Raw genomic sequence first — 121,896 nt, forward strand, 5'->3', positions numbered from 1 at the left:
AGTGCTTCAGAATTGATTCCTTGAGGACCTGCTCCATGATTTTTCCAGGGACTGAGGTGAGGCTGACTGGCCTGTAGTTCCCAGGATCCTCCTTCTTCCCTCTTTTAAAGATGCGCCTTTTTCCAGTCGTCCGGGACCTCCCCCGATCACCATGAGTTTTCAAAGATAATTGCCAATGGCTCTGCAATCACATCCGCCAACTCCTTTAGCACTCTCGGATGCAGCACATCTGGCCCCATGGACCTGTGCTTGTCCAGCTTTTCTAAAAGTCCCGAACGACTTCTTTCTTCACAGAGGGCTGGTCACCTCCTCCCCATGCTGTGATGCCCAGTGCAGCAGTCTGGGAGCTGACCTTGTTCGTGAAGACAGAGGCAAAAAAAGCATTGAGTACATTAGCTTTTTCCACATCCTCTGTCACTAAGTTGCCGGCCTCATTCAGTAAGGGGCCCACACTTTCCTTGACTTTCTTCTTGTTGCTAACATACCTGAAGAAACCCTTCTTGTTACTCTTAACATCTCTTGCTAGCTGCACCTTCAGGTGTGATTTGGCCTTCCTGATTTCACTCCTGCATGCCCGAGCAATATTTTTATACTCTTCCCTGGTCATTTGTCCAATCTTCCACTTCTTGTAAGCTTCTTTTTTGTGTTTAAGATCAGCAAGGGTTTCACTGTTAAGCCAAGCTGGTCACCTGCCATATTTACTATTCTTTCTACACATTGGGATGGTTTGTCCCTGTAACCTCAATGAGGATTCTTTAAAATACAGCCAACATCTCCCTCTCCCCCGGTCCTTGTCAGCTTAGATAAGTAACAGTGAAGCTAGTGTCTAACAAATATGTGGGTGGCAAGGCCAATGTTTGAAAATTATACAGTAGGTCAGAAAATAAAGATAAGGCATCCGTTTTTTAGTAGCCTTATCTACAAGAGAGGAGCAAGATGTGTTTATATAATATTGTGTCCATTGTTATGTTCATTCTATGCCTTATTTTTGTGAAGAGTTCACAGGTCTTGTTGACTACTTTGGAACGAGGGCCTGCTGTTGCACAGGTGCCCAAAGTATTGGTTATAGATGCGGAGATAAAGGAAGAAGGAGGCACGCCTTGGGGCCCTATTTTACCCCGGTGTGTTCACTACTTCCCACCACCCAACACAGATGTAATGAGGTTAAGTGGTGTCCGTATAAAATAAGTAAGAACTACTAATTATTCCTCAAGAAAGGCCTTTAATGATTTTTTACTATAATAACAACATAAACAAAACAAGAAAAGGAAAACCAAAGACTGGCACTGAATAAGAATTAATACAAAAGGCAGATTATATTGAAGACAAGCGCAAGTACATGTAATATTGTGGACCATTTGCGAGTTTCTGCACAGTGACTCTACATATGCTGGTCCTGGCAGGTCATAATAAAAGCCCCAAAGACAAGCATAAGTAAAGCTATTATTCACCAGCTCTATATTCCTGGTGACAAACTATTTCAAAGGCAACATAAAGCTGATGAATGACAGCACTACATGCATCCGCTCGGACTACTTAAAAGAGAAGCACAAATACATGCAAAGCTATTATGCATCAGCCACCTACTATTGATTTTATACTACAGTATTGATACAAATATGATCAATTTGGCTCGAGCAACCAGACTTCTTTACTCCATAGACTTACCCTGCATTCGTCTGAAAATACGTTACCCTTCAGTCAGTCATTTTCCGCACTGGCCAGGTACAGGCAGTTGAGAAGTGCACGTCCCTTCGGTTCAGGGGGTGTGGGTCAGGTTTACCGAAAACACACACACAGAGTCCCGTGCCTTCATTCTTTTTATCTAATCTGATGTCCATGTTTTAGAACAGACCAACCAATCAGGGTGGGCCACATTCTTTATGTGGTTGCCCTAGTTGTATAATTGATGCGTATTTAATTTTTATGTCCAATTGTTAGTTGTTCATATAATTAAGACCTATTTATTTTCGGTAGCCAATTAGATTTTGAATGTGGATAATTTGGGGTTAATAAGTACATAGGAGTCAGCATAAATTGTTATCTGGTTGCAGTGCGTCCTGACCGCAAGCTTAAGCTTTGTTTTTGCAAGGCTTACATTTTAAAATATACGAAATTTTGAGGCCTAACATTTACAATACTTCTATTTCATTCAAGCTTGACAAGACAGTTGCTCAATTTATTCACAATAGAGTCCTAAAAATTAGCCTACAGTTGCCCTTCAGAGTGAAGACAAAGTGGATACACTGCAGGTGTATTAATGCTGGTGAAGCCAACGAAGCAATTTCTGTAAGGAACCACATTTTAAAAGTACAACCACATTTTATGGTTGGAAACATTTATATTTGATTTGAAAATAACGATTTCCTATCAAATCTGGAAAGCCAAGAAAGATAAAGTTTTTCTAATATGTAAATATATATTCAAATTAGTTGTGGGTCCAAACTCCTGGCCATTAGTCTTTCTGTCCCATAGTGTGGACACCTTTGTATTAGTAGTAGTGTAATTATTTTGTGATGAAGCTTCTTGGCATCTGACTGTGGGCTGCCTCCTGCCATATCTAGGCTGACCAATCTGTTCCTTGTTCAAAAACCGTTGTGTTTTAAACAACCAACTAGTATTTCCCCTGTAGTCTCCTCATCAACCTGTCATCTATAAGACAATTGCCATTAGATGGACTTTCACTACCCCTCCCCTTCCCTTCTGCTTCTCCTAGGAGACTATGCACTTTACTTCTGGAATCCTCTGGAGCTCAAGTGGTTTGGAAAAGAGTCTTCTTTTTGCCCTAAACTAAGTCTCCCATGTGGCCCTCAGACTGACCAGCTCCTTCACTTTTTGCCTCTCAGTAGAAAACTGATGGTCAAGTCTTTTAAAATGAGGCAAGAGAATGGAGACACTGAAACCAGACACCAGTTTATACATCATTATACTATAAACAGTTAAAGTAAAATGTCAAAATCCACTGGAGAACATTAAATGTCAGTTATGAAGCACAAAGTAGTTATTTCTACTTTTCAAAGCGTTTAAAATCTATTTGGGTACGTTAATGGTGAACTACAATCTGATAAACCGTGAACATCCTTAAATAATCTCAACCAAGCTGTTTCCAAACTAGAGCAGTGCCAAATTCACATGAAATATTTTTTCATTTTTTATAGCTTTGAGCTCTTTTGAATTTCTGTCTTTTTTTACATTTTTGACCAATTGATGATTTTTGTCATTTAAAACTTTAGCAAACTCATTTCCTCATAGGTCAGATGAGCTATTGTTTCATTTAGAAAAAGGCAAAATTTTGTTCAACATTTTCAGATTCAGTATGTTAGCAAAAATTTATCTGAAATTGGACACATTTTTGAGTTCATTAAAAAATGAAAACATTTTCAGTAGTTTTTCATTTTCTTAGAAATATTTTCCACACCTCTGTTTCAAATATTGTACTTATTAGTCCCTCAGGACCTGATCCAACTCCTATTAATGTCAATAGAAAGACTGGCATTGACTTCAGTGGGAGTTCTCTGAATTCCTAAAATACTGTATCATTTTGTTTGACTTGTATGACATTTTTTTAAAAACCTACTCTGATTAGTATTACACTGGCTTGGGCCCATTCTTGGTTATTTGATTCTTCCATAATGATAGTTTCTCATCCATGACTACCAAAATAAAAATAACAAATATGAAGCACAGGCAGACAATTTTACAGTCCAGTTGGCAGACCCACTAAAAGATTCTGTTATGAGCATCAAAAATATCCATGTACATCAGTGATTAAGTAGATCAAAGATGTTTACTGGAGACAAGTGTCTTGAGCAGCAGTTGACAGTGTATAGGCAGAACCATGAGCTAGCAAATGCCAAATACAGGATCTAAAAGGATGTTAAGTCTTTCCTGAAGAGCAGCAAATGTGTGAAAGTGTAGCTCCTCTCTTACTGGCTTTAAATAATATTTTATCACAGCCCTAGTGCTAGACTATATTTAGTTTTGCTTGAATTTTTCTTAATTTTTCTTAAGCTGTGACTGATTTCTAAGTTTTCCTGTAATTTGGCGGAAAACTTCACATTTTGCATTAAAAAGTAAAATAGAGAGCACATTGTTCTGCATCACAACTTGATGATTGTAATGCAAAAACCTTTTACATTTTATGGAGTGTAAAGGTCAGTTTGTTGTTTTTACCATCTTCAGAAGATCCCAGTGATAAAACTAGAGTGTGTTGCACATGTATCTGATGCCAGGGCACTGGCTGTTACCTTTTTGAGTAACTGTACCAGTTTGCCACACAAAGACGTAGGCGTATGAACTAGCAATCTCCCAGTTTTTTTCCAGCCAGTCACCACTTCCAGTTCCTGCATTATAGTGATAAAACTGTGATCCATGTTCTGTGCTGAGCCCAGGTATGTTGCTGCTGTCCACCTCCCATTCTGGTGTACACACTAGTGGTGCACTGCTTATTTGCGGCACTTCAAATTTGTAACATGATATCTCCTTTTAAATCTTTTACCCTTCTAGTGTTTGCTACTCTCTGATAGACTCTCCTTAAAAGGGACTGTAGGTTCAGTTTAGCATCCAAAATAATAAGAATATAATTAACAATAATAAAAATAATACTTTTATACAGTGAAACTCAGATTCTAATCTAAACCATACATGTAAATCTTTTAGGCCTCCCATTCCACAAACATTTTTGTATATGATTTAACTTTAAGCAAGTGAGTGATTAAATTGAATTCAATAGACAGTTTGTTCTTAAAGATGAGCATGTGCATAAGTATTTGCAGGATGAGTGCCTATGTCTACAAAATTAGCCATAAATTCTCATGAAAGGAGGTTTTGGAGTTTGTCTTTCAAATACATTCTGTTACCATTTGGCCTGGGAATCCAACAAGAGCAGCCTTCTCTTATAGCATTTTGGTGCTTTTGGTCAATGTGGAATCAGGTTGTGCAGAACGTGGCAAAAATGAATAGTGATCACATTTTAAAACTTTTTTAAAAATCAACACATTTTCTGGTCCTTAATTGGCTCAGTTGCCTTTGGGTTGGTTAGATTTTGGGCAAAGGCTCAGGTCCTGTAAAGTCTTGCCTGCACTAACACTAATAAGATCTAATAACATCAATTTGAAAAATTAGCCATCCCAGGAAGAATAAGAGGTACCTTGGGATGGGTAATATTCCCCTTCATCAACAGGATTGCTTCAAGGATGGGGAAGGAGACAGCCCTCCTAAAGGATAAGAATATACATGTGATAGAATATCGCTATATCAAGCATTCTTCATGGCTTAGTCTCCAAAAGTGCAAAACAATTTTCCAGTAAAACTTTTCAGTGATAACTTCTTTATGGAGGCAATCCCTTCAGTAGGAGTATTTCAATGTTTGATGGATCCTCAGGGCTTGGGATTTCTCCAAGGCAATGCCCTTTTTTGGTGTGGGAGAATGTTTCACGGACAGCATCTGAAAAAAGTTAACCCTTTGTTTAAGGACCTTCTACGTGTAGCAATATAAGAAATAATGTACCAGAACAGATGTGATGTCTCAGAGCTTAAAGCAATAATACAACCGCAGGGTCAAGAATTTAGCAAGATTCAAAGAGGGATTGGACATTTTTATGACTAAGAAAAGAATAACCATAGTTATAATAGTAAATATTTTTTAAAGGTTAGGAAGGGATATAAAACCTCATGCTTTAGGGCTTACGCAATCTCTGACTATTAGGTCAGGTCTACGCTACAAAGTTTTGTCAAAATAGCGATGTCCGTGAAGGATGGGGGGAAAAAACATAGCTAAAAAAACCCATAGCTATGCCAGCAAAACCCCCAGTGTTGAAGCAGCTATGCCAACAGAAGAGCGCTTCTGTTGTCATGGCTAATATCATTTGTGGAGATGGTGCTACTGTACCAGCAGGAAAACTTTTTCTGTTGGAATAGACTGTCTCTACACTAGGGGACTTGAGTGGAACAGCTATACCTGAATACCTGCAAAGCACTTGTAGTGTAGACAAGAACTGAGGGGTAAAGGAACTTTTAGGGGCTTGGGGCTTCTTAGGGGTTTCCTGGGAGGCAGACTATGCCACATCTGCTTACTGCAGGGGGTCTTGTACTTTCTTTTGAATATCTGCTGCTGGAATGGTAGGCCCATGAGTCTGATCCAGCTTGACAATTCCTTTTGTCCAGATTTTGCCACCCTTACACATGCTGAGTGGTCCTTAATCCATAAATTTCCCAAGTGGTTTCAATGGAATTGTTTGAGGTGTAAGATAGCGTGAATAAGATAGCAGAATGTGGCAAATAATGTCTAGAAGGTATAGTAAGTATGGGACATAGTAAAATAATATAACAGCATACTGCTATATTGCCAGGGGGCATGGGTAAATAATTGGTATGAATGCCATGAAATTGGTACAGACTAATTTGACTAGTACTTCTCCCTATTCCCCCAGTCCAACATCTGTCCCAAGCTTTGGTGACCTTTTATGTATTTGTGGAAAGCAGGTCATTTCCAGTTGTTAAAAGTCTGCTCATAAACACTGACCATATAAAGAGATCTCTCATAAATAACTCTGGTCCTTTACTACTAACCTCTAAAATTAACTAATTAACTAATTAACTAATTTTTGTTGCCATAAGGAAGGGTTATTGGATCCTTTAGAATAGTCTTGTCTCTGTCCCATAATTCTCTCAATTAATTATTGATTACAGCTGGACAAGCTGCATTGTTCAGGGAAACTTAGTAAGTGAAGGAATTAACTGTGCATGTTGAAGATACTTCAGACATAGTGACAGTGTTAGAGCTACATTACATTCTTCTATATTCATGTAATAGTGTCTCTGGTGGTATCACCAATCAAAGTAACTATACAATTTAATACTGTACTATAGTCTCTCCTGTACTGCTATAAAAGTCATTTGCATTATAACAGGCAGCACAACTGGCAATGGAGTAGGAACTTTAGCACCCCCAAACTGAACCATTTTTTTTCTACTCAGACTTTGTGAGGTGTAATACACTCTGAATCCGTTAATGGCCTGGTTTTGATCCTGCTTACATGTTTTACACACCTGTGAAATACTGACTTTTGTCGAGTTACTCCTTATTGGAAGTAATGTAAGTGAGATCAGAATCAGGCTCTAAATTGCATATGTTTATTTTTAAAAGTTGAATGGTTATGATGCAAAAAATAAAACACAGTGATTATATATAAGGATCCTTAGCTCTTTCCAGTCTTCCTAATACACCAGGTAGGATAAAAACTGTAACTTCAGATGTGAAATTAAACAGCTTGTTTAGCACAGAAATAATAGGAGCTAATCTTCTAAACAACACTACAAACGAGAATGCCCTCTGAGCTAGATCAAAGCACTTTCTCTGTTAATGTTTTTAAAACAGGCTAACTGGGCATGATGTATGTCAGTTTCAAGCTATTGCAGCTGCAGGGAGGGTTTGTAATGAACACAAAAGAAGAGCTCCAGCATCAGTCTTTCAGAGTCTGCAGGCCTGGAGTTCTGTTATAACTGTGACCTGTTTTTATTTTCTGGCATGGCCTTTCATTAAAATGGCAGTTGCAGGAACTGCTTCTTTGGCTGATAATGTTTTACCTTCCAATAGTTGTTCTAGCAATGCAATGCAATACAATATAATGCAAACCTCACTTCCATTTAGAAGTGAAGGTAACAAGCCCTCCTCAAAAGAAAGAGCAAAGTCTGAGGCCAAAACACCCACAAAATGGATGTGGTTAACCTGGTAAAGTTGCTGTAAGAACAATCAATTACTCATTTAGCCCAACCCACAACAATATAACCTTATTTACAACGTGTTTTGCTCTTTCAGAGTCCCATAAGATTAAAGGACCTGTTCCTGCGAGATGCTGAGGAGTCTAAACTCCCACTGGCTTCGGTAGAAAGGCCCCATACCTTGCAGGATGAGGTCTGAATGTTGCTATGTTCAATACAAAAAAGAATATTTCTCCAAGACTAATACACGACTGGATTCAGTGCCACCACTGGCACCTAGCGGTGCGGCTTCTAGAGAGCTGTACTTTTGTGTAGCAGAACTCTCAAGAGTGCAGGAGGTGGTTATATTGTCTTCCAGTCTCCTCTGGGGCTCAATCCCCGCATCAGCACAGCTGGCCTAATGGGCACAAGGACAGTAAAAAATGGTACCCTATGTATATACAGGAGCGAATCTGGCCTGGACATCATTCGTAGCATTGCAGTCTATAAAATACTCCGAGAAGTGGAATAATGTTGTTGTTCTAAACATCCTGACTTGTGCCATTGTTCTTACACTGATGCCCAGAATGTGCTAGGTTCCTAGGAAGAGGCTGTCCCTGCCCTGCTGAAGAGCTGATGTTCTAAGTAGACACGAGCTGGAATAGCCACACACACTGAGGCAGTGTTAAAAGTATTGTGGCTTCCTTATTGTCGTTGGCAAGTCAAGGTCACAGAACTCTTCTCTGCTAACCCATTTACACCATCCACTGTGTTGCCCGCCATATCACCCAGTCTATTGCTAAAGTGAAGAGGATTGGTGATGATTCACCCCCTTGTCTACTTTCAGTCACAGTATGAAACCTCTGACCCAGGCCTGTATCCGATCTCTCTGCACATCTACTTCCAACATGTAAACTCCTTATGCTGGTCAGTTTGTCTGGTATCTGGTATCCCTTCTAACAGCAGTCCCCGGGTTCTCTGGGTGGACACCATTGAATGCTTTCTTAAAGTTGATTAAGATGGGTTTTTGCCACACAGTAGATTTTTTGATGATCTGTCAAAGATTAAATACAGCATACTCCTGTTTATCTGAAACCCTGTTATCCTGCCCTCCATATTATCCGACTCTCTTCCTTGTCTCCCATGTATCTCCTGCTGGAGGATGAGGAAGGGATTCGGATAATGTGGATGTTTGGATAATAGAAGAGAGATCACTGTTCCAAGACTGTGAGGAGAAGGAGCCCCCAGCTGTGGAAGAGGCCACCTTGGTGCTGAATGGCTTCTGCAGCCATGAAGGGGGCCTCTGAAGCCCCACTGTCGTGTGTGTGAGTGAGTGGGGCCCCGACAGCGGGGCCAGTGACTTCTGATTCCTGAAGGTGCAGGAAAGGCTGCAGTCCTGGCTGGGCAGAGCAGAGTCCTGGCCAGGGTCTCTGCTCTGCCCCACCAGGACCACAGCCTCCCCCGCTCACCTCATGCCTGCAAATATGTGGCATCACCACCCCTGCAGCAGTGCAGGGAGCCTTTTGCAGCCCCACTGTTGCAGCCTAATGGTTAGGTCAATGTGTCCCAGCTCTCCCCGTCTCCGGAGTCCCTCACCAATAATCACTCCAATGCTATGGCGGTCCACCTTTCAGTAGGTAGCAACTCGGCCCTCTGGCCAGATGTCCAGTTGAGTTAGCCCCCTTTTCTTTGAGTCCAACAAAATATATACAGCTCAACAGTCCCACAAAAGAAAGAGTCTTCAGCCCCCTCCAGTCCCTGAGGGATGGCACACTCTTGACTCGGGACTTACAATGCCTCTATCCTCTCCTCCTCAGTGGGGAGATGTAGGAGGAAGAGTTTTATGCCCCTTCCACAACAGGGAGGTTGGTAAGGGAACCTGGGCCCTCCCGCTCTATTGGGCTCTAGCCCAGGGCCCAACAAGAGGCAGTGATAGCAAACACCCTGGAGTGTTTTGGGGCTGCCTTTCTGGGCCACTTCCTACCACTTTCTTCCCCACAAGGCCTCAAAGTCCTTCCATTAAAGTGCAACAGAAAATAGCAAAAACAACTGAATCTTCTGCCCATTTGGGGCTCAGCTGGTAACCGTCTCCTTTGCAGGTTTGCCCCAGCTTCAAAATGGCCCAGGTTCCTGGGTTTCCCACCCACTGCTCAAAGCTGTCATGCTATCCCTCTCCCCAGGGTTTCGGGCAGGCTCCTGATAGGCCCCTGTCTCCAGTCAAGCTCCCAGCTCAGGGCTCAGTCTCTCAGCCCAAGAGAGAAAGCTCCCAGCTACCTCTCACCTGGGTCTCTTCCCTGGCCCCTCCTCTAGGGCCTGGGAAAGCTGCCACTTGCAAATCCCTCCCATGCAGTAAGGACTTCTGCTGTGCCCTTACTTAGGAGCTCTCAAGTTAGGTCTATCCTCCTGTCCTGTCTGCCCCCTTCTGAGTGGTCTTGGTTCCCTTTCAAGCTTCTCCTGCAGGAGGACCAGCTCTGCAGTGCAGTGGAGCATAGTCACCTGGGGCAGAACTGCTCCTTAACCCCTTCTGTCTCAGTGTAGGTTTTATACACCCCATCACAGAGGCCTTTGATGGCTGCTCTAATTTCATTGGGTGTTATCAGTCCATCTTCTATTTTTAACTTTGCTTTTACTAAGAATGACACGGAATAGAAAGATTGCCCATACATCAGAGGTAGAACAAGAAGTAAAAATTGGACTGCAAGTAAATGCAGAGAAAACCAAAATTATGAAGGTAGGAAACTGGACATAAGCTGCAAAGTTGTACGTGGATGGAAAAGAAATTGAACAGGTAGAAGAGTTCTGCTGCCTGTGGAGAGTGATGACATTTGATGGTGGCTGTGATAAAAATATTCAGACGAGATTAGGAAAAGCAAACACCAAGTCTGAAAGTATGAACAGCATGTGGTCAAACCACACCAACCTAAGGGTCAGATTATACCATGTGATTGTACTGAGCCCACTACTGTATGGAACAGAGACTTAGCTGATGACAGTGGCTAACAACAACAACAAAATTATTGGAGGCTGCCCATCGCAGATAGCCGAAGAAGACACTACACATTTCATGGAAGGACAAAATAATAAATGTGAGATTAAGAGAGCTGACAGAGCACTATGTGTTAGAAAATATCATCAAAATTTTCTATTGTAGGTGGGGGGTTGTATCCGTTAATATTAGTTGTTTGTGTTAAGCTTTTAAGTAGTTGCAGTGAATATTATACCATCTGCAAACATGCATTTGATTTAAATGACAAACTGCATCTATTCTGCTTGTGTTCTCTTGCCATCTCAATATTTTAAGGTTTTGCTGCTGGGTCTGCAGTATATAATTTTAAAAAAAAAGAGTTTGAATGGGCTAATTTGGCTGAATTATCCTCAAATGAGCTTGAACTGCATTTCTTAAATCATTTTAATTTGTTTGCAAATGAATTTTAAATAGAATTTTGCTACCATTAACACAGGTAAGTCCTATAGTCATTTGGCCATGCTGGCTAACAGGCTGAGGTTCTACAATACAATACATTATGAGTGGAGGAATAGCTCATTTTTAAACTCCAGTTTCTTGTAGCTGGGCAAATTGTATGGCCAAACTCTTGCCTTTGTAAATAGATGGCTAGGTTAACATTTTACAGCGTTTCAATTTTATTGGCCACACTTAATGGCAGATACCAAAGAGCACATTTTTTTGTGCAGTAGTTTTTCTTTAATAGTGAGTTTGCTTTGACAGCCAACCAGACACTGTGACAATCCTCATTGATCCTAAAGACTGGTTTAGACAGTATTCCCTTAGTATGTTTTCAGTGTGGATCTTTGTTTTTAATTGCTTCTCTGTTTAGTTGGCCATAAACAGAGAAGCAGTTAAATAATGCATAAATATGATAATTGTCTTTATTCTTTCCTATTAGGCTGCGTACCATAATATAAATAGCTGTATAAGATTTCCTGCTTGCTTTGCAGTGTCCAGGATGGCATTGACTCATTTTTGCTCTATGTGCTATTTGGATACAGTTTACTGTATACCTTCAGCCTCCCTATTTTATTTGTTCTTGTTCCATATTAATTGTTGCTAATCATCCAAAGATCCCAATATTTTTTCCTCTTAGCAACATGAAACTCTCTCTCTCTATCTATCACTGGATACATTTTCCAGCATGAACTTTCCAGTGGGTGAATCCAGTCTCATTCTATAGTGTTGTGTTGTTGCATTACCTAGTTATATGTTGCCCTGCAGAATATTAAAGAGTGCAATTTACCAACCTGGCCTTTTATGGATTTGTGTTTTCCTCCCTTTTCCAGAACAGAAGTAGAGTACAGTAAACAAAAGAGGAACTATTCAAGAGGCAGCGTATAGCAGGCGGTATGTACATAAGAAAACTTATGTTCTCTCTTGAATGAATTAGGGTAGACTATAGATTAGGGGTGGGCAAACTTCCATGTCTGGGAATAGACATCGTATGGCGGGCCATGAATGCTCAGAAAATTTGGGTTGGGGTGCAGGAGGAGGTGAGGGCTCTGGTTGGGGGTGTGGGCTCTGGGGTGGGGCCAGAAATGAGGAGTTCAGGGTGCAGGAGGGGGCTCTGGGCTGAGGTGGGAGGGTGGGGTGCAGGGGGGAAGGGGGAGGGCTCCAGCTGGGGATGAGTAGTTTGGGGTGTAGGAGGGTGCTCTGGGCTGGGACCAAGGGGTTCAGAGAGTGGGAGAGGGATCAGGGCTGGCGCAGGAGGTTGGGAGGGGTGAGGGCTCCAGCTAGGGATGCAGACTATGGAGTGGGGCTGGGGATGAGAGGTTTGGGATGCAGGAGGGTGCTCCTGGCTGGAATCGAGGGCTTTGGAAGGGGGATCAGGTCTGGGGCAGGGGATTGGGGTGCAGGGAGAGGCTCAGGGGTGCAGGCTCTGGACGGCGCTTACCTCAAGCGTCTCATGGAAGCAGCGGCATGTCTCTTCTCTGGCTTCTATGTGGAGGCACAGCCAGGCAGCTCTGCATGCTGTCCTGTCCACAGGCACCGCCCCTGCAGTTCCCATTGGCTGTGGTTCCTGGCCAATGGGAGCTTCGGGGGTGGAGCTTGGGGAGGTGGCAGCGTGCAGAGCGGAGGCCCCTGGCTGCCCCTACGTGTAGGAGGCAGAGGGGGGCCATGCCGCTGCTTCCGGGAGCCATGTGGAGCAGCCTTCAACCCTGCTCCCTGGCTGGAGCTCTGGAGTATGGCGAAATCATCTGTAGTTTTCACCTGCAGTTGGGAGATGAAGGATCTCTGTTGTGATTGACTGGGTAGTATTATTGTGACAAAGGATACAAAAGTACTTGATGCAATCAGGCCCCCTTTTAATCTGTGTATGGAATAGTTTGTAGTTCCCAGTTAAATTCAGGTAAAAGAGAAATAAATATTACTTGTGTATACATTATTTATATATTAAATATTACAAAGTCAGTGCCAGCTGCCAGCTGTCTTTCATTTATCTTTGGCGAGCTCCAAGGCCCACAGACGTTAATAGAAAGACTACTATTGACCTCTCTGGCTGTAACAATGGGCACTTAGCGTCATTTAGGCATTGAATTCAATTGAACTATTCACAGAGTAAAGTTAAGCATGTGCATAAGTGTTTGCAGGATTGGAGAGTTGTGTTGTGTATATCTCTGCCTATGAATTGCTGCCTGAGGCAAACAAATCATAATTCTATTCCTTTTTTTAGGGGATTGATGATAAAAAGTGGTACAAAATATCACCCCTTGAGAGCTTTAATGCAGATCTGTGTATTTATACAATCCAGATTAAGAGTTTGGCAAAGTGTGAGAGGGGATCATGATAGTCCCTATTGTCTCCTAAACCTTTTTCAGGGGTAGGGTAGGAAAAGAAAGAGAGTAAATTTTTTTTGTTTTCTTTCTCTGTGGGGCAATGCTGTTTGTTTTATGCTGCAAATGCATGGGGATGTAGTCGTTGCTAATATTGTAGTAGTGACTAATGTAAGTCTCAGTGTCAAGGCAATGCAGGATGTGTAGGTTCTACTATGAAAACAGCCCCTGTGCTTGGATTTATGCAGGTAAAACACATTCATGGTATGGATATCTAAAAATCAGTGTTTTGAAGCGTGTGAAAAGATGGATATGCACGTTTAGAGAATGACTTAAGGCTTCTTTGGTCTATGGCAACTGAGGCTGTTACAAATAAAGACTGTAACAGTTCATCTTCTGCAGATTTGTAAAAAGGTAATAATAGAAACTTACTTGTCAAAGAAAGTGGTTATTTTCACCTGTTTTCATATATGACCAGATCCTGCTGTCCTTACCTCCTATTGAAGTCAGTAGGAGTTTCGCCTGTGTCAAGCCAGCAGGATCAGCCCCATGATGGCTAAACCCATAGAAATTACTCCTACCGTACATTTTAAAAAAACTTTCACTCTAATTTAGCAACTTTTGAGTATTGGAGGGAGAGAAAGATGGAAAGAGCTTATTACCAAAGAATGGGGAAAGTTGTCTGGTCTAAGCCAGAAAACAGATGCCAGAAGTGCTGTCATACTGTCTTTTCTGCGAAGACTGACACTATGAGACCTTTCTCTATTATCTCTGGAGGAAAAAGTTAATGAAGCATCTCCCAGAAATATGGCGTAACAATGTGTACTAGAACAGCACATTCCCATGTCAAGAATGAAACTATGAAGCACCCTCTCAGATGAGCCATTCTTTTTATTCTGGTCTGAATTGTGCTTGTCCTGTAATAAAAGGGAAGGCAATCAACTAACTCTGGCAATTTAATCTGACAATTATAATTTATCCATCCAACCATGTGAGGCACAAATTAGCTGCTGGTGGTGAGTTGGACAATGATTTAAAGGCAAGAAATACAGAGATTCCATGTTCAGTACAAGCAGGGAAAGGAAATTGTGTTGGTTGTTTATTGTGTCCAAATTCAGTACAGATGGTATTTTTTCCTCAGCTAAATAATGCCTTAGGAGGAACATTGAAAGTGAGGGAAGAAGGAGGAGTGACAGTCAACAGTGTGTGGACGATTAGCCCATTTCCTCATTCTGGGGGCTCCCCGGATGTTCACACATCATACTGTATATTTCTGTGATGGTAACTCCAAAAAGTATAGAACCATCTAGAGATGATTGGCTGAAATGCTTGCCCATGTACTAGTTCAACTAGGTTCAACTAGTTCAATGGCATAGGCATTTCAAACAATGGGGCCCAATGTTACAGGTAAAAATGAAGCATTGATAAACAGTACCCAGAATGCTAACTGTGAATAATTTCCTCTGTCACATGGAGCAGCCACGTCACTGACTGTACAAGGAAGTTTGGGTCAGGTACGCTCAGTATTTGTCTTGTAGACATTTCTGTTTGTATGAGAATGCACCCTTACTAACAGCTCTACATTTCTTATATTTACTAAAGCACTGAAATCAGGTGACATTTTAAAACAAACTGTGTGAATCCTGTGATTAGCTTTTCATGCTTTGTATGGTTACTAGGGGTTTGTCTCTCTGAGATGGTTTCTGTATCTTATTTCCACCAGTTAAGGGTGTGGAAATATGCTGCAATTGGCCACCCATGAACGAGTTGCAAAATACTACAGTCATTTACAAAGGAAAACAGTTTCCCATTGCCAAAAGCTAATCTGCCTTTAAGTGCTTCAGTGTAATGGAAAGAATTGTGCCAGAATCAAGAAGATTCCAAGAGGGGAAAAAATAATGCAACAGACTGGTTTCTGAATGTGGACGATGAAACATAATGTCAAATATGCTGTCATCTCATTTTTCAAAAATAAAACAGGCTACTCATCATGAGCCAGTTCATGTAACAATGACATTGAGTGTTGCTTATATGAGAGGTCTCAATGCTGGCAAAAAAAAAACCCTCTCAAAAAACAAAAGAGAAAAACCCCTAGTATTAATTAGCTATTATAATATTAAGTAACAGCAGTTATTTGAATAAGATAAACTCCACAAGAGTAGACAACAGCAGCCTCAGAAAACTTCCAGCGCTGTTCCATATACCTTTATTTATAAGTGGAGACTTGCAGTGAGCAAGTTTTGAGCTAAGGATTATTTAAGTGTTGTCATCCACCTTAAAATCAAGCTCCTGTGTGATTTTTTGACCCTAATATATATTTGGAATGGTGTGTCACATTCTGGGGAGCATTCGAGACTAGTAAGGGGTTGTGTCACCACCTGCGCTGCAACTGTGGGTCCTTCACAATGTTTTGCTGCTGTAGCTCCCAACCTGGGCCCCTCACAAACATCCAAACAGCATGCAGAGCACACCCTGAGTGTCTGTGTATAGCTGTAGCCTGCCAGCAACACTCCAGTCACACTCTGGCTTCCACCAGCCTGGGTTACCACTTGCAGGGTGATCCCAACACACTCCCAGTCCTGAATTTTTCCAAAATGTGTGTTCTGCGCTGTCCAGATGTTAGAGGTCCATTGCCCTTGTAAGGGGTCAATCCATATTCAACCATTTGCTTTTTAACTGCAGTTACCCAAACACTGGATCAGTTTTGATTACAGAATAAAACAAGTTTATTTAACAAAGAGAGATTTTGCGTGAGTACACGTACAAGATATTAAAGTCAGAAATGGTTACAATAAAAATAGAGAGAAAATGCTTTCTGGTAACTAAAACTTAATAAACTAGACTCTGTTTAAGGTAGAATCCTTACCACATGTTCCCAGCAATAGGGCTGACCAAATTCTCACCTCAGAACTCCTCCCAAAGTCTGATTCCTTTGTTGTCTTAGGTGAAAGAGAATGAGAGAAATAGGGAGAGAAAGAAAGAGAATACCTGGGGGATTTTGCCCCTCCCTTTTATAGTCCAGACACCCTTTGAAATGCATTTTACTGAGGGTTATCCCTTGATAAAGGTCCTTCCAGCTGTGAGGATGGAGACATGGAGTCTCATGGTGAAAGGGGTTCCGTGTTGTTGGTTGTTAAAATGCATATCGATCTGTTCCTGCCACCCTTTGCTGCCAAAGAATTCCCACCTAACCGGTGATTGCCAATCAGCTTTGATGACACCTGGCTAGAGGCAGCGGCTTGTTCTTTGTTTTTGAGAAAGAAATTCACCCCCTCCCCAGACCTGTCTGGTAAACACATTTCAGTCATAATTTCAGCTTACGTTCAACATGTTGCTTACACAGATTTCACTATGATATTATTGACCAGTGAGTTATTAGTTTTCAAATGATACCTCACAAGGCATATTTTGTATAAAGATTATTACAATAGTGTGTAGGGTACGAATACCGGGATACATTCAGACACTGGGTGCGGGGGGGTTGGTTTAGGGTGATTGGGTCTTGGTTTTGTTTTGGTTTGTTTTTTTTATTTGGGGGTTTCTTATTTCCCCCCCTCTTCTTTTTACCCACCCTTTTTCAGTGACAAAATGGAAAAAAGAAAAAGAGGGAATAGAAATAAAGAGGGAAAATGCAGGGGTGGGGGATGGAGGGGAAGGAAAAACAAAAATTTTCAAAAATAAAAATGCTTGCAACCCAGAAGTTGTGATTTTAAAAAATTATGAAAAATTTTGAATAAACAAAAGTTGTTCCTGTTCAAAACTTTGGAACTAAAATATTCTGTGTTTTGTTTTGTTTTTTCAATGAGCTCTTGTTACAAGCAGCACCTGAGATCATTGTAACTGAAGGAGATTTGAGAGAAAAATGCCTATTTTGTTTTTTTCTTTCTTTGGTGTACTTGATGGCACTTTGTGTATAGTCGGTTTCCACTGTAGTTGTCAGTCAGTAAGGCTCTGATCCTGCAAATACTTAAGTGTACCTGTTTAACTGTACTCACCTGAGAAGTCCCAATGGGAATAAGGTTATCCATGTGCTTAGGTGATTGCAGGATCAAGATCCTAGTTTTCCCTGCTGTTTATGTGGGTCTTCCACACAGTAAAAGGAGAGAAAAATATTTAGAAAATTGGAAAATATGATTGTAAAACCACAAAAATATTAGCAGGAGGACTCAGGGACAAGTGTAGTACCTGAAACTACTTGTAACACAATATAAGTAATTAATTAGCTATGGCCCTTGTATATATTACCCTTAAGGATATCCAAATTTAACACTGAATTAAGTATTTTGGATAATGCTATAGGATTTACTGATGGGGTTAATAAATTATGGCATTTTTCCAGCAATTAGCACTAAGGTTTTTCATCTGTTGTAAATATTAACAGTGTGTCCTGGTATTACAGTGACAGCAGTGTGGAATTCATGCAAGAGTGCTTTCCAGTTCAGCACAGCTGCTACTGCTCCAGGGCCAATTCCTAGAGACAGGGCTCTGTAATGAGCTACTCTGGGGAGCAGGACTGGGGAGGAAAGAATTCTCACTCCCCTGGCCTCAGAGCAATAGCAGAGCCTCTTCTAAGATGTCACTGCAGCTTCAGAGCTGTAGAAGCCACGCAGCTTGTATTTGCCTAGAGTATTTGCAAAGCCACAGACCTACTGTCCCTCTCCTGTCTTGCTCTTCAAAATACATGTATACTGGGGGGCAGAGACCACCGTGGAGCAGAGCATCATGGGAGGAGGCCCCCAAAACCTATTCCTTCTCCCCAATTTCTGCAGTGTAACTGCATCATTTCCATGTATAGACGTGAGGGCAGGATTTGGTACTTAGTGATAAGCTGGTGGAGTTTGTATTTTCATATCCCAGTACAGGTCTCAGCTGCGGGGCTGGAATTAAAATTAAAACTATTGCTGCGATATTTTTAAAACCTAACTGAGGAACACAATTCATCTATCAAAAAAATCTCGCTATTTAAATATAAGGAATCAGATTCATCCCTGTAACTATAGTGCAATCAGTAGGCTAAATTCATGAAAACAAATAAACCAAATACGCCAAAGCATAAAGAATGAAGGATAATGTACACCAAGACTATTAGACTGAAAAAGGGAAACAGCAAAGCAGTAAATATCACTTACATTTGAGTGTGTGCTGTGACCTGTTCTGCATGATTCAGAGAGAAAACTCACTGTTTTTTTCACCTGGAGTACCCTGCTTCAGAGCATAGACACTGAATTGTGCCATACAAATACACTAACTTTTGAACTGTGCTTACAGTACCACAGCCAGGTGCAAGACAAAACCTGCACATATTTTGGCTATTGTGCAGACCCCAGTTTGTCCCAGTCTGTTCACATAAATCAACAGCCCTAAAGGTAGGTGATGACAAAATTTTAGAATTATTCTTGTTAATCAAATAATCCCTTCTGTGAGACATTGCGTCAAAGCAGTTTATAGGTCTGCTGGAGTTTCTGGAGGTCTCTACAATTCCCTTATAACACATATTAGAGAACTTTATCTTGGGAATTAATACTAGGTGTTATTGCTCATACTATAAACCTTATATTTGCTGGGTCTTCTCACTGCTTGAAAAGACAACTTTGATTACAGCTTTTGGGTTTTTTTATGGAGCTATCTGACCATTCTGTAATTAAGAGTACAAATTGTTGATTCTTGAGAACTGAATCATTATTGCTCCTTGAGAACAGAAATTACTGGTGCTAACGGCTATAACAAAAATGGAGAGCTTGGGATTTTCTTATAATGCTGCATTCATGAGAAACCATCTTCCACCTGATTTGACTTGAACAATAATTCTTTCACTAGCTCATCATTCGTGCATAGGAAGTAGTGAACCACTTTTGTTTTATGGTTTTCATTTCAAAACCTCCGCTGCTTGTAATGCCTCTTAGCTGTTTAAAAAATAAAATGTCTTTTCCCATGGGTTTTGTCCATCCTATTTGTCAGAGAGAGCAGAAGTTAACATGACTACATTTGCTGAGCTCTGTCTCAGTCTCTCTTTCGGTATCTACTTTATTGGTGCCAATAGGAACAGAAACAGCTCTTTTAAATACAAAGCTAAACGTGTTGGTTTTGATATGTTACCATTTTCGTTTTGTTTGCTTTTGTTTGCAACAGAATTGTGGATATTTTAAAAAGGACTTTAAATATGTAAGAACTTCCATGACAATTTTTAGATGTCGTTATAGTGTAAAAAAAAGCGGGGGAGAGGGTTTTCAGATCCTTATCTGGTGTGAATTGTTGTAAAAGTTGCTATGCTGGTTTACACTGGCCTTCTGTATGTACAAATGTCATCTTGTGCAGCATGCCTGCACCCTGTAAGTATTCTACTTAGCTTATGGCCAAAATAAAATGGATCTATTGTTAGCACTGCAAAGCCAGTAAAGCGATGGGAGAATGAACTGGATTCTATTCCTCCTCCTGTACCATCAACAATCAGCAAAGCTCTGGTTGCAGAATCTTATTACTGGTGGTGATGATATAAAAGGCAGAAAGAACACAGATCACAAGGTGAGTTTACAGCACCAGAAGTTAGAAAATTAATTAATGCAGTTGCAAGTGGAGGACGTTTGAAATGGAGTCTCTGCACTGTGTTCAGCCAGGATCTTTGGCGACAGAAGCAAGCAGAGACTTTCTAGTGATGCTCTGTCCTTCTGCTCTTGGAGTTCAATGTGTAGAAAAGACCTCTCTAACACCCAGGATCTTATCAGGCACGAGATGGCTGATCTAGCTTGCATTAATGATTCCTGGTGGATGATACAGCAGGCCCGATTCAGTTCATCACAAATCAAGGAACGATGGATTATTGGATGTTTTTCTAAAAGATCTGCTCTGGGAATTATTTTGGGGAAGTTCTATGGCCTGTGTTCCACAGTAGATCAGACTAGATGATCACAGTGGTCCCTTCTGGCCTTGGAATCAATCTATGGCTCTGAGAGGAGATGTGTTGTAACGATTACATAAGAACGGCCATACTGGGTCAGACCAAAGGTCCATCTAGCCCAGTATCCTGTCTTCCAACAGTGGCCAATGCCAGGTGCCCCAGATGGAATGAACAGAACAGGTAATCATCAAGTGAACCATCTCCTGTTGCCCATTCTCAGCTTCTGGTGCACAGAGGCAAGGGATACCATCCCTGCCCATCCTGGCTAATAGCCATTGATGGACCTATCCTCCATGAACTTATCTAGCCATTCTTTTTGCATCACATCTCCAGTAAGTAGGAGATCTCCAATCCCAAAATCCCTTCCTAGAACTGAGCAGCCATACACCACTGATCCTGGTGTCATCTCTCCTTGTTAACTTATGGTACAGGAATCTGCTGATGCAACAGACTCTGTACTACTATTCCAGCAAAGAGAAGAGCACCAAGGCCTCTAATTTGGTTTTGAGATGGTTGGGTCTTCCTTCCCTTCCTCCTAATTGTGGAAGGCTAGATTTCTTTACCTCAACATGCTAGCTTCATCCCTGTCCCTGCATTCTCCCCAGCTGTCATCAGAACCCCACACCTGTTCCTGTTGGGAGGTCAGGGAGCTGATATTCCCAGGGAACGAATTGTCACAAATGACAATCAGACTGGGAAGAGTCATGGACATTTCCCCAGGGAGCTGGATAGGTTGGGAGTCCAAGGAATTGCTCTGCAGTTACATTGAATGTGTGAGGAGGTAGAGCTCGAGTCTTGCAGTAGCATCTGGGGTTGTTCAGTCTGGAAGCCTCTGACTGAGAGTCTCTGCGTCTCCAGGCGTCTTACATGAAAGAGCTGGAATATAAGGCAGCAAGAGCTGCTAGCACAGAACTAATGTGCATATAGTTATTTCCAAGGGTTACAGTGGGTGGAGTTGCATAGCATTGCAGACCTGGCCTGGACAATAGAGGGAGAGCTCTGCGTCAGCTCTCAGAAGATTGGTTGCTTTTGGGATAGCATTTACATTTCAGCAAATTATTTATGCCCTAAAATTTTGTTGTGAGTAATCAACTTCTATTGCATGGACTGTCTAGCTTCTTAGATTAGTGTCTATCCCTATAGTTTCTGATCACCTGGCATTTCTGGAGGCCACCTTAAGCCCCGGCTAATTCCTTTGTTTCCTTTTAACATCCCCAAAGCCCTACTCTCTTTTTTCTTGTCACTACAACTTTCTTTCATTTTCTCCTAGATACTACAGTTAATAGCCCACTCTAAATTCCAAGAAGGAAAAGGATGTTATGGTGGAATTAAGGCTGTATCAATAACATAAGGGTAAAAACCATTACAAGGTTGTTGTAATTATCCCAAAACCACGTTCAGGAAATTTAGTTACGGTTACAATTAAAAGGAAGCCAAATGTGTTAAGGTATGGAAATGCACAGGTAAAGCATCCAAACAACCTTCTGCCCTGTAATGACACCCAGCAACAAGGATATGCCTTTGATTAAGGCATCATAGTGTTTGTGGTGCCAGGATAAATTAACCTGTTTTTTTTTTTTTTCCATTTTTCCCCTGTTGGTGTGTCTCTTGCTGCGTAGCACCCAGCTGCTGCTATGTTGACCTTATGAGCAAAACTAATTTGGAGTTTGGGATTTTACCATGTAAAAGTTAAAATAGTAAGTCAGGGGAATGATAACTTTTCTATCAGTATTTGCAAGTAGATATGCTCTGCGCCCTCCAAAGGGTGAATGCTGTTGCTTTCCTTTTCTGTATGTTTTACTGATTTCAAGCTTGTCAGTGCTGCTGGAAAACGGTTTTGAATTACATTTAAGCACTGGGGAGAAGCGAAGCTTTCAGTCACATTATTCTGTGGAGAAGCTCTTTTCCAGTCATTGTTGGAGGCAGGCCTGACAGGATTTCAGCTGAGCCCTGTAAAATAGAAAGGTTGACTTTTAGGCTTCTCTTAATTTCTGTGGCGGACTGTCCCTGTCCCCCGCACCCCTCACACTTTTATATATCTTTGAGCTGATTGGAAAAGAATTATAATATTCACATGCATATAATTAGCATATCCTAATAAACAATATCCATATTTACAGAACTTTGCTATAGGCTGCCGTTCCCCCTTTCTGAATATCCGCAGAAGGAATACATTTTAAAAAGGAGTGGGAATGGGTGGGGAGGGTTCATTTTACATTAGAAGAGCAAGATTCAGTGGAGACATATCAGTTGGGCAGGAGACAGAAAAATAGAGCTTAAGTGGAACTTAAAGGCAGTCTAGGCCTTGTGCTGGCCTTCTGTACACACGTGAATTTCACCTGAAGGCAGTGGCTGTAGCTGCTGTTACTATAAAGACCTGTGTTGCTTGGTACGTAGATTAAATTGTCGTTGCCCAAACAAAAAGCGTAGATATGATTACAATAAAATGAGGAGTCTGCAATGGAATTTTTCAAAGATAAGAGTTTGTTTAAACATAATGATCTACTTTCATCTAGTCAAACATTGTTACACCCAATTTGTGTTTTTGGTTGGAATCACTGCAACTAATGCTTCGATGCCCATTAATGACAGGCACTCCCAGTGCTCACTGTGTCTACACTAGCACTTTTGTCGGTAAAACTTATGTTGCTCAGGGGTGTGAAAAAAGCACACCCCTGGCCTAATGCACATTTAATTATTTCACACACAGTGGAACAGCTTTAACAGGAGAGGATTTTGTGTGGAGTTGGGAGGGCACTGCCACTGTTCTATCAAGAAATAGCATAGGCACCTGGGAAGAGAGAGTCCCCAGTGGAAATAGTTGCCTCCTTCCAGCGGGGAGTTAAGTGCCTAATTTCCCTGATGGCTGGGAAGGTGCACAAGACACAGCCCTTTTGTCAGCATCAGCTATGGGCTAATGTAGGCAGCTCCCTGCCTAGTGTGCTAGCTTTTGTGGACCCCACTCTGAGGTGCTCCATATCAGGCAGTAGAGGGATTGAACTCATGTCTCCCACATCCCAGGTGAGTGCCCTCATCACCGGGCTAAAGATTATAAGGGTAGTAGCTGCCCCTCCTCAGACATTTTGTGTGGAATTAAATGTGCTCTGAGAACACCTACTGGATTGGGCTCTGCAGGCAAAATGGGCAGGGCAATGCCTACTCTGAGGATCCTGCTGGGTCTTAGGTATGAGATAGGTGCCGAGCTGCTGGTCAGGACTGAGGCAACCATACTCATGCTCAGCAGCTGAAATTTAGGCACCGTGGGGACTTTAACAGCTGAAAATTTAACACTTAGGAACTTTAGGCACTTCCAGGATTAGGTTAGTTGAATGCCAGTAGTGCCTAAATGTTGGATTTAGGTCCTAAAGTGGCAGTTAGGTAGCTAAGTCCCTTTGTGAATCTATCCCCAGGCCAGTGAGAGCTTACTTTCCACAAGAGCGATTCCAAACAAGACTAGTTCTCATCAACCATTTTCAAGCTTACCTAAAAACATCAGTGAGAACATGTCTCAGACTTCTAGGTCACGTGGCCTCCTGCACTTATGTCACCCAGCATGCCAGACTTCATCTACACTGCATGCAAAGATGGTTGAAATCAGTGTAACTACCCATTAGACACTGAAAGGATATGGAGGTAACAGTCCCTCAAAAAGTCCTCTCTTCATTAAACTGGGACAGAACCACTGCAGGTGTGCAACCAAGTACCTTTTGGTGTTCCTCTATCTATCCAGACTTTGGTGATAGACATCTCCATTCTGGCATGGGGGCTCATTTAGATTACCTTCAAATTCAGGACCCATGATCCCCTCAAGAAGTTCACCTCCATACAAATATCTTAGAACTTGAAGCCATTCACCTGGAGTGCCAACTTTCCTACCTCCACTTTAGGGATCCACAAGATAAAAGTCTGACAGACAACACCACAGCTATGCATTATGACAGCAAGCAAGGGGGGAAGCAATATTATCCCCATTCTGTCAGGATTAGAAACTATGCGGCTGTGGAATTGATTCATTCCAAACCAATTCACACTGGTGGTTCTGCACCTTCCCAGCCTTCAGAACAACTTGTCAGATCAATTTAGCATGCAGTTCTCCAACTCAGTGCTACAGAACATCTTTCACAAGTGGGAATTCACAGAAATAGATTTGTTTGCCGCAGACCAGAACAACAAATATCAGATGCTCTGTTCCAGAGGGGGCTCCAGTCCAGGCTCCCTGATAGATGCCTTTCTGATCCCCTGGACACCACGACTGATATATGCCTTTACACTGACTCTCATGATAACAAGGACACTGAAGCAACATGCAGGACTGATGATTCTGATAGCCCCAGCATGAGCTAGGCAGTTTGGATACTCAGATCTGATGACCCTTGCAATACAGCCCCCCATCACCCTTTTGGCTGAAGCTGACAAAGTCTCACAGAACAACAGTCAGATCCTACGCTCGGACCCAGCTTCATTACAGCTGACAGCCTGGATCTTGGCTGGATGATGCCCACCAAAAGAAGCTGTTCAACAGAGGTTCAGAGCATTCTGCTCCAAAGCAGGAAACCTTCAACCAGAGTTACTTACAAAGCTAAATGGAAGAAGTTTTCTATTTGGGCATCTCTGCACCAGTTTTCTCCCGTGACATCACCAGTTTCAGCAATATTGGACTATTTGCTAGCCCTGAAACATTCTGGGCTTTCCATCAGCTCCATAAGGATCCATCTAGCATCACCCTCCTATCTAGGAGCATACAATGGCAAGATTCCTTAAGGTTCTCGTACAAATTTTTGACTTACTTTGGGAGTCCCTTCCTGCTTGGGACCTCGATATACTTTCAGGGTGATGGGTCCCCACTTTGAGCCCTTAGCACCCTATTCATTGTACCACCCATCAGTGAAGACTGCCTTTCTGGTAGCCATTACATCAGCTCAAAGGGCAGGTGAGATTCAGGCCTTCATGGCAGGTCTTCCTTATAAATAGATTTGGCAGAATTATTATTTTTTTAATATAATTTCAGTGGATGTAATTGATGTTTATTTTAAGCCTTTTTTAAGATTTTTATATATTTTTAAATTTTCACAGTTGTGGGAAATTATGGTGGTAGAAGTCAGACATTTATTTAATGACAGACATTGAGATTTAAAGTTTAATAAACTGTTAAAACACAAGTGGTCAGCATCACCTATAAAAAGCAAATGTACACAAAATATATAATACACAATTAAATATCCTTAAATCAACAAATCATCAACCAATCATACCTACTTTTACTATTCATTTGCTAGTCCATTTTTAATAAGCCTAATTCAGAAATCCAAATCACTAGATTTTCACTCTAAGAAGTTCTTATGAAGAATTTTTCTTACCTTGCCTATTTGTAAATTTTGATTGCTGTCAATGGAAATATTTTTTCATGGATTTGTGTGTGTACAATGAAATTGATGTTTACTGATGTTTATCAATAAAAATCTAACCCTTCCTAGCCCATTTATAACTGTTTCATAAGGACAGAGTCACTCTTAGGCCTCCCCCACACTCCCCCTAGTTTCTGCCCGAGGTTGTCTCAGTTCCATATCAGTCAATCCATCACCTCCCAATTTTCTTTCCCAAACCTTGTTCAACCCCCGGGGCAGCTAAACTTCAACCACTAGATGCAGTGGGGGCACTTTCTTTTTATGTCAAGACAACAAAATCATATAGGAACATGCTCAGACTATTCAGGGCTTTTGCTGATAGAATTAAAGAACAACCTCTATCTTCCACGTCTCAGACGACAATGCCACGTGATGATTGGAGAAGTGTATCGGCTGCCACTGAACATGGTGCGAGGAACGCCAGGACTGGGAGTCCTAGTGCCAGAGGTGAAGAACACGGAGCACACAATCATCACTCCAAGAACTAGAACCATGCTGGAGAGGATGCTGAAGGATACCATCTGCTGCCACTACGTGAAAAACCTGAAACGGAAGCTGGACCAGAGCAAGGCCTTTGCGGTGATGTGCAAGTGGGATGCCAGCAACCACTTCCTCCCTGGGTGCAGCTTCACCCAATTTGCTGACTGGAGATTCATCCACTGGCCCCGGCTCAACTGTGTCCCGCTGAACGGAGCCGTCCGCCACGGGAATTGGGACAAGCGATACAGGAAGTGTAGCTATGCCAACAAGATGCTACCCCACGTCCTGTGTAGCTGCAAGGCCCATTCCAGAGCCTAGGAGCTGCGGTACAACGCCATCCAAGATCACCTAGTCAGAGCCATCCCGCCACCCATGGGAAAGGTGGCTGTGAGCTCCACCATCCCCAGAACGGACAGCCAACTGCGACCGGACATCATCACCACCAACAAGGAACGGAAGAAGATCATCATGGTGGACGTCACAGTTCCCTTTGAAAACAGGACCCCGGCTTACCATGACACCTGATCTTGAAAGCTGGAGAAATATGCCCCTCTGGCCGCCACCTTGAGAGCTAGGGGCAAGAGATTCAAACTCACGTTCTGATCGTTGATGCCCTGGGCAAATGGGGCCCCAATAACAAGCAAGTGTTGAGAGAATGTGGAATCGGTCAACACTACACTCGGCTGATGTGGCAACTCATAGTGTCAGGTGCCATCAGGTGGTCAAGGGACATCTACATAGAACACATCACTGGATATCGACAATACCAGGAGAGATGAGCTGGAGTGCTGATGAGAAGGGAAATTGGAAAGTAACTGAAATACTTCTCTGATGGATTATATCTACTAAGGGACAACCTATCCTAAATGCTCAGTTACTGAGGGACAATCTATACTCATTCCTATATTTGCTTTCTACAACTAACTTTCTGTATAACTTTTCATGAGTGATGTACCCGAGTATTCAGATTCTAATTCCCAAACTGTATTGTTAAATTTATTCACCTAAATTTGGGTTATTGCAGATTATCTACTATATGTAGTTTAGGGCTTTTAAACCAGATTTTGTACTTTTGGATAATCTAAACACTACACCCAGATGTACAGACACTCTTTTCTTAACCTGTGTATTATATAATTTTAACATTAGTTTTTTAAAAAAAATTTACATCTGAGCACCTGTCTTTTTTCTATTTATCCTCACCCCCATGAGATAGGGAAGTGCTCTTATCTCATTTTACAGGTGAGGAACTGAGGGAGAGAGAAACTAAATTACTTGCCTAAGATCATGTAGGAAAAGGTGGAGAAACCCCCCCCCCCCTGAATTTTGGTCCCCTTAGCACCAGGGAGCACCTTGATACTGGATCAGCCTCATCTCCTGGTGCTGGTAGTGGCTAATGGTAGCTGCTGAAAAGGAAGGCAATATCTCCTTGAGAAGGCACCTAGTAGTTGTGCCATACTGTTGTTCTTGGCAAGGGATTCTTCTCTAGCTGGTGCAGGCAATGATTGTATGCCCTGAAGCATGAAATTTGATTACTCACTGTTATCTCAGCTTCAATCGCTATTGCACAAATATTTCTGGTAGTGAAATTATTTGGGTGTATTTTAAATCTAACCACAGTATTTGAATAGCTGATAACCTCTTCCAGAAGAGAACTTAATACGTTCACTAAAAACTGAATAAAATAGTTGGTTTTGGGTTTTTTTTTTTATGTTCTAAAGATTAGTGTCCTTTAATTTTATCAAGTTGTCTTGTTCTGTAACAGAGTGAAAAGGAGGGCTGGTCAGTTTTCAACAGTCCCTTCATAACTCTTTTTACTTCAGTCATCTCCCCTCTAGCTCTCCTCTTTCCCATACTAAACCTTTTGTAGTCTCTCCCTTACATGGATGAAAGCCTTTCCGCTAATGCTCTTTGTTATCCTTTCCTAGGTCTCTTCCATTTCTGCTATAGCTTTCTTAATGTGAGGTGGCTAAAACTAACTTCAGAGGGACTTCTATTGTTTGATTTGCTGTCACCATTCTGTAGGATATTGTGTCCCCAATTATGATCATGAAGCCCGTGTGTATGTGGGTTTTTGTTTGTTTGTCTTAATCTGCTCTTCTGCACTGACTGTCATCTGCCTTTATTCAGATGAGCATAAAAATAATTTCCAGTTAGAACCCCTCTTTCTCCTTGTCACTTAGGAAAGGTGAAATTCTCCCACCCTGCCCCCTTCTGCAGCAGCTACAAAGCTCTGGATGTGTGGCAATGTATAGACAGAAGGAAAGTGGCAATTTGACTAAAAGAGCTGATTTAGGTCCTCTAAAGTTCCAAGAAAATCGGCGTCTGGTGCTGTATCTAGGGCGCTAGAAGGTGGGTAAAGACTGGATCCGTGTTTGTAAGGTTTTTATTTTATTTTTTGGCAGTTTTCTTCCCACGACATATCTATCCAGAGCAGCAGGAAAAATACAGGCTTTCTTTTCTCTAAACAATGTGCTTGGAGCAGGATGGCGGGGGGGCGGGTCCCCAAGTCATTCGGATGTCAGCGGGGAGCGTAGCTGGGGTCCTACAGCTGGTCTCGTTCAGGCTCCGCACAATGTTGCTTAGCCACGCTGCCGTGCGTGGTCTGCCTCGGCGCGGGGCTCCGCCGGCCGCGTTCCGCTTCACCGCGGAGCTGGGCTCCCCGAGGCCGCTGACGCCCGGCAGCGCCGCGGCCAGGGCGGGCTCCAGGCAGCCGCCTTCCAAGCAGGTGCACGGGGCGGCCGTGAGCCCCGGGGGCGTTTCCGCAGCGGCGGCACTTCTGCGGCAGCCTCTCCCTCTCCCCCCCGCCGCTGGCGGGGGCGGCAAGCCGGCGCGCTGCTTGGGGCGGCAGAAAGGGTAGAGCCGGCCCTGGCCGGGGCTGTCAGTAACCGCGCCGCCGCGTGCGCTTTCCCGCTATGTTCGTTTCACACCCCCACCCCCGTGGTGCAAAGCCCGGTGCGGGCGTTGTTCGGGCCGGTGACTGTGCAGGGCAGCCTGCAGGCCAGCCGCCCAGACGTGCTGTGAGGGCGGCTGCTGGTTCCTTGGCGGCGGGGGTGGAGCGGGGCTTTTTTCATCGGACTGCTGACGGGCATCGAAGCGAAGTTTGGGGAGGAGGGCTTTATTTTCTTCTATTATTCTTTTTTTTCCCCTGAAGTGCCTTTTCCTAAAGGGACATGAGCAAAAACAGCCCCGAGCAACGACTCCTCCTCCTAGCGAACTGAAGCGAGCTCGTGGTGTTCGGGTTGTCAGGGAGCCCGTGATGGTTCAAATGTGCACGCAGTATGACAGATGACCTATTGGAATAATTTCAGAGCCGTGCTGTGGTTGCTACGACAACCACTGCTCTCTTGGCTTTCATCTGGCCATGTGACAGTGACTTTGACGTCAGCTGGAGGCAGAGTCTGTGGTTTAGTCCACACAGCCAAAGGCTTGTGAGAATCTAGTGGATGCTGGACTTATCCCCCTTGCTGCTGCTGCTGTTTCCCAGGGGCTGCCAGGGCATGGACTACTAACGCCTTGCATTTCTAAAATCAGGTATTATAATATATATTATTATACAACACGCTTGTATAATATATATATATATATTTTTTAAAGTGTGTTGTGGTTGGGGTTTTTTTTTTTTTTTGCTGGTTTGTTTTGGCTGCAAGTTTGCCTTGATGAGCAACTACAGACAACTGCAGAGCAGCTTCCAGCTACTAATTCTGTGTGCAGACAGCAAAGCAAAGTTAAATTTGGATTAATGGTCCGTGAAGGGAAAATAAAATATAGTAAGTAGTTCTTGCTTGACACTTTAAACCACTACATAACAATATAGAGGAACATCAGCAAAATATTCCGTCTTGGTTACACAAAAATAATTTTGTTAGGAATTTTGTTGGTTTAGGCATCAGTACAGTTTTGTGTATTGTTGGAACGTTTTAAAATTGCTGTCTTGTTCAGATTAAACTGAGAATCTATTTTCTTTTTTTAATTCCCGATGTGTTTAACAAGCCAACAATAGACACTGATAGGAACATTATTCTACCAGACTCCAAAAGTTCTCTGTTAAATCATCTGTGTTCATGCATGCTCCTAGCACATGCTGCAATCATATAATGTTAAAGCCTTTTATCAGAGACGTGGGGCATGTGATAGATTGACTGTATTATGTTTACGGAGGAATGGGTCAACAGCTTCCTGAGAAATAATCTGAAATATGCCAAGATACTAAGATAAGTGTAATGTATGCTCCTACCCCTTTTCTTCCCTACACACGAGCTATTCTAACCACTCTTTATCCCACAAAGAGAAACAGAAAAGATTAGCTTAAAAAAAAAGAGTTGTAGGATGAACAATGCAGTACTAGTTGAAAAGTAAAATGCTACATTGGCTTTTTTTTTTCCTGAAACTTTTTTTTTTAAATTACGTTTCTTGAAAGGAAGTTGTTACCAAGAGCAGAATTCATCACTTCTTAAAGTTGTAAATCTTTGGCTACATTAGTGTGTGGGTACATTTATATTATTAATTCTAAGAATAGATCACAGATGAAGCCGTGTGTGTTCTTTCCTGGAAAAAATATATTTGATAATTCTAGCATGTCTATGTGCCACCATTTCCCTGTTCCCGAGCTAACAATAAAACCTTTAAACTTTGATCATTTTTTTTTAAACCTGCCCCTCTGCTGAAGCACTCAAGGAGCTGCGCAACAATTTAAAATGCAATGCAGTAAGAAAGATAACTATATAGAAACATATATAGATGCATCTGATGAAGTGAGCTGTAGCTCACGAAAGCTTATGCTCAAATAAATTGGTTAGTCTCTAAGGTGCCACAAGTACTCCTTTTCTTTTTGCGAATACAGACTAACACGGCTGCTACTCTGAAACCTATAAAGAAACAGATACATATTCAAGTATGGTGGCATTAATAATTGTTTTTAAAAGTGAACCAATAGATATTAAGACTGAAAGCACCTCTGAAAAGAATAGTCTAGAATAAATTTGCTTAAACAGAACGCCAGAAATAAATGCATCTAAAATCTTAAAACAGTTGTACTTGGTATTAAATCTATACTTTGGAGTTTAAATCTTCTGCAAAAATTCTATATTTTTAAACTACATTTAAAAAAAAATTTCACCTAATGGTAAAGCATCAGATTTTATGTACACTCTATTTTTTTATTTAGGTAAATTTAATTAAGATCTATAATGTTGCAACTACTTTGAAATACTATATGGTTAATATATTCTTATTAACGTCATGATCATTTAAAATCTTACATGAAAGTTTGTTCGTCCTTGGAGTGGAGACTTTCTAATACCACTCTTATCCACACTGCATAGTTACTCTGCCTGTTGTCCTGTTTCATTAGACTGTGCACCCCATACACAGGTGAGCCATTTGGACTACTATTATGAGTAATTGCTCACCATATATCCATGTATGAAGAGAGATTACAGAAATCTGGCTCACTGAAATCAAGGAGATTTATTCATTGAGTAAGGTACTACACAACAAGTAGTGGCAGAATCTAGCCCTAAATATTTAATAAAAGGCATATATGTTGACTCATTTATAGTGACCAGGTCAGAATCTGAAAGCAATTATATACACCAGTCAATTACTTACTTGCATTGAGTAGGACAACAAATTATTTGTATTCACATTTTCAGGATCCGTCCCATGTATGTAAACTATTATCTACCAAGCTTTGTGTATTGTTTCACTAGTGCCATACCATGAGTGCAGAGGCACAATCACATTAATTTATAGCATGAATAAAATTTCCCATAGATTATATTGTGCTTAATATCATTATAAATGCCTGCTTAGTGGGAAATAATTCATATGGTGGTTGCCACATGAATTATTCATGGATCTATTTTAAAATTATTTTAATTAACGGCACATCAATTCCATCTTTTAAAGATATGTTTTACTTTAGCAATAATAACCAAGTCTTAATAAAAGGATTAGATTGATCTGTGGAAGGAAGACAAACAGTTCCCCATTTGACCAAAATGGTTCTAGCAATATTATTACAGAAGGTGTGAAATACAAGAGTATTGATTAAACTGAGTGAACCAAGTGTTGTCCAACTCTGCAAGGCGATGAGAGCTATTGTCTCTCATCGACTTCAGTGGGATCTAAAGACACTCAGTCCTTCTCAGCATTGGGTCTTATATGAACATCAGAAGAATGCCTTGTTTTTATCTACTATTAAGAATCCAACAGTGAGGAAGTTGGTTGTTTGATAGACCAACCTTGAGTTCAGAATGCAGAAACTGTGGGAAATGCACACATCCTTGCTTCATGTGAAATGAGGAAGATGGCTAGTGATAAAGGTCCCTAATGCTGTGCACAGCTCCCAGGGACAGAGTATTTTAAATCTGGTTAATCCTGTATGTTATGAAGCATTTTTCTGACTAACACTTGATTTATCTTCTGTGTTTGTGACGTTAACAAGATGGCATAATTTAGAATTTGATTTCTCAATCTATGTGATAATCCCATACACCATACCCACAGGGGGAAAAAATATTCAGGCTTCCCCTTCCTGTATAGGAGGGTGGTTGAGAACCCACAATTTAGATCACTTCTCCGTGTTCTGTCCTTTGCACACATCAGGAGACTATTCCTTTTTACAGTCTTGTCTCTTTATCCATAAAGAAGGGTGAACTGATTGGTAATTACTGTAGAATCAGAGTACTTCACCTTAAGGGAGATGTTGGCTAAAAATGGAATATAAAGCTCATTGCAAAACAGGATTCAACTTGTAAAATTAAACACCATGCTCAAATTGTTGATACATTACTCTAGAAATAACTTTATTGTTTTAGTGACTGTACCTTGAGCTGTGTGAGTTGATGGACAATGACAATCTAAAAATAGGCTAGAAAGATAAGTCAATTCTTGCCAATACAATCTAAGCCACTTTTTTAATAAAAGCTTTCTACTTGCAATACTCTGAATCTTCTTATATGGATTTGAAAACCTTTCAAGAGTGCCAATTCTGCTTGCATTTTAAGGGCCCAATGTTCCACTCTGTTACACCACCGTAAAACCAGTGTAACTGTGTTGTAGTCAGTGGAATCACACCACGGGAAAACCAGTAAAGCACCAGGCCCTTAAATCACATTTTTTGCAGAAGTTAGTTTCAACCCTGTTAAAAGTAACTAAATCGTGATAGGTTTCAGAGTAACAGCCGTGTTAGTCTGTGTTCGCAAAAAGAAAAGGAGTACTTGTGGCACCTTAGAGACTAACCAATTTATTTGAGCATAAGCTTTCGTGAGATACAGCTCACTTCATCGGATGCATACTGTGCATAAATCATGATAATATCTCTCACCCACATTAACAACAAAGAGTTAAAGTGACAACTGAGTAACAATGGAGATTTAAGTGAGCTGTAGCTCACGAAAGCTTATGCTCAAATAAATTTATTAGTCTCTAAGGTGCCACAAGTACTCCATTTCTTTTTAGTGGAGATTTAGCCTTTTAATCAACAGTATCCATATCTAGTTGGCAGCCGGTATCAAGTGGGCCGGTTTTGTTCAATATCTTCATAAATGATCTGGAGGATGGTGTGGATTGCACTCTCAGCAAATTTGCAGATGATACTAAACTGGGAGGAGTGGTAGATACGCTGGAGGGGAGGGATAGGATACAGAAAGACCTAGACAAATTGGAGGATTGGGCCAAAAGAAATCTGATGAGGTTCAATAAGGATAAGTGCAGGGTCCTGCACTTAGGACGGAAGAACCCAATGCACAGCTACAGACTAGGGACCGAATGGCTAGGCAGCAGTTCTGCGGAAAAGGACCTAGGGGTGACAGTGGACGAGAAGCTGGATATGAGTCAGCAGGGTGCCCTTGTTGCCAAGAAGGCCAATGGCATTTTGGGATGTATAAGTAGGGGCATAGCGAGCAGATCGAGGGACGTGATCGTTCCCCTCTATTCGACATTGGTGAGGCCTCATCTGGAGTACTGTGTCCAGTTTTGGGCCCCACACTTCAAGAAGGATGTGGATAAATTGGAGAGAGTCCAGCGAAGGGCAACAAAAATGATTAGGGGACTGGAACACATGAGTTATGAGGAGAGGCTGAGGGAGCTGGGATTGTTTAGCCTGCAGAAGAGAAGAATGAGGGGGGATTTGATAGCTGCTTTCAACTACCTGAAAGGGGGTTCCAAAGAGGATGGCTCTAGACTGTTCTCAATGGTAGCAGATGACAGAACGAGGAGTAATGGTCTCAAGTTGCAGTGGGGGAGGTTTAGATTGGATATTAGGAAAAACTTTTTCACTAAGAGGGTGGTGAAACACTGGAATGCGTTACCTAGGGAGGTGGTAGAATCTCCTTCCTTAGAGGTTTTTAAGGTCAGGCTTGACAAAGCCCTGGCTGGGATGATTTAACTGGGAATTGGTCCTGCTTTGAGCAGGGGGTTGGACTAGATGACCTTCTGGGGTCCCTTCCAACCCTGATATTCTGTGATTCTATGATTCTAGTTGCTTTTTTAACTAAACCCAGATGCCATGCATATGATATTGGGAAGGCAAAGTAAATGATTACTCCATGATTTGTACCAAGTTCAAGTAGAAAAGCCAAACTCTGGAATGTTTTTGGTATTCACATTTCAAAAGGAACCATTTGCAGCAAGCTGAAATCTGTGCAGACAACTATAGTCAGATAACAGTTAAAAATAGTGTATTTTTGGCTCTACTCTTACTGCTGTTAAATTTAAATTCTTAAATAGCAGGGAGTAAGAGTTGAGGTTTGAGAAACAGTAATTTTGTGATTATTTTACAAGGATTGAATTGTTCTGTCATCAAATTTGCATTTCAGTCAGCATTACAGTATGAAAATATAATTAGAAACTGCAGCTCAAATCACTGAATGCAACATTTTCCCAAAGGGAGCACAGAAAAGAAGCTGCTCTTGTTAAAACTGGAGCTGATGGTGAAATCCTATATTTGGAAAATATGAACATATAGTTGTAGAGTTCCTTTAATTTCTGTGGTCTCAACTCTCCTTTTGACTTTCTGCTGAACTTCATTTTTTGGTGAGATTCACTTCCACAAAAACATTTAATCATTTAAAGCAAAAGTGCCCAGTACCTGTTCTGTAGGATTTCAGCGTGACACTGCTATGAGTTACTGAATATTTTTCAACCACAAAATGACATTGAGATAACGTTACGAATCTGACTTACACCCAGAAAAGCCAGGAAGCTTGTCACTTGGACTGAAACGTTGCCTTTAATCTGCCCCAGCGGCAATGCCATAAAATGATCCAATGTCAGGAATCCCCAGCAACATCTGGTCTCAGTGGGATGAGTAAAGGATGGAGTTCCAGGTTTTATTCAGTAGTTGTTTGCTTCTGGAAGTTTAAGACTTAGTAGTACGTGTTCACAATGTAATTGCGTGAGTCTCACTGATTTCAATCCCTGAAGTTATTGAAACTTCTTGTTGTTTTTAAAATTGTGCTGGTATTGACTGGAAATACTAGAAAAGTATTAACTGGAAAAATATGCATCTTTGAAATACTAAAGGTTCAGGGTATCTTTAGATCTGGATTCATGTTGATAGATACCCTCTGAGTTTACTCAGCTCATCCCTTTGGAGTGTGCTTCAAGGAACAAATCCTGCCCACCACTTTAGGTATACGGCAGAACCAGAGCAGTCTCACTCCCTAGAGGATGGGGTTCAGGAAATGGGGAACACATTCAGTGCACAGACACTCTGCACACACCACTCACCGGTGCGTCACAGAAACTCCCTGTCCTCCACCAGAGGGAGCTTTAAAAATGGGGCACGGGTGGGACAGAAGAATAGAAAAGGTTCCTGTGGATCTGTGACAGTGCAGATAATGGGCAAACTTGCTATATTTGCCTGTGTTGAGCCCGGTTACGGGTGACACTAGTGCAGCTATAGAGTGTTCTGAGGAATAGGATTCTGCACCTGTGACAGCCCTGGGACACCTTTCCACCATGACTGTCCATATACTTCTGCTTGGCACAGGGGAGAGAATTTGCATCAGGGTTACTATTTAGAGAAGTGCACGTACCATTATCTGGATCTATTTCATTATATTTAATAAGTAATCACAGCATACACCACAGTGTGTACTGGGAAAGAGTTTTCATTACAGGTAAATGACCCTTCCCGCTGTCAAGGCTTCATGATTGTGGTGCACAGAGGGGACTGAGAATGCATGCAGGTTGCACAGCCCCTTTTTGTCTACTCTGTTAGTCTGGCATAGACGGGAACGCTCATTGGGCCTGAATTTATGTGGATTTGGATAGGGGATGCAGCAGGAGCAGCTGTCACTATTCCAGCCCATCGAGAAGTTCACTTTGAATATGCATGGAATTATAGGGGTGCCAATTTTAATTGGCTGTATTCCTGGAGCTTTTATCACATAACATCTTTGATTCCTGGAGACTCCAGGACAATCCTGGAGCTTGGCAACAGTAAACCAGATTCAGTCTGTGGTTAAAAACCTTTGACACAGTCATTAGGCCTACTTGGTATGTGCTTTTAAATGTCCGTAACTGCTGTTCAATTTTTTTAAATCACAGCATAGTTACACTGGGTAAAATTTTAGTGGGCCTTAGGCACTTTTGAAAACTGTACCTGCTGTGTTTACTAGGGTGTGCTATGGGCCTGCTGAACCCCATGTAGAGAACAAAACTGTTTGAAAAATACGGAAAACAAAAGGCTTCTGAAATTAGTAAACATTTGTAACTTTTGCTGACCTTTAAAAATAGCTTAAAAAATTGGTTTGTCTTTTCGAAGATACGTAACATAGAAATGCTAGAAGTTTTTCTGGGGCTGAAGAAAAACACAAGCAGGTGCTGCTGAAGAATCAAGAGTTTGTTCTTAAGGGCTTCAAGGTGGCTCTCATAAAAGAGTAGAGTTTGAAAGAACACAAGATTAAGTGTCCGTGAGCTTTTGTTAGACAAGTATATAAGATAATTTAAGTGCTAGCACTTGTGTTCCAAAGAATTTTAAAGCAGAAACATTTCAAAATAAATCTCGGCTAGATTCTTCATTCATAGGGTTCCCTCAACCAATGAAGGCAGTAGAATGAAGCAGCTTTTCCTAGTTAATTGAGGGCTCATTTGTAACTCTTACAAAGTTGCTAAAACACAGTGGGCAGGTCTCACTTGAAGTGTCTAACTTAAAGGCACACTCGTAGTCATTTGAGCTGTGACGCAATCCTGAAAATGTTTCATTCCAAAATATTCTGTTTGAGTTTATGTTGTATGAATATTCCTGATGGCCAACTCCAAGATGGGGGACGCCGCGGGAGGGGAATGAACTTGAAGCTGTTTATTTCTACAACTCATTTATGCCTGTTTTCACAGCGTTATTCTTTTGTATAGAATGGTAGCACGATTGAAGAATTCTCTCTAGCTTTGCCATATTAGTAAACACAGGTCCAATTAAAGCAATTATAATTCAGCAGAGATGTCTGCAGTCTTCTGTATATGTCTGTCAAGTTTTCTAATCACAACTGTTTTATGTGTGCGTTTATATATAAACCCACATGGACCCTGCTAATGTATTGACAGTTAAGGGTTCATTTGCATCCTCGTAGAACTTTCCCATGTGTATCTGGGCTGTGGTGCATGAGAGCAGAGTATGACATTGTAACTGGCTTGGAATGAATCTTGAAACCCGTCTTTGGTCTACTCCTTGCTTGTGTGTCATCATGTAGGTCTGATCTTAAGAGGTGCTGAGAACCCTCAATGCCCACTGACCTCAGCCAAGTGCTAAGAATGTCACAATATTATAAAAACTTGCTGTTTCATTCTGGTATGCTGGAGGGCTTTCATATCTGAAAATCCAAAACTATGTGGCAGAGTGAGTAGTGTTTCATAGCACACTGTATGTTCCATCCCCTCTAATTCTGACATATTTGATAGGATTGTTCAATTCTTGGATTATCCAATAATTGAGCTGAATAGCAAATCATTCAGCAGAAAGTCCTTGCAGCAGACAGTATCAAAAGCTGATTATCCACCAGGAGCCCCCAAGTCTTTTTCAGAGTCACTGCTTCCTAGAATAGAGTCCTCTGTACTGCAAGTCTGGCCTACATTGTTTGTTCCTGATGTATATATTTATAGTTAGCTGTATTAAAACACATTTGCTTGTTCCCAGTTTGCCAAATGATTCAGATAGCTCTGTCAGTGACCTGTCCCCTTCGTTGTTTACCACTTCCCCAATTTTTATGTCATCTACAAACTTTATTAGTGATTTTGTTTTCTGCCAGGTCATTGATAAAAAATGTTCCATAGTGCATGGCCAAGAATTGATCCTGGCAGGATCCCACTAGATACACACCTGCTTGAAGATGATTCCCTGTTTACAGTAATGTTTTAAGACCTGTCAGCTAGCCAGTTTTTAATCCATATGTATGCCGTGTTGATTTTGTACTGTTCTCATTTTTTTAAATCATAATATTTTGTGGTACCAAGTCAAATGCCTTACAGAGGTTTAAAAATAGTACATCAACACTATTACCTTTATCAATCAAATTTTGTAATATCCTAATCAGTTTATTTTGAGCAGATCTGTTTTCCATAAACCCATGTTGATTGGCATTAATTATATTACCCTCCTTCAATTCTTTGAGTCCCATGTCAGCTGCTCCATTATTTTGCCCGGGATCAGTGTCAGGCAGATGAGCCTATAATTAACTAGGTTGTCCTGTTTTATCCCTTTTAAATATTGGCACAGAATTAGCTTTCTTCCAGTGTTCCAAGAATTATTGAAAATTAGCATTAATGGTCTAGTGAACGCCTCAGCCGTCTTTTAAAAAAATTCTTGAATGCAAGTTACTCAGATCTGCTGATTTTAAAAATGTCGAACTTTAGGAGCTACTGTTTAACATCCTCCTTAGCTACTATTGGAATGGATAGTGAGCTTGATGTGTGCCCCAATGTCTTGTTCCCGACGCGGGGGGATTTACCAGTGTTGTATGTGTATTAAAAAGAAAAAACTTGCAAAATGCTTGGGAATATTGGTGGTAAATGGAGGTGAGAGTTAAAGGACAGTTATGTGAATTCTGCAGATTTTGCTGGACTAAGTGCCATCTGTACACAGAAAAGAAAACTTTCCTTTGCCGTCCAGTCAAGACCAATGACTGTGAGTTGGCCTGTAGTGGTGTTGTCCACCTCTCAACATGCCCGTATAATGTATGTGAATGTTTGTTTGAGCAAACCATGTTAATTAAAAAACAAAGTTATTTTTAAAGGACGGTGATAGAAGAGTTGCTGATGTGTGTGGCTGTTTGCTCAGCATTTGGTCAGCCCTTCATTAAACACTGAAGTCTTTGTGGGAAAACTCTGCTTTACATTATTCTAAAGATCTCACTGAAAAGCAAATTTTAGTGTGTAATTAATTGTCACGTTACAGCTTCAAACATGCCAGGTACGTAAGGTAAAATGCACATTGTTCTTGGTACGCTTTTCAGCACAATGGTCCATTGTGATTTCAGTAGAAACTTTGCAAACTTGAGCAGTGTGCTGGTTCCACAGTCGCTGGAGAGGAGGAGCAGCAGCAAAATGGTAAGAGATTTATTGTTAACATTGTAAAGAGTTACAGCATTTTCCAGACTGGCATTTATTCCTTTTGTTCACTTAGTTCTCCTGTGCTTTTACAGTATTTTTCCCATTACTCATTTCTTGCCCGGAATAACATTTTTAACAGAAGGAATTGCTTGAACTTGAAGAAGAGGGGAACACATAGCCAAATTGGACAGCTGTATGTCTGGTGTGTCAGTGTGAGGGCACATTCTGCACTAAAATTCTGTCATTTTAGTTTAATTGGAGATGATAAAACAACTGCCCATTCGCAGTATTTGGGTGATATAATAACTTTCATATCCCCAGAATTAGCTTGATAGTTCATAGAATCATAGAATATCAGGGTTGGAAGGGACCTCAGGAGGTCATCTAGTCCAACCCCCTGCTCAAAGCAGGACCAATCCCCAACTAAATCATCCCAGCCAGGGCTTTGTCAAGCCTGACCTTAAAAATATCTAAGGAAGGAGATTCCACCACCTCCCTAGGTAACACATTCCGGTGTTTCACCACCCTCCTAGTGAAAAAGTTTTTCCTAATATCCAACCTAAACCTCCCCCACTGCAACTTGAGACCATTACTCCTTGTTCTGTAATCTGCTACCACTGAGAACAGTCTAGATCCATCCTCTTTGGAACCCCCTTTCAGGTAGTTGAAAGCAGCTATCAAATCCCCCCTCATTCTTCTCTTCTGCAGACTAAACAATCCCAGTTCCCTCAGCCTCTCCTCATAAGTCATGTGTTCTAGTCCCCTAATCATTTTTGTTGCCCTCCGCTGGACGTTTTCCAGTTTTTCCACATCCTTCTTGTAGTTTGGGGTCCAAAACTGGACACAGTACTCCAGATGAGGCCTCACCAATGTCGAATAGAGGGGAACGATCACGTCCCTCGATATGCTGGCTATGCCCCTACATATACATCCCAAAATGCCATTGGCCTTCTTGGCAACAAGGGCACACTGTTGACTCATATCCAGCTTCTCATCCACTGTAACCCCTAGGTCCTTTTCTGCAGAACTGCTGCCGAGCCATTCGGTCTCTAGTCTGTAGCGGTGCATGGGATTCTTCTGTCCTAAGTGCAGGACTCTGCACTTGTCCTTGTTGAACCTTATGAGATTTCTTTTGGCCCAATCCTCTAATTTGTCTAGGGCCCTCTGTATCCCTACCCTCCAGCGTATCTACCTCTCCTCCCAGTTTAGTGTCATCTGCAAACTTGCTGAGGGTGCAATCCACACCATCCTCCAGATCATTTATGAAGATATTAAACAAAACCGGCCCGAGGACCGACCCTTGGGGCACTCCACTTGATACCGGCTGCCAACTAGACATGGAGCCATTGATCACTACTCGTTGAGCCCGACAATCTAGCCAGCTTTCTATCTACCTTATAGTCCATTCATCCAGCCCATACTTCTTTAACTTGCTGGCAAGAATACTGTGGGAGACAGTGTCAAAAGCTTTGCTCATTCCCCGAGTCTACAGTTCCATGGCTATATTGATATTTTGCATGCACAGCTACAATTGCTCTAACTCCATAAAATGATGTAATATAGATGTAAGTAACTTTTTAAAAAATTGAACCTTTAACATGTATGAATGGTTTCTAGCTACAAAAAAGATGTGTTTACTGTACATAGTGTGAGGCTTCGTTGCAGGATCATGTATATCTCCTGGAGGGCACCTTTGTGTTTGCAGTTGACTAGAATCATTGCTTCTTGATGGCATGCAACAATTAGGGACAGAAAGGGTTTTTGTGTGGAGAAATAATGGCAAAGAAACATAACCGTGGAGCCAGGCAGACAGCCCTTGCTGAGTTAATTTTACTGAACCCTATCTTCAGTTCTCACTGTATCTCCTTTATACCTCTTAAAGTTGACCCAAGAGGACAGCTGGGATTTCCCATTATAAAGGAAAAGGGCCAGATGGCATAGAGCCAGTGTATGCCACCCATCCATTAGCCCCTAGAGTGGGTGTGTGTGTCATGGATAGGAGGAGACCTAGCCATATTTGCTAGCCATCTATACTGGAGGGAGGCCAAGGAAATGCAGAGATGATCCAAAGATGAAAAAACTAATACCATAGCAATGGCTTCCCATCCTCCTGTATAAAGGATCTCCCTTTGTTACTTCCTTGCTGTCCTAGAAGTGTTGATTCACTTATCACTTAGGGTATGTCTACCCCACAGTGTTACTACAGCAGGTGTAGACACACCTGAGCTAGCTTTGATCTAGCTAGCTCAAATAACAACAGCAGTCAAGCCACAGGCTAGCCCTCCAGTGCATACCCAGGACCCAGAGTGGGCTTGTATAGCCCAGGCTGCAGCAGCTGTACTGCTATTGTTGTTCAAGCTAACCTGATCAAAGCTCAGGTGTGTTTACAGTACCACACAGTCACACCTCAGTCTGCAGCATAGCTGTACCCTTGGATTAAAAACAACAACAGATTCCTGCTGAATGTGATGCTTTGGTAGATTAGACAGGCCACCCCATCACCATCACTCACCCCACCATATGCCACTGTGGAATTACCCATACAACTGGCAAACCAAGCCCAGGTTTGGGCTCAGATTGACTGCAGCTGACAAAAAGAGGTATAACTGACACCCCTGTGTAACAGCATGGCCCCCTGCCCTGGAGGGGAGGATTCACTGAGTGGAAGGGCAGGGAGTGGCACCCCAGCCTACTCTCCCTCAATGCTTCTGTCAGAGAGATTCTTGATGAAGGCTCTGTGAGGACCTCTGCCATTACAGGCTGATGTGGTGATGTGTTGAATCTGAACATCCCTTAGCCATGCCTCTTTCCTGGCCAGCACCAGCCAGGGTTGGCTTGTACAGGCCCCAAGGCATTCCCTCCTCCCAGAAGAGAATAAATTGTGGCCAATTTCCACCCTTTTCATGTGTTTTGCTGCTGGGTTTTTCTGTTTTTCTCTTTCTAAAGGGGAGAAGGGAATTTAGCCCTAGGATTTTTTCAGTCCTGATTGCTGGTAACTTCAGAGTACTCCAAAACGCCACCACCAGTACCACCACTATTCACAACAGGAACAGAATACGAGCTCTTCTCAAAAATCATGCCCGCTAAAGTGACTTTAGGCATCAAAAGTAATAATATGATTCCATTTCCACACTGATATAGAGTTAAAATAGGGGAGGATAAAGCTTCATCACCAAAGTCACGATCCTCTAGATCTTGGGTTTGATAATATGGGCCTCTACTTGTTTGTCCATTTGAAAGACTACCTGACTGCTCCTAAGACTATTCTCCCCAGACTCGAGGGCCTCTCTTCCAGCAAAATGGGAAACCTCAGAGAAACTACAAGTCTTTCTGAAACTCAGCAGTCAGGTGGGTCCAATCCCTTACAGTGGCTACTGTGCAGCAAATCTGCCACTTCCTCCTACTTGAGTATAGATAGCCAAGGCAAGCCTGAAAGAGAGCAGTTCAAGTCACCAGAAATACAGTGATGAACCTTTTAAAATGTGGATTAAGTGAAAAATGTGATGAATATGACATGATTAGGAAAAATAGCAACAAACCACGGAATGACTAAACACAGATATTTCAGGATAGTTATTCTGTAAATGAGTTGGCTCTCTTATTATCGTTTATAATTTGTATTATCATAGCATCTAGGAGCCCTATCCTAGTCATAGACCAGGACCTCCTTGTGGTAGGCACTGTACAAACACAGAACAAAAAGATGAAAGCTTACACTTGAAGTATAAGACAAGAGACATCAGATGGATAAAGACAAATGGGGGAATTCAAGGAAACAATGAGACAATATTGGTCATCATGATAGACAGTGGTCTCAGCAGATATATTAGTAGAGGGATAGTATCATGTATGCCATTGACCTAAGCTTGTGCAGAATAGGTTTATCCACTTTGATGATGGTTTGATATACAGGTTTCACTCAGTTTTAGGGTTTTCTTGTTTATTGGGTATCCATTTTAATAGTTATAAATATGTGAAAGCGTGCAGACGTGTACAAAACTCTCATTTTGTTTTGTTTTTTGTAATCTCTCTAGAATGAGTATCTGGCTTTTGTCCATATTAATCATCTCAATTATAGATTGACAGGACAACAATTCTTTTGAAAAAAGAAAAAGGTATAAGAGAAAGGACACACTTTTTGACATCTTCCTGCTATGGGTCAACAGGTCTGTACTGTATCACATGAAAAATTGGCTTAATGTCAGACAACAGCTTGACACCGTGCAGTACATGATAATGGCTGTGTCTTCGCAATGCTTTACAGTGTTTGTATTTCAGTCCAGGGAGGGATGCTATGCGGTAATGTCAAGATGCTCTCTTATGGCATTGACTGAGGAAAAAGAAAAGAGTTCTGGTTGCAGTTTACACTCATTGCTCCTGGTTTATTGAACTCAACCCTTATGTTTTCAGTATTGGGATTTAACTTAAATTGAACGTAGCTCTAAGGAGAGTCTTGTGTGGGGAGCACTTACTTATTGCTGTTCCTTGCAGAACTCTTTTTAAGACTGCTTGATTCCATTATTATATTCCACATTTGACATGGAACTGAGATGGACCATTTTTTCCTTCCCTCAAATTTCCCAGTAAAATCAACCCTCCTTCAGTGACGTGCCCCTCCCATCCTAAAGGTGTGGCAGCCTCCTTTACAGCGGGCATGTCATTAATCCTACAAGTCACAATACTGGCCTGGTTTTAGGCTTTGTTGCAAACTGGAAACTTGGATCAGAGTCATTAAAAGGTTTGTTAAGGTGCATGAAGAGGGTGCATTCAGGAGAGGTGGTGTGGGTTGGTGGCTAGGATGTTAGACTAGGTGTCTTCAGGTTTGGGTTCTAGTCCCACCTCTTACCCTGACTTCCTTTTTGATCTTAGGCCAATGAGTTAACCTCTATAGCAGGCATGGCCAACCTGTGGCTCCGGAACCACATGCGGCTCTTCAGAAGTTAATATGCGGCTCCTTGTATAGGCACCAACTCCAGGGCTGTACCTACAGGCACCAACTTTCCAATGTGCCGGGGGGCGGGCTGCTCACTGCTCAACTCCTGGCTCTGCCACAGGCCCTGCCCTCACTCCACCCCTTCCTGCCCCCTCCCCCTCCCCTGCAGTGCCCTCGCTCCTCCCCTCCCCCCCATCCTCCTGCACACCACAAAACAACTGATCGGGTGGTGGGGGAGGGAGGAGGAGGCATTGATCAGTGGGGCTGCCAGTGGGTGGGAGGTATGGGGGGGGTGGGCTTTGATGGCGGGGCTGCTGACGTATTACTGTGGATCTTTGGCAATGTACATTGGCAAATTGTGGCTCCTTCTCAGACTCAGGTTGGCCACCCCTGCTCTGTAGCCTTTATAGTGAAGTGAAGATAACTTATCAAGTGCTTTCAGTTTTGTTGCGTGGAAAGCCCTGTATTGGTGCTCCTTGTTTTTATTCATGGTCTTACATCAAAGTCTTGTGAAAGTCAGTGATTTTGGTTGAGCTACATTTTTGAGAGTCTTTGGGTTTGTTGAAACCAAAACCAGGGACATGAACCCATGAAAATGAAAAGGTTCAAAACCTCCACCTGAAAACAGAAACTGCAGTGTTCTGCATTCCTCTAACTAATTTAGGGGACTTCTTGGAAGTAAGTCTGTCACTTTTTCCACAGTGATTAAATATCTTTCACACAACACAAACTGCTGTCTGTGGTGAAGGGCTGATGTGTCTGAGTGAAATCCAAGGAAACTGGACAACGTGTAATAGTGCTCCTTTATTGCATAATAAGACAGCTGATAAATTTGGTAATAAACACTATTCAACTGGCCTTATATTTCATCAGTGTTTGTACTGATTGTTCTTTAGCCTTTGCATTTTGCTAAGATTGTTCTATTAAGCTATCAGTGTTCTCCAAATTGCCATTGCTCAACTGCACATAATTCACTATTCCTTACTAATTAAGTTGGTTATCAGATTTTGCTGATGGGTAATTTTGTTCAAGACTTCACAGGCGCTGCTAAATTTGTTCATGTAAACAAATAGTAGCATGCTTTTCTCTGTTATTATGAAGATTAGATGAGGAAAAGTTTTTATCCCTTTTCTGGAAAGCTTAATAATAACTGCCATGTAGGCAGATATTTAGAATTTCCACAGGTGTCTAGCACAAAAGGATTCAAAACGATACTGTTGTCTGACATGCTTATTCCTGAATGTATTAGCCTTGACAAGCTCTGGGTAATTGGATGGCTTGTCATGTCTGTAAAATACATTATTTCTTTTAAAAATAGAAAAGAATACATTATTTTCCCCCACTGCAAGGAAAAATTGTCAATAGAAGACTGGTTTAAATTGGTTTAATTTGTTAAGAAAATTGCAATGCACTGTGGAAACCTTTATTGCATTTCATTTTAAGGCACTGTATCTAACATCCAAAGATCATCAGTTTACTCTTAAGTAAACAGCAAGATCTATTGTACAAGTTTTAACAACATAGACCTTCTCCAGAAAACATGCTCCCATAAACTAATTGGGTTTAGGGTTTCTAATGGGAAAACTGGATAATCAAATTACACTTCCCCTGAGAGAAATTGGCATCAGATTATTTCATTTAGGTTTTCTGATAACAGCTCTGACTGAACAGATAAGAATCAACACTTTTTTTGTTCCTGCCCTGAAAGATATTCATAATATAGCCAAACTGTGGGCAGTGAATTCAGCTGATGGGTAATATATCTATCACTCTTGTTTTGAAGAAGACAGTTTCATTTTATTAGGCTTTGCTCCCATGTCCCAGTAAGAAAGCAGCAAATCCAGTGGTGAGCTGGAGCCGGTTCGCACCCAGTTCGCTAGAACCGGTTGTTAAATTTAGAAGCCCTTTTAGAACTGGTGGTTCCACGAGGGACAACCGGTTCTAAAAGGGCTTCTAAATTTAACCGACCAAAAGTGGCGCCTAAGGCGCCGACTCTATGGGTGCTCCAGCCCTGGAGCACCCAAGGAGAAAATTTGGTGGGTGCAGAGCACCTAAGGCGCCACTTTTGATGTGATCAGTGGGGGAGCGGCTGCTCCCCCCTAGCTACCCTTCCCCACCCCTAGAAGCCAGAGGGACCTGCCGGATGCTTCCTGGGAGCTGCCCCAGGTAAGCACCTCCGGGACTCCCCACCTCGCCCTCTGGCAGGTGCCTCTGACTCGGCGGGGCAGGGCGGGGTGGGCACCCACTACAGTGGCCCATGAGACCCTCCTGCCCGGTTCTGGGGGCAGTCAGAGGATGGGAGGGGGTGGATGGGGCAGCGGTCCGGGGCGTAGGGGTGGGCAACAACCCCCTTGTGGGGTGAGGAGGGAACTCGTTAAGATTTTGGCAGCTCATCACTGAGCAAATCTCTTTTCATTTGAACACTTCTGGAGTGTGTTCCACTTAAAAGAAACACAATGAGATACATTGGTAGCACTTGCTAGCTCATCATGGTGTGCTGATATTTCAAATCCAGGACAGGGAATTTTAGAGGGCAGAACAAGAAGCTCAATCCAAGGTTGCCTCCTGGAGCTATGACTCCCTCCCAGCCTTGTTCTGCCCTGCATTATTTTGACCAATGGCAACCCTTCAAACAGGTTAACCTCTAACTATTTGTAATCACATGATTGCTATAGATCTCAGCTGGACATATATACTATATGCAGCAGCATCTGAAGAATTTTTTAATGATTTATAACCATGGCTCTCCTGATTAAAATTAGCATTCACATTGTTTGAGGGATACTGGGAGTGAGAAGGCTCATGGAAAGGTAAAAATTTTTGCTCTTCTACTAAAGTGCTGCATGTGGACTGCTCTGCTATTTACTTATTACTACCATCTACAAAGCACTTTTCAAATATTAATTATCTGAGGATCATTTTTTTTTCTAAATGTAAAGAAAGCGAGGATTCACTGGTTGGTGACAGCAGAATCTGGCCCACAAACAGCAAGCTAGGCAGCAGCTTGGTCTTCGAGTTAGAGCATAGACAGGGGAGTAAGGAGATGTAGGTTGTAGGCCTGACTCTACTGCTCTTTGCTGCGGCCTTGGGCAATCGCTCGATGTGAGATTTTCAAAACTGCCTAAAGACCTCACTTTCATATGTGTTTTTTTTAGGCACCTAATGGTGCAGACTGAAAATCTTACTAGGTGTTGATCTGTTTCAGAGTAACAGCCGTGTTAGTCTGTATTCGCAAAAAGAAAAGGAGTACTTGTGGCACCTTAGAGACTAACCAATTTATTTGAGCATGAGCTTTTGCTCATGCTCAAATAAATTGGTTAGTCTCTAAGGTGCCACAAGTACTCCTTTTCTTTTTAGGTGTTGATCTGCCCCTATTGGGGAATGAACATCTTTGAAAATCGGAGCCAAAATGATTTAGGAGCACAGGTTCTATTGACTTTGAAAATTGGGTGCTTTTTGAAAACCCCATACTTAATCTCTGTTTTCATTGTCTTCACCTCTGCAATAGGGATAACACTTACCAATTGCTATAGAGTGCTCTGAGATCTTCAGATGAAAATGCTAAGTTGCTTAAATACAAAGTATTCTTACTGCATTCCATAGAGCAGGTAAATAAAACATTTTTTACAAAGACAGATTTTTATATGAAGAGTGAATTGCCCCTGGATTAATGCTATATGTCCTGTGGGTACTGAGTGGAAAATTAGATAAATGATTTCACTTATAGAGAAAACATACTGTTTAACAGATTTGAACAACGTACTAAGCAAAGTCTCTTGGTTTTAAGGTTAAATTCTATTGGCTATGTTTTTTTATTAAGATTACCTTTAAATCCTAATTTCAATTAAATTTTGCACTAATTGTATTGTTGCTTCTAATGCTCTCTAATGCTTGAACTGACATAGCTTACTGACTCTTTTGACCTATCCAATTTGTTACGGTATGTGATCATCCTCTTACACAACACTGTTTTACACTTTTGATGCAACGGAGTATTGATTTGTAACTATCAAATGTTATCTACTACAGATGAAGGTTGAGATCCGATAAATACAGTCCCTTTACATTACTGGCTTTGGAGTGAATATTGATAACATTTTCTGCACTGGATGCAGTAAGAACTGGACAGTTTGGATAGCTCCTTCTTTTTCAAGGTACCAGCTGTTTTTGAAAATGCTACTTCATGGCCTCGAAAAGGAGGCATTTATCAAACTCAGTCCCCAACCTACACCACCTATGGGAATTATTGACTTTAGATTTACACTTTGGTTTTGTTTGATTTGTTTTTTTTTTAAATGTACCTAAATGTTTTTATTATAGCTAATAAAGTGAAGGGCCACTGCACTAATTTGAAGCTTATTACAAGCAGGGTCTATCGAGGTTTCCATATCAGGTAGTTCTGCCAAGACACTTCACTTCTGACCGGCAACATCTCTACAACTTCAATGTGGGACGTTGCTTAAACAAAACTTGTGAATTGTGGAGATATAGATTGGGTGTTAGATGATGTGGATTTTGCTCTACGTACATTCTTATGTCAGTGGGTGGTTTAAAACTAAATTCTAGATTCAGATTACTAAACTCATTATTCAGGGTCAGTGTTTTGAGAATGTGGATATAGGAGTGAAAATTCTTTCATGCTCTGGACTATGGTGCGGAGACCTTGTTGAACTGCAAAGCAGAAACGAAACATGGTGGTTGTCCTTCACTAGTCCTGTATGTTCCTAAATGTCATGGCCAGGTCATTGGTGGCCAGATCTAGTAGTCAGAGCCAGAATCCACAGTCCTCAAGATAGGACTCAAGAGTCAGCTGGCAAGGAATCCTGGAGGTCAGAAGCAGGACATCAACTGTAAATCAGAACCACGAGTTGGGAACCAGAGTCAGGCCAGGTCAGGATATCTGGGGTTCAGAGGCAGGAGCCAAACTGAAGGTTCGGAACCACAAGTCAGATGCCAGAAAATCAAGCCAGGGAAGCAGGAGTGGGTAAATAGGTAGCACAAGGCATGCAGTCCAGACCAGGATGGAACCCAATGATTCAGGAGTTTCCTGTTCCTGCTGCTAGTTTAAGTAGGGCCAGTGGGCCAATCAGCCACTCTGGGACTCTGCCAGTCATACCTCAAGGGAGGAGCCTCACTGTGGGGCTGGGCTTTGTGGGTCTCAGATGAGCTGTTGTCAGCAGGCTGCTAGGTAGAGGGTTGGAGCATGGCTGCTCCTATGGGGAGGGACTTGAGACCTATAGGTCATAATAGTAAAATGATTTTTCTGCTATTTCTTACATTAAACTTGTAACACAACCCCACTCCCCACAAAAAGCTGGCTTCCTTCCTTCTTTATTTTGGAGGGCTTTGGCGGACATGGATGGATCACAAGAGCCTGAAAACTGAGTGTGTCTTGTCCAGTCGCAAATAGAGGAAGGAGGGGCTGTTGAGTCTTGGACTGTATAATCCTTGTAATGTCGCAGGTCCCAGCTTTAGACTGAGCCAGCATATCCTCTCCTATACTTGGCCCTGTTGCTCTGTTCAGGCAGCACAAGGGGTTGGATTATGGCTGTAAACGAATAACTGAGGATTCCCCTCATGTTGGGAACTCCCTGCAAGCATAAACCCAGAGGAGGCAGCCCCTGCGCCAGCCACCCCTCCACTCCTGATGTAAGGAGGTTGGTGGACAGTGTGTAATTGAGCTTCACTCCACCACTGAAGTGAGGTCCTCAATGGACTTTATATCAGTGGCATCAGTTAGAGAAGCCCCTAGTCTTTATAGCTCCATGTCACTGAGATTGGGGCTGGGCTGGTGCAGAACCAGAGCTGTAGACAGTTCTTGAAGATCCCTCCTTCCCTTCCTTGTGCTGAGCGAAGCTCAGATACAGGGAAGAATCAAGCCTGGAATTTTGGGGTTTTGACATGAGAGTGGAACTTCTTAGAACTTGGTCTTTGTGTTGATGTGCTCTGTATCTGGCAAAATCAAGATTCAAAAAGTCACTTCTTTGACAGAATGAGTTCAGATTTCAGTCCATCATATGCATAGTTAATGTGCTAGGAGATTAAGCTACTTACCAATAAATTTGCTGACCTAATTTTGAGAAACATACAAGCTCCAGTCAAGTGAGGTTTCATGGCACGATACATTCCTTTCTTAATTCATAATGTTTCAGACGAACAGTAAATTAAGATCTCCCCCAGGTAGCTGTTAAGCTGCTAGATGTTCTCCTCTTCACGACACAGGCAAATGTAAGCAGATCTTGCAAGAGGAAGTAAATAGAGCAGCACTAAAACTTCCCTCTGCCTGCATCTGAACATCTGTTCAAACTTTTCACAGCCCTAATGTGAAAGTAAATACAAAGTAGGGATGGGAGAAATGGTTTGAGCAAAGTAAAAACCACCCCAGACCTTTGTACACCCATTGAACCAAAATGAAATATTGTTTCAGGTTCAGAAAAAGTCACCCCTACTCCTGCCCTTTCCATCCATTTGCCTTTCCTTTCCCCTTCCTCTACCATGCCCAACCACCAGCTCCCATTGAGCTCCCCTTTCTTGTGTGTTTGAATATCCAAAGAACGCAACAAATCTTGCAAAGCCTCTGAGCAATCCCTGATTACAGCACTCCCAGAACTCTATGAATTCCCCACTTCACTTTATTTGCAATCCAGGGTGAGGGGCTGTTGTGTGTACTTGCTGTACATTAAAAGTGTATCTATAATGTGTATTTGCAAAACTAATAGGTCTAAATATTGTGCAAATCATATCCTTCTCCCACTCCCTGAATGTTGCTTGTTTTGGGGTAAAAAAGGAACAGCTATTGGAACTAACCAAGACTAACCATGCCTATTGTCATACTGGGATACAATATTCACTTTGCTTTTATATTGTATCCCAGTACACCTTCCACCCTCCCGATTTGTCCCTTGTCATTCTTGTGAGCTAATGTTCCTGGCACAGTGGTATCCAATTCTGATTGGCTACATCAAGGATACATCTGAAGCTTCAGAGCAATCAATATAAGCAAATCTAAATCTTCTCTGTTCTGGGGCTTTGGAGATCTGCTCTGCATTTGGGGTGCAATTGACAGGAAAGCCCCAACGTGCTGGGAGTTGCAAATTGAGACGCAGCAGCCTAGAGCTCAGCAGAGAGGCTGCCCTTGCTTGTCCTCAGCAGAGCCTCACAAGTAGAGGGGTGGGGGAATGGAACCAGTGACACACGTCATGGAAAAGGAAGTGGCTAGATGTATATAGGGTTGTTGTGGAAAGGGGGTAGGATATGTAATTTCAGACTCCGACCCATCTAATATATATTCTGTGGCTTAAAAAATTTCCCTCCTTCCTAGTTTATTCGGCCACTGTCTTTCACAAAGACATCTGCAGGTCTTAACAGCTGGTTTATTTTCACCTATGATTAGACTGTCTTGTATGGTAAATTGGCCTAGTTTTCCATTTGTAACTTTAAATACATTAAGCTCTTTATCTGGCCAGGCTATTAGGGAAGTGCTGGTAGGCATGGCCTCCAGGTGAAGTTGGTGCTTGTGGTTCTATCTGTTTTGGCCACATTTGGGTTGGTTGCAGGCTAAGATGAACTTTCCCTTCCCTCCAACTGACTGGCTTTACATTTTAAAAGGTAATATTTATATTCTAGACTTTAGTAATGTGCCTTGTAGGTACTGTTCTGACACTGGTTCTAAACTATAATCACTATATATGAGATGATTTGTTTGTTTGTGCTTTCTTTATACAAGATCAAATGTCCAGTGTACATATAACTGCACATTAAAAAGTGCTAATTGGAGTCTTATTGACACGAAAAACTCCAAGAGAAGAAGCTCCCGTTTTCTCTTCCTCCCCCACCATACCAAATAAAGCTCATGATTTAATTGTCATCAGAATCCCAATGAATTACGCTTGTGTATACTGTTTGAGCATGCCTAACTCATCACAGTCCATGGGAAAATCAAAAGAAGCTTAAAACTTTTTGTGATACAAAGGCCCATTGGCAACAATTCTGTGTTAGCGACTCTTGTCAGGCCTGCCATACTCACTATACCTAATGCACCGTTGTCATGATATATACCCAAAAGGTGGCATGTAATATAGCATTGGAAAACGAATAACTCAGTGATCATTAATATTATTGCATAAGGTCTGTAGAGGGTGAGTACAAAGAGTTATAAATATGTGCTAGAATTATGTTCTTAAAATGTGTTTGGCAAGCAGAGCATAAGCACAGTCTGCCTTAGACTAGAGGTTCTCAAACTGGGGCACACCCTTCTGGGGGGTGCAGAATGTATTCGGGGGGGATGGGGAGAGAAGGACCTTTAGTGTGGGGGAAGAACTTGCTGTGCACATTCAGAGCTGGGTGGCTGGAGAGTGGTGGCAGCTACTGGCCAGGCACCCAAAGAGGTGAGGCGTATACTACTACAGACGCAAAGAAGGAAGCATGATCAAATGCATTTGACACCCACTGCCTTAGACAACGGAATGTGTATTTGCTTGTCTGACCAGCCTGGTCATCAGGCAGAGACAGTGAAGATACATTTACATAAAAGGTCAACAAAGCCATCAAACTAGCAAGTGGGGGAGAGCACCTCTTAACTGTAAAGACAGGGGGTCTGAACCTCAAATGATAAGCAGTTGTATCAACTGATTGTATACAGTATTACTGTATTTAAAAGAAAGGTCTTTTATGAATGCTGGTGAGACACTGGTGATTAACATAATTGTGAAATGTCTGCATTAATACTATATGTGGAATTATGGATATTATGGTTTAAAGCTTATGACCAAACACAGGGAGAAACCGGTTTGCTCCCAGACAGGAGGGAAAGCAGCTGTCTACCAGTCCCCATTGTAAATTAAGCAGTGTGAAATCAAAACAATGGAAGCTCTATTTACATATGAATCAGCAGGGAGATAGGATGTCCATAAAAAGGGAAGAACAGTAAGAAGCCTTCCTGCCTCCTGAAACAGAGAAAGCGAATTTTGGAGTGGTAAGGGTGGGGCAAAAAGACATTTAAGTTATCCACCACTGGACACAGCCAGAGCTCTTGTAATCTGAGGAAAAAATGGGTCCTTCGGGGTTGAAATCTCTGGGAACTGAGTTTAGGTGAGAAACCTGCTTAATCAAAGAGTGTAACTTGCTGAAATTAAGTTTTTATTTTAGAAGGATATTTTTACTTCTGTTTGCTTTGTAACCCTTCCTGTCTTTATTCTTCATACTTGGTATTACTTAAACCTATGATTTTTTGTTTAATAAACTTGTTTTACTTTTATTATAAACCAGTGCAGTGCTGTGATTAAAATTGCAGTGTTTATCAAACCTGAGCATCCTCTTTAAGGGGACAACAAACCCAATAACTTCTGTGACTGTTCTAGCAGAGGGCTGGATGCTGCAGGAAGACATCTCTGGGAAACTTAGGAGTTGGGGTTCACTGTTTTTGTAGCCTGCATGGCAAAGTTTTGCCTGGCAGAATCCTGAAGAATTTGCTGGCAAAACAGATGAGTTGGTTTGTCAAGGTGTTGTCACACAGCTTATCAGAAAAACTCTCACTTGCTGAGGCTGAGGTGGTAATATAATAACTCTCAATTCTGGGAACCTCAGCAGATTGTCACATTTGCAGATGATTTTGGGGAAATTCGGGACTTGGAGGGTTCTGGCCTCACTTTGCAAAAAGTAACTCTTTGGTGAAAGCCAGGGTGTGACCTGGATGCTGGCTATTGGCATCAGGGCAGTGAGCACAGAAGCATGTCATTTAAGGCACGCAATGTTGCAGGGCAGGCAGTGACACAGCCCCTACTGTCTAGGTTGAACCCCAAAATGTCACACTCTTACTGACTGTCATTCCTGCCTATCTAGCAACTTGTCTGACCTGTTTGCTTGAGCCTAAGATGGAGGCAAGCCCCTGACCTGATCAGACGTAGGTTGGGGTTTAACTAGGTTGCACATACAAACCTCAGACCATGTTCTCAAAAAGTTCAGGAGTATGAGCTGAGGTTTATCTTTAAGTAACCAGCCCCCCAGCTCCCCTTGTTTCCCCTTACCTGTTTATTCCTAGACCTTCTACCATTTGGGATTTGGAAAGGTATGTTTGGTAAAGAAAGTATAATATTGGGGTTGGATATTAGCTGGACTCTGTGGAAGCATACTTTCAACCTTGTCTCTCGGTGGAAGTATGGATATTATGATTTATATGCACCGTGTTTGCCAGTTAATATGGAGAGAGGTTTCTTAATGGACTATGGTTTGGTACAATACCTGAGCAGGCTGAGGTTCATTGCTAGCCTACGCGCTTCCCCTCAGTGCAGTCCATTTCAACAGTCTTTTGTCTGTAAGTATTTTTTCACTTACATGAGTCCTGATCCCAATTGTTTTGTGAGCACCAGGTTTTTATAGTCACCTACTGCCAGAGGCCGTCTTGCCACTCTGTTACAACTTTTATTCTAACTGATAACATGGATTTTACTAATGATCCTTTTCCTCTCCAGTTGTGCATGATCGGCATGCTGCATATATGGCAATTTACACTTCAGATTAGAATATCTGATGCATAATCTTGGGTGGTATAGCAGAAGCCAAGGGGGACAGCTCAGATGTCTTGGAGGTGAGGAGTATAGTTGTGGGGGGGGGGGAACTTTCCACTATTTATTACAAAGTTTTCCAGTGATTTTCTGAATGGTGTCATCATAAGTCATTATGCAAGGTAGCCTGTTTCCTCTTGCTTTTTCCTACCCCCCCCCCAGATGTTCTGGTTTAACTTGGATTTAAACCTGGAGAATGGTCAGTTTAGATGAGCTATTACCAGCAGGAGAGTGAGTTTGTGTGTGTATGGGGGTGGGGGGGATGTGAGAAAACCTTGATCTATGCAGGAAATAGCCCGACTTGATTATGTAAAGAGTTGTCACTTTGGATGGGCTAGCACCAGCAGGAGAGTGAATTTGTGTGGGGGGGTGGAGGGTGAGAAAACCTGGATTTGTGCTGGAAATGGCCCACCTGTTGATCACTTTAGATAAGCTATTACCAGCAGGACAGTGGGGTGGGAGGAGGTATTGTTTCATGATTTCTGTGTGTATATAAAGTCTGCTGCAGTTTCCACGGTAAACATCTGATGAAGTGAGCTGTAGCTCACGAAAGCTCATGCTCAAATAAATTGGTTAGTCTCTAAGGTGCCACAAGTACTCCTTTTCTTTTTGCGAATACAGACTAACACGGCTGTTCCTCTGAAACCTATCAAAAGTAAGGATTTCTATTAGTACTCCCTTTGTTGGAGTAAGGAATTCTGGATATAGACTATGTTGATATGCCTGGCAATGCAATTTTATGCCTATCACACTAGATCCTCAGTTGGTGTAAACTGTACAACTCCATTGACTTAAAGGAAGCTACATCACTTTACATCGGATGAGGATCTGGTCAGTGAAACCACATTACTATTTTCAAAGTCAGCCTTTACAGTTTCCACAATATGATATCAGAAAGACTACAATTTCCCATTAGTTAGAGCAGCCTTTGAGAGAGACTGTTGTATGGAAAATGTTGCCTTCTCCCAATAACCATGCATCGTATGTTTTAAAAGAGATTATAATAGAAGGACAAGAGCATGCATTAAATCTTTGATATTTTTCAGCTCTGGTAAAGAGATAAGATTTTTATCTTGAATTATAACTGCAGATTTTTCCTTTTTTACTAGGCTAGTTTGTCTGTTACCATGACGACAGCCTTCAGAATTTTCCAGTTATTTTACATTCATTAATAGGAGTAAGAGAACAGATGTATAATTATGCTATTCTTATTCAATCCACCAAATTGCAGTTGACACTTCTAAAACCTTTTCAGTTAAAAAAAATATATATTTTTACTGTTTATCATTTTCCTAGCAACAGATATGGGAAGATAATTCTTTTAGGACAAATGCATACAGAGGGAAATGGAGGTGAGGAACACAAAATAAAATTATACAGCTTTTGAGAGAAGTAATCAAAAGAGAAACAGTAGCATGGACTAATAAATAGGATTCTGGGACTGGCAGTCAGAGGAGTAAGTTCTAGCTCTAGTCTCCATCTCTGACCTGCTGCATGACTTTGAGCAAATCATTAGACCTCTTTGTGCCCCTGTTTTCCCTCCCAGAGGGAAGGTCTTTACAGCAGGGACTGTCTCTTACTATGTGTTTCTTTAGTGCCCAGCACAAGGAGGCCCCAGTCTTGGGTAGGACCTGTAGGGTATGTCTACCTTGCAGCGGGGAGTGATGCTCTGGGTAGCAAGACTCATGCTAGTGGGGCTCAAGCTACTGCACCAAAAATAAGTGTGGACACAGTGCCGTGGGCTCTCAAGCCAAGGGGGTCAGGTGTAGGGTTGCCAACAGTCCCTTATTACAAAGAACGTCTCTTAATTTTTCATCTCTCTACAACAAGATCGGGAGTTGCTGAGTGCTGCACCAAAAAAAAATAAAAAAGCAGCAGAAATACCTCTGGTGAATGTAGGTGAGTACTGCTTCTTATTATTAGTATTGACGATGATGATGATATCAGGAGGAGAGATGGGGCGAGGTGCTAAGAAAACAGTCTCTTATTTTTGAAATATAGTGTTGACAACCTTAGTCGGATGGGCTTGAAAGCCCAAGCTGCAACCTTCATATTGCTATCTTTAGCATGCTAGCTTGAGCCCTGCTTAAGCTGTCTGTCTTCCTGGCCTGGGAGGCTTGCTCCCAACTGTAATGTAGAAATGCTCCTAGATCAGGGGTAGGCAACCTATGGCACGCGTGCCGAAGGCGACATGCGAGCTGATTTTCAGCGGCACTCACTCTGCCCTGTGTGGCCTGTCCTGGCCACCGGTCCGGGGGGCTCTGCATTTTAATTTAATTTTAAATGAAGCTTCTTAAACATTTTTAAAACCTTATTTACTTTACATACAACAATAGTTTAGTTATCTATTAAAGACTTATAGAAAGAGACCTTCTAAAAACGTTAAAATGTATTACTGGCATGCGAAACCTTAAATTAGAGTGAATAAATGAAGACTTGGCACACCCACTTCTGAAAGGATGCCGACCCCTGTCCTAGATGCTACTGCAATTTTTTATCTATATATTTTAAAAAAGAGAGGAAGAACAGTTTGACTAGTAGCTTTTTTTCCTCTTAAGTACATTTATGGATGTAATTCCAGTGTTGAAACAAAAAAGAAAATATTGTTTAATAACGATGGGAAAACTTAATGTCTGTAAAACTGGGGACCTTGCATGCAATGTCTTCTCCTTGTGTTGTGATATTTTTGATGTATGAACAGAAGTAGTAATCAAGGAAATTATTTCATCACTAGGACTACTATAACACACCCTGCTTACTTACCTTTCCCTTGGTTTGATGCTATTCACTTACATAATGTTACTACATCAGTGTATTACATAGTGACTGCTTTAGAGTTTTTTTAATAGCGAAAGCTGCATTTAGAGTATTGCTACCCTTTTTTTTTTTTCTTTTTCACGTGCCCAGAACTAAATTCTTCTTTGGGGCTAATGTTTGGCCTGAGCCTGAAAGCAAACAGTTCTGGAAAGGTTAAGAAAAATTCAGCCATTTTTGAGTGGAGAGAAATTCTCAATTGGAAAAAGAAGAGTCAGGTTTTCCTCGAATGTAAATCAGCCTAGCTCCATTGACTTCAGCAGAGTTGGACTTCAGAGTTGCTAGGAGAATTTATAGCCTCTGAGGATACAGCACTCAATTTTTTCCCTTAAAAATGGCTGAACAAAGAACACCACACTTGGCATTTTGTTAGTTCTCCATAAGGAGGAAACTTGTTGCAAACTTCAGGTGAGGGGAGAAGAATTGAAAATAAAGTTTAAATGGATTTGAAAAAAATCACTTGTGAGCATGGTCAGTAGCATCAGCTGAGATTTTAGCAGGGTGAATTGCAGCTCTGCTCCTATGCAACATTGGTGACAGGAGAACTGCACATTCTACGAGTCTGGCCTGACAGGCACTGGGGTTACTACTGAGACAGTTTGCATGAGAACATTGGTAAATCACCCACTACCGCAGCTGAAGTTGGGATATCCCTTCTTTTAGTTCCTAGAGTAAATTTGAAAGTTATGGCAGAGGTTTTCCAGGTGCAGGTGCTGTCTTTGGAACACCCTTCGCTCGATAGCTTACCAGACCTGAGCTTGGCAAGCTTCAGTGCACAACATAAGGCCCATTAATTTTATTTAGCATGTGAGTGCTTTTTATTTGTTTGGTTGCATTTGTTTTGTTTGAGTAAATGTGTTACTTTGGATGGACATCTGAGCTATGAAAGCAATAACCTATAGAGGCAGTTTGAGTGCCACTGTTTGAGCAGCTTATGTAAATGATGTGTGTTTATAATACTCTTGTACTTAATCTGCCTGGCTTTCCTGGACATAACTGCCTAACTGAAACACCCCCAACGCAAGGTACACTTATGCAAGAGAATATGGTAGACTTCCGACGTTGCATTATTCCCTATCTTTGTTGTGTACTGAGTGTTTCATTAAGTACGTAAAGTAATAAGAATTTATTTAAAAATCATTCAGCTGTCAGGCACTGGCCTGCTGGTTAGAACACAAAGCGTTCTCTATGCACTTGACCTGACTTAGTACTGGGCTTATGTCTCGGGTTTCCGAGACCAAAATTCCAGACAAGTCACAGAAAGGAATTGCTTCCTTTTCCTATGACAAGGTGGGGTCTGGCAGCTGTTTGCCCTTTGCAGATAATGGGTCTGTGCTAGTTAGTGTTGGGGGGCGCTCACAGAGCTAGCTGCCTGTAGCCCCATATAGACACTCTGGGGGCTTGTCTACACTACCCACCAGAATTGGCAGGCAGCAATCGATCCAGCGGGGGTTGATTTATCGTGTCTAGTATAGACGTGATTGATCGACTGCTGAGCGCTCTCCCGTCGACTTCAGTACTCCACCAGAACGAGAAGCGCAAGCGGATTTGACGGGAGAGCGTCAGCTGTCGACTTACTGCAGTGAAGTCACCACGGTAAATAGAATCCTAGAATATCAGGGTTGGAAGGGACCTCAGGAGGTCATCTAGTCCAACGCCCTGCTCAAAGCAGGACCAATCCCCAATTTTTGCCCCAGATCCCTAAATGGCCCCTTCAAGGATTGAACTCACAACCTTGGGTTTAGCAGGCCAATGCTCAAACCACTGAGCTATCCCACCATCGACTTCGGCTACACTATTCATGTGGCTGAAGTTGTGTATCTTAGATCGACCCCGCACGATAGTGTAGACAAGCCCTGAGAGAGAAAGGATGGGCCTTCAGGAAACCTGGGTTCAATTCCCTGTTCTGCAAGTGATTTCTAGTGTGACCTTGGTTAAGTAGCTTAGTTTCCTACGCCTCAGTTCCACAGATAATACTTCTGTGCTATACTGAGGTGTTGTGAGGATAAATACACTGAAGATAGTGAGATGCTGTGATACTACAGTGAGGTGGGGCCCATATAAGTATCTTGGGTAGGTAAGATGAGGTTAAAAGGTTTCTCTGGGAAGGGAGTGAAATGAAAGGGAGAGGAAAGACAAATAGATTGTGTATAACATGATCAGATAGTTTTGGGGCGGCCTTGTTTTGTTTTCACATTGTGCTCTCTTTTGCTGACGTTCAGGATCCTGTGAATGTAGAAGTTTTTAGCCTTTTTTTTCCTGAAAGTGGGCAATATTGGTGTACTAGCTTCTACTGAACATGGTGAATGTGCAGATATATAGGCAGCACTGTCTGCATTTGAGCTTTGGGTTAGAAACTACAGCCAGTTTTACACCAATATAACTCCACTGACTTCAATGGAGTTACGCCAGAGTGACATTGCTATATCGCAGATATGAATCCCATCTTCGGCCACTGATTTACTGCGTAGTTGTGGTTTAGCCACTTCAACAGAGAAGTTTATTACCCTGTCTGTAAAATAGAGATAAGAATACTTTCTTACGCCACAATGATAGGTGAGGAATGGAGCTATATGTGCTGCACTTTGAAAACACATTGCAGTAATAGGGCTGCTATTAGATTGGTCTTGAAAAATTTTACCCTGCTAACCTGAGGACTAAGCCCACTCATGAGCCAGTATGAAAAGAACTGTGCTGCAATGTTCCCTGCAGTGCAATAAAATAAGCCAGCCACGTGCTATATTTAATTGTCACGTTGTCAGTCAGCTTTCTATGTAGCTTTTTAGTAACTATGTCCTTTCTTTCTGACCCAGAGCCACCTAGCTACTGAGAAAGTGGTGGTGGTGGTGGCTTCCCTGCTAATTTCCCTTTCTCTTGTGTTTTTGTTGTTGCCTTGTCTAGTCGTTTGGTGTTAAAATGCTATATAATTTGTGATAGTGCTAGACTGTGTTTGATAGAGTAGGTTATGGTGATGTGATTAATCTTAATGTATAAATTTTAAAGAATAGGGTAAATGACATGCCGCAAAAGGTTCTTAATTGGCTAAGAATTCCAGAGTAAAGAAATCCCATTGAAAAGTGTTATTGAAAGGTTTGGTAAAAATAATGTATTTTGCCCTTTTTTAAAGATTATGTAACTTCTGCACCACCACTACATAATTATTACACCGAAGCATGAATAGAGAAAGTGCACTATAGAGAAAGTGCACTATAAGGTGGGTAGAAAGCTGGCTAGATTGTCGGGCTCAACGGGTAGTGATCAATGGCTCCATGTCTAGTTGGCAGCCGGTATCAAGTGGAGTGTCCCAAGGGTCGGTCCTGGGGCCGGTTTTATTCAATATCTTCATAAATGATCTGGAGGATGGTGTGGATTGCACTCTCAGCAAATTTTGCGGATGATACTAAACTGGGAGGAGTGGTAGATACGCTGGAGGGGAGGGATAGGATACAGAAGGACCTAGACCAATTGGAAGATTGGGCCAAAAGGAATCTGATGAGGTTCAATAAGGATAAGTGCAGGGTCCTGCACTTAGGACGGAAGAACCCAATGCACAGCTACAGACTAGGGACCGAATGGCTAGGCAGCAGTTCTGCGGAAAAGGACCTAGGGGTGACAGTGGACGAGAAGCTGGATATGAGTCAGCAGTGTGCCCTTGTTGCCAAGAAGGCCAATGGCATTTTGGGATGTATAAGTAGGGGCATAGCGAGCAGATCGAGGGACGTGATCGTTCCCCTCTATTCGACATTGGTGAGGCCTCATCTGGAGTACTGTGTCCAGTTTTGGGCCCCACACTTCAAGAAGGATGTGGATAAATTGGAGAGAGTCCAGCGAAGGGCAACAAAAATGATTAGGGGTCTGGAACACATGAGTTATGAGGAGAGGCTGAGGGAGCTGGGATTGTTTAGCCTGCAGAAGAGAAGAATGAGGGGGGATTTGATAGCTGCTTTTTTTTTATAGATATTTAGGTCAGAAGGGACCATTATGATCATCTAGTCTGACCTCCTGCACAATGCAGGCCACAGAATTTCACCCACCACTCCTAAAAAAGACCTCACACCTATATCAGTGCTATTGAAGTCCTCAAATTGTAGTTTGAAGACCTCAAGGAGCAGAGAATCCTCCAGCAAGTGACCCGTGCCCCATGCTACAGAGGAAGGCGAAAAACCTCCAGGGCCTTCCAATCTGCCCTGGAGGAAAATTCCTTCCCGACCCCAAATATGGCGATCAGCTAAACCCTGAGCATATGGGCAAGATTCATCAGCCAGATACTACAGAAAATTCTTTCCCGGGTAACTTGGATCTTACCCCATCTAAAAACCCCTTTCAACTACCTGAAAGGGGGTTCCAAAGAGGATGGCTCTAGACTGTTCTCAATGGTAGCAGATGACAGAACGAGGAGTAATGGTCTCAAGTTGCAGTGGGGGAGGTTTAGATTGGATATTAGGAAAAACTTTTTCACTAAGAGGGTGGTGAAACACTGGAATGCGTTACCTAGGGAGGTGGTAGAATCTCCTTCCTTAGAGGTTTTTAAGGTCAGGCTTGACAAAGCCCTGGCTGGGATGATTTAACTGGGAATTGGTCCTGCTTTGAGCAGGGGGTTGGACTAGATGACCTTCTGGGGTCCCTTCCAACCCTGATATTCTATGATTCTATGATTCTATGATAAGTGCACACACATCTTATTTTGCTTCTCTTGCTATCTACCTTATATAAAGAATGTGCATTCAAAAGGACTCGACAATACCAGTATATTAAAGCATTCAGTGCAATAGTAGAATAGCCAACCAAAAGAAAAATAAAGATAAATCAGGTCATTGAGGCAGGTATAATCTACAAAAATCAGATGGTAGTGACCCAAAGTTGAACCCAAACAAAACCCATAAATGATCAAATGTAGCAGTTGGTTGTTTTGACAGAGTAGTTACTCATAGACATAATTCACAACGACAGAAAGGGGGAGCCAAATAGAGAAATAATCTGAAATAATCCTTGGGACAAAACAAAGAAAAGCATCCCATTGCAGATAACTGGCATTCTTCATCTAATGAGAGTTTTCATATTATAAGCCATGGCCCTGTGTATTATGCAGGAAGCAGGACCTGAATTCTGCAAGAAGGTCCCTTGTTTCTGCAGTGCTCTGCTGCTGGATCCATGCAGCAAACTGAAAATCCTGCAGCAGCTTCACTTGCACTCAAAAGGGAGGGTTTTACTGAATTCAATATGAACATATAACTAATTATTACTTATTTTTGAGGACCTATAAGTGGTTAGGCACTTAATGGAAATAAGGTGGGACATGGACCTTACACCAGAGACTTTACAATTTAACATCAGACTGAACCAGACAAAGGAAGGGCATCTAAGCAAACAAAAGGAGGGGAGAGAGTAGAAGGACAAAGTTGCATTAGTAAAATTGCATCATTCTTTTTCAGTAAGTGGTTCACACGCCTCAAAGCTTCCGTTTAATTAGGGCTGTTTCTTTTAACTCCCTGCTCAAACACCACCATTGGTTTATTTATCTTATATTAAACGCAATGGGGCAAATTCTGTTCAGCGAGTCCACTGTAAATCTGGAGTAATTCCATTGTTATAGTTTGTTGTTTTGCATTTCTGGTGGTGCCTATAATACACTAGGCATTTTACAAACATATGGGAAGGCCACGCTCCTGCCCCAAACAGCTCACATTGCCCCTTTATTCTCAGGTTTCAGAGTAGCAGCCGTGTTAGTCTGTATTCGCAAAAAGAAAAGGAGTGCTTGTGGCACCTTAGAGACTAACAAATTTATTCTCAGTGTTCAAAGCGTTACATATTTTTTAGTGACAAGTATCAGCTGTCACTGATCCTGTGGATATCTGTATCCACAAAAACAACAAGGAGTCCGGTGGCACCTTGAAGACTAACAGATTTATTTGAGTATAAGCTTTCGTGGGTAAAAGCACCACTTCTTCAGATATTTTTTTTTAGTGGTTGCATTTTGGAGATTGTTGAGAGAGGAGGGAGGAGCCAGAGGTTTTGACAGCTGAATCAAGGACACCTGGGACAAGGCATAGGTGCTGATTTGGGTTTTGGACCTCCCAAGGTCTAAGTGATTTTGTTTTTTGGCACTAGGAAGAAAATGCATCTCCTCTTGCTCTCCCCGTTTTTGGGCAGGGGAGAAGATGATGATGGTTGTGGAGGGCTTGAACTTCCTTTTCCCTGTCTCAGCAATCCTTGCTCTAACCAACGGCCTGCCACATCCCCACTGTCTTGATACTGCAGCCAACAAGATGGATGAGCAGATTAGTTGAGTGCTGCTGCTGAAATATGCAGTGGTGGTGTAGCTATGTTGGTCCCAGGATATTAGAGACACAAGGTGGATGAGGTAATATCTTTTACTGGACCAACTTCTGTTGGTGAAAGAGACAAGCTTTCCAGCTTACACAGAGCTCTTCTTCAGGTCTGGGCAACAATTTTCAGGTCTGCTGAAATAATCAGGAGTGTTTCATAGAATATCATGGTTGGAAGGGACCTCAGAAGATCATCTAGTCCAACCCCCTGCTCAAAGCAGGACCAATCCCCAATTTTTGCCCCAGATCCCTAAATGGCCCCCTCAAGGGCTGAACTCACAACCCTCAGTTTAGCAGACCAATGCTCAAACCACTGAGCTATGTAACTGTCATCATTAGGCTTCACAGATAACACGCCACTGAGATCAGGCAAGTCACACATCTGGAAACACTGCATTGGTTTGCATTCAGTTCCTCTCTGGAAGATTTATCTTCACAAACATAAAGGCTAGAATTTTTTAAAAGTAATTAAAGCTTTGTTCTAACACAACTCCCTGGTAAAGGCTGGATTCTGTAGCAAATTCTATGACAAGAGCGTTGTGCACAGTATATATCAACTTGCAGATTAAAGCATTTTGCAAACTCTTACATACTGCATACAACATCACTGAAATGCAGCCACCAATAATAGAGGGAAGGAGAGTGGCTAGCTAGGATCTGCTTCATTTCATCATGTATGGGTTTAGTCTGGCTTAATCTTCAGGTCTCAGTGGATGATATATTTTTTTCCTCCTTATTTTGGTTGATAACAGTATCTAGCTCCTGAAGTTGTAATACATTGGTACTGCAAAAGGCTTCTTTTGTGTATATCCTTTACGTAATGTAGGTGAAACCTCCTCTCAGTATGGCACAATCTACTCGTATTAGTAGAACTGTTCACTGGTTTCCCACTCTTGATTTCATACAGAAGCATCTTAGAAGGGTCATTTTCCTAGTGGCAGCAAGTTCAGCTCATAAAGTGCATGAGCTTCAGGCTCTAGAGACTTTATACTATATTTTATATTGATTAGGTGATGCTAGAGAATCATGCCCCGAAAACTGCCATCCTAGAGCTGGTTGGTTAGGCTAGCACATGGTTTCAATGAAAAATTCCTGTTAGTCGGTTCAACAATGTTCGGACAACTTGGTTTCTTGCCAGCTCACCTGGTGGCCTGCTGGGGACCCCAAGACTTCCAGAGTCTGTGGCTCCATCATGCGGCCTGGCCTAGGGCCAGGGACCTCAGAGCTTCCAGGGCTTTTGCTGAGGAGTGGGGAAACCCTGGGGACTCTCAGGAGGGGATATGTGAATAACTGGTCTCTCGGTTTGGCAGCTGATTTGAAAAAAAAATGTTTCGGGTCAACCGGAAACTATTTTTAAAATTATTTTCAGCAAAATGAAAGTTTTTTAAAAAAAAAAAAACCTCGTTTGAGATTTTTACCTTTTTTTAAGGGAAAATTCTAAACAAAAAGTTGTTTTAAATAAAAAAAATCAAAGTTTTATTTAAAAATTGCCAATGTTTTTCAGAATTTTTTTTCCCTTTGGCCAAAACTGTTTGTTTGAACTTGACATGAATTCACATAATGTTTCAGCTGACCCAAATTCAGTTTTTGGCTGAGCTGCAAGCCTAACCACTTGGGCTATAAGTGTATGTCTGCATTGCAATTAGAGACCCACAATTGGTCCATGCCAGTTGTCTTGGGCTCAGGCTACGGGACTGTTTAACTGCAGTGTAGACATTCAAGCTTGGGCTGCAGCCTGGGCTCTGGGACCCTCCTACCTCGCAGGGTCCTAGAGCCCAGACTCCAGCCCAAGCCCAAACATCTACACCACATTAAACAATCCCTTAGCCCGAGCCCCACGAACCCGAGTCAGTTGGCACAGGCCAGCCGCAGGTTTCTAATTGCAGTGTAGACATACCCCCAGAGCCAGATTAATTTCACTTTTTTAAATGAAAAAAGTTGATTTTCTAAACAACATTTTTTCCCCTTCCATGTGAAATTTTGAAATGCTTCTTTTAGTTCTGTTTCGGAACAAAATGTTTTTCAGAATTTCAGGAGTTTCCGCAGAATGGAAATGCCAACTTTTTACGTGCCTTAGTGCTGTCCTGCACAGGAGACCTGGTGAAGAGGGGGAAATAATCTGCTACTGTCATAGACCAATAACAGATTGTGTCTCCATGGGGCAAGGAAGAGAACCAGGAAATAGTTGCACTGCCCATGGAACAGAACATGTGCTGCCTGTTACTCGAGGCATATTGTTAAGTCACAGAATATCCCACAATGGATATCTGATTGCGTCTCACAGCTAGGCAGGTCTGCAGCTTGAAGGTCATGTCAAGGCTCAGTAAATTCTGTTCAAAGCAGCTTTGGCTGCTAACCTCAGATCTGCCCCTAGCCAGGAGATTTGCAGAGAAGCCACATGGATTTCTCCTCACACATATGTAAAGCTTTATTGCTTAGTTTTGGCATCTAGTCAGGAATCCAGAACCTATTTCTCACTATTCAAAGACTCTTGCTCTTTAGAATGTTGTTCTCTTCAGGATTCTGTGTTCTCACCTTATGAAAGTACTTCATCTTCCCCGTACACTCCATGCTATCTATGCATGTTATTACTTCAAAGAATTTAACATTAAGGTTTGAGTCATGCAGTCAAAAGTCAGGAAATGCCAGAACTAAGGTTGCCTGTGCTTTCATCTTTTGCACTCTGTTAGTCTTGTTTTTTCTTCACTGCCATACTAGCAGGCAGTTTTTCAGTTGTGCTTTCTTTTTGACCTATCCCTTGAGCTTTTATAGTAAGTTTCCAAGAGTGGGACCTCCATTAGATGGGTATTTTTGGGAGAAGACAAATAATTAAAGGTAAATAAGTCTTGTTCTTTGAAGCTACACGCCTCAGTAAATCACAAGTAATCTTCTCCTCAGAATGAGAAAGATTGTGTAACTATAAACAGGTAGAGTTCCCAAGCTTGCTTTGAACAGAATATACTCACACAACACACCTGCAAAATCTTTTCTATAACTGACAGTCCCTCCAGTGCTATCCGCTGCTTAGAGTTAACAAGATGCATCTGTCACTAAGTATTTTAGACGAAGTAGAACAGTTTCAGAAGGAGCTATTGAGAGCTACCAACCCCAGAATAGCCAGATTAGGGCACTCCTCTGAGAGGTCTCTGTTTAAATTCCTGCTGAGACCCAGACAAGGTGGGGATTTGAACCTGGATCTCCCACATCCCTGCTGAATGCTTGAACTACTGGAATATTAGGTAAGAGGAAGAGGGGGGGAACTACCTCCTCGGCTCTTTTTTGTGTGGGACCCTATCTGGTAGCTGTGCTCTTAGGCAGCCTCTGAGACTGCCTACAGGATTGAGCCCCAGCGGTGAGATTGGCACAGCAACACCTAGTTTGATGATCCCTCTGGGGCTTAGTCACTGAGCAGCTTGGCAGCACCAGGCCTTAGGTGGCTCAGTGCATGCCCATCAGCAGAAGTTTAGGTGCTGAGAGATCTTCACTCGTGGTAAGTTAGGTGACAAGGAACTTCATGCACCTGCAGGGTTAGGCAGCTGAGCTGCGGTTTTGAGGATCTAAAGTTTGGAATTAGGTGACTCAATTCCTTTATGGATCTAGCCCTTAGCATCTTTCTTCATTTTGCACTAACACTTTCCATATATTTTCTGTCATTTTAATCGGCTTTTATTTGGGAGTTATCAGCTGATTTTGATTTTTGCAAATGATTTTGGAATGTATTGCAACAGCCTAAATCACTGACTAATGTGTGCGCAAGACTTTATGATACAGATCTTTCAAAGTTATGTGAGTTTAAATCTGATCATGTGCTGGAAGCAGGAGTCGTAATCCATTGAGATAGACTTCTGGAGGAAAAAAAGAACAAGTATTTTTCTTTTTTATGGATTTATTTTTAAAGCAAACATTGCATAACACGTGATGATATTAGTTTAGTTTTGTTTTGTTTTTTGTTTCTTTGCTTTGCTTAAAACAAAAGATTAGATTTGGAAACACTGTTGGAAAAATTGGTCTGCGCATGGCCTTGTGTAAAGTGTGTGTGTACATGTAATAAAGCAGGGTATTACACAAATTTAAAATCACGTAATCTTTCTAAACCCATGGTCATTAATGTGTTTCAGTTATGTAGTATGTGCATATAGGGTGAATCATAGAAATCAGAGATGGAAAAAGCCCAAATGGGTCATTTAGTCCAGCCCCTTACTAACGTAGGATTTTTCCCTATAATATTTTTTTTTGTACTTTCTCCAGTCCAGTTATCAGGCACTGGGGCTTCTATCTCTTGGAATACCAGCAGGCTTCTGGAAAACAAATTAATTTGTAATAATTGTGGTCTGTTTAACCCTCTAGAAGCGCCAGTTGTTTCCAGTGACAAACATAAGCCTGTACTTCAAAGGATTTTGATCAGGGCCGGATTAAGATCTTTAGAGGCCCTAGGCACTGAAAAGATTATGGTGCCCCCCCCATATGTAATTCAAAATAAAAACAATACTATACCATAAAATAAAATTTTTTATTTTTCTAAATGACACAAAACTTACATGTGTGCTGAATTAAAATAGCTTCTTTCTAGATTTTCTGATTGCAAAATCTGATGGCAAAATTCTGGATAAGTTCATCGAAGCTGACTCAACAAAGCATGTCTGCTTCCATACATGATAGGGAAAGTGAATCAAGTCTGTCCTGACACATTGTTGTTCTCTGAGGGTTTTTTATTCTTTTCAGCTGAGAAAAAGAGCGTTCTGCGGAGCAGTTAGTAATCATCAATGTTAGAAAAATACATAGTACAATCTCTACATTTGGAAATACACATTGTATTCTGTCTTTCAGTAGTGTGTCATGAAGATCAATGTGACTGAATTTCATTTTTCCTGTTTCATTAAACTTTGCATGCATATAACAGTGGAACTGCCATACTTCTCCACAGAGATTCATGTTCAAGTCAACAGGGTATGAGTCAACTAGCTTTTAGGAACCTTGTGAATATTGTTTGTCAGATAAGTCCATATCATTTAGAAAAGAAAATCTACTTGATACTTCTTTGTACACTTCACCTCTCCTCTTCATATGAGCTTCAAGTGTATCAATTATAGCGTAGTAAGTAGATATGTGAAATTTCTCTCTAGGTTTCAATGCTGTTTCTGTTGCACTGCTATCATTTGCTTGTTTTTTCCTGATTCGCTTACTGGACTGAGCTTCTTTGTAGTTAGTATCAGGCAAGATATCTTTTGATATGTCTTCAAATCTTTCAAAATCATTCCTCAAAGTGTCTAAGTGGTTTGCTAATGATTATCAGAGGTCTGTACATGTTTTCAAATCCAATTCTTTTTCTTGGAGAGCTTGACTTGTGTGGTAAAAGTATTGTAAAATTTCATTCCACATGGTCAACATGAATACAAACTCTAGTTCTTGCATGTTGTTTGCAATGTTTTCTGCCTCTCGTATAGTTTCTCCCTTTTGTGATTGGTCTTCAGCTATACTTTCTAATGTATCCACAATCTTTGAGTAGAACTCCAGAATTGCACTTGTTGCCACTGCATGTGCCTCCCAGCGAGTATTAGAAAGAGATTTCAACACACCATCATTGCCCAAATATGTTTTAAGAACTGCCCATCGGTGTGTTGAGGCAGAGAAAAATGTATAAAGTAACTGGACTGTTGAGAAAAAACTTACTACCACCGGACAACAATCAACAGCACTGCGGCCAACAAGATTGAGAGAGTGCGCAGCACATGGTATGAATATGGCATATTTGTTCTGTTCTAAAAGCTTCTTCTGCATTCCTTGATAATGCCCTGACATGTTGGCGGCGTTGTCATAAGATTGACCTCTGCACTTTGAGAAATCTATTTTGCAAACTTGGCACAGATAATACAGTACTCGATTTGCCATTTCTTCACCAGTGTGGCTTTTCAAATTGAGGAATGTTATAAATCGTTCAACTGGTTTTCCATCTGTGGGGGAGACATATCTTAGTAAAATACTCAATTGATCAATATGTGAAAGATCAGGTGTAGAGTCAACAGATAAACTGAAGTACCCAGCACTACTTATCCACAATAGCTGAACGAACTTTGTCACTCATAAGACCAATGAGTTCATCAGATATTGTCCTGGATAAGTATGATGGGTTTCCTTTGCCAGCATTCCTATATTTTGAGATATGGCCTGCTAAAAATGGGTCAAACTGAGCCACAAGCTCCAACAATGCCAAGAAATTTCCATTCTGCAATGATCCAGAGGTGTCATTTGATTCCTGGAAAGGCAGACCACATTCAGCTAATGTTTGAATAACGGCTATAACACGCTGCAAGACATTTTGCCAGTGTTCACGCCCCACTTTAATTTGTTCTTCCAATTTTTGTGTCAATCCAAAGCCCTGTCTTTGATTTTAAATGTCAACATTGAATCTCTGTGAGTAGTGCTATTTTCATGTTGCTCAATTAAAACAGTATTCCGCCAGTCACTAAATCCATCTGCAGCAAACCGGGATGTTGAAGGTTTATATGCAAAAAGTTTGCAAACAAAACAGTACACAGACCCTGCTGATGGAGAATACAGTAGCCATTCTCGAGTGTATTTCTCACCATTCGCTTTCATGCCGAAAAATATTTTTTGTGGACAATATCTTGTTTGTTTGCCATTGGTAAAAGTCCGACGTGATTTCTCAAATGGTCCATTGTGGTGTTGACAGTCATTTTGGTCCACGATCTATCCAGTAAGCTACATCATCGGTACTGAAATCAACCCCTCATACCAGGATCTTTTCTCCTATTATTTACAGCATGAGCAGGTTCAGTCTCTGACACATCCACACCTTCTACAACAATGTCTGTTTTACCACCAGGAGTAGGATGATCAGTTACAGTCTCTGACACATCCACATGTTCTGGAATGGTGTTTGTTTCAAAAATAGAAGAAGGATCAGTCTCTGAAACACCTACAGGTTTTGGAACAATGTCTGTGCTACTGAGAGGAGATGTTGCTTCTGATGGATTCGCTTTGAAAAATGATATCAACGTTCGAAGATTTTGGAAAATTTCACTAGTTTTTTTGTTTTTGTTCCACCAGTTTACGTTTCTGTGCTCCACTCAATTGGTTATGTTTCATCCTGCCCCTTCTCTGTTATCTGAACTTTAAAAAAAAAAAAAAAAATTACACAATGTACACTATTTTTGTGTGTGTATAAGAAAGAAAAAAATGAATCAAGTACGTATAACTCAGAAGAATATATCAATAATAAAACATAAATTTATTGCAATACATGACAGGATCTGATTTCCTCGCATTATTTCGATCTACGTTAGTAGGACACACCTCTGGTTTAGATGGGGATAAGTAATAAAAAAGAGAGAGAAAAACGGGGAAGAGGGTGTAGTGGAGTGTAAGGAAGTCTCACAAAGTTCTGATTTTTCCTATGATGATTACTTTGATGCTTTTTTTGAAATATCAAATAACTTTTTTTTTTGGGTGCCCCCTGCTTTGCTGGTGCCCTAAGCACGTGCTTCGTCTGCCTATTGGGTAATCCAGCCCTGATTTTGATAATGAAGATAGATACACTGTAGTAATAAAACTGGATAATGTGAAGACTATCAAATACTGAGAAATTGGGACAGTTTAAAAATGCCTCTAATACAGAGGAGTGACTCTTACTGTTTTGAGATGCATTACGTGCTCTGCTTTTGGGCCTGCCATTTGGTGTGGAAGAAACATAGAGCTACGGCCCCACAAACTTTGGGACATCTAGCATAAGTGTCCAAATTCTGGCTGCCTCTCATGTGAGGTAGAGGAGGAATCTTTCGCTTAAATATGTGTGTAAAGAAACATCTCAAACCTTTTAGCTGCCCAGCTGCTGGCAATAGTAAGACACATCTAAATTGAGTCAAACTTCAGTTGTTAGATGTCCAAGTTCAGAACCATTATAGAAGCCATGGGCTTCCTTCCCGGTTCCTTCCGGAACACATTAGACAATCGGAAAGTGGGTATAGAAGCTATACGTAGAATGTGACAAGTCATATTGTCCCTTTTGTATTGAAAATTGTCTCTGTGGGACTGAATTGTGGTGCACAATTTTTGCATCACTAATAGAAAAGGCCTGTTTACGAATTTCTGCACATATGAAGAAGCTCATGCATGTATCCAACCCACTTATATACTCAGGTTCTCTGTTATTTGGCAGGCGTTTACAAAAGTGCATTAGGTTTCTTTGGTGCACAAAACTCAGATTAGAGGGGATCGCATCACTTTAAGTCCGTTACTTTTAGCTGAACTTTGGCCTTAGCTGCTTCAAGTGCAGCATGAGAGGGGCCTATAAATAACTTACCCATAATTTGCCTCTTTGGAAGTTTCTGAACAATTAATCAAGCAATTCTTGATGTTTCTGCTCCTTTCAGCACAGAGGCAGCTGTCACAGTCAGAACTTTTGAGTCTCTTTTGGAAAGTGGGAATACTCATTTGATGAAGCTGCCTGTGGAAAAGTTTGCTGCCAAAAGCAAGGCCTACTGCTCCCTCCCACGCCCCTCTGCAATTACAACCTAAGTTCTCTGCTCTCTTCCAAAGTTTAATATATTGATTTCAGGTACTGGAAAAGCTTGTCAGCTGTTATGAGCAGCATAGCCAACTCCAAGCATTTAGAATTATACAATTGCCTTAAACGTTTTCAAAAATAATACATTTGGGTCTCTTTTCATTTGCCTTCTGGTTTTTTAGACTGGACAAGCAACATTTTCAACATTTTTGCAACCGTGAGAGCGAGAAACTTACTTTTTTTTAAATGAAGATTGCGATTCTCAGCTAGCCATCTGACTACAGTGGCTGGGGTTTGTGGAAGAACACCATTTAATGCAAGACTTGCAGTAAAACGATGAGTGCTGGCAATGCTGGAGACTCAAGAAGCATCTTTAGACTTAACAAAAAGTGAAGCCCTGCAGAGAGTGGTGAGCTGAGCAGAGTTAGCTGCAGGATGAGCTTCAGTGTCTGTCGAAACTTCCAAATCTGCTCCGACAGGAGCACGTGCAGCAGTTCTCTGTTCTCCTCCCCCTTCGTTGTACTCTGCTCTGCCACAGACTTAATGGCTCTCTTTCATCTATAAGTTCTGTGGTAGCTGATCACACTTGATTAGCTACATCTTCCTAAAGTATTTCCCTAAATCTTGAGAGGTACTGAGTATCCACAACTCCCATTGACTTCCTGTAAACATTACCTCTATGCAGTCAACATCCACCAGTGGGTGTGGTCAGGGCTCAGCCGTTTTCGCCATTGTATTGAGACAGTGGTAAATACAGGGGCGCTCCGCTGACACCATTGCTTACGCTAGTGCATTTGCACTGTTGGTAGCAGTTACTGTCTCATCCTTTCTGGCACTAATAAAATCCTCCTGCCTGAATGAGTCCTTAGTAATAACTCTTTCTCCTTATACAGCGTTCTGTCGTGATGATTATTTGAATTATAATTGTACCTAGAAACTCCACCAAAATGGGGACCATATTGTGCTGGGTGCATAGCCCTGTCCTATCATGAAGAGCTTACAGTCTAAATAGCTGGATCTAAATAAGAATGGAAGGAAAAAGAATTATCCACACTTTGTAGATGGGGAACTTTGCTCGAGAGAGATTAAGTAACTTGCCCAAGATCACACAGGACTTCTGGGGCAGAGCCAGGAAAAGAATCCACATCTCCTGAGTCCCAATCCAGTGCTTAGCCACAATGCCATCCTTTCACCTGCGCTCAGGGCCCTTCAGAGGAGGAGCCTTCATTAATACCAGGTTCTGGAAGCTGCCAGCTGTTTATAGCTGATACATAGTAAATTTAAAAACTGTGGAGTTGTTTAATTATTTTAGCCTGCACATAAACAAAATGCAGCAGAACATACCTCACTCAGACTGATGTATAGAATGAGTAATAGATGTTGTAGTCTAATTTGGTTGTAATACTTGGTGGGAAATTTTAACACAAATAGGAAAAAGTAGTATCAAGTGCTGTTCTGAATAAGGCATTGTGATTTGTACAATATTTTTTATAGGAGCTGTGATCAAACACAATTGCAAACATCCATTCTGATGTTTCATTTTTATGTTGAGGCTTGTTCTTTTGGATAAACTTTTTTAAGATTTCGCGTAATACTGGACCATGAGGAGGGGAGAGTAGAAGTTTCACATTAACTCACCTTTCTCAAGCAAGATTTAGTGACATTTGATTTCACAAATCACTAACAGTTAATTGAAACACCTGTTCATCTGAGCGTGAATGATTGAACATCACATGAGTGTAAATTGTGCATGTTACATGATGAGGGATGATGCAGATTGGTCAAATCTTTAACCTATACAAAGATCAAATTGAATGCCTATTGCTAAATAGTTGAAAAATGAATGCCCTCTAAACTAATAGTGAGGGAACAATGTGAAAAAGTGTAGATACATTCCCCAGTTTAAATTAGCAAAGTAATGGACTGTGGTGTATAACTGATGTGTAAAGGGTATATTGCTTCTTAATGTATGGTACAATACACCTTGTGTATTTTTCCTAGAACAGCCATTCATTAGAAGTGATTAGTCTCATGAGTAACTTCCTGGTTAATAATGCTTTTTAATAAAGAAAAAGCACATAGAAAACCAGAAGTCCACTTTTCTTTTGAAATTGTTATTGATATCTTTCTCTCTCCTGTTGGATTCCTTTGGCAATCCTGTGTTTCTTGCTGATTTATGTGACTTTTCATAGAAGTCATCAAAATGTTACGGCATAAAGCATCAGATGAGTTCTGTTGTGTCTATTATTTTTCAATATTCAACAAGTCATTTATAAAGTGATGTAAATTTACATAGTACTTTACAAATACTGGGCCAATTCTCCAGTGTGTTAGGCCAGTTCCACACTGGTGTTACTCCACTGATTTCAGTAGCTATATTGGCATAAAATTGGTGTAACACAGTGAAGAACCAGGCCCATAGACTAAGAAACATTTTCTGCCCAAAGATCTTACAATGTAAGGCACAGACACCAGACACAGTGTGGGATGTTCAGGTAGGGGACACTAAGGAGAAAGTAGTTGTGAGAATTACAAGGAAGGGTTGCTTAAAAAGTAGGCTTTTAAGGGGTATTTGGGAGACAAGGAATGAGAGATGATTCCAAATGTTGGGGGCTACATTGCTGAAGACACGAAGTTGAGAGTACAAGAAGATTGAGACCAGTAAAGAAAGAGGAGTGTGAATAGCACAGAGCACAAGAAAGGAGGAGGGAGGAAATGAGATCAGGTGGAGGTCAGATTATGATTATATACATGTGATGAATGTATCTGAAGTGTTTACCAGCCTGTAAGTCATGAAACAAACACACACCCAACCATATTCCGGCTTTGGAGCTTGTGGTTTCCCGTACAAACAGGCCAGATCACTGGTGGACGATTCTTTCATGCGACCCTACTGATAATGCTGTGAAAACCAGTATAGGGAACCGTTTCCACTGCCAGCTAGGCAGCAATCCACCTAATAGCAAGACTTAGGCAGCCGAGCAGAAGCGAGGTGAGAAATAACTGAGAAGGAAGTGGTTGGGAGGAAAGAGAAGACTTCTTGAGCATGGGTTCTCCCACTAATTTCTTCTGCAGACCATTTCATAAAAGAGAGATGCTACCACAGAAGGCCTCCCCTTCAATATTTCCAATGCCCTGTTGTTTGGGTCTCAAAATATTCCATTGCTTGCATGACCAGAACTGGCACCACAGACCATACACTGAGATTCTGAGTTAGAAAATAAAGCAAAAATGAGGAGAAGAAAAAAGTAAAAGGGACATGGCCAAAGATGATATAAAAAGAAAGAAAAAGAAGTTAGGTCGAAAGGATTAGGGAAAGAAAGAGAGGGGAAACAGAGCAAAAACAGAAGTCAAGAGAATAAAGAATGAAAGAAATACCAGGGTTAGCAATATTGAGTTTAATAAAAGTACAGAATGAAATAAAGTGCCTGGGTAATGAAAAGATAGGGGAGAATGGCAAACTGAAATCTCAGGGAAGCTGCCACAGGGAGCACAGGAAGGAAGGAGGCAAAAAGTAAACAGGCACAGAAAATATAACTGGAGCTAGCATTTTTAATTTATTTGGGACTGCTAAGGAGTTATGAAACATGACTTTTTGTTATGCCATGTTGAATACATTCTGGCATTTCTACAGCTAAACCGTGGAAAGAAGGGTCAGAACATTTTTTGGCTCTCCCACTTAAACTTTTGGCAACAATAAAAATTGTTTGTACTTACATGAGAAAAAAATGGTTGGTTTGTTTGTCTGAAAACAGTTATCTGATGCATTTCTGTTCATTTCCTCAGTGGTCAGTAATAATGAACACTGAAATGGTGTCAACTCATCCAATGGAAATGAGTGCATCCTGGTGGGATTAGAGGAAATAATAATATTCAGTGAAGACTGAGCAAACATCAGATACTCAATCTAGGTTTTTAGCCGTGGCCATCACTATGGTATTTGAGCAGCTGTGAATATGGGTGTGCAGTATTGCTGAAGCTGTGCGGGTCCCAGGGCATGACAGACAAGGTGCGTGAGGTAATATCTTTTACTGGTCTGACTTCTGATGGTAGGGGGGACAAGCTTTTGAGTACCCAGAACTCCTCTTCAGGTCTGGGGAAGGAAGAAGAGTGTCTGAGATAAATACAAGCTGCGACAGATTGTTAAGCAGAAGGGGTCACACGCTGTAGGAGGCCACTTGAAATGGAATGGGCATTAAGGATCAGACTGTTATGGACAAGGGATTTGAAGTGGGCCCTTAAGGGTTAGCAGGAAGGTGTGTGTTACAAATCATTGTAATGAACCATGAAACCAGTGTCCCTGCTAAGTCCATAGTTTTTAGTTTCTAGCAGCATTATGAATTTAAGTTCCCCCGCTCACCTTTTGAAGATGTTGGGGCAAGTATAGAACGATGATTTTAAGTGGCTTCCTACAACAGTCATTGCCCCTTATGCTTAACAATCTGTCGCAACTTGTACTTAGCTTTGACATTCCGCTTTCCTTTCCCAATCCTGAAGAAGAGCTCTGTGTAGCCTGAAAGTTTGTCCCTTCCGTCAACAGAAGTTAGTCCAATAAAAGCTATTATCTCATCTATCTTGTCTCTCGGCTATCACTATGTAAATGTTTCTTGACTGAAACATCACCCCTAATGTGTTTTATTACAGTCTAAATTATGAATGGATGCTGTTAGAAAGTTTCCTTTTACCTTCATACTGTTAGGTAAAACAATACTAATCTGTTTCAGAGTAGCAGCCATGTTAGTCTGTATCCGCAAAAAGAAAAGGAGTACTTGTGGCACCTTAGAGACGAACAAATTTATCTGAGCATAAGCTTTCGTGAGCTACAGCTCACTTCATTGGATGCATTCAGTGGAAAATACAGTGGGAAAATTTATATACGCAGAGAACATGAAACAATGGGTGTTACCATACACACTGTAAGACTGGGAGTAGATGGGTCATTACACAAAGTAAAACTACTTCCCCATGTTTATTCCCCTCCCTCTCCCCCTTCCCCCCGCTGTTCCTCAGACGTTCTTGTCAACTGCTGGAAATGGCCCACCTTGATTATTACTACAAATGGTTTTTCCCCCCAGCTCTCCTGCTGGGTCACCTTACCTGATCACTCTCGTTACAGTGTGTATGGTAATACTCATTGTTTCATGTTCTTTGTGTATATAAATCTCCCCACTGTATTTTCCACTGAAATGCATCCGATTTGTTGTAGCTCACAAAAGCTTACGCTCAAATAAATTTTAGTCTCTAAGGTGCACAAGTCCTCCTTTTCTTTTTGTGAATACTAATCTGTGTGAGCAGCTAGTCCCTCTGTTTAGAATGGTCAATTCTGTCAGTACCTTATTGTAACCCCTGTTTGCTTGGTGTGGCACTTTGTCCCCTCTAGCGGTGGGTAGGCCAGCTAGAGGTTGATGAGCCTGCTACAGCATTGGCTAACAGCGTTGCGTCTTTTAGCTCATGCAGTAGGGGCTCATGTATTAAGCTCAAAAGGTTCCAGGTTTGGTCCCCGCTGACAACGCCGCATATGGGTCAGCGTTACAAGTGATGTCCCGTACAGGGATTTCAGGCAATTCAATTGGGAAGTCACTGAAGCTTGGGGACGTGCTTCTCTGCACCTAACCCCTGCTTGCTCGGAATGGCACACTTTCCCCCTCTAGTGGTGGCTAGGCCAGCTAGAGATTGATGAGCCTACTACAGCCTTATATAACAGAGATGTGTCTTGTAGTTCATGCAGTAGGCTCTGCACTTAAGCTCAAGAGGTCGCAAGAGGTCCTGCTGCTGATGCTTGTGTGTGTGTCAGTGTTACATTATCTAATGATAAAAAGTAAAAGAGAGAGAAGCCACTGCATACACAGAGAGAGTCACAGCAAGTAATTTGTAAAAATGTAGTTAAACTCCTTTTGCAAGAGTCAGTGTATTGACTCGCAGGATGTTGTCCAAACCTCAGTTCATACTGGTAGATATCGCTGCATATTAGGTATGGTCCTAGTGCCCATGCATGTATAAGAGACATATCTGTGTCTCTCCTTGCATGTGAAATCAGAACTGGATGTCGTCATTTTCAAAATTAATAGATAGATGTTGCTACTTAATTTTTAAAAAGCTTTACATTATAAAAATTTTGTGTTTGCATTTTTCAGGAATGAGTCTTCTATTTCATTATAAGAAAACTAATTACTGTACCTCACTTAGAAACCGTTGACCTAGTGAAACAAGCTAGCAGGAAAAAAATCAAACCACTGTTGTCTCAGTTAGTTAAATCTGATATAGAAAGCTATAAAGGCTGATCTTCTGAAGTCTCATATATGTAGTTGAATTCACAGTGTGAATTATGTGCTCAGTGTAAACTTTACATGGAATATATCTCAAAAGACAGAGAAGAGTATTCAGGCAGGATATGACATACAGCAGGGGTTGGCAACCTTTCAGAAGTGGTGTGCCAAGTCTTCATTTATTCACTTTAATTTAAGGTTTCGCATGCCAGTAATGCATTTTAATGTTTTTAGAAGGTCTCTCTCTATAAGTCTATATATTATATAACGAAACTATTGTCGTATGTAAAGTAAAAAAGGTTTTCAAAATGTTTAAGAAGCTTCATTTAAAATTAAATTAAAATGCTGATCTTGCACTGCCGGCCTGCTCAGCCCGCTGCCAGCCTGGGGTTCCATTCACCTAGACCGGCAACGGGCTGAGCGGGGCCGGCGGCCGGGACCTGGCAGGCAGCAGCATGCCATTAAAAATCGGCTCATGTTCCAAAGATGGCATAGGTTGCCGACTCCTGACATACAGTATACTGTGTTAAACCAATTCCTATTATATTCTATCACACACGTTTTATCCATATATTCCATTATGTCAATTTGAGGTATCAACATAAATACACAATTCTGAATGTCATTTTAGTAAATTAATAATTTTGATAGTATAAAATTAAATTTTATAAATAGGTTTATCTTCCATTTCAATGTACCGTTCATCAGTTACTGTACAAAAGTGACAATCTGTAGTAGAGACTGATAACAAATATTCTCTTTTTTAATATTGGTTGACTTTAATGTTTTTGTGGAGTAATATTAGAGATAATGGTGACTAATTGAACATACAGCTTGGAGATTCTAATATTTATATGAATGGCTGGACAGCTGCTTTGTCTAGAGTAGACTATTAGAAGCTGTAGGCTGTGCCACAAGTTATTGGAACGATATTTTCCCATAGACTCTCAGTAGAGTTTTGGATTTCACATGTGAATTCCATGTCATGATCTGGCACTTCTGTCTGTACAATCAGAATGGCTGGCCTTGAACTTCACCTAGACTACTAAGAGCTGGAAACTTGTTAGATGGCATTGACTTTAATAAGCTACACTGCATGTCAGTCAGTACAGAATATTGCCCTAAGTCATCATAGAAAGAAGTTGGCTTTATTGTTGAGTAGAGCTGGTCGTAGACTGGAATTCCCATTCTGTAGGAAAGTCCAATATTTTGAAATTCGTTTTCATTTTGAATCACAGCAAAAAGTCTATCTTTTCAAAATCTTCTGTAGAACAGAAATTCCCCCCAAATTTGATTTGGAACCATCGAATCATTTCAATAATGATAAACTGCTTTGTTTTGATAATATAAAAGTTGAAACAAAATAAAGAGAAATGATAAAGTCAAAACCAAAACCTTCTGACATTATCAGAGCTGTGCTGTGTATCTGAAGCTCTTCCCACTCAGCACTGAGTAGATGATCTGGGTAATAAATGCTTAACCAACATTTTTTGCATAATTTTTCTTACATGCTCATAGAGTGAAAACTGCACACCTCCAAAAGCCAAAATAACTGGAGGGGCAGGATTGGATCCACTCTCCCCATATGTGGGCAGATCACAGGCTGAATCACCACATCTGCTGTTTCAGCCCATCCCACACTTCTGTTTGTGGGATTTTGAGGCACTGGATTGGTGTATGTATAGATTGAGCAGCCCATTCCCTGACCCACATCACATTCCCTGACCCACATCATCAGCCCTTTTTGCCCAGCCTATTCAGGGTGATGCAGCAGGTCCCAGGTATCTGCTGCACCTGTACTGGTCCTTATGGAGAGGAATTGGGCCTTAAGTGATGTAGAAGGCACTCCCAGTGTGCTCTGTACCTGGCTGCATTGCATCCTAAATGTCTGAGATTTTGCATGCTGTCAGATACTAAGGTGGGGTTAACAAACGAACAATCGATCAATAGATAGATGCCAGTTTCGCCTAGGCAGTGTCTTTATGACCAAGCGATGACCTCCTAAATACAGGTTTTTGGAATGGGCTGGGTGACAGACTATGAACTAGAGTGGAGTCACAGTTTAATATGCAGCTCTGCAGAGCATGAATCGGCATAATATGGACTTGTCCCCCTCCTTCCAGTGCTATAAATATTCATGCTTGGTTATATTTCACTGGTGCAAACCATCAGCCTTACATGAAACACAGTGGAATCAGGAGACCGTCGTTCTGGCATCTCTGATTAAACTGAAGTCAGTGCAGCAGTGGGAATGCGTGAGGGCATTCCTATTGCAGTCCAGCTCCGGACACATAACTGCCATATGTCTGTCTGTCTCCAAAAGATTCCAGAGTGGAACAAAGAGCACAGCTGCTCATAACATGACAGACAATAGGTGGTTATCCAGTTAACCATTGATGCTGACTATTCTGATAGTAATAAATTAGCAATTATTGACAGGAGCACTGCCTCCCCGTGCCGCCTCCCCCCCCCCCCCAAAATCTTCGAGATAGTACAAAGTAATTATGAAAAAGAGAAACAGGAGACAACACGGTTGCAGCTGCAGCCCTTCTGTGCTGGAATAAATCTAGAGGGACTAGGAACTGACTACTCTTTTGATGTTTGATATCCATATGAATCTCTAAGCTGCTAACACATTAACTTGGGCAGCCCAAATAGGAACAGCAGCTGCACAACCTCTCTCACAGGACATTGCTACAAATTTTGGATTTTTGTTTTTAGCTTTTGTGGGGTTTATATGATATAAAGGAAGAGCACATCATCATGTTGTCTAAGTAGCAATTGAGGGCACCCTGTATTTGGGAAGGATTCGTATGTGTAATATGGTAAATATAATTTCAAAAAACCCCTCAGCAACAAAAATTTTAGGACATTGGATAAGACTACAAGGCTACCATGAAAGAGCAAATGGTATCATTCACTAAACTAGCTTTGTAAAAGGGAATTACAATAGATTACTAAATAGCAAAGGACAATCTGATAGTATATGAGGGCTGTATCTTATGTTAATAAATAAAGTATAAGTGTTTAATAATGCTCCTGATTGCAGATCTTCTTCCTTTTCTTCTGTTCTTTTTGCCTCTCCTTCATGGATTGTTTTTACTTCCTGGTCATTATAAAATTTAGTTTTATCTAGCATATTTCTGCATATTATACCTCTTTTGTATAGTGTACTCCTTTTGTTATATTACAGTTCTGTTTGCTGAAATTACTTGTGCACAGTCTCAAAAAGAATCAGATTTTTTTTAAAATGCATCCTTCCTGTGAATTTTACAAAGTTTGCAGTTTGACAGTTTAAAGGGATATAGTCAGGGAGGCTAGGCCCAAATTTTATTTCTGTATCTTTTTTCCCCCTGCTGTTTGCAAAGCCTGGGTAGTTTTGAATAAGTTGGTTTTTCCTTCAAAAAAAATGCTGCAGAGATGTTGCTTTAAAAAAAAAAAAAAAGGCAGCCCTGTTGGCCAGCACTTATGAGTACTGCTGCAGCAGTTAAACAAACAGTATGGATGCAAAACAGAAATGGTAGTAAGGAAACAAATCACAACATTCCAAGAGATTCTTTCTTCTTGAATTGTGGCACCGGGGGACGCGGGTTGGGGAGAAGCTTGACCCAACCAGATTTTGCTCTTAATTGTAGGGGGGTAAAGTCTGAGTAATTCCATTGATGCCAATGGATTTACTGAAGAAGTTAAATCCCTTGAACTGAGTATATAATTTGCCCCACCAAGGCTGGGAGTTTGTGTGGTATTCACTTGCAGTTTATTCACTTATGGTGAGTCTATGACTGCAAAAAAACACCTGTAGCTGGCTTGTGTCAGGTGACTCTGGCTGGTGGGGCTACAGAATTGCAGTGTGGGTATTTTGGCCTTGGGCTGGAGCCTGGGCCCAACGTCTGTACTGCAATTTTATAGCGCCATAGCCTGAGCCCTGCGAGCCTGTCAGTTGACGTGTTCCAGTCATGGGTGTCTTATTGCAGTGCAGACACATCTTTAGTTCACCTACACCTGAAAGAGGAGAGGGCAGTTGGAAAAGGTCATGAGGTTGTGAACTATACAAAGAAAAAAAATGGAGAAATTTTGAGAGAGGCTGAGGAAGAAAAATGCTCAGGGGTAACCTGTTGTGGAGATACCAGTGAGTATTTACACAGCTCTCTGTGACTCTGCACTGCGGGAATTACTGAACACAAGTTCTTATCTTGGCAACTGGTGCCTCATGTGACACATTTGTGTGATTTACAAGATGACACACAGCACATTGCCCACATACTGTCATATTTACTTTTGGATTTGCATTAATTATCAGGCCATGGCAGCACCAACCTTCCAGCCATCAGTGATGGGGGCACAGAGAGAAACAAAATACGCAGATGGGAAGAAAATGAGTTATGGTAGCTAGCTGCTTCTTGGAAGAGAGAGACCTGATTATTCTAAAGCATGGCTAGCAGTTAAACGAATGCAAGTCTAAAGGAATAACTGCTGCTACAAGGAAAACATGCCTTACAGGAGTGTGTGCATTAATAGGCTGGCTTAGGTAAATATTCACCTTCCTGTGTCCTGCAAGAGATTTTAGGAGGAATGGAAGAGAGACATGCATGCACATGGTGGATCAGGGACTGGTGACCTGGCACACTATATGAAGGAAGAGTAGAAGAAGTAAATATGTAGCATTTTACTAAGCAATGACAGCAGTTGAGGGAGGGTCGGGAGGGGTATAATAACACACATATCTGAAAGGTGTTGACAGCAAGAGACAAATCCTGACCCTGTGGCTCAGACATAAACTCTGTGGCCATGGAGCCCAGGCAGAGTGCCATAACTTGCTGTGCATTGTTCTTACAGACCTGGTCTGTGAATGCCCAGTTTCAATCCATCCCCTGGAGTAGGGTCAGAGAATTCCCACCCACACGTACTGCCATGCCTGGCAATGGGATTACTGGAAAGTGATACTGGAAGGAAGCTGTGCTTCCCCATTATACCCAGGTAGGCGAGTTAAACAAGGCAGTCAAACAGTGAAGGAGCTAAACAACTCCATTTCTCTCCCCTGCACCAGCTGCTACCTGTGTCATGAGGCTGTCAAACATATGGCCAGGGGCCCGTCAGGCCCTATCTTCCAAAAAGAGGAAGTGGATAGTGGGAAAGCCACAGAGTGCCACAGACACTTCTCAATTCTCATTCTCCACATGTGTGGGAGGGGGGAGGGTTACCCACATTGAGCCCTCCTGTTACCAAGTCCCATCCTGTAGGGATGAGTCAGGCCAGAACACAGCGAAGACCCTCCTATGAAGCGAGATCTAAAGGACAGGAATTATACAGGGTGATAAATGGGGCTATTACCAGAAGTAATGAGAGAGAGAGAAGGAAATTTAGGAAGAGGAAGTGTTCTATACTATATTGCAGAGACCAGAGGCCCATGCTGCAGTGATAGAAGGATGGATTAGGTGGCTTCATAGGCTTTTCACTAATTTATATAAATTTTGAGTAGATACCAGTCAAGTTGTTTTGCTTATGTGGTTCTATCCCATGGTTGCTGCTGGCCTCCATATAAGATGCCTTAAGCTCAGATATGGTGGGGAAATATTCTTCACAGTTAGCCCCATGTTGCTGAAACTGTCCACCTTCATATACCAGAAACTCTCAACATGTAAATCCTGTATTCATAGCATTGTAGAAATTAAAGCTGTAAAACCCCACTCAGTTATCTTGTTCATCCCACCATCAGTGCAGGATTGTTCCCTAAGGTATAGTCTTAATTGTCTTGTTCATTCTGGTTTTAAATAGCTTGGGAAATGGGCTCACATAAACTCTCTTGGGAAGGTTTTCCACACTAATAGTACTTCCTGTTCCAAGTATGTGCTTAATCATCAAGTCTATGTTTTCTCATGATTTGCCTTATCACCACTTTGAACGCTCCAAGGAGTTCCTGTCTCAGAACTGGCTCTTCACGCCTTTCAAACTTTGCAGGCTGTTATATCTCCCTTGTCAGGTGCCAAGCGCCCACTGAGCCTGTCTCTCCATTCTGCCTGCACCCCATCTCTACTCTTTAGTCCACTAGCCCACCCCTCATTATATTTTCCCTTCTCTTCCTTTCAACCTTATCCTTTCCTCCAGTTTTAAACTACCCTCCCCCGAATTAAGGAGGTCATGGCTATCCCCAGCAGCAGAAGAGGAAGGTGTGACGGGTTCCCTCTGGGGTACCACCTGGAACTGGAGTACCACTGAGCCCCCCGACCCACCAGCCTGGGCTCCCTCTTACACTGTACTGCTGTGGCCAGCTGCAAAGCCCTCCAGGCTTCAGCCTGCACTTTCACCAGCCTACATACAGATAGGGACACATCCAGCTGCAGTTACATGCAGGCACTTTGACCAGCCCCTTCATGAGAAGGCGACAGCTAGGGCAACTCCCAGCTTCTCAGGCACGCATCCCCAAAATTATACCATCTTGCGCTGGGAGCTCTGAACCGCCGTGGGCAGCGGGGGTAACCTGCCACTTTTAACTTTTAGGCACCCCACTGCCCAGTCCCCCACACACAGTCCCACTACAACAGCCAAGTACCCCACACTGACCCCTCCCCCACTGCTCAGCACCCCAACATACACAGATCTCCACCAACCCCACTGCCCTGCACCCCCACAAACCTCCCACTGCCAAGCGCCCCCATCCCCTCACTGTCCAGAGCCCCCCCACAAACCCACTTTCCCAAGCCCTGCCCCTCCCCCCCACCCTCCTCACCGGCCCAGCTGGGAGGTGACTCTGTCCACTGGGTTGAGCGAGGAGCACTCCAGCAGGGCTGTGTGGGGCTCTCTCCCCTTCAGCAAGTCCCACCCCCTGCTGGGACCTGGGCATGGCAAAATTTGAGTTTTTAGGCACCACTAGAATGTGCCTACTATGCCTGTGTGAAATCTGGCCCTGCAGAAGAATGCTAGTTGTTCTAATCATGATGCTCAGTAATTACTGTTGTAACTTTTTGTGTGTGTGTGCGCGTGCTATTTTATGTTGTGTTTTTATTGTCTGGTGCAAGTATATTTCACATGCATTTTAGTATAAATTTATAAAATAACGTTTGTACTTCTGTAACCCCAGAATGAGGCACAATTGCAAAAGCTATCTGACGAAGGCCGCTCTCTCCATTTATTAACATTTGATTTGATAAAGCCTTTGGATTGAAAATGTTCATTCCAAGTTTCAGTCAAATGGCTGAGATATTAAACATCACAAACTAGGGATTATAATGATTATAAATGCTTAACACATGCTTTCCTGCAGCTTTCTTGTGTAGTGTTCTCATAGTTCAGATGAGAGTAGCGGTTACATCTCCAATTTTATGCCCTGAAAGTAGCAGAACCTACAGAACTGTGTAATAATGGCAAGCCGCGGGTATGAATGGTGCCAAACCACCAAAGGGGTTTTGGGTTTTATTTTTCAATTAAAGCAATACTGCTTTAAACTGATCTACATTATTTCACCTGGCTGTTTGATCCTCCATGCTGCTCCCAGAACCTGCATATGTCATTTTTCCTGATATAAACTCCAAGATTGCAAGCTTGAAAATGTCTGGTTTTTTTAATGTAACTCATTCACTCTGAAAACTCCCAGGTTGTTCATTATGGACCCAATCAAACATCCATTTGAAATCACTGAGAATCCTTCCACTGACCTTATGAATATTAGATCTGGCCCATAAATCAATGGTCTTTGCACCATCTCCAAGGAATTCAGGCCTTGGGCTTTATAATGCATCACTTGACAAGGATGAGTGAGGAAAAGGTGGTAGCAATATTTACCGTTAAAATGGCATTTTCCATCTTCAAGTACTTCACAAACATTTTCTCTTTTAAAGGTCAGTTTGGTTTTATTGTTCAGATCTGTGGGGAGGGATAGCTCAGTGGTTTGAGCATTGGCCTGCTAAACCCAGGGTTGTGAGTTCAATCCTTGAGGGGGCCATTTAGGGATTTGGGGCAAAAATTGGGGATTGGTCCTGCTTTGAGCAGGGGGTTGGACTAGATGACCCCCTGAGGTCCCTTCCAATGCTGATATTCTATGATTCTATAAACATTAGATTTTAAGGGCCCAATCCTTGAAAATATCTCCCATCGATTTCAGTGGGAGTAGCAGATGCTCAGTAGCACCCAGGAAATGCTCAGCACCAATAAGGACAGGCCCAACATTTTCACCTTCTCTTTCCAGGGATGAAGGGGGAGAGGCAGGATATAAACTCCCCCGAACATTACATTTCCCACTGACTACTGTTGTAAATTTTAAATAGTGAAGAAGAAATTTGTATCTTGAACCTGCAGAGATATTTTGTTAGAAGTTCATCAGCCATTATAGATATTTTTCACAAGTTCGACCCAATGAAATAGTGAATGTACCACAGCATAACAATATTGAAGGCTTTTACAGATTAAATCACAAACAGCCATGACCCATTTAAGGTACATGTTCATAAATCATATTTCATGGCTTTCATTTGCATAATGACTCTGATCATTTGTGTTAATTTTTGTTTGTAAAGAATGGCTTTCCACAATTCAGTAATGCACTGGAACTCAGTAAGAGCTGGGGAATCTGGCTATAAATGCACAGCAATGAACAGGAGAAGCACTTTTAACAATGAAAATGAGGTGGGTTTTCTTTTGGAGATGTGCTTTTTTAATCTGCCAATAAAATTAATGATAGTGTCCTTTGGAGTAGCATGATCAGGCTCTGAAATTGTATTTAAAAGCCAAAGGCCATTAATCCTTACTGCACCTATAGCACAATACAGTACATAGTAATTTGCCTTTAACAAAATGTAACTAAGGTGATTTAATTGAAAAAGTGGACATATGAGTTGTATTCAGGAATATTTCTTCATGGTTAATGTAAGGGAAATGACTTTCCAATATTGTAAATGAGGTAATTAGCAGGTCACTTTTTCCCCCCATAAGAGATTTTGAAAGGACCTTAGCTAAATAAATTTATAATTATCTGATTGCTCTGATTCCTGGCTACAAAGGAGTATCAAAAATACATTTAATGGTGTATGCAAAAGAATCCACCCCTGGCTTCTATCCAGATTCCACCCCCTGTAATTTTAATGTTAACTAAAAAGGGGACTTATCATAGAATATCAGGGTTGGAAGGGACCTCAGGAGATCATCTAGTCCAACCCCCTGCTCAAAGCAGGACCAATCCCCAGTTTTTGCCCCAGATCCCTAAATGGCCCCCTCAAGGATTGAACTCACAACCCTGGGTTTATGCAGATCCATACGCAACAAGAAAGGTATCTCATAAGCTACTGTGAGCAGCATGGCTGGCATTCCACTGAAGAGCAGAATTTGTTTCTAGAGTGAACTAGCATTGAAAGATCAATCAGAATTGAATTTGATTTCACTGTAATTCCTAGGAAAAGACTCAGAAATCAGTGCATAGGTTAGTATTTACTGGTAGTAAATATGATGGTATTTTTCAAAGCAGGAAAGATGATAAATCTACTTACTGCCCCACATTTTGATCTAGCTTACACTGGCAACAGTTTAGAGTAACTGCACTAAAGTCAACCAGTGTCAAAAAATTCAGAATCTTTGTTCTTCCCTCCTCCCTCCCCCTCCCTCCCTGCCCAAATTTAAAGCAAAATTAATTTGTGTTTTTTTTCCTCCTCAGATAAAAATTTTTTGACACCAAGATGGGAAAACAGAACAGCAAACTACGTCCTGAGGTCATGCAAGATTTGCTAGAAAGTACAGACTTTACAGAACATGAGATCCAGGAGTGGTACAAAGGCTTCTTGAGAGACTGTCCAAGTGGACATTTATCTATGGAGGAGTTTAAGAAAATATATGGGAACTTTTTTCCTTACGGGGACGCTTCTAAATTTGCGGAACATGTATTCCGCACTTTCGATGCTAACGGCGATGGAACAATAGACTTTAGAGAATTTATCATAGCCTTGAGTGTAACATCTAGAGGTAAACTGGAGCAAAAGCTGAAGTGGGCATTCAGCATGTATGATCTGGATGGAAATGGATACATCAGTAAGTCAGAAATGCTGGAGATAGTGCAGGTATGTACTGTTCAGGAGGATTTTACATTTTCTCTTTCACTCTCTGATTAAATTACGGGGGCCGTATTGTGAATGTTGGGTGTGCAAAAGGTTATTGTGATATCTTCTCCCATGTTTTTAGTCTACTATATATGTTTGCTTGAACATAAAAAGATACTGTTAAATTTGGCAAAGGTGGAACACCAATTAGAGTAGAAATGGAGATGTTTATAGATACTTGAAGCTTTACTGAGTAGACATGCTGCTTCTCTGTGGGTTTCCCTATGCTGGGAAATTACCTTGAGTTTGAACACGGTAACTAACATAATGATAAATATTACAAAGAACTCCATGTAGACAAGGACTGTCATATTTAACATCATGTCAGCTGCTAGTGGGTCATCCTAGTGGGGAGCCTTGGGTTGACCAAGACTCTCTAACACATTTTTAAATGGGACTGGCCCGGTCTAACTAAGAGCAAAGTCCTCTTTAAAAGCATATTGAGTACGAAGAAATAGCTAAAATGTTTGAAAGCTCTTTTCCTAACCCGGACATGGCCTGAGCGCTTTACATTGTGTTAGTTAATATAATTTTCCAGTGTAGACAAGCCCTCTGTTTTGATTCTATGCATGGCTTCAGATATATTATCTAATGTTGCACTTATGAGTTCTTCCCCATTTTCATCTTTCTCTAATGTGTCTTTCCCCTTGAGGGCACATCAAATTCATTGAAAGCTTCATTTTTTTTTTGGTTATAATACACTTGCATAGTTAAATCTGTATAATCCACCTCTGCTAGGGAAGCGCCTGCCTCCTCGTCACTGGAGATATTGAAGTACTAATTAGATATGATACTATTCATGTTTAAAGATCTGATAGAAATGGAGGAAATGGAATGCATACTAATTACAATTTATGATTGTAGAATCATTATAATGCATGCCATCCTACTCCTTTTTATTAGTCTGTCTTTGAACATCCTTCCAACAGGAACCAGTGATGACACTTGTTCTATTCCATATACATCAGACCGTATACTTGACTCAGTTGCGGCCACCTTCATCTTCTTTTATTTTTTGTATTTTGTATGCTTGTTTGAGAGTTAAACAGGACTTCATGTAGCTAACTCTAAGGGGCATGAATGAATATTTTAAAAACTGTGTGCCAAATTCAGACTGGTATAAATGGTACAACAACAATACCATCAGTGAAGTTGCATCTGCTTACAGGGGACATTCAGAAGAAGTATGAATAAGGGCAAGAGGACAGAAATTCATGATGAGGGGACAGAAAGGCAGGGTTGTAGCAGGAAAAGCAACTAATAGGAGGGTATAAAAGTGTATGCAGAGAGTCTGCTTTATCTTGCAGCTTCTTACATCTCCTATGAGTTGTTGACTTGTTTCACCGCTCTTTACATCCCCTCAGTGTATAATTGGCACCCATTTATGGTCATTTTCACCAGCTGACCAATGTGTCACTTCTTAATTTGACTCTATAGCAGCTAAGATCATTTTGAAAGTGGACTAGGGCATTACACTTCATTGGACAAATAAAACATGCTTTCCTTAGCCAAGGAAATCACTTTTCTTTCTTTCAAAGACATACACATAACCTTGCCGGTGTGCCATAATAAACTATATGAAATATTCTAGTGAGAAGATACTGGCCCGCTTACAAATTTTCCCTTGCAAAATAAACCAAAAAAAGAGTCAAAACAAATAAAAATTGTCCCTCACGCAAACAGATTTTTTATCCCTGAAAATTGAAAAGATCATGAAACACCATAAAGCACACTTGGAATCTAACTATTGCCTATCTATTAGACAAGGAAGGATTGCAATGGCCAGCATTATAAAACCCTAAAATAGATAGATTTAAAAATATGGAGAATGTAGTTCACAAAATTCGTAGTTTTCCTACAAAGGAAACTACTATTTTTTCAGTTGCCACAGATCTGCTAATCAGATTGCTTAGATACTAACTGACTTTGGCTCCTCTTTAGTCATGTAAGCACCAAATTCTGGTCTCATTTACACCCATAAAACCCCACTGAAATCAAGGGGCATTGAAGGGATGAAACTGAGATCAGATTTTATCCATTTATACGTCAAAAACGGAAGGATGGAGAGTGTCTCTTCACTCATATCAATATGAACGACTGTACAACTCATTAAAGAAAACTCATGCACGAACTGCTAGATGGAGAATTCGGCTGGCTGTTTGCCACCTTGTGTGTGGGGGGCATGTACAACCATAGTTATTTTATGCATACCTGAGACTGCACACTCCCTACCCCCTCCCCCCACCCCCATGGGCCACTGTACTGCATTTGGAAAAAAAATGTGGCTCTCAAGGCAAAATAACAAAACACACAAAACCGCAAATCAAATAAAAACTGACAAATAGGTTAGAAGGTGGGCAAGAAGACCACTCAAGAATCCGTGTCAGACTCTAACCAGCCCTAGCTTTAAAAACAGCAGGAAATGAATACAGTATCAGACCTCTTTTGAAATTTGTACAGACAGACTCCTCTCCTCTTTCTCTCTCTTTTTTTTTTTCCAGACTCCTTCTATAATAGTAACACACAGACTTGAAATTTCATAAAACGCGTTTTGCTGCAAGACACATCATCACATCACTGGAGGAAAAAAATTAAATGAATTAAAAGTATGATACCTCTTCCACCTGTGTTATTTTTCATCACGTAGGCCAACAAAGCACTGGATTTTTAGAGACAAATTCCATTAATTAATGTATTCAACAACCATTCAGTGTTGGCACCAGAGCTGGATATAGGGAAGGTGATCCAGGCGACTGCCTGGGGTGCTGGGCTTGGGGGATGCCGGGCTCAGAGTGCTGTTTTTTGTTATCAGCAACAAAAGGGAAAATAGAATGTTGGAAGTAACGGTTTTATTCAATATCTTCATAAATGATCTGGAGGATGGTGTGGATTGCACTCTCAGCAAATTTGCGGATGATACTAAACTGGGAGGAGTGGTAGATACGCTGGAGGGGAGGGATAGGATACAGAAGGACCTAGACCAATTGGAAGATTGGGCCAAAAGGAATCTGATGAGGTTCAATAAGGATAAGTGCAGGGTCCTGCACTTAGGACGGAAGAACCCAATGCACAGCTACAGACTAGGGACCGAATGGCTAGGCAGCAGTTCTGCGGAAAAGGACCTAGGGGTGACAGTGGACGAGAAGCTGGATATGAGTCAGCAGTGTGCCCTTGTTGCCAAGAAGGCCAATGGCATTTTGGGATGTATAAGTAGGGGCATAGCGAGCAGATCGAGGGACGTGATCGTTCCCCTCTATTCGACATTGGTGAGGCCTCATCTGGAGTACTGTGTCCAGTTTTGGGCCCCACACTTCAAGAAGGATGTGGATAAATTGGAGAGAGTCCAGCGAAGGGCAACAAAAATGATTAGGGGACTGGAACACATGAGTTATGAGGAGAGGCTGAGGGAGCTGGGATTGTTTAGCCTGCAGAAGAGAAGAATGAGGGGGGATTTGATAGCTGCTTTCAACTACCTGAAAGGGGGTTCCAAAGAGGATGGCTCTAGACTGTTCTCAATGGTAGCAGATGACAGAACGAGGAGTAATGGTCTCAAGTTGCAGTGGGGGAGGTTTAGATTGGATATTAGGAAAAACTTTTTCACTAGGAGGGTGGTGAAACACTGGAATGCGTTACCTAGGGAGGTGGTAGAATCTCCTTCCTTAGAGGTTTTTAAGGTCAGGCTTGACAAAGCCCTGGCTGGGATGATTTAACTGGGAATTGGTCCTGCTTTGAGCAGGGGGTTGGACTAGATGACCTTCTGGGGTCCCTTCCAACCCTGATATTCTATGATTCTATGTTTTAGGTATTTCATATTTGCTTATATATGGCATGAATAAATACAGATTTACAGCTCCTAGCATGCAAATTTATCTTCTTATATGACAGGGATAAATCATGCATGCAATTCATGCATCAGAGTTATGAAATGGGTTACACATGCAATAAAAAAGTGGGTATTCGAAAGTTTAACACATGTAGTGGCGTGGGCACCTGGGGTGACATTTGGTCTAGGGCCAACCCTGATTAGCACCCTTGCCCTGCTGCTCTGGTTCCCCTGCTCATAGACCTTGACAGCTCTTCATTCTACCTGTTTCTATGCTTCCAACTCTCCCCCTCCTGCCAAAATTTTGAGGGACTTTCTAAGGTTTGACGGTGAGAATCTAAGTCTAAAAAACCCAGTAAGTTTTGTTCAGCAGTTGCTCCCCTATTGCAGACTAAAGGGAACTTCCCAAATAGAGAAGCTGCCTTCTACATAATGCAGCTATAAGTTCTGTTTGCCAGGCAACTTTGCCTGCAAGTATCCCCCGTCCATCCCAATTCACAGAACCATAGGAATGTAGGGCTGAAGGACCTTGAGAGGTCATCTAGTCCAGCCTCCTGCACCTAGGTTCGACAGAGCACTGCTGAATAGAGCAGGACATTTATCTCCCTTGTCTTACATGTGACACTCCTGGCACCCCAGAGTGATATTAGCCTTTTTTTCAACTGCATCACAGTTTTGGCTCATACTTAATTTTGCAATCCACCATAACCCCCAGGTCCTTTTCAGCACTACTGCTGTCTAACCAGTAATTCCCCATTTTGTAGTTGTACATTTGATTTTTCTTTCCAAAGTAAAGTACTTTGCACTTGTGTTTATTGAATTTCATTTTGCTGATTTCAGACCAATTTTCCAATTTGTCAAGTTCCTTTTGAATTCTAATCCTGTCCTCCAAAGTGCTTGCAAACTCTCCCAGATTTGTCATCTGCAAATGTTATCAGCATGCTCTCCACTCTGTTATCCCAGTCATTAATGAAAATGTTTAAAAGTACTGGACCTGGAACAGCCCGTTGTGGGACCCCACTAGATACATCCTCCCAGTTTGAAGGCAAAAGATTGATAACTACAGTATTCTTTGAATGTGGTCTTACTACAGTTGTGCACCCACCTGATAGTAATTTAATCGAGATCACATTTCCCTAGTTTGCTTCATGCCTCATCATTAATAATAATAATAATACTGTTATAACACTTCTCATCTGTATATTTCAGAGGGCTGAGGCTTGATGGGGAGGGCTCTGTGAGTGTTTGAGTGGCAAAGGCATGTGAAACTGAGATTGATATGGATGTTTTGTTGTCTTATTGGAGATTAATTTTTAGTGGTTCAGTTGATAAGAAATGTCCTTTAGCAATCTGAGCTGTAATTCAACAAAGTTATGCGTGCGGGGGGGCTGTTTGGTTGTTTTTTAATTGTGGGAATAGAGGATACTGTATCAAATGTGTTCCACTTGGACATAAGTCATCAGGAACCTCCTCTTTGGGGGAAGAAAAAAAAAGAGCTATGCTTGCATCATTGATATATCCCTCAGGAACCTATTACAAGTCTCTGATCTATGATACATTTGCATATTGATACGGTAGGATTTATTATATTCTAGGCTGATATTCTGCATGAGAGAACACATCAAGCTAATGCATAAAAGGACACTTTCAAAGTGAAAATCATTTAAATGGAAATCCCCCACCACCACTGGAGCCCCCCACTTACAAAGAGCCCCAGGGATTACTAGAAGTGAAATCAAGGAGAGGAAAAACATTTCGTTTCTCTTTTTGTCAGTCTGCTGACTTTGTGTGCTTTAAAGCACTTGGGCGCAGATCCGCAGAGGGAATTAAGTGCTGCAACACCTGGCTATTAGGCAATGTATGCACTACAAGGTAGGGGTGTGACCTCCCTGCCTGTGTACACATACTTGCAGGAGTGGTCATTGAGCTAGCGTGGGCATAAATAGCAGTGTAGCCTGGAATGTGACGTGCTGTACTGATGAAAAGTGCTAGGTGGGGGTATTATTGTATGACATCAGTCTGGTCCTGGTGCAGTGCTTGGGTGGGGAGAAGGGAAGCTCACATGCATGCTCTTGCACATGCTCTGTAAGAAGGCGTTTACCAATAGGAGCAGAGCTGAAACTGAAGAGACACTGGGCAGATCTGTGCACAGGGAAAGAAGAGGGTATAATTTTAGTTAGTGTGTGTCTGGATGCACAGGCGTCGACTTTCAGCTTTCCCAGGGGATGCTGCACCCCTACTGGGCCTCGAAGCCCTGCTCCCACTCTGCCCCTTCCCCCAAGGCTCCACCCTGCCTCTTGCTGCCCCCACTCCTCCGCACAACAGCTGATCCGCAGCGGGTGGGAGTTGCTGGGGGGAAGGGGAAGGAGCTGATCGGTCGGCCCACCAAACAGCTGATTAGTGGGTGACTGGTGGGTGCTGAGCATCCACTATTTTTTTCCCAAGGGTGCTCCAGCCCCAGAGCACCCATGGAGTCTGTGCCTATGTCTGGATGTGATAAATTCCTGAGTCTTTTGTAAATAGCAACTCCAGCCAATTGCCAATTATCTTGGGGTGACATTTTCTTCTCCCCAGCCCTGCAAAAACCTAACTTAGCAGGCTCTATGGGGAGCTGTGCAGGATTGGAGAGGGAATAAAATCAATACTGCAGCCCCTGCACAGCAGCTACTTTAGCCTAGGCGTTGCAGTAGAAGCTGCTTCCACCACCCCTGTGAGGAGGTTCCTGGCTGCTGGATCTATAAGCGATGATCTCATGGCCCTGCCCCAAGCCTGTGCTCGCTCCAGTGCTCCCATATGTTTCAGCCTATTCAGAGCCACCATAGAGACCATGACCTTGGTTCCCACAAGACACAGAAATTCCATGTTACTCCTGTTCAGTCCTGTCCTAGGGGGACTGTGTGGCCCTATGCCTTGAGGAGCCTTTGTGCAGGCCATCCACCAAGGGGTGAGCACCACTGACAGTGCAGATCGCCCTGTAGAACTCCATATTCCCTTCAGGCTGATGGGTTGGCTGGCAAAGCTCTTTTCTCATGTCGAACCCTATTTATAGCATGCTGCATGCAATACGTAGCAAGTGACTCACATGGGGTGAAATTCACCCCTGTACAAAGAGCCTCTATGCGCCTCAATTAAGTCCTGTTGTGAGAGACTCTGGAACCAGCTACAGCTATGGAGTTATTAAACCAGACGATTATTTCTAAAGTATATTTGGAAAATGCCATGTTTTAATCTAGACACTTTTTGGGAGTGAGAACTCCAGTCCTTTAGCTCCCTCATCGATTAAGCTGCAGCACTTCATTTTTGCTGTAAGGATGGAGTTTGAGGCTTAATTTTGAGTGTCGTGACTTTTGTCAGCCACTGACATCCCCAAAGGAATTTCCCCCAAGGTGGTGGCATGATCTGGAAGACCATGTCTGGTGTGCATCAGCCCTGCATGACAGGTTGGCAGCATGTTGTGGCTGGGTTGGGGGAGAGGGGGCTGATGGCTGGAGTAACTATTGCTCAAGCTGGAGCAGGATCACAGCGAATGTATGGGCTACTGAAGCCTCTTGGGTGCAGGAGCAGGCATAGAGCATCCACAAAGCTTTGTGGGAAGATTTCTTCCATCCCAGTTTCCCACCGGGGTCACAGTGCTTTACCACCCAAACATTACAATGCCAGATACCCTCTCAGGCTCCTCGCCTGCATAACAAACTCCTTTTCACTTCCAGCATATCTCCGCCCACAGTACAAACAACTCCTTTCAAGCTAAAGCTGAAATCCAGCTAAAGAGTTCGAGTCTGCCCCCTTGCTGAAATAGTACATATTTGGAGAGAACCTGAGTAAAATTGAGGGTTTAAGTGAAGTTTAAACTTTGCCATAAGTGTAAAACTTCAACACAGCCTTATCCTGTGGAGCTGCTAGGGCATCTTCCCAATACTTATGCAAGGGACAAGTGTAGCACTTTCAGCTGTCACACAAAAACAACAGAAGTGGCTTTGGCCATCCCTCTTAAGCCTGGTCTACACTAACGAGGTAAGTTGATCTAAGTTACACTAGTTAAGTTACGTAAGTTATGTAACTTAAGTTGATGTAGCGTAGATCAACTTACAGCGGTGTCTGCACTGTGCTATGTCCACAGGAGAGCATCTCCCATTGACATAGCTTCCACCTCTCAGGGAGGTGGAGTACTGAAGTCAACGGGAGAGCACTCTGCCATTGACTTATCATGTCTTCACCAGACCCACTAAATCGACACTGCTGCATCAGTCGCAGCACCACCAATTTAGCCAGTAGTGAAGACAAGCCCTTACTGAGCTAACTGATCTGTAAGACGGGGAGAAACTGGGCTTGATGTGGCTTCCTTTAAAGGCAGTAGCAAAACTCCCAATGGGACTTCAGTGTGTGGTGGATCAGGCCCTTGTTCTCTTCATTAGATGTCCTGTACTAAAACTGCACTAAAGTTTAATAGAAAGAAATTCGTGCTGTCATCACTACCCCCACCGCTGGCTCTCAGACACTTTGTCAAATGCAGGGAGCAGGTGCAGCCCCCATGGAAATTGCTGTGTCAAATTCAGCAGTGAAATAAAGGCTGGTGCCAATTACATGCTGGGTGTCAATTGGTCATAAACAGTTGGGTAAGTGGCAGAGCAGTGACATTTGCACCCATTTGTCACTCAGCACATGTAGAAAGCTGAGGGTGAGAGAGTTCTGCAGGAAAATCAGCCAACAGCAAAGTAAGATAAAGCTGGTGTACTTCCCTCTCCCCCCCACCCCTGCTCTCCCCTCCTACGCAAACCACCTGATGCACGTCTGATGCAGAGATTACTAGGTGAAGGTCTATGGGCTGTGTTATGTAGGAGGTCAGACTAGATGATCGTGATGGTCCCTTCTGGCTTTTAAAATGTCTGAAGTTATAAAGTATATACCTGGCCTGTGTCCCATTGGCCTCCAAGAGAGCTGCGCCTGCTTCTCTCAGGACTCAGTTTGGTCCCCATCATGATTTTCTTTACTCCAGGGTTATGCCAACTTTAGCTGCCCTAACCAGTGCCGTGGGCCTGTGAGGGACAGTCTGCACAGATGGAGGTTGCAATAGCCCAAGGTATCTGTGCTCCCCTTTGTGTATAGTCAGCAATCAGCAGTGATTAGTACCAGTGACGGTTCCAAGAGCCCAAGGACTCCCGTTATGCTCCGTCCCATGCCAGAGGCACAGGGAATGAAGAAGACTCTTGCACCCTTGCATGCCCATGTAGAGGTTTGAGCAGCATTTGGTCCCAGATTAAGGACAGTCCGAACATTTTTACAATATTACATAAACCTGCTTCTTTTGAGAGCTTTCTCATTTAAAAACACAGTATAGTGACGGGGCAAATCCTGAGTTTTTTAATCAGTTTTCACTTGGCCATTACATAGGAAAACTTCCTACTGAACAACTGAGTAAGGCCATAAAGATTTGACCAGAAACATCATTTTCAGCACAAAAGGAACATTATATTATTCCCATCATGCTCTGGCTATCCTAGACCATCTCATGTATTATTCGCTTAACACGCTTCTGTTAAAGGGACCCTGTAGGATGAGGACATCTTTAAACAATTTTGTTCTAAAAATCTGCATTTTCTTACTATGGTTACGTGGAGTGTAACCGTGACTGTGAGCCCAGCTAATGTAATTTTGCTCCAGGCTTTCTCTTTACGCTATATGGGGCTCTAACATGCTGGGATGGCCTAATCTCCCCTCTAAATAAAAGTTTAGCTATTTAATGAATGGAAGATTTCTAAGGATCAGTGCTGCTGTGATCTCTGCAAACCAGAGCTAGGCAGGTGTAAGCTCTGAGTGTCCTCCTTTGCTTTCTTTCCTTTGCCTCTTCACTCCCCATTCCTGCCATCACCATGTTCATTTGCTTGTGTGTTATCCCCCCATTCTCTGTTCTTGTGTCTGTTACATTTGTAACCTCTCTGGGATAGGCACTGTGTCGTCTTCTGTGTTTAGACATTGTCCTACAGTCCTCATTGGCGCCACTGGGCATTTTTATTATACATCATGATGATAATGAATCGGGTGCTCATCACTTTCCCTATTCAGTTGTCAATTAATATCTAAACATCCTTTTCTGATCCTACAATCGTTTTTATAACTTGCATCAAGGAACTATTAGAGGAACCCCAGCGCAATCTGTTACCATAATGTTAGTACCATAATCTAGGGGACAGATGTTTGATTGCATTCATCAAACAGATGAATATTTCATTAAACAGGCAAATGTCTTTCTCAAGGTCTAATTCTGTATATGAACTTATGAGCTCTGAAAGGTGAGCAGGTTTTGTCGCCAAAAGGAAGTAGTGGTGAATGCTGGGAAAGCAGGACATTCGTCATTCAGAGAAGGAAGTGTCTTGCGTTGTTTAACAGTATCCTCCAGGTGATGAAGCTGTGTTGCTGTGCTCCAGACGCAGTTCCCTTGAGTCCCCTTTGACTTGATGGTTAAAACCTCCAGAACAAAGGGCCTTCATGAAGGGGCAGATGGCAAGCTAGAAAGTGGAATTAAATTAAGTGATCTTGGGCCTACACCCAGGACGAAAAACTCTGAGTGGGAGAGGAAATAACCAAAGTGGTGATGCCTTGGGCCAAATTTATAAAATGGCTGCTACAAATTTTGCATGTTCACCTGTGGTATCTGGAAAATACGTATTTGTGCATGTGCAAATAGGGATTTAGGTGCACAATTACCCGTTTTGCATGCAAAAATACAGTGTGCATGTGCAAACACAGGTTTGCATGCACACTCAGTGTGTCCACATTTTGCAGGCACAATTCAGGGAGCCAATTTAGAAAATATGGCTCTTTTTGTCATAAGATTAAAATTCTCTAATCTATCTCTCTTAATAGGAGGAATAGCAGAGGAACATAATATATCACAAATAGAGTATATACATAAAATATGTTGAAAACACTACAATTTTGGTGTGGCACCAGGATTTCTCTTTGTGGAATGACCCAGATGAGGTTGTTGTATCTAAGTCAGTGTACGCACATACAAAACTTGGTGCAGTAAAATATCTTATTTTGTAATGTTCTAGGCACTTCACAGGCATGCAGTAAGATGGGTTCCCCTGCCCTGGAAAGGTTATGGCATAAACAGACAAAATAACTGACAAAAGAGTGAGGAAGGATGCCGAACTGGGGGCAAAGTAAATAATGGGGAATGGGAATGGAGTGGGAGGTTGGGGAAAGGATGTGCAAAAAGATTAAAGAGTTGTCTGCATGGTACAGTGTGTGTATCGTGTTATATTTGGAACCATCCATTTGTTAGTTTATTGATCTAATGTATTTTGATGATTTGTAGTAATGTGCTGTACGTATGATAAATTGTTCTGAAGTATATTGCAATAGGGAACAATACAAGTCCAAAGCCAGAACTATATTCAACAGCAACTAGATAAGGAAACAAGGTTATTTATCAGAGAGTCTCCAGTGTAAAAGAGCAAATGTATGTATAGTTTTGTGCATTGTCACTCTCACTAGGAATCTGTGGTGAGAATCCAGGCTAAGGTTTATGTGATGCTATGTTTGTTTTTTCAGCATCTAATAATTGCTAATAATCTATTCAGATCAGATATCTATTATCAACACTTTGCTTCTATCACCTCACTTAGGCAATCTATAAGATGGTTTCTTCGGTAATGAAGATGCCAGAAGATGAGTCAACACCAGAGAAAAGAACAGAGAAAATCTTCCGTCAGATGGACACCAATCGAGATGGTAGGAATCTTAGGCATTTCCCTTTAACCCTCTGTACTCTGCAGTTACTGACAGCTGGATTTCCATCAAAGGGCTAGACTGATTTAGGAAGTAGAGAGAGATCACTCTGATGTCAAGACAGTCAGTGGGCTCAATCTCTCCCCTAAGGATTTTTAAAGCAGTGACTCCTATGGCCGTGGGGAAGTCACTTAGGACCTGATTATGCTCTAGCTCTGCTAAATTCAGTGCAAAGAGGCTCTGGATTCTACTAGTGCAATTGAAAGCAGAACTTGGCCCTTTAACCTGTCTGCTGCAGTTTCTCCATTTATCTAACTCACAAAAGGTTAGGGGAGGGTTTATTAGTTAATGTTGATAAAATGCCTTGAAGATGAAAACACGAAGGGCTAGATCACAAAGGGACTTTGATGTTGTAACCCCTAACTCCTAGGCTGCATAGTGGAAACCTCAGCCCCAGGTTAGGTGCCCAGGCTTCCCATATAGCACATGGAGCAAGTTAGGCACATGAGAGAGGGATCTTCTGAAGCCAGCAAGCTGAGCAGGGCGCTGCCTAAACTACCCAGAAGTGAAATGCAGAAGAAAGGGGTGGGGCTTAGGGTCCAGATCGGGCCCTCTAGGCACCAGACTGATGAGCTGGGCTGGAGGAAGATGCCTATCTCTGCTTGGGATTCTCAGCCGTAAAAACCTCTTCTGGAGTTAGATGCCTAAACCAGGTCAGCCCTTTCTTGCAAAAACACACACAGAGAAAAACCCACCCAGTTATAGCCCTTAGCCAGGGTGCACACCTGGGATTGGGAGACTCAGATTCTTTAGAGCAGGGACATGAACTCAGGTCTCCATGCTCTACACCACCAGGCTGTGGGGTTTTCTGGGGCAGGTCTTGCTCTCTCTCTCCTGTTGAAGCTGTTCCACTTGATATAAATAATTAAATAGTCAGTGGAGCAGGCACTTGAAGAGGACACTCCCACATCCCAGGTGAGCCCCTAACCACTGGATATAGAGTCAGTCTCTTGCTGTCTATTTCTCTGGCCCAATCAATGTTTAATTATTTGTAGCTTAATCAGGAGAGTTAGAGTGAGCCCCCTGAGTACCAAGAGCCTGCTCTAAACATTCACTCCTGGAATGTGGGTGCTGTGAGTTCAAGTCAGGCAGCGGGTTTCCCACATCCCAGGTGAGTGTGTGTATGGTAACACCCATTGTTTCATGTTCTCTATGTATATAAATCTCCCCACTGTATTTTCCACTGAATGTGTCCGATGAAGTGAGCTGTAGCTCACGAAAGATTATGCTACAATAAATTTGTTGTCTCTAAGGTGCAACAAGTACTCCTTTTCTTTTTGCGAATACAGACTAACACAGCTGCTGCTCTGAAACCTATCTCCCTTTAGTCTCCTTTAAAATTCCCTGTCTAACAGCATAGCTGGCTCTTGAAGAGTGTGTTGAATTAGGAGCTTTGATCAAGTGTGTTAGGAATCTCATTGTTTTGGGAAAAACAGAAGTATAGTAGAACCTCAGAGTTGTGATCACCTCGGGAATGGAGGTTGTTCATAACTCTGAACAAAACTTTTATTTTCCAAAAGTTTACAACTGAACATTGATTTAATACAGCTTTGAAACTTTACTATGCAGAAGGAAAATGGTGCTTTTAACTATTTGAATTTAAATGAAAAAGTCACAGAAACTGTTTCCTTACCTTGACAAATCTTTTTTTAAACTTTCCCTTTATTTTTTTAGTAGTTTACATTTAGCATAATACTATACTGTATTTGGTGAGGGGTTTGGGGGTTTTTTGGTCTCTGCTGCTGCCTGATTGTGTACTTCCAGTTCCAAATGAGGTCTGTGGTTGACCAGTTAGCTCGTAACTGAGGTTCTACTGTACTGCCTGTTGAGCAGATGAATTTGGTCTTCATTACTTATTATGATTTATTAGTATTGTGGTCACACTTAAACACAGCAGTCGGGATCGGAGACCCGTTGTTCTAGGCACTGTGCAAACACATAGCAGTAGACAGTGCCTGCCCCAAAGAGCTTACATGCTACAGGCACAGTCCAGCAAAGACTTAGATATGTGCTTATCTGTGTGCACCGTGAGTAATCCCATGGTCTTCTATTAAGCACATGCCTAAACCTTTGCAGGATTGTGGCTTTTCTAGAAAAGACGGGGAAAACCCAACAACGTAGAACCAGAATGTCAAGGGTATATGGCAAGTCATTCAGCAAGTGCTGTCCTGGGTCCCTCCTCTCTAGTGATAGGATACAAGTAATACTCTGTGGCTGCAATGGGAGTTACTCACACACTGCCATGGGAGAGTAGAAGCCCATCTGGTTTGCAGAGCAGCATCAGCAATGTACTTTGGAGAAGATGCAAATTAGAGTTGAGCAGAATTCAGAATGTCTATCCCACAGGGAATTCCAACATTTCAACATTTGTTTTCATCCCAGCTCAGGACAAGAAATCGAAATTTTGAAAGAAAAAAAAGTGTGGGGGGAACAAAGATACTGAAGTGTTTTGATTTGGAAATGTAGAAATGTTTCTTTTTGACATTTTCAGTCCAAATGAAACTTTTTACACTCTCCAATTGAAATGCTTTGTTTGAAGTCAGTTCAACAGTAAATTGCATTTCCCATTGTGGCATATTACCTCGTGGGAGTTCAGGCAAGGCACAAATCCACATTGTATTACGGGAGAGGTATTTTCCCGGGAGCTCCGAATGGGGGCCCAAACTACAAATCCCATAAGGCAATGTGCTGAGAGGGAAATGCAGTTCAATGTTTTATTGAACAAAACAAAACATTTTGGGTCAGTTCAACAAAACAGAATATCTGATTCTGGTCAACTCAACCCAATCTAAAATATTTGATTCCAATTTTTCCCAATGGAAAGTCAAATTTTCAGCTAAATCAAGATTTTTCCCATAGAAAATTTTGATTTTTGCAGAAACAGATTTTTTTTTTTTTTTGGCCAGAATGTCATAGAATCTAGAAATGTGGATCTGGGACATCAAGAAGTCATCAAGCCCAGTCCCCTGTGTTGGATAAAGTAAACCCAGGCCATCCTTGACAGGTGTTTCTCCAACCTGTTCTTAAAAACCTCCAGTGATGTGTATTCCTCAACCTCTCTTGGAAGCCTATTCCAGAGCTTAACTATCTTTATAGTTAAAAAGTTTTTCCTAATATCTAACCTAAATCTCCCTTACTGTAGATCAAGCCCATTACTACGTGTCCTACCTTGAGGGGACACATGGAGAACAATTGATCACCGTCCTCTTTATAATAACCTTTAATGTATTTGAAGACTAATCAGGTCCCCACTCAGGTGTCCTTTTCTCAAGTTTAACCATGCCCACTTTTCTTAACCTTTCCTCATAAGTCAAGTTTTCTAAACCTTTTACCCTTTTTGTTGCTCTCCTCTGGACTCTCTCCAATTTGTCCACAGTTTTCACAAAGAGTGGCACCCAGAATTAGACACAGTACTCCAGCTGAGGCCTCAGCAGTGCTGAGAAGAGCAGGACAATTATTTGTCTTACATATGACACTCCTGTTAATACACCTCCAGAATAGCAGCCTTATTAGCAATTGTGTCACGTTATCTCATATTCAGTTTGTGAACCACTATAACCCCCCGATCCTTTTCAGCAGTACTATCACCTAGCCAGTTATTCCCCATTTTGTAGCTGTGCATTTGATTTTTTCCTTCCGACATGAAGCCCTTTGCATTTATCTTTACTGAATTTCATCTTGTTGAATTCAGACGAGTTCTCCATTCCAGTGGAAGTTTTTTTATCTGCTCTATTGCACATGAGCTTCTGAGATAGAGGTTGCCCTGTAGTGATAAAACCTGCCGTTACAAATTTCCTGCTCAGCACCTAGATACTACTGTAATGGGCACTGTAAAGAAACCCCAGGTGAATAGATGGATATGGGTTCTTAACTCAAACATACATTTGGAAAAGGCACTTGTGTGTACTCAGAGCAAGTCCATAGCTTTTAGAGCCTGCCTGTCTCCTCCTGTGATTCTGGGTCAGTTGCAAGGAACCAAAGCACTTGTGCCACCTGCCTTCACATTTGAATGGAGGGAGCATTCTCAGAGCATGTCTACACTTATCATGGATCAACGCTGTGGCAGTCGAACCACTGGGGGTTGATATAGAGGGTCTAGTGAAGACCCACTAAATCGACCACAGATTGCTCTCCCGTTGACTCTGGTACACCACCGGAACTAGAAGCCTAAGGTAAGTCAATGGGAGAGTTTCTCCCGTCAACCCAGTGTGGTGTAGACACCGCAATAAGTCGACCTAAGCTACATTATTCACGTATCTGGAGTTGTGTAACTTAGGTCAACTTAACCCCAAAGTGTAGACCTGCCCTCAGAGAGGGTTCTTCAGATCTGAAAGTCTCTCCACACAGTATTGATCCACCAGAGCCTAGATTTTGCTACTTTCAGGCAGGCTGCAAGGCCTAACCATTTCCCCATGCTTTCCTTGTAGTGACAATTTGTAAATTTCCGGATGTATCCATAGTGTTAAAGCATTGCATATGTGCTGTGATTGATTAGTGCATTTTATAATGCTAAACAAACTTTTTTTTTTTTTTAGGCAAACTCTCTTTGGAAGAGTTCATCCGAGGAGCCAAGAGTGATCCATCCATAGTCCGTCTCCTTCAGTGTGATCCTAGCAGTGCAGGGCAATTCTAAAACAGTTCTTTGGATGAATTGTGTATCTGCTTTTTGTTTTTTGTTTTTTTTGCCAAACAACATTCATGGTGGTGTTGCCTCTGTATGACCAGTTATGCCTTCTTTTGTGGCATCTTTTAGCTTCTTTTGTTGTGGATTAATTATAAGAATGCTGAATGCTCTTAATAGTTTGTCCAGAACACAGACAGAATACTGTTTTAAATGGACATTGTGGTGTTAACTTGTTTAGAAGATTTTATTTTGTTCAATTTGTCTGTTCTCAAAAGTAAACCACAAGAAGGAAGAAACCTTCAGCAACATATTATTGCCACATTTAGAATGCTACTTTAATAGTTGAAAATTCACCCGCAGGATCTGAAGCACAATAGTGGTTGAAGTGCAAAGTGTTACAACAGGTGCAGTATTTGATTTGTACAGTCTTTTTTTATCCAGCAGGCACAAGAGAAACTACAAAACAGGATGAGTAAGAAGTGTTAATACAATAAGTTAGCAAATTCTAGCCTACTTCAGTCTCCCTACAATGCCACGTTGTTTCAATACTGTGAAAGTTTTTAAGGTGCATTGAGAAGGGGGGGAGGGAATGATCAGCTGTTTTTTTTAACAGGCTTATGCTGGTTGATTTAACATGTGTTTGATTTCCAAATAAAACCAATTTATAATTCTAATTAAAACAAAAAACCAGGTGGATGTTACCTGTTGCCATTTAGAATTAGTAAGTGTAGTTGTGTATATGACAAACTGGGTATTGAACACAAATTTAAGCGAGATGTGTGTTGAATGAGAGATTTTCAGATTAGTAATAAAGCAGTTTCTACTGCAGGAGACTGGGAGTTGAGCTCAGAAATAACAATTGTGCAACCTTAAGCAGCTGACACTGAGACATGTCCACTGTCATGAATGTTCTTGTCTAGATTGGACTGCTTGCGCGCGCGCTCTCTCTCTCTCTCTCTCTCTCTCTCTCTCTCTTCCTGTGTCTGCTTCTAAAGGTTGGAGAGCTATCACAAACTGTTTTAAAGCTAGAATTGTAGAATTCATACTTCATTTACTTTAGTGGGGTTGAAAGATCTGTACTGAAACAAGGAAATGGTACGCTTAATGATATATATATATATAAATGTTTAAAAAAATTAGATGTAAGAGAAAACTGTTGAATGTTTATCTTTTCACTTGGATGCAAAAGGATTTCTGAACCTTGCTGCTGCAAAATTCTTTCATTTGGTCAGGGTCACTATATTCCAAGCAGTGTGTACGTTTGGGATCTCTTAAGGAATTTGCAAGCACTGCTTTGGCAAAAAAGCTTAGCAATGGGAGGTATTATGCTGACCAAATTTGAGATAACCTGTCATTTGTTGAGTCTGCTTTGTGATACGGTAGGTGATATATCACTGCAGTCACTGCCCAATATCAGGAATTTATGAGACTGCTGTAGTATAATCATTGTGTGAGGGGTGAGGTTGATATTCTATTAAGTGACCTTGTAATGCTAAACCCCAACTAGCCTTAATTTAAAATAAACTGAGTAAAATAGGTTAGATCTGCTGCTGCAGACTAGTTAAATGCTGATTAGCCATCAGATAAAAGCAGTAGAATATATTAAGAAGTTTTTGCTTATCACTAGCTAGGAGAACATATGTACAGTAATTTAGGAAGGAAAAAGATTCTTGACTTAATTCTCAATACCATTTTGTCCTGTCATGCTTAACATATGGTGCACAATGAAAATTAATTATAGATAACATAGTTAATCAGTTCTTTCAAATTTACTATAAGTGGCAAAGCAATCCTGAATAAAAGGTCATCAGGCCCATTTCTTTGTCTCAGATGAACTAAAGGGCTTATCCAGAATCAATTTCAATTTAAAGTGGTTACAGAAATGCCATTGATGTAATTCTCCTGCTAAATGAGCTAAAAGACTAGACCGAGTCGTGTGTGAGAGACAGACAGAGGAATACACAAGTGCAGGTTCAATACATAACTTTTTTAGTTTTTGGCATAGTCACTGGAAATACTACAGTGAAATTTTCTGGTTGGCTGAAATGGTTTTTGCCTATTTCCCATCCCTGTCTTATCCACACCCCATTGGAGATACTATGCACAAAATAGAACATTTAAAGCACTTGTGCTCTTTGAGATAATTTTTTGTTTGCCAGTAATAGACCTCAGAAAGGCTTTGGCCCTAAAAGAAATCTGCAGAGATCTCCTCATGCTGAGTCAAGGGTCAGTTCTCGCCTTATTGTCTGGAGGGTCATTTTTCATTTGGACAAATCTGGCTAGATCCTTGGTTGTTGTAAATTGCTGCATTAAGGTGAATGGATCTACACTGACATATACCCACTAAGGATCTGCTCCTTAATCAAACATAAGCAATCAGTGTCACTGTATTAAAGCCCTTCTTTGGGTCACTTCATCACATCCACTACATAGGAAAATAAATTGGAATATAAATTTTCTTAGAAATCTGAATACATATTGAAAAATTCCAATCCCAGATATCATTGCAGGCTTGTGGATCAAAAGCAGACAAGCTAGAAAAATTGACGTTTATTAAAGTTGAAGTAAAGTATGCAAAGTGGATAGCTCCTACAATTAATTTGTTTCTAATACAGTGAAAGCAGTTGCATGTGACTGAAACTATTAAAATTTTGCCTTTTTTAAGCAGCTGCGTTCCATCTCTTTTTTTGTATTATGACAATCCTTTGGCCCAGAACCTAGTTCCTCAGTTTGGTGTTTGGCTGTTTTTTGACAGAAGCAATTTGTGTATTAGTACTTTAAACTATGTGCTTGAAAATGCAACCTGTGATATGACCCCAGGCCAGTGGAATTGTAATTCTTTCCACTGAAAGACTAGGAATGTAACCCACAGCTGCAGAGGACATAAATAACTGGAGATATGGTTATTGTATAAACATTTACAAAATGCATGAAGATTATTCCTTATTCCTGCCTGCCTTTCGCAATTTATTTTGTTTCAAAATATTAACTGTTCCTTTCTTACTCTGCAAGTAAAAATTGTAGATATTTTTAAATGATCGATAATTGAATTTGTTAAATGAATATCTGCAGTTTATTGGTTAACAAAACATACATAGTACTGGTATGCATCATTTCTTTGTCTTGCTAATTGTCATTATTAACTTCAGTGATCTCTCAAAAAAAGAATGACCAAAACTATATGTCACAGTAGCATAGCTGTTTTTAAGGGAATGAATTAAAATATCTGACTCTCAGACTGTAGACAGTACAGGCTGCTTGATACCACTTACTATAACTGTGTAGATACATTTTCAATAATACTTGTGTATGTTTGATAGGTAAACTTGACTGATCTGGCATGCAAAAATGTTTAGTGTTTTGTAGACCTAGCAACTGTAAAAGTACATAAGTTAGAACTCTATTTACATGGAATTCCTAGTGAACAGAAGGGGTGTTAGTTCCTTGCAGAGGGCTTGCCCTTAAAGGAGAGTACCAGACATCTGTGCAGACTAACTGGTGTACAGAAGCTATAGCAGCCAAGCTGTAAAGCCATTCAGTATTCACTTTACTGAGCTCTGAGATTGGGAACTTGAAACAGCCCCTATAAAGCCAGCTAGCATACTCTTTTGGACACTCTGGGTTTGAGGGGAAATGAAGCACAACCCTCTTCCAACATCTGAAACCCCATGAACCCAAAGGATTTGGAGGTCCTCTGAGACCTTCAGGTAAAGTTGTAGTATACTTTCTACTAAGCTTATGACTTTTTTGAACGTTTCTCACCATCATTGTTGAGTTGCCTCATGCTTCATTATTTTCTGTTTTACCATTTGACCTGTACACACTCTCATGTTTAAATATCCTAAACATTACCGTTGTTTTAGAACAACAGAAAACTATGTATATAACTACTTTAAATGGAAGATGTATAAGTGCACCTTGAAATGTGTAAGATGTGCACCTAGAGACAATTATACTATGATGCTCTAAGAACAGAACAGTTCCCCACACCTTTCTCAGTACATTTGTACTTGCTAATGTGGTACTTGGTGAAGTTCTGTTGCCTGCAATGTACAGGAGGTCCCACTAGATGATCACAGTGGTCCCTTCTGACCTTTAAAGTCTATGACTCTGAGGTAAACCTGTACATTCAAAGCTAACTTTGTAAGATCTGAGATGTCCCTTTTTCTAAAACAATGCTTATTTTGTGAGCTCAGGAAAAAGCACAGCAACATGAGCAGAGCAGCCCAGACAAGGTAAGGGAAACGTCAGTAGCAGAGGCCACCAGCCAGCCATAATTCCTAGATGTTTCATATTGCAGCCCGGTGTACTAATATTAGAGTAGGGTGTAGTTACACCCTATGCTGGTGGAAGTGTGAGTTTGAGGCTAGGGTCATTTTTCTAATGAATCACTGTTACAGAACCACCTTTTCTACATAACTCTGCTGATTCAGTTAGTACCTGTGGTGGGTTGGTCTTTTGGCTGCAAGATGAAGTGACAGGTGCAAGACCTGCTGGAAGGAATATTTTACCCACGGTTTGGTAAGTAGGGCTTCAAACTACAGCATAGCAGGTTTAGATTAAATCTCAGGAAAAACTTCCTTAGTGTAAGAACAGTAGGGCAATGAACAGACACCTCAGGAGGTGGTGGAAGCTTCTTCACTGGAGGTTTTCAAAAGCAGGCTGGATAGCTATCTGTCTTGGATGTTTAGCCACAACAAATCCTGCATCTTTGCAGGGGGTTAAACTAGATGACCCTTATGGTCCCTTCTAACCCTAAGTATCCTGGATCTTTCTTTGCTCTGTGTTTCACTGTACATTTACACACTATTTAATATATTTAAAGAAGGAGAAATTGTTTTTTATAGATGTTAAGGACACTAATTATAAAAGCATAAAGAAGCTTTGCAAACACTGGACAAATAACACTCAAGGGCGGACGGACAAAGGCAGAACAGTAGGTTGGAACCTTATTGTCTCTACCACCAAAACCAAGTATATTTCCAACAAGCTACAGGATCACAGCAGGTGCTTTTGAGAAGAGTGGGTAATTAGTTCTGCTTCTCTAGTATTTTCCCCATGGTGCACTGGCACATTTTTGGTATATTTATGTGTTGTTTACTAGCTGTTTTAAAGACAAAGGGCCCTCCCTTGAATATTGTGTTGTCATTTACACCTGTGCAAACTGGGTGTACACTGCTGCCAGTTCAGAATTGTATAGTTCTCCATTCGCTTTGCACAGCTGTAAATGGCTACCCAAGATGCAAAGCAGTGGAGAATCAGGCCCAAAGTGCTGAGATTCAACTAGGCTTGGCAGAATTTTGAAATTTTTTAATATAATTTTGACTGATCAATGCTTATTTTTAAGAATTTTTTCAATATTTATCTATTTATCTCTTGAAATTTTCATAGTTGTGGGAAATTGCGGGTGGGTGGAACCAGACAATATGGGTGGCCAGGCAATAATTATTTAATGACAGCCAATGTTGGCAGACAAAATGTTAAAGCTTTATAACTGTTAAAAACACAAATTGTCAACATCACATGTCAAAAATAAACAAATTAAATATCCTTAAATCAAATGCTAATAAGTTCTCAAGCAGCATTTTTCTTACTTTACCAATCTGTAAATTTTCCTTATCAATAGAAATATATATGCATATTTTTTAAATCAAATCCTTCCAACCCTAGATATTACTACGTAAAAAATGGCACCTTCTTACTCAGCAGATCTGCTCCCCGTGTCTAGTCAGAGTCAGAGCTACTGACTGCAGTGACATAAATAAGTTTTTAATACTTTTTGCCTCAGAGTCCACGTCTGGAGGAGAGGCAGGTGGATTTTGTGCCTTCATGTGCATCATCAACAGAACTGTTTACTGTGCTCCAATTAGAACTCCAGCCAGGTTAGCAGATGTCACTGAGGGCATAAATGGAAGATAATGGCATTTCACAGGTGTAACTGAGGGCATAATTTGGCCTTCAGAACTTTGTTCCCCATCATGATACACAAGAAGGAAAGAACTCAGCTTGACTTTTGAAGGTCAGCTTTAGTTTTCAAGCTGACCTTGAAAAAACCTTTACTTGTAAATTGAGAACATTTGATATACAATTATTATGAGGCAATGGGCATAGAACCCCATGATGCCTATTTTACAGAATTTTTTCAGAGACATATTGCACTTAAATAAACAGCTATTTTTAAAAACATAAGGAAAAATGAAGAAGGGCCTGCAAATCAGCATGAAATACATTCACACTCTAGAAATGAAGAACACTGCAGGAGATGTTATATATGTATTCAGGTCATTTCGAAAAGTAGATCTATGTCTTTCCCCCACTCCCACCCTATGAGACTGTATCTGACTATAATACATATGACTATCTCACTGTATCTCTTCTTTCAGTGTGACTTTGGCTGGTGGTGTTGGGTTTCTAAGAATCTATATTGTTTGAGGTGGAGATAGTTTTGGAGCTGAGGTTGGTGCCACATTTTAGAGGTACAGGATGCACAAACTTCAGATCCTGCTCTGCCCACCTTTAATTATGTTAGTCTATGAAGCAAAATAATATCCATATAGATTTGATGCATTTCTTTGGGAATGCACATATTAAATTCCTTCAATCCTGCCCCAGAACATAGCATTATTTAATTGTACAGTAGGGATTAAAAAATCCCTCCTAAAATGTTTAATACACAATGAACAGGACAAATCAGAGCCCTCATATATAGTGAACAATATGATCAGAAAAATGAACAGATATTAATTGTGCCTTTGTCCAGAGATCAAGGTTTGAATTCACTACAGGTGCATTCACTCCTGGACTAAAGGCCATGCAGAATCTTTGCACCACTTCCGTCCTAGTTAAGGTCTAGCATTTGCCCAGGGGCGAATCTCTCCCTGTGTGGTACAGACTGAAAGACCCAGGAAAATCAATGTACAAAAAGTGAGAATTCTGTGTCCCTCAACAAAGCTTTACACTGGGGAATTTTTCAATTCAGTTGGTTAGTTCCATATTCTGAGGTAAAATTTTGCCCACCTTTTTAGTTGTGTTCCTTAACTGTGAGGTAAATGGATATTTCCCTGTCCACCCTGATGTAATCCCAAATAAACACCCTCAGCACAGGCACTCAGAGTATTAGGCTGAGTCAAGTCACTGGGTTTGGGTTCTCACTTACATACAGTACTTAATTACCATCATCTATTTGACAATTCTTCCCCTCCCAGTCAGTGAATATGAGGCACTAACGCTATGCCTTTGACATCTGGAAGTGCTGGTACTGGTGCATCTCTATGGGTCGACTTTTGTTGGGCAGGCCCAGGTTTGGGAGCCAGTGTTGTTGTGTTCTGCTCACCAAACCACAATATGTATTATTATTAAATATTGAACAAAACTCTAATCATCTGAAACAATTTGTGGGTTACATTATTTTGTTTCTATTAATCTGCTGCAAACTGAAGCTAATCAGTTTTGTTAGCCATTCCCATGGCTTATAGAGTATTGATTTCTTCAAGGTAAGGACAGTGTCTTCCTATGTGTCAGCTAGAGCTGGACAAAATTTTTCATCAGAAACTTTTCCCACTGAAAAATGCAGATTTGGGTTGACTGAAACATTTCATCGATTTGTGCCAAACTGTTTCAGTCAAAAAACACAAACAACATTCTGAAAAAATCTAAATGTTATATTTTGTTTGACATTTTTAAAACAAAACCTTTGGATTTTTCAGTGTAAAATGCCTTTTCATTTTGACACTGCAATTTCATTAATCTTTAAATAAAACCCTCAAAGCCAAAACAAAACTGCTTGTTTGACCCAAACCAACTTTTTTTTTCTTTCAGTTCAGACACCAAATAAAAAAAAATATCAGTTAGTTGCATAGCTCTAGTGTCAGGATCAAGGACTAGAGACCCCTGATCGTGACTGGGCCTTCTGAGCCTTCGATAATGATTTAATGCTAAAACGTACTGGGACACAATCTCAAAGCTACATATTAAAGATATTTTCTTTGCTGTTCTCATCCCATAAGAACATTGAAGTGAAGAGTGTGGATGGCATTTTCAAGAGTACTCAGCACTGACCTAGCTCTATGCCTGTTGAAGTGGATGGAGTTTTACTAGTGATTTCAACAAGGGCAGAGTTAGACCAACGTTGAGCACTTCTGAGAATTCTCATCCCATCTGCCCAAAGAGCCATGCCACGGTCACTTGATTGGCTTGATGGCCACCTTGAACACTGAAGAAGCAGATGATTAGCAAAACTGTCTGAGAAAATCCACTTTAATGCTAACCTGCATTTGCCCTACAACTTGGATACCCACTGTGTGTCGATTAGTGGAGCCCTACACAATCATTTGTTGGGAGATTGTGTTTTTTTATTTTCTCATGTATTCTCTGCAATTAAATTATTATTATTATTAAACTGACAAGAATGACCCTCATTTGTGTGACTTCATTGAAACTGCATTCCACTGCAGCCAAACCCTGATTTGTAAAGTGTTTGGAGGGGGAAAAAAACAATAACAGTGGTTCAAGCTGATAAAGATCTAAAGAGGCCAATGAAATATTTTGTGTCTCATGCTGGCCATTTTCATGCTTGAGATGATTGTGTTCTTTTTTTATTTTATTATTTAATTTCTTGATTAACATTTCTGCTTATTGTGTTTTTCTCATAGCTATTCTGAAACAGAGTGAAATCCATTTTACTAGATCCAGTCCTGCTGTTTTTATTTTTAGTTCTGACTCCAGCAAAACTTCCATTGATCCCAGTGGTAGCTTTGCCTGAGTAACAGAAGTGGGTTGTGTGTAGTAAAAATGGAATTTTAAATTGATCTAGGGATTGTTTTTGTTGTTTGGTGGTGGTGGGGTTTTGTTTTGTTTTGTCTGCACAATATTTTCTGCATAGGTTGAACTTGTGATTGGTTTGACTTGTTTCTTGCATTAGCACTTGCTAATTCCTCCATTTATCCATGCCAGCCTCTTTGGGTTTTCCACTTTTCCCTTTTATGGTTCTGCAGATTCAGTCCTATTTAACTTTAACTTTAAAGAGGTGATAAGTATTATACTTTGGCAAAAACACTTGCGGCTGATCCGTTTAATAACATTACTAGTTATGAACATATGATCTTGATGTAGGGTAAAAATTTAGGGCCCAATTGTGTACGCACACTATACATATACCGCCACACTGAAGTCAGTGGGCTTTCCACAAGTCGACCACTTGCATCTCCATCTCTTAGGTTGGAAAATTGAATACCCCTTGGATTAACCCTTTGTAAACTAATCGATGTAATCCAAGGAAGAAATGTTACATTCTGAAAGAAGGGCAAATATTAATTAAACTAGCGCAATCTGAAGTGTTTTATTACAGTTTTCTGAAATCATTGGTCTCCTATGTATATTCACATCAGAATGTTGTGGGTCACCTCTTTTTGTTTCTGCTGCAAACTCATTTGGCCACTTGTGAGACTTTACTCAGTTCTTACACAGACAAAACTCAATGAAAGTGATGTCAGTGGGAGCTTTGCCTGTGGAAAGACTTCAGGATTTGGGCCCTGGGTAGTATTCATAGGTATGTGTTAGAAATGCCCAGGGTCAGTGGTTAAACCAAACCTCTGAAATGAAATTGGTCAACAGCCAATTAAATTAAAAGAGAGAAGGAGTGTGATAGGAACTAGTGTATATAGTCTGTGTTTCTAAGCGTGATCACTGTTTGCTATTTTATAAATGTTTAGGACGTTTCTGGAATTTTTAATGTGAAAGGAGTAAACTTTTCTTATTCTGCTAATGTACCTGTATTATGTATTATTTCTTTATTGACTATGCTTTTCAATATGTCAGACATTTTCTTCTGTATATATGACATGCAGTTTTACGGAAGTCTTAGACGCATTCATTTGAATTTTTTAAAGACTGTACTAATGTGTGGTAATGTGTTTTAGAAATGGCATCTTTGTTGTAAGATGTACAAACTATTTAAACTGACTTCTTTTGTTGTTGTTCATAGAAACAGCACTAAGAAATGCATGTTCTTGTTCACTTTTCCTTGTGCAGCTGCGGACAGTCATTATAATGATGCAATTGGTTTACATCGTGTACAAAACCCGCATCCTTATTTTTAATAGGGGTTAGTTTAAAACTCGCACAGACTTTTCCTGAAAAGTCTATTTTTGTGTATTTATCTCTCAGCTTCAAGTTTTTTTGGTTTTTTTTGATCACACATTCTGTGCTGCTCCCAGTGCTACTTGCCTGTGGCCAGGTCTGCATGAGGGCAAAACTCGGAAGTCTTCCCCATAGACTTATGCCCCACTCCCCATGTGACACGGGTGATGAAAGAGTAGTGAGGCGTGCTCAGCTATCTCAGTTTTTCAAGCATGATGTCATGACTAGATCATTCAGGCCTTTACCCCCCCCCCCCCAGAAGACAGACTGATCAGTCACTTTTGCTGTCACTTTCTCCTCATGCTTCATTGGCTAAGTCAAAACAAAATGAATGTGTTACAACCTTAGCTTAGCCTAGTGTAGTCCTTTTTTCATGCTGATGTGGGTAACTGACTTAAAAACTGTATCATTTAAATAAGAATGAGCCTGAATAGCTAACTCTGGGTCTGAATCCTGCTCAGGATTTAGGTTCAGCCCATTACCCAGATGGGACCAATTATGAAGTTTAGATCCACATTCCTTTCAAGCTTCGGGGGTGCTCAGATCCAGGATTTTGGGATGGGTCAATCTCGATATTTAACAAATTTTCTGAGAGGAATATGGATCCATTTTGCACACTGTGCCACTGCATCTTATGGATGTTTTTATGAGAAAACAGTTTAAAATGCACCTGGCCAAATGATAAATTTAGCAACTGTTTTTCCTTGTTATACAAACACACACAAAACAGCATTGTGTGGTTAAAAAAGATACATTTGTGACAGTTTCTTTTTCAGTGCCAAACATAATGAGCAGTATTGTTTGAAGGGAAATAAGAATTTTTTACTGTATTATTATTATTGTTGAACAAATCTTGTTTTTTAAATATTAGATTTTTTGAAGAATTTTGTATTGTAAACTGTTTTGTGACATGGTGCTTTTTCATACTGGAATTACTGATTGCACCGAACTCTGAATTGTTTTTCTTATATAAATGCGTAACCTTGAACAATCTTTATGAACATCAGTGTATGGTGAATACCAAGGTTCACAAAGAAATTTCCCTATTGAAGCCCCTAAATGTTCCTGCCTACTAATAAATACTCTGCTGCAGCTAGTTTTCTGGAAAGTGCTGTTGTATTGCTCCTGAAGAACAAGCACTAGCTCAAAGTACTGAATCAATATTGCACTGCCATTGGAAGCACTGTTTCTTACAAACTGGAAGAAATATGATGAGGTGACCTATGATCAGTGTTTAAAAAATCCCCTGCCACAAAAACTCCCCCTCCCCTTCCAGTACCTGCTTGCCAGAAATGAAATGTTAGTCATTTTAAATTCAAACCTATCTCCCTCTCTCACAAGTCTGACTTCACCTCTCTGTTTGTCATTTCTGATGTCCATACCTCATAGCAACAATCTGTGAAGCTGGGTTTAGAGAAAACGACACATCTTGGCATCATTGCAAGCTTCCTTCTGGCCCATTTCATTTGTTGTCCCTCAATTTGGGTCTTAGTTACAGATATGTGACTTCAGTGGCTGAGAGCTTTCTACACATGTGAGAGGAAGCAATGAACAAGAATTTCCAGGCTATATTGGTTTTACAACATACACTTATGCAGAGTTAAAACCTGCTGGCCTCCTGCAGTCCTGCTGTGAAACCAGCATCCTCCAAAGAGGATTAAACACGATGCCTCTACATTTGGACCCAGCTGGGATGACTGGGCTTGGAAATTTCTTGCTGGGAAAAGCATAGAGATAAAGAGAATGAATAACCTTAATTAAAATTAAAATCTTTGCAGCAAGGTTGAACTATTTCTTTAATCCGATACCTTTCTTAAGCCTGACATGTGTATGTAGAGAAATGAGGTATAGAGTTGCTCTTTTCACAATCTGTACACAGTGGACCTTAAGTTTAAGTAAAGTTTTTATAACGTTCCAGAGTTTAAATACTATATTAAGAAGGGGCATTAGAATTGGGGTTTCCTACTAATGCATTTAGGGTGGAATTCATCCGAGGGCACAGGGCCAGTGTAGTCTGTGCATCTCTAAGTCCTCCTTAAGACTATTTTTAGACTGAAATTATTCCCCACATGCATTATTTGAAACATTTTGGGTACAATGTCCCTGCCTGTGTCCCAGCACTAGATGAAACAACTAAAGACCAGTTTTGTAAAAGAGAGAAGAAACACTAGGAGTATTTGAACCATCTCCTCAGGAACTGAAAAGGGAGGAGGAAACATGAGGATCAGAGAATGCTTATCAGCTGAGAGAGAGCAAATAGCTGCCAGGTGCAAAATGGCTACAGTAGGGTTACAGCCACTAGGCTCTGTCATATTTAAAGGGCCAGCTTCAAAAAAGCATGCTGGGAACAAAAGTTCCTATAAAATGGCCCCCCTGTACGAAGGATAGTGGTTGGGACCAGGTAGTCAGCCAAAGAGAGGCAGGGTCTGTGTCACCACGGCATCACACTGCGGCAAATGTGTAAAGGAAAGGGGGCAGCTGGAGATTCAGTAGCATTTAAGCTCTTCTGGTATTATGTTTCTTTCAGACTAATTTAACAATCAGCCCATTACTTTCCCAGCTGTCCCTGTTGTAGGGTGCCACTAATAAACTGGTGGATTAACAAATAATATTCAAAATATTAGAAGATACCAAATGTGCAGCAATAATCCTTCCCTGAAAATGGCAAATATCTGTGGAAGGGCTCTCACCAATGGAGATGCGTGAATGTGGCTGGAATTTGGTATGGATCAGATTCCAGTAGATCAGCGGTGGATCTGTATGATCCAAATCTCTGAAGTCTACAAACTGGACTGGAAATTTTAGAACAGCCTTTCTCAAATATCCCTGGGCACTTCCCTTTCAGTCACAGCTGCCAATGTAGCACAAAAACAGCCTCTCACATGGTGGCCTGTTCTATTCCTGGCCTGAAGTGTGGGCGGGGGGGAGAGGATGTTTTCAGACCCCTAAAAAGTTTGAGTTTGGACATAGGAAGCCAAGCAGGTAGGGTGAGTAGAGGTTTTCCATCGTCTCACATCTCCACTGCAGCAGGCCAACTCCTTTCACACTTTTGAGCCAGGACTAAAAATGCCCACTTGGCCAAGCAAGATGCAGTATTTTTGCTATAACAGGGACTCACCTCAGTATCTTCTCTTCGGCAGACAACAAACACTGAAAGTGATCGTTTCAACCCTTACAAAATGGCTGGGACAGTAGGTGCAAGTTGTTTGCCTTTGAAGGTGAACGTTGCAGCTTGATTGTTACGCTAGCACAGAGACAACATGTAACTGTTGATAGTGGGGGTGGGGCACAATTTAAAGGTTGGGGGTAGGGTGACCAGATAGGGACAGTCCCAATTTTGGGTGTTTTTCCTTATATAGGCTCCTATTACCCCCCCACCCTCTGTCCCAATTTTTCACATTTGCTGTCTGGTCACCCTAGTTGGGAGGCGGGGGGAATGTGACCACCGCATGCGTTGCATCTGGCTGTAGCACAGAAGGTTTCAAACTGGGGGACGGGTCCCCCTGCGGAAGGCACAGAAGAACGTTTTGGGGGGGGAGAAGAATCATAGAATATCAGGGTTGGAAGGGACCCCAGAAGGTCATCTAGTCCAACCCCCTGCTCGAAGCAGGACCAATTCCCAGTTAAATCATCCCAGCCAGGGCTTTGTCAAGCCTGACCTTTAAAAACCTCTAAGGAAGGAGATTCTACCACCTCCCTAGGTAACGCATTCCAGTGTTTCACCACCCTCTTAGTGAAAAAGTTTTTCCTAATATCCAATCTAAACCTCTCCCACTGCAACTTGAGACCATTACTCCTCGTTCTGTCATCTGCTACCATTGAGAACAGTCTAGAGCCATCCTCTTTGGAACCCCCTTTCAGGTAGTTGAAAGCAGCTATCAAATCCCCCCTCATTCTTCTCTTCTGCAGGCTAAACAATCCCAGCTCCCTCAGCCTCTCCTCATAAGTTATGTGTTCTAGATCCCTAATCATTTTTGTTGCCCTTCGCTGGACTCTCTCCAATTTATCCACATCCTTCTTGTAGTGAGGGGCCCAAAACTGGACACAGTACTCCAGATGAGGCCTCACCAATGTCGAATAGAGGGGAACGATCACGTCCCTCGATCTGCTCGCTATGCCCCTACTTATACATCCCAAAATGCCATTGGCCTTCTTGGCAACAAGGGCACACTGCTGACTCAACGATGCCAGGTGTCTTGGGCCAGTCCTGTGTGGGGAAGGGAAGAGCACCTCCACCTCCTGACTCACCACAGAACCTATTGCTAAATGGAAGACAGAGCAAGCCCCACTGCAGTGCGAGGGGAGCAGTTTCCCAGGGCAGAGCCCCTACTGTAGGAATGGGAGAGTGGCTTCTGCTCTGAGAACAGGCACGCCGCATTTGCCCCACCAGCAGTAGGGAAGGAGAAGCAGCCCCAAGTAGCTGTGGGGGTGGGGAGAGGGGCTGACTCAGCCCGCAGCCAGCTGCCATGCTACTGTCTCCCTCTCCATGGGGCACAGACACACAGAGCATGCTGCCAACCAGGGGGAGCTGCTGGGCATCCTGGCCAGAGGCAGCCCAAGGCCTTGCTCACCCCCAGTAGGTCAGTCTGCAGCAGCCCCTCTGAGTGGGTCCCCTCAGAATATTTAGCTGTTGCTAAATGGAAGGCAGAAATCTGGGAGAGGGCATGCCCCTGCGTCTTCCCCTCCCCTGCCCTGCCCCTCTTTGCTGCTGCATGGTCAGAAGGGCATGAAGGGGAAAGATTTAGTTTCCTCTGATGATAGTCTTAGCGCCCCTGTGGCCCAGTGCATTTCACCAGTTGAAAGGTGACTCAGGGCTGCTGTATTTGGTGGGGAGGGAAGGGCAGGGGAGCGGATGCCATTAGGACACAGTCAACAGCTCCTCTTAGCCTTCTAGTAGCCACACGCTGAACTGGGCCGAGTGTGAAAGCTGCTAAGCAGCTTATACATAGACAACATGCAGCTGATTTACAGGGCAGTAGAGTCCTTGCACTAACCCTCAAGGCAATCTCAGGCTCTAGGTAAGGTTTACGTGCCAGTGTGGCTGCATTTACGCCCATAGTGCTCGCTCCGACTAGAATTATCTTAGGTACCGACAGGCCTGCCCCCCGCTCCCATCACCCTAGTAGCTGAGCACCTCACAGGCTTTAACGTATTTACCCGCACAATGCCGCCATGAGGCCGGGCAGTTTACAAATGTGGCACTAAGCAACAGCAGAACTAAGGGCTAGTGTCACAAAGGGCCTTAGGCACCCACCTGCCATGTTAGGCACCTAGGTCCCTGAGTTAGGCGTTCACTGGCATCCCTGCTCAGCTGCCACCCAACCTGGCCAGCGGCTATGTTTTTCTGTAAAAGTTTCCTGTCCATCTATGGTTCTGCCCCAGGCTTGTGCTCTGCAGCGCCCCGGCAGGCGGCCAGAGGCCTGAGCCTCAGAGCAAGTCACAAAGAAGTGCCGCCACCTGACTTGCCTGCAGGGCCTGACGAGCTGGGCATGCTCAGAGACCCCCTAATGCCACACAGCCCTGCCCCGGGGGGCTCCCGCATAACCTTTAGTCCAGGGGGGGTTAGACCACTCACCTGAGGTGGGAGACCTCCCCCATCAGGTCTCCCCCCGCCTAATAAAGAGAAGGGCTTGAAGCAGGGCTCTGCCATCTGTCAGGTGAATGTTCTGGCCACTGAGCTATGGGATAAGCTGATGTGGAGCAACCTCAGGCTCACCTTGCACTTTGGCTATTGCACTTCGCACTTTGGCTAATTAATTAGTGTCATTGGAGCAGGGGCACTGGAGCGTGGGTCTGCCACCTGCTAGATATGCCCCCCCTCCCCCTCCAACCCAGGCTGGAGGCAGTCTCGCTTGCAGGCCCAGCGACGCTTTAATTAGTTAGCTGCAATGGAGCGGCTTCAGCAGGCGAGCTTGAGGGAGCTTCCACATCAGAATAGCCCCAAGTACAGTGGTTTGCGCACTCTCCTGAGAGGCAGGAGACCATGGGCAGTGGGTGAAGCTTCCCCTTGGGGAGGCTAGCCCCTGTCCCGCCTCTTCTGGCTGAGGCCATGCTCCCGCTCGCTGCTCTCATTCCCTTGCTGCTCTTCTTCCCCTCCCCACCGGGGCTGAAAGCTGGACCCCTGGTGGGGGGAGGGGGAGGGGCTGTGCTGAGAGCTCGGTCGGGGGCCATGGGGTTGGGAGGGGAGGAGCTGAG

The 121,896-nt window shown here is 41.8% G+C and overlaps 1 protein-coding gene across 3 annotated transcripts; it reads left to right on the forward strand.

The window, feature by feature from the left end:
* Positions 1-29,404: 29,404 nt before the first annotated feature.
* NCALD (neurocalcin delta) lies at positions 29,405-116,797 on the forward strand. 3 transcript variants are annotated; one of them, XM_073330416.1, is made up of 5 exons: positions 29,405-29,799; positions 48,782-48,906; positions 88,885-89,284; positions 100,778-100,883; positions 105,476-116,797. In XM_073330416.1, exons 3-5 carry the CDS (start codon positions 88,907-88,909, stop codon positions 105,571-105,573), a joined length of 582 nt encoding a protein of 193 aa, XP_073186517.1. In that variant the 5' UTR covers positions 29,405-29,799; positions 48,782-48,906; positions 88,885-88,906; the 3' UTR covers positions 105,574-116,797. The 3 variants fall into 3 exon arrangements, with proteins under 3 accessions (XP_073186517.1, XP_073186516.1, XP_073186518.1); XM_073330415.1 differs by lacking the exon at positions 48,782-48,906 and having other exon boundaries at positions 29,407-29,799; XM_073330417.1 differs by lacking the exons at positions 29,405-29,799; positions 48,782-48,906 and adding an exon at positions 87,755-87,863.
* Positions 116,798-121,896: the final 5,099 nt, after the last annotated feature.

This window comes from Lepidochelys kempii, chromosome 2 (genome assembly GCF_965140265.1).
Source record: "Lepidochelys kempii isolate rLepKem1 chromosome 2, rLepKem1.hap2, whole genome shotgun sequence".
In the NCBI taxonomy this organism is placed as follows: Eukaryota; Metazoa; Chordata; order Testudines; family Cheloniidae; genus Lepidochelys; species Lepidochelys kempii.

Excerpts from the sequence above, each read along its gene's own strand:
- NCALD (XM_073330416.1), top strand. The coding sequence starts at position 88,907 with ATGGGAAAACAGAACAGCAAACTACGTCCTGAGGTCATGCAAGATTTG. Across the intron at positions 89,285-100,777 it reads AAATGCTGGAGATAGTGCAG|GCAATCTATAAGATGGTTTC; the intron begins GTATGTACTGTT and ends CACCTCACTTAG. Across the intron at positions 100,884-105,475 it reads GATGGACACCAATCGAGATG|GCAAACTCTCTTTGGAAGAG; the intron begins GTAGGAATCTTA and ends TTTTTTTTTTAG.